The 134,638-nt window shown below is 54.3% G+C and overlaps 6 protein-coding genes and 2 long non-coding RNA genes across 23 annotated transcripts; 4 read left to right on the plus strand and 4 right to left on the minus strand.

Annotated features, from left to right (window-relative positions):
- Nucleotides 1-1,026: 1,026 nt before the first annotated feature.
- LOC308180267 lies at nt 1,027-1,787 on the minus strand. Its single transcript, XR_013940854.1, has 2 exons — nt 1,324-1,787; nt 1,027-1,159 (listed from the first exon to the last, which is right to left on the minus strand). It is a non-coding gene; the product is annotated as an uncharacterized lncRNA (long non-coding RNA).
- Nucleotides 1,788-17,164: 15,377 nt separating this feature from the next.
- Nucleotides 17,165-19,695, plus strand: IER5L (immediate early response 5 like). The gene has a single exon (XM_080561556.1). It carries the CDS (start codon nt 17,579-17,581, stop codon nt 18,554-18,556), a length of 978 nt encoding a protein of 325 aa, XP_080417682.1. The 5' UTR covers nt 17,165-17,578; the 3' UTR covers nt 18,557-19,695.
- Nucleotides 19,696-20,701: 1,006 nt separating this feature from the next.
- On the plus strand, nt 20,702-28,757 carry LOC308180537. Of its 4 annotated transcripts, none has more exons than XR_013940994.1 (4): nt 20,702-25,361; nt 25,814-26,024; nt 26,098-26,512; nt 27,355-28,757. It is a non-coding gene; the product is annotated as an uncharacterized lncRNA (long non-coding RNA). The 4 variants fall into 4 exon arrangements; XR_013940995.1 differs by having other exon boundaries at nt 26,098-26,187; nt 26,263-28,757; XR_013940993.1 differs by having other exon boundaries at nt 26,098-28,757.
- A 4-nt stretch (nt 28,758-28,761) lies between these two features.
- Nucleotides 28,762-54,578, minus strand: PTPA (protein phosphatase 2 phosphatase activator). Of its 3 annotated transcripts, XM_080562394.1 has the most exons (10): nt 54,424-54,577; nt 52,523-52,623; nt 51,157-51,243; nt 46,019-46,144; nt 45,189-45,306; nt 43,606-43,705; nt 41,685-41,809; nt 41,087-41,187; nt 36,320-36,427; nt 28,762-31,431 (listed from the first exon to the last, which is right to left on the minus strand). In XM_080562394.1, the coding sequence occupies exons 1-10, from the start codon at nt 54,446-54,448 to the stop codon at nt 31,357-31,359; spliced, it is 966 nt and encodes a 321-aa protein (XP_080418520.1). In that variant the 5' UTR covers nt 54,449-54,577; the 3' UTR covers nt 28,762-31,356. The 3 variants fall into 3 exon arrangements, with proteins under 3 accessions (XP_080418520.1, XP_080418521.1, XP_080418522.1); XM_080562395.1 differs by lacking the exon at nt 36,320-36,427 and having other exon boundaries at nt 29,548-31,431; nt 54,424-54,578; XM_080562396.1 differs by lacking the exons at nt 51,157-51,243; nt 52,523-52,623; nt 54,424-54,577 and adding an exon at nt 49,644-49,803 and having other exon boundaries at nt 29,548-31,431.
- A 120-nt stretch (nt 54,579-54,698) lies between these two features.
- Nucleotides 54,699-71,631, plus strand: CRAT (carnitine O-acetyltransferase). Of its 2 annotated transcripts, XM_080562374.1 has the most exons (15): nt 54,721-54,995; nt 56,839-56,930; nt 58,104-58,367; nt 58,832-58,950; nt 61,260-61,313; nt 62,309-62,474; nt 63,046-63,220; nt 63,722-63,900; nt 64,982-65,082; nt 65,527-65,646; nt 66,140-66,262; nt 66,479-66,614; nt 67,090-67,152; nt 67,672-67,809; nt 68,365-71,631. In XM_080562374.1, exons 2-15 carry the CDS (start codon nt 56,901-56,903, stop codon nt 68,578-68,580), a joined length of 1,884 nt encoding a protein of 627 aa, XP_080418500.1. In that variant the 5' UTR covers nt 54,721-54,995; nt 56,839-56,900; the 3' UTR covers nt 68,581-71,631. The 2 variants fall into 2 exon arrangements, with proteins under 2 accessions (XP_080418499.1, XP_080418500.1); XM_080562373.1 differs by lacking the exon at nt 56,839-56,930 and having other exon boundaries at nt 54,699-54,995.
- A 381-nt stretch (nt 71,632-72,012) lies between these two features.
- DOLPP1 (dolichyldiphosphatase 1) lies at nt 72,013-87,348 on the minus strand. Of its 2 annotated transcripts, XM_080562400.1 has the most exons (8): nt 87,176-87,338; nt 80,321-80,421; nt 78,616-78,700; nt 78,265-78,364; nt 77,319-77,417; nt 75,876-76,004; nt 75,120-75,209; nt 72,013-74,644 (listed from the first exon to the last, which is right to left on the minus strand). In XM_080562400.1, the coding sequence occupies exons 1-8, from the start codon at nt 87,249-87,251 to the stop codon at nt 74,608-74,610; spliced, it is 717 nt and encodes a 238-aa protein (XP_080418526.1). In that variant the 5' UTR covers nt 87,252-87,338; the 3' UTR covers nt 72,013-74,607. The 2 variants fall into 2 exon arrangements, with proteins under 2 accessions (XP_080418526.1, XP_080418527.1); XM_080562401.1 differs by lacking the exon at nt 77,319-77,417 and having other exon boundaries at nt 87,176-87,348.
- Nucleotides 87,349-89,779: 2,431 nt separating this feature from the next.
- On the minus strand, nt 89,780-107,458 carry MIGA2 (mitoguardin 2). 4 transcript variants are annotated; one of them, XM_080562376.1, is made up of 16 exons: nt 107,315-107,458; nt 105,530-105,769; nt 104,700-104,910; nt 103,463-103,575; nt 101,191-101,305; nt 100,540-100,679; nt 99,200-99,317; nt 98,933-99,051; nt 98,227-98,342; nt 97,723-97,795; nt 97,283-97,369; nt 96,544-96,642; nt 95,896-96,030; nt 95,133-95,186; nt 94,286-94,402; nt 89,780-93,652 (listed from the first exon to the last, which is right to left on the minus strand). In XM_080562376.1, the coding sequence occupies exons 2-16, from the start codon at nt 105,623-105,625 to the stop codon at nt 93,452-93,454; spliced, it is 1,794 nt and encodes a 597-aa protein (XP_080418502.1). In that variant the 5' UTR covers nt 105,626-105,769; nt 107,315-107,458; the 3' UTR covers nt 89,780-93,451. The 4 variants fall into 4 exon arrangements, with proteins under 4 accessions (XP_080418502.1, XP_080418501.1, XP_080418503.1 ...); XM_080562375.1 differs by having other exon boundaries at nt 104,700-104,895; nt 107,315-107,457; XM_080562377.1 differs by having other exon boundaries at nt 98,933-99,033; nt 104,700-104,895; nt 107,315-107,455.
- Nucleotides 107,459-107,668: 210 nt separating this feature from the next.
- On the plus strand, nt 107,669-133,529 carry SH3GLB2 (SH3 domain containing GRB2 like, endophilin B2). 6 transcript variants are annotated; one of them, XM_080562385.1, is made up of 12 exons: nt 107,670-107,977; nt 116,088-116,229; nt 116,590-116,718; nt 117,935-118,068; nt 118,544-118,636; nt 122,767-122,829; nt 126,992-127,015; nt 129,730-129,819; nt 130,024-130,124; nt 130,570-130,584; nt 131,164-131,428; nt 132,077-133,529. In XM_080562385.1, the coding sequence occupies exons 1-12, from the start codon at nt 107,915-107,917 to the stop codon at nt 132,182-132,184; spliced, it is 1,227 nt and encodes a 408-aa protein (XP_080418511.1). In that variant the 5' UTR covers nt 107,670-107,914; the 3' UTR covers nt 132,185-133,529. The 6 variants fall into 6 exon arrangements, with proteins under 6 accessions (XP_080418513.1, XP_080418511.1, XP_080418515.1 ...); XM_080562387.1 differs by lacking the exon at nt 122,767-122,829 and having other exon boundaries at nt 107,669-107,977; XM_080562386.1 differs by lacking the exon at nt 130,570-130,584 and having other exon boundaries at nt 107,671-107,977.
- The last annotated feature ends 1,109 nt before the right edge of the window (nt 133,530-134,638 follow it).

The raw sequence follows: 134,638 nt of genomic DNA on the forward strand, positions 1-134,638 counted from the left end.
GGATCTCGGCCACGCAGTGGGATTAGAGGCTCCAGGAGGTAACGCCCCCGTGGGGGGGAGAAGGGGCTGAGGCCAGGCGCAGCGGTGCAGAGCCCGGACCCAGCGTGCCCAAACACCGACGTTTCCATTCAAACCCAGCCCCGTCCTCCCCAGGCTGTGTAAGAAACAAACGTAGCACAAGCAGTTTCCCCGCCGACTTCCAGCACGGCAAAAAGAAACACGAGGAGGCCGAATTCCTCCCAGTGCCACACAGAGCCCAGCCTGGATGCCTCTGGGCTTCACAGAGCCCCGCTGAAATCCCGTGGGCTTTCCGAGCAGCTCCGGCAGCGCAGAGGAGGCAGGAGAAGACCTCAGCTGAGCCGGGCAGGATGGGGGAATTAAAGCCTGGGCACCCAGAAGGTGCTGGAGGTGCGGAGCAAGGAGACCCCAAAATGCTGTGGATGCATGGTAGCGCCTGCTTTCCTGCCAGAGAAAGGGCCAAGAGCAGGGATGCATGCAGGAGGGGACAGGCAGCCACGTAGAAACAGGAGGCAATGGGAAGAGGGGCTCGAGGGGTCTGCGTGAGAGGTGGGGGAGCAGGGGACATCCCTGAGTCCAGCAGGCTGATCCCTGCCCCAGCCATTGCTGCCCACTCCTTACCAAGGCTTTTTGCTGGGTTTTCCACCTCTCACCTCCTTCCCTTCCCACGCTCGGGGGCTCTGCACGGAAACTCCCCCAGTCCTTTCGCAGAAGCAGCAGCCTCCAGCTCCACACAGCTCCAGGATGTCCCTCCCTGCTCCTGGCATGGGATTTTGGGGTGACCAGAGACTGTCCACAGCCCCCCCTCAGCTCCTGCTGCCTGGCTGCACCATACCGGGACAGGGTTTGGGATTTTGCTGGTGCTGGGCTGGGAGGAGGCGCCTGACCGAGCCCTTGTGGGGCATCAGCATGGGCAGAAAGCTCACCTCGATGCCTGGAAGAGCTGGGAGGACTCCAGCCACCCCAGGGCCAAACACGCTCATTTGCCTCCAAGGAGCCTGAAGGTGCCTCTGTGGCACAGGGGAGCAGCATCCAGGCTGCTTCATTTTCCTGCTCTTCTCCTCCCCTGCCCCTTGGCTGGGGCACAGGAGCCTTCCCCCTCCTCGCTCCATGCTGCCGAGCAGCCTCCAGCTCCCCAGCTCTAAAAAAAAAAAAATAAAAAATATGTTTCTTCCCACTCCCTTTGCACCGGATCCGCTGAGCAGCTCGGGAGCAGGCGGCATGAAAGGTACTGACAAAATAAAGTTGGATTGTACTGCATTATTGAAAAAGTGACCTCCAGTGGTCAATAAAGCCTTTGCCCACCGTTTCCAGGCAGCGGTGCCTGTTGTCAGCCTCTGTCTCGGTTCAGCGGGACGGCGCTCCGTCTCTCCCAGTCCCGGCTCCCACGGGTGGCTCGTTAAAACTCGGAGCCCGCACTTTGGTAACGAGGAGCTCGGAGCCCTTTAATGCACGGCTGCAAGCACGAACGCAAACGGGCTGCGGGCAGGAGAGCGGCGTGACGGCAGACGTGTCCCCCAGCCCCGCAGCTGGCTCCGGGCAGAAGCGTGGGGTCTGATCAGGGAAGCTGGCAGGAGGAGCGGTTCGAGGACGAGGCTTTTTGGGGTTTTACTGCAAACCTTCAGCCACACGGCACGGGGAGAGAGAGAGAGGGGGGAAATTGAAGGGATGCCGAGCTCAGCAGCTGGAGCAGGAGGAGACAACGGAGCCAGCGCAGGTGGCATACAGGTTCCCCTCCTCTGCGCCACCACGTTCCTGCTCCTTTCACGTTTGATTCCTAGGAACAATCGCACAAGCAGCTTCCTCCTTCCCTCCCCTCGGCCCAGCCTCGTGAGGAGGTTAACCCCGGCTGGAGCAGGAACAGCCCACCGGCAGCACCCCTCTCCCAGCACGGGACCTCCCCTGGCACCAGCAGAGGCTGCTCCCCTCCGTGTCGCACGTGGAGAGGTGCGGGCACACAGCTGGGGGCTCCAGGTGAGGTTTTTCTCATGGGGATTAACTCCAGGTAGGGCCCAGCTGCAAGAAGTTGAGCTGCTCGGGATGTTAGGAGGGAACAGCGAAGGATTTTGCATCCCCCAGAGAAACAGAGGGAAGGCCCTAAAGCAGGCTGGCTTTTAAGGCTCCCCCTCACTTGCCAGTGCCCCCATGGCGAGGGATGTCCCCGTCCCTCCCATTTTGTGGAGGAACAAAAGAGCAGCCTTCTGCTCCAAGTCCTGCACCACCTCAGGACCAACACTGCTCGGGAACGACACTGTCCCACCTCGTCCATGATCTGGGCAAGAGCAAGGAACGGCCCCAATGCCTTCACAAGCCAGGCTAGGTTGGGAATTGCTCCCAAACCTTGGCAGGGCCCGCCAGGCTCAGCCACACAGCATCCCTTTCTCCCCAGAGAGATGAGGACGTGCCGTACCCTAGGAGTACGAGTCAAGGCAGGATTTGGGATGCCAAAGGCAGCCAGGTTCACCCCTCTACAGCTTTGACATCAAACCTACAGTCTAAAGCCAGGACCCACGGCTGGGTGAGGTGAGGGACAGGGTGGGCGGTGACACCGTCACCAGTGCCCCTTGGAGCTGCACCAGCCCCCAGCACACACCCAGGCCCCACATCCAACCTCGTGTCCACATCCCCATCCCCAGCAGGTCGGGTCTATCCTGCAATCCTGGGCCAAAGTTACAGCTTTTTCAGCTTCAAGCTTTAGAAGTTTTAAACAAGTCCAAGCCTCGCATCCCGGCTCGAGCCGCCTTTTGGCTCACCCAAGCCCCAGCCGGCGCTGAACCAGACAGGCAGGACCAGAAAACCTTCCCGTCCTACCTCCGCAGCGAGGCTGCACGCCCGGCCTGCCCCTGGGGTACCCGGCGGGCGGGCGCAGCGAGGCTTTGTTCTTCGAGGCAGCCTCATCCCACAGCCCTCCGTCAGCGGGGCCGGATCCTGGCTCCCAATTCCACCCAAGGTCGGGCCCTTCCCGAGGGGGACGCAGCTGGGGAGGGAGGGGACACCCGCAAGAGGGGACAATTCGGGGCCACCACGCACCAAGCGGCCAGAAGCAAGCTGCAGGGGCTGCTCCCGTTTCTGTGCTTCCCTCCTGCCCCTGCAAACCCCTCTGGGTTTCACCTCGTGAGCGAGGCTCAGCCCGAAACCAGGCGGCAGCGGGGTTGTACCTGCACGTGGGGCTGAGTCAGAGCCGGCCGGACACACACAGGGTGCTCCCCCAGCCCCTTCCAGCCTCTGCCTCCCTGACGTGCCCTCACCAGTAGCTTAAAAAAGGATTTTTTTCCTCTTTTTATTTCCCCTTTCTTTTATTTTCTTTTTCTGCCCTTTTTTTTTTGCCTGCCTTCAGTCCTCCTAGTGGGTGGGGAAAATCCCGGGTGTCAGACTTCAAAAGGGAAGGCTGCCTTTGCACCGGGCGCTCACGGCTGGGGCTCAGCCCAACCGCAGGCTCCCGCCAGCACCCACGGCAGGGCACCCCGCGCTGGGTCACCCCGCCGGGGGGGTGCTCCCGGAGGACGCAGCAATGCCCGCCGCCTCCCCAGCCCAAGCCCCTTCCAGCAGGGGACATCGGTTTGTCCATCCGTCCACCCACAGCTTGGTCTCGGTGCTCTGGGAGAGCCCAAAGTGAGAGGAGGGTCAGGACGTGAAGCCCCGCTCCCGGATTTGTAGGGTCAGCATTCAGCCCCCTGCCAGCAAACCCACCCCAACAGGCAGAGCTGCAGGAAAGGAGCTTGGCAGGAGGGGGAGGAAAGCCCTTGCCTTCTCCCTGCTCAGCAGCACATCCCCATAGCAGCACCGTGGCACGAAGCGGCGCTGCCACCCGCCCCACGAGACATCTCAGTGGGGCAGCAGGCTCCGAGGATGCTTCACTCCGGATTTTGCTTTGGGCATTTCGATTTCACTCCCAGTCCAGGTGATTTTTGTGAGAGGGTGCCCAGCCACACAGTGCAGGGGAAGAGACAGGGCGAAGACCAGCACAGAGGCACGAGATACGCTCTATTCTGCAACCAAACACCCAGCCGGGCTGGGACACCGGAGGCAGCTCATCCTCTCCAAGGGCTTCAATGGATAGGAACAACTAGACCGAGCCATCCGCCCCAAACCCACGGTGCCACACAGAGCCCGGTGCTCTCCGCACACCTCAGAGCCAAACAGGGCACCGGAGCCCCCAGCCCCCAGGCAGCAGCCCCACCAACTCCTCCTGCACCTCTCCTGGCTGCCAGGCAGCAGAGCGGGGCAGCTCGGACGCGGTGCTGTCACAACAAACCTGTTTTCTTTCCCCCAATTCACCTGCAACAAAGACAACCGGGCGCACAGACAGTCGGAGGAGACGTGGCATCTGTTTGATTTCCTATTGTCCTCCTGAATAGGATGCTCAAGCCTATTCACAGCTGATTTGGGTCTGGTTTTGGTGGCGTTTGAGACCCTCACGGGGAGACGAGCTCCTGCTGCAGAGGAGCTGCCAGGAGCCAAAGCAGCAGGGTTGGGAGCCAGGATGGTGCTGGGAGGCGAGTCCAGAAACCCATACAGCAAGGGGAATGGGGGGGCTCGGAGCTGGGGAGACAAAAAAAACCCCTGTGCTCACACCACGAGCCCACGTTTAGAGATAGGAAAGAGATTCACTCCCTGCCAGGAGCGGAGAGAAGCACCAGGGTTACCCGGGCGGCATTCTGCTGAAAGGCAACGAGCAGGAGCGTGGGAGGCTGCGTCGCTGCTCCCTCCCCGGAGGAAAGGGCACAGTTTTCAGCGAGGAAAAGCTGTCCCTGCTTGGTAGCCATGCTAGGGAGGGTTGGGAGTGCCGGGCGGGGAATGCCACAGCCTCCCCTGCCACCCAGGGATGTCCCAGGGCAGCGCTGACACCCAAAGTGACCCTCAGCACCTCCGGCAGCGTGCCTCTGCCAGCCGTCACCTTGCAAACACACAAATCTTGGTCCTGCCCTCTACATCAGGTACCCAGCTGAGCTTCAGCAGAAACGCACCCTGTGTATAACCTGGAAAAAAAGCCCTTTTTGATTGCATTTGCCTTCCGCTGTCCCTCCAGGTAGGCAGGGCCCCGTTAGCACCCCAACACGCCGATGGGGTGAAGGACGCTTTGAGCAGCTCCCGCTGCAATGGAATAAGGCTCTGCTCCAGGACTGCTGGGACAAACCCAGCTCAGGAAGCCCCCAGCAGCCCCCCAGCACCCCTCCGCAGGGTTTTCCACTGCGGGACCCGGGCAGGAGGCCAGGAGCTGAGGGAAGGGGGCTGCCACCCCCCCGGCCTGCAAGCCGAGGGGGATGCACGTGACGAGGCGCTGGCTTGGATTTCCAAGCCCTGCCACGGCACCAGTTGCTCCTGCCCGTCCCTTCACCCCCAGAGAGGCCCGCAGATTGGGTTTCCCGAGCAGATACATCCAGGTGAGCCCCCGCAGACCTGGCCAACGTCCCCCCGTCCCCAGCCGTCCCAGGGAGATGCTGGCCCAGCCCTGCGCGGGCGAGCACGGAGCAGCCCCGCGGGGACGAAGGCAGCCGGGGCTCTGCGCCCCCGCCAGCACCGGGGATGCGAGCGCGGCGCTGGGCAGGGACTCGCCCCGGCAGAAACTAGATCTGGGCTGCTCCAGGACCAAAAATAACCCGCCAGCTGCCCGGGAAGAGACGCCCAGATCACACACATGTCAGGAGGGGAGTCATCTGCACCCACCTTGGGGGGTAACGGGGGGAGCGCGGCTCTCGGCACCATTCGGTGGGTAGCAGCAGCGCGAAACAGCCTGCAGGTAATTTTGGGGAGCAAAGCAGCAGACGGCTAACACCCCCAGGGCCCTGCCCTCCATCTGGGGACGAGCTGCAATGCCTCGGAGCTGCGGAGACCCCGGTGCAGCTGTGCCAAGGAGCAGAGATCCCTGCTCCTTCCTTCCCTCCCTCCTCTCGTCCCAAAAGAGGCGGCAGCGGGGAGCCCGGAGAACCAGCGCATTTGTGCTGGGTAAGAGCATGTTCCTCCACACCCCGCTGCAGCCGTGGGGATGCGCAGAAGCAGCATTTACCAAGGAAAGCCTCCCAACATGAGCAGAGGTTCCTGGTGCTCGGAGCAGGCTGGAGAAGATGGAGGAGAAAAAACGGACGTGCAAAACAAAGTAAAGGCAACGTGCTCCCTTCGCTTCCCATCCCAGCGCCCTGCCAGAGGACACAAACCACAAGCTGCTGCTCCTCAGAAACCACAAAGCAAGAGCCTTGATCCGCACGGCTTTCAGGACAGAGCTCTTTGTCCTTTGGGTTAGCTGCGATGTCCTCCCAGGGGACGGGAGCGAGGGGGGCACAGCATCCAGAGCTGCCCTGGGGGTGAACGCAGGCAGTTGGACCCCATAAAAAAACCACCTGCTGGGCAGACAGGAGTTACCACATCCCCCACACATCCCACCAACAAAAGGGGCAGAGAACGAAACACTCAGTCACCAAAAACCTCTGCTACCAGCACTGGAGAGGTACAGTTCCTTCTCCAGGATTCCCTGGTACTCCGTCACTCAAGGACACTTTCCCTGAGGGATGTTCCCAAGCAAGGGCACGGGTTTTCCATCATCAGAAAAATGTGACTGTCCAACTGTCATAATTACACGAGGATCACCACCCGTACCGGCGTGCAGGGTTAGGCTGAACTAGAGAAACAGCCGATAACATTTCTGCACCAACCCATGCTTCCAGCAGCCATTTTCCCCTGATCTTCCCCCAATATCTCCACTTTTCCTGCTTTCTCCTGCCAGCAAAGCACCTGCAATATGAGAGATTTCAAGACCTGTCACCTCAAAGCAGGTCAGCACCTGCCTCAAAACGCAGGCAAGGACCAGACAGACCTGGCACGGGTTGCTCAGAGCCCTGTTTTCACCGGCATACCGAACGCACCAGCAGTGCTCGTCACCAAATACCGGTACCGCAGCCCGAGGGAGGGCATTCACGGGGCACACCTCGTTGAACAGCTCCATAAAACGGGGCCGAGCCCCTGGCAGGTACGAGCCGACCTCAAGGGGAAGGCAGGAGGCTTTCCAGGCAGCCCTGGGAGGGGAGCTGGCAAGAGCAGCGCGAGGGCGCAGCGCTGCGGGATGCCAGCGCCTGCATCCACCCGCAGGCTCCCGGGGCTGTGCACGGGATCAGGGCTGCTCCCGCTTCCCCGGGCAGGAGGAGACAAGCAGGGAGCTCGGCACTCCTGGAGTTTCCGTTCTCTTCCCTGCTCTGGTGAGGGAAGAAAGCAGCGAGCACTGAACAAGTCTGGGGCTGTCAGCCGCTCGGCACCCTCGGCGGTGCTGCCCACGCCAGCGCCGCGCTCCTCCGCTTCCTTCCTCCTTCAGCATCGCTGCGGAGAGAGCAGGAGCGGCTCTGCTTCCCCAGCCCGGGGGTAACGGGAGCTGGGGAAGGATGGAGCAGGTTCCTTGCAGCTTCCCAGCCCTGCCGTGCTGCACCGGCCAGAGGGGAAGTCTCCCTCCTGCTGCCCCAGCTCCTGGCAGCAACGGCCAGGGAGGAAACCCCTGCACAGGGCTGCCCTGGGAAAGACTGGATGGAAGAGGAGGCTCCTGCTTTGAGGTGAAACCAGGATGTTCTGGTGCTTCCCAGCTCCGCCACCAGTTCCCTGCAATGGTTTGGGCAGAGCTGCTCCATGCAGGTCCTGCTGCTGGCAGTGACAAAGCCGCGAGCCCACCTCGCACGCCTGGACCCTGCTCTCTGCACCTCACCAGGCTCCGCGCAGCTCCGAGCCAGCCTCTGGTCATCATCAATGAAATCTTCCGGGTGGGAAGCTTTAGAGCCTGGCACCGCTCGCTCTGCACAACTCAGCATCGGGGAGAAAACCCTTAACTCTGCTCTCCGGTGCGGGTCCTCAGAACATCCACCTGGGATTGACCCTCGGCATCCCAAAGCACCGAGCAGTAGCTCAGGCAGACAAGGAACGCAGGAGCTCCACATTGGTGCTCAGCACCATCTAAAAGCCTTTTATTTCATTCATCTTGCTCTCTCATCTCAAGCTAGCCACCGATACCTTGGGAAACCCAAGCTAGAGAGACTCAGGATTTATTTTTGAGAGCTTAACATCCATTACGCTCTTAAAAAATTTATGCCCTTAAGCATCTCCACGGTGGCTGCTGAACACCCATTAAAAAAATTTCATCCATTGCTTAAGCCTGACGAGTCTCACCTTCGAGAGATACCCGTGGAGTCCTGGCAACACGCTCAGCTTGAGCCCTGGGCTCCTCAGACCTGACACAAACAGCCCTGGGAAAGATGTTGTCCCCCCAGGAGGGTGAGACCCCCGAGGAGAGGTTACGTCCAGGAGCAACCGCTTGGCTGCGGGTGGCTGCGGCAGGACAGCTCGGTGTGTCGGTTGGAAATGCAATTAACTTCAACGTGCAGGGGGATAAGGGAAAAACTGAGCTTCCTACGGATGGCTCTTAACTCCCCCAGCAATGCTAGCCCAGCGACGTTATCCACGTTCCTTTTCTGCCCTTTCTAGAGGCTTTCCAGAAGCTTTCCAGGCTTGCGAACAGCGGTGTGCCGGGACAGACACGCACGGGGAGCTGTTTGCAAACAGCTTCACCTCCAGGACCCCAACCCCCAGCTCCTGCTGCCTCCCCCGGGGGCTGCTTTTCACCCTTCGGGCCTTTCGCTCCAACATCAGAGCAAGACAGGGCCGGGCTCTGTTTGGGAGCAGGATGCAGGCGCCGAGGAGCAGGGCTGTGTCAGAAGCAATCAGCTCGGGGAGCGCGGCGGGGCACGCACCTCGGCAGGCACCGGCACAGGCTCCTCCGAGGCACCCGCTGCCACGCAGCCATCGCAACGCATTAGGCGGCCGGTCCGAGGCTCCCAAGGAGTAGGCAAGGGGTGAAAAGCAAAAAGGAACGAGCAGCAGAGCTAGGCAGGTGCCTGCAGGGGAGCTTTCTGTGCTCTTCCCCCACCGGAGAGCTCCACCAGGTCCCCATGCGGCCCGTGACGCCCTCCCACAAGCTGCGTCGGGGCTCAGAGCCTCACCGGTGGGTCCCCCAGGCATCTTTTCCCACTCCACTGCTCCCTCCTGCACAGCAGGGGCCTGGTGCAGATTCTGCAGCAGCCCAGATCTTTTTCCACCGCCCTCAACGTGCCCAAGAGATCTCAGCTGCGCGGGTGGCGATCCAGCAGGCAGGTCCTGGCACCGCAGGTCCCGGCACCGCAGGTCCCTCCGCAGCTCTGGAGAGCTTCAGCCCGTCTGCTCCTGACGTGCCAGCCACGCAGCAGGAGCTTTCTGCACCCCGGGGGAAGATTTCATCTGCTCTGGGTGAGGATTTCAACCCAGGCAACCCCAATTCCCGGCTACAGCAGGGCCAGCACGGGCTGGAAGCAGCACGGACACGAGCCTGAACTCCCGGCAAATCCAGCTGGAGCCTGGGCCCAGGCAGGACCCGACGTGCCCAGTGCTGCCTCCAGCACCTGCACCTGGGAAGGAAAAAGGCAGGCAAGCACCCCCCCAGCACCCCAGGAGAGAAAGCCTGGGCTGCGAGCAGCGGGCTCAGCGCTGCTCCAACCCTCCCCTTGCCTTCAGGCCAGCAGGAGCCCGCGATGAGCTGCAGTGTGTGGCCACGGGCAGGCCAGGACCACCTGCCCCAGAGCATGGCTCAGCACCAGCCCGGCTCCCCGCAGCACCCCAGCCCTCCTGCCAGTTGTGTTTCGGTGGCAATTTCAGCTTTTCCAACCACTAAGGCTCCCATGGCACACTCCGGCAGCCCCTCTCCGGCACATTTTTTTTCATTTCCATGATTCCAGCCCCTCTGCTGCAGCTCGGAGGCGAGGGGCAGAGCAGCTGGAGGCAACCGGGGGCCAGCGGGTGGCCGGACGGCTCTACCAGGACCGGCATTTCACAGACAACCCCATCCCGTTATGGGGTCCGCACCCAGGCGCTGGTCCCACCGTGTGCCCCGCTGCCAACCCCAGCCCTCACCCCTCACCCCTCGCCCTCCAGGGGTGGGTGCCTCGCTCTCGGCTCCCCCCAGGTCCTCGCGAGCTGCCTGGAGGTGGCCACTGGCCGGGAGCCAGGCGAGCCGCGGCGGCTTTCATGTGGGTGTCTGGCTGGGCACACGCCAGGGCCGGGCTGGCTGGAGGCACCGTGTGCCAGACTGCCTTACGCCGGGGCCGGGGGTGGGGGAAAAAATCCCCGGGTCACGGCCGTGCCACGAGAAACGCGCACGGCTGCCCACGGTGCCGCTCCCTGCCCCTCTGCGGAGCTTTTTATCCGCAGGGCTGCCGAGCGGGGATGTTCCCTGCGAGGAAACGGCCTCGGCACCGATTTTTCTCAGCCCTGGGAGCACCAGAGGATGCTCGGCGGAGGATGCTCCGAGGGGATGCGGGAGCAGCCCAATGGCGAGGCCACCGGTGGTGCCCAGGCGCCGAAGGAGTTACGGAGCCCATTAATCCCAAAGGCCACGCGAGTGATTTTTATCTTTAAAAAGCCCACGGCCCGGGTTGCGCGGCTCCGCTAGGGAGCTCGCTCGGGCGCAGCCACTGCTCCTTTAAGGTATTTAACAACAAAGTGGGTGAAGGCGCTGGCTCCTCCCCGAGCTCGTACATCCCCTCCGGGTCCCCCGCCCCAGCCACCGGTGACAGCGGGGACCCCACAGCGGGCCCGGGGACTACCAGTCCCGGCATCCCCCCGGCACTTCGCTCCCTGCCGGGGATTGTAGTCCTCCCGCCATCCATCCATCCGTCCGTCCGTCCATCCGTGGGCACGGCAAGGCCACGCTGCTCCCCAGCTGCAAGAGCTGTGCGGGGGAAAGTTGCCGTTTCCATTCTGCTTCACCACCCTGGAGCCCCGTATCAGCTGGCTGCACACACTTTGGGGCACTCCCCAAAAGACGGGACCCCCACCATGCCCGGGTCCCAGAGCCCAGGCAGGTCCCACATGCTGTCACAGCCTCCAGACCCCATCCGAGCCCTGGCTCCAATTTTATGGGATTTTTGCTCAACCCGCCCACCCCAACTGTGCTCCTTGGGGGCTTGGCAGGAGGGGAGAGCGGGGAAGGACCCGCTGCGGGGGCTGCTCCCAGTGCCAAGCATCGCCTGCCGGCACCCCGAGCCCCTGGGGATGGGCAATTCCCATCGGGGCCAGACGCTGCCAGCACAGCGGGACGGGCCCTGCCCTGCCCAGGTTAGCACCTCCAAACCACCAGACAGGACGGGTGGGAGGGGACGCGGAGGCAGAGAGACACGATCAGCCCTAGATCACAGGCGCTGGAGAACGCCCAGCTCCCCGAGCTCCTCCAAGGGCTCGCTGGTCCCGTCGGCGGCGGGGAGCCCGGCTGCAAAGTCCCCGGCGGGTCGCATCCTGCTGCGGCTGGGAGGGAGCTGCGGGTAGCAGCCCTCCTTGGTGCTGGAGGCTTTGCAGTTAGGGTAGGGGCTGTGCTCAGCAGTTAAATGAGGTTGCTACCAGGTACCACAGCCCTGGCTGCCTGGGGCATCCCGCCCTCCTGGCAGCGATGATCCAGGGGCAGCAGCGAGTTCCCCAGGCAGCTCCGGGATGCCAAGAGCACCCCCCAGCCCTGCACTGAGCCCCCGATCAGATTTGCTTTCTCCAAGGACCCTGTGCTCCTGTCCACAGCCCCCAGTGAAACCTACACCAGGGATTCGGCCCCAAATGCAGCAAAAAAATTCTGAGGGCTTTTCTTTTGTATTTCCCCTGTGACGATGCAGACACCAGCATGGAGAGGGAACCTGGCTGCTCTGCCCACAGCCAGATTGTGAGGACAGAGGCACATTTCCCAGGCAGGAATGGAGCTCAGGGCTGTCCTTTAGCCTGGCGTTCACCTCTCCACTGGCTCCAGACGATATTTGTTCCCTTCCCTACCCCAAGAGACTCCACAGGTCACAGCATCCCCACAGGAGTCACCCCACAGGCCGTGGTCACAAGGCCCCCAGGTGAGGGACCTGCCCTGAGCAATCCTAAGCCCCTGTCTCCAGACAACAACCAGTGCTGAGCACAGATGGACTGCATGGACAGCAGCATCCCAAATTTTCACCCCTTGGTCCAGGGAAGAACCCAGTCCGAGGTGCTCGCTGGAGGGGCTGGACACCAAACTTCATCCCCCCTCCCCAAAAAGGCAGCTCCTAAACCTGCAGCACCCTTGTGGTTTTACCACCCTGCAGTGGTTCTGCAGGGAACCCACGATCTCCAAACACCAAAAACGAGGAGACGAGGCACCAGCAGAGACCAGCACAGCACGACAGGCTCACCGGAGAGCTGGGGAAGCGCCTGCAGCAGAAGCACCGCAATGCCACCCCTGCAGAGCATCGCCCCAGTGGCTCTGGGTGCCAGGCGAGCCAAGCAAACCACGCGGGGACCAGCTGGGGTGCTGCAGCCTCCCCAGGAACACCCGCAGCTCTGCTCACACCAACAGCTCGTTTCCCCCAGCTCTAGCAAGGAAGGGATCTGCTAACACAGCCTGAGCTGGGGGAACAGCGAGCCAGCAGGAAAACGATGCATGGGATGAAAAAACAGCGGCACAGGCAGGGACCCCCTCTTCTGCTGGGGCATCGCCAGCCAAAATTTGCCCACTTGTGGCAGGATAGTGTCGCAGAGAGGATCAGCGATAAGGCCCGGGTAGCGATCACCTCCATAATGCCACCCTGCCAGGATTAGTCCAAGCAGGAGCCATGTAGCTCCTGCCAAGCACTGGAAGGGGCGCAGGAGGCACCAGCACCGTCTGTAAGCACCACCCTGGGCACTGGGATGGGTCAGAGCCCGCTTGGCCGTGCAGCGGGGAGATGCCATAAAACGACGCCGTGGGAGCTCGCAGGTTCCTCCCATACCCTGCACGGCAGGGCCCAGGCCAGCGCACGATGCAGAGCACCAGGGTGCCGCACAAACGGAGGAAAATGAGTCAGTGAAGTTGGGGAGGGACGGATCGGATCAAAGTCCTGACCGCTTCTTCCATGCCCCGTGCTGCAGTGGTGTTTGGGAGGCGTTACAGAGCTCCCGGCTAAAAGCGAGGGGGGGAATAATCCAATCAAAGCTTCTGCAATGCGACTTCCACCCCATTTTCAGCAAGATTTTAAACAAGATACGTGACCCTGGATAAGACTGTCTTGCTGACGGGACCGCAGCTGCGAGGAAGAGCTAACAGATACCACGGTGAGATGACAGCACACCCAATAAATACGGATGGACACACTGCCACCGGGGGCTGGTGGCTTCTGGAGCCGACGCGCCCTGTCCCCCGCGTGCTGCAGCCCCCACGAGCCCCACGCTGCGGTGCCACCAGGCTGCGTTGCTCCTACTTGGCCCAGGGGATGGAGCGGGCAGCCCAGCACCCGGAGCTCAGCCTGCGCCCTTGTTCTGGCTTGTTTCCCCACCAGCTTTGGGTGCCTGACTCGTAATAAGCGAGCCTGAAAAGCAGGCTCCTTTTCAGACATGCCAGGCACCCACAGCTCGAGCTCGCAGACGCGTCTCCGGGGAGGCAGGTTCCAGGTGCGCCCAAAAAACCCGTGTTTCAGCCAACGCTTCCTCGTCTGCGAGCAGCTCGGCAGTGCCCGGGCCTGAGACCGAGGCTTAGGGGGAAATTGCTTTGTAGCAGCTAGTCTAATTGTGCTGAAATTACAAGATCAAGCAGTAAATTCACGTCTGCCTTCGTTGCTCGGGGTGGCAAAGACACGCCAGGCTGCCTGCTCTCCCCGATCGCTGCAACAACTTTCGGGTTTCAGAGGGAAGGGAAGGAGGGGGTTAACAGAGGAGAGCGTTGCCAGTTGGAAGTGCTACCTAAAAAGGGTTTCTCCTGGTAGCTGAAGCAAAATGGTTTCTCTTGCCAGCTTGTTTACTCTGCAGCTGAGAGCCGCGGACCGCCAGGTTTGCTGCCGGAGCCCGCAGCAGCACGGACGGGCGCTGGCACCGGGACACCCGCGGGGCAGCTGCGCCCTGCTCAGCCCCACAGCTCCCCCAGGACCAGCATTGTGCAGGGGAAACGCACAGCTACAGCCCTCCAGGCAGCCCTGGTCTCGTCCTCCTTCCCTTTGGGGCAGTGATGGCACTCGCCATTTAATGGCCAGGTGAAAGCTGCAATTACGTTTAACCGAGGTGGTTCCGGACCAAACGGCCCCTCCAGCAGTAGGGTCCCTGGGGGCTTTTCCCATGGGAAGGATGCACAAACCCCAGCAGAGACCAGGGGCTGGGGATGTCGGACAGGACAGAGTGATTTCCCTGGGAGAGGCAAGCACTGAACAACCCCATCCTGCCCCGGCTTGCTGCTGCGGGACCAGGAAACGGACAGGACTCGCTACCCTCTTCCAGAAGAGCAGAGCTCACAGTCATGTGCCGAGACAGGTAGCAGCCAGTCTCCATCTCTGGCAGCTTTTGGAGATCCCAGGCCAAACAGGAGCAGCACAGCTCTTGCAGCACGCGGCCCGTCCCGGCTCCAGGATTAAAGCCACCGTGTCTGCGAACAAACCGCTCGCGCTGCCAGCAGAGCCAGCCGGGAGGAGAGGCAGCAGGCAGCCGCCGCCGGCCTCGCCAGCAGCGAGAGTGCCCAGCAGCCAGCCAGAGGATCGGGCCTGTGTTTTATAGCCTGATATTAATTACCCAGAGTGGAATCTTATTTACATCGTCGTCTCCTAGAGGCTCCTACTGTGCTCTTGGGTTTTCTTGGTGCCACAAGGCTTTGCAGGCAGCTACAGCAAAGGGCACTTCTCTTGCAGGCAGAGCCAGCAGCATCCCCCCGCACCAGGGTGTCCCACAGCACCCAAACAGCCCCGAGGACACAGCACCCTAGGACGCAGCACCTTTTGCGCCCCGATAAATGCAGCACCACTGCACACAGAGCCCTGCAAAGTCCACCTAACCCTTTGGTTAAAGTCACAACCTTCAGCCAGCAGGGCCATGGGATGATTAAAATGAGCAGGGCCAGTGCCGGGCAGTGTCCCGAGGCCACGCTGCTTTCCGAGCCAAGGCAGGATGGTGAGCAGGAGCTCGAGGCAGAGGACGCTTGCCAGGACAATGTTTTGTGGCTGGCACCGTGCACGCTGCCCGAGCCACCCCGCAGCAGCCGGCTGACGAGCAATCCAGGCTCTCAGCCTGGACCACCAGGGCTGGAGTTTCACAGCTGGAGATGGTCCAGAGAGCAGCAAACGTGAGCTGGGTAAGGCAGCACGCGCTGCCTGCACGGGTCAGCAGCAGCACTCGCTGCCCTGGCTCCCCACTGCCCGGGGGCCCCAGGAACGCAGCAGAGCCGCAGCCGGGGCTCAGCCTGCGGGCACCAACACCGGCAGGGACAGAGCCTTTGGTCCCTCTGAGCGAGAGCAAACCAGGGTCTAGACACGGAAGCAGCCAAAACTCGGCACGATTTGCCCCAGGAGCCAGTCCTGTTCCACCAGATCGCCTCCTGCAGCTGCAGCACAGCCTTGGGAAGGGCAACCTGCAGCAAGGAGGGTCTGCAAGGGAAGGAGACTAACAGAGGAGAGAAAGTGCAATCCCACACCTCAAACGCTGCCCGCACCCACTGCCTTTATTTACAGCCCCCCCTCTGGACAGGGCTGTGATTAGTTTCCATTTTGCAGACGAGGAAACCACAACAAGAGGATCCTGCAAGAGCTCGGTAATGCTCAGTGCCACTCACCCCAGTTTGCACAGCTGAGGGCAGACGATGAAGGCAGGTGCGCCACGAGCAAGGATTTACGCCAGCTGCCTCTCAGGGAACAACAAGCTGCCCCAGCCCAGCTGGGGTCCCACGGACCCTTCCACAGGGAGAAATCCCCCATGGCACTGGGCTTGCTCCCCTGCCCCTGGGCGAAGCCCACCAGCCACACAGGAGGATGCAGGAGAGCCGAGCCAGCAGAGCCCAGCCTAGATCCTACAGATCCAACCAGCACAGGGTGCCCCCAAAACCAAGGGGACCAGGGAGGGCAGCCCGGTGCCCACCAGTGCCCCTACATTCAGGGGGCTGGGCTGCTCTAGGGGGCTTGGGGGGGTTTTCTGCCCAACACACTGCTAACTGCCTGCAGGCACGGGGTGATCACTGCTCAGGTACATACTCCAGCACCAGCTTTTCCATAACCCCATGCAAAAACCATCGCCCACCCTACCCCAGGCAGCAAAGGGGGGACCCCCAGCGCTCCCCACAGCCCTTCTCCCACCCTGGCATAGCAGCCCCTTCCCCAAGCATCGCCTGCCACACACCCACACCAGCTCTTACCTGCTGGCCAAGGGCAGCTCCTCTGCGCCAGGACTGCCTTCCTCACATACTGCTGCCTCTGGGGGGGTCCCTGGGTGGCTGGACCCTTCAGCACCAAGTATAGGGGCACCCCTTTAACACCCCAAATACCCCTACCCCAAATACTCCTACCCCAAATATCCCTCCTTGGACACCCCCTCAATACAGGGGCCATGCAAAACAGAGACTGCTACATACACCAGGGCAGGATGGGAGCCCTTAATTAGCAGACCCTGATTAACAACAACCCACACATGGTCCCCATTCCCGATTTGAGGTAAAAAGCAGTGGGAGTGGAGCTCTTCCCAAGCAGTAACCAATGCATGGCCCTGCTCCCAGGAGGGGAAGGGGCGTGCAAAGGGGGCTTGAGCCTGAGCCTGGGGACCGGGGGAGGTCTCGGGGTGAGGGGCCGGTGCCCAGCCGGGGGTCGGGGTGCAGGGGCCGGTAGCCGGCGGGGGTCGGGGTGCTGGGGGGGGGGGGGGTCGCGGTGCCCCCGGGGTTTGTGTGTGTGGAGGTGCCACTGTGAGAGGAACGTCGGGGCTCGGTTGGGAACCGGTGGTGCCGGGGCTGTGCCCCACAGGGGCAGGGGGACTCAAACAGCCGCCCTGGGCGGGGGGGGGGGGGGGGGGGGGGGGGGGGCGCAGAGCCCGCACCGGGGCGCCCGCACCGGGCCCCCCTCAGCCCCGGCCCCGCTCGGGCTTCGCCGCCCCTGTCAGCGTTTGAACGGCGCCAAGCGCCCGCCTCCCTCCCATTGGCCCCTTCTCCCGCCCGTCAAGCCTCCCGCCGCCCCCCCGTTGGCCGTTCGCCCCGGGAGGGGGCGGGGCGGGGCCGGCGCCGCGCTATAAAAGGCGGGGGCTGGGCGGGCGGGCGCTCAGTGCCGCTGCGCGACAGGTACGGGCCGGGGGGAGGAGAGGAAAGGGGCGGGGAGGGGGGAGGAGACGAGAGGGGCGGGGCGGCGGGCGGGGCAAAGGGGAGGGGCGGGCGCGCGCGCGGGGGCGGCGCGCGGGGAGGGCGGGGGCGCGCGCGGCGCTGGTGGCGCTGCCTGCACGCGCCGTGCCTGCTCGGAGCGCGGCGGCGGCGGCGGCAGCAGCAGCAGCAGCGGGAGCCACCGGCGCGCACGGCGATGCCCGCTCCGCTCCCGCCGCTGGCCGCCCCCTGAAGACAGCCCTCTCTATTCCCCCCCCCTCCCCTCCGCTCTCCAGCGACCTCGAGCTCTGCTGTCCCCTTCCCCTTTTTTCCCCCCCCCCCCCTTCCCCTTCTATTTCCCTCCCCCCCCCCTCCTCTCCCTCCCCTCCAATCCGCCTTTTTATCCTCCTTTTTGCAACCCTCCGCACCCTCCCGGCTTGCCGTGTGGATGCGGCCCGGGGTGCCTGGCTGCGCGGGTGGCGAGAGCAGATGCTGAGGGGCCGGAGGAGGATGGAGTGCACCCTCGATGCGCAGAGTTTGATCAGTATTTCCCTGCGGAAGATCCACAGCTCCCGCACGCAGCGAGGCGGCATCAAGCTCCACAAGAACCTGCTCGTCTCCTATGTGCTCCGCAACGCCCGGCAGCTCTACCTGAGCGAGCGCTACGCCGAGCTCTACCGCCGCCAGCAGCACTACCCCGACGGCGCCCCGCTCCTCGCCATGCCCGCCTGCCCGCCGCCCCCCGCCGCCTCCGCCGCCGCCCCACCGGAGCTGGCGGCGCTCCCGCTGCCCCCCGACACGCAGGACCGCGAGGCGCGGAGCTGCTCGGCCGTGCGGGGCGGCGCGGAGCTGCTGGAGGTGCCCGTGTGCGCGGCGCCCCCCGAGCTGCAGCGAGCGCCTTGCAGAGACTCGTCCCCGGCTTTCTACCGGGCTTCCTCCGCCGGCCCCGGTCCCGGCTCGCCCCCGGGGCTGCTGTACGCCGCCGGCTGTGACTTCGGGGCGCCGCACTGTAGCAGCCGCACCACGGTGCTGGATTTGGACACTCACGTCGTGACCACGGTGGAGAACGGGTACTTGCACCAGGACTGCTGCTCGCAGTGCCCCTGCTGCTGCCAGCCGGCACCGGGGCTCGCCTCCCCACCGCCCGCACCGGGCACCAAGCGCAAGTATTACCCGGGGCAGGAGGAAGAGGAGGGGGTGGAGGAAGGGGAGCCGGGGGGAGGCGGGGTGGCGGGCGGCCCCCCCTTCGCCCCGTGCACCAAGCGCGCCCGCTTCGAGGAGTACAGCGCCGAGCACCCGCAGGACTCTTCCAACATCTCCAACTTGATCTCCATCTTCGGCTCCGGTTTCACGGGGCTGGTGAGCCGGCAGCAGGCGGACTCGGAGCAGCCCCTCAACGGGCAGCTGTGCAGCAAGCAGGCGCTGGCGAGCCTGGGAGCCTGGACTCGGGCCATCGTCGCGTTTTAGAGAGGAGCGGGGAGCCCGGCGAGGGGAGGGGGGGTGGGGGGGGACACACCGCTGGGGTGGGGGGGGCGCGGAACGGGGGTGCGGAGCCGAGGGGGACCCAGAAACAAAGGCGGGGAGGGGGGGGAAGAAGGTTGGGGGCGAGGGGAGGGGGTGCGGGGGGTGCCGAGGGGTGCGCGGGGGTGGGGGGGTGCGGGAGGGCAGAGCCACGCTAGTGTTTTATAAATTGTACAATAAAGAAAAAAAAATCTAAGGTCCCGGGACTTTATTTTTGCAGAGATGAGAGAGAAAAAAAAAAGAAAAAAAAAAAAACACAAAGCAAACAAACGCAAACAAACCAACAACAACAAAACCCCACCGCCGAAAGCACCCGTTTAAATAATCCTCTTTGTGTCCGCTCCGCTCGGGGGGCTCGGGGCCGGGGGTCGCCGGGGGCCGGTGCTGGCGGCAGCGCCACGTGAGAGCGGGGTCGTGTCCCCCCCCCCCCGGGGTGTCCCCCCCCGGCTCGCTTTTGTGCGTTTCTTTGGGGGGGGGGACGGACAAAAAAAAAATAAAAAGAGAAAATTGAACTTTTCCTCCCAGCAGAAACGCGTGCGAGGGGTCGCGGTGGGACCGCCGCTCCGCGCCGCGGGGGGACGCGAGGTGCGGGGGGGGGGGGGCCCGGCTCTGCCCCAGGTGCCCGAGCCCCGCTGCCCCCTCCCGAAGTTCGGCCGCTCTCGGTTTCAGCCCTCCAACCCCTCACCCAGCATTGTTCGGGCTTGTGAAGGGGTCTGTCTCCCGTAAAGCCTCTTGATTTTGTGTTTTTTTTGGGGATTTTTTTTTTTAAGAAAAACCTTTTGTTGTAAAAAGGTGGGTTTTCTGGTCTCCCCCTCCCCTTGTTTTTTTTTATTTTTTTTTGTTGTTGTTTTCTTGCAGCCTGCCCCCTCCCAACTCCCCGGTACCAGCACTGTGTGTAACTGAGGATGCTTTGCCAAACGGTCTGTTGGGGTTCGTTCTTTTTTTTGTTGTTGTTTTTTTTTTTCTTTCCCTCCTTTTTCTTTGTTTGTAAGCCTGTATTTTTGTGCATATGGAATTGTATATCACCGGGTAAAACTGTTCAGATTTGTTTAAATTTATAATCTTAATAAAAAGTCGATTATAAACTTGCTGTGCCCTCGCTTTCCTGCTCACCGCAGCCCCGCTCCGGAGCCCCCCGCGCCCCCCCCCCCGCCCCCCAGCACCGGGCAGCCCTCACGGAGCTCCGGCCCCCCAAAACCCCACAGCGGCCCCCCCAAACCCCACAGCCCCCTTTGTCCCCCCCCCTCCCCAGGACCCGCGGCTTCCCCCTCACCTCCCCCCCCGGCAGGAGGCACAAACCCTCCCCCGGGGTTTCGGGGGGCTGCTCGAAGCCCCCGGGGGGGGAACACCGAGGCTGCCCCCCCCGGTTCCCCCCGTTCCCCCCCCGGGGCAGCTCCTGCGCGCTCCCCGCGTCCCCCGGTGCGCTCGGGAAGTTTTTTTGAGTTGGAGTTTGTTATCACCGCGCCGTGCCACTTGGTGGTGCGTGTGGGTTTTTTTTTTTTTTTTTTCCCTTTTTTCTCTCTTTTTGTGTGCCCTTTTTTTTTTTTCCCCTCCTCCTTCCCTCCCCTCCTCTAAACCAAATGAATGAACGCAACGGGCGCTCCTGACCCACCTCCGGGCTCACCTCGGGACGCGTGAATTCATTTTAGAATTATTATTATATTTCTTTTTTATAAAAAAAAAAAGCCCGTGAAAAACGCTCGGCGGCACAAACCCGACAGCTGGTGCCGCCCCCCTCCAGCCCCCCCCGGCACCCCCCCAACACCCCCCAGCCCCCCCCCCCCGGAGATAGAGGGGCTGGGGGGGGGGGGCCAAAAATCGGATCCGAGGGGGGGGGCAACGGGGGGGGGGCTCCGCCAAGGCCTTGGAGGGAGGCAGCGGGGCCGCGGCCGCTGCGCCCCCCCCGGCGCAGACCCGAGCCGGAGCGCGCCCCAAAACCCCCCCGCACCCCGCGCCCCCCCCCCCCGGCCGCCGCTCCGCGCCCACGGCGCCCCCTGGTGCCCGCTGCGGGCCCCGCAGTGCCGGGGGGGGGCGGCCCCGACCCCAGCTCGGGGCAGGGGCCTCCCTCCCCCAACAGTGCCCCCCCCCGAATTAAAATTCATCAAATTAAAATTCATCACTAACCCCCCTCGTCCAGCCGAGCGCTCCTGCGGCACCCAGGGGTCGGATGCTCCAGTTGGGGGGGGGGGTCTCCCCCATCCCGGGGGGGGGCAGAAGCCCTCTCCCTGCACCTGAGAGCCCGGGGCCTCGCTCGCCCCCATCCCGCTGCCCGGCGCCCCAGCAGCTGCTGCCGTCCGCCCTCCCCAGTGGGAAACCCAGAGCTGCAGGCGGTGTCTGGGGGAAGGTTTAAAAGCCGGGTGCTCCTGCAGACACCCACAGGTCAGAGGTGCCAAAGCCCGAAGCCCCCCCCAGAGCCCCCCCCAGCTGGCTCTGCCTGCCCCAAACCCTCCTGCACCCCGCAGCCCCACAAACCCCGGGGCACGCCACCAGCAGCTTGGTCCCAGCCCGCACCCAGTCTTCCAGGTGCGGAGATCGCCAGCAGAAGGAAAGCATCACCTGGAGACCCCCCCCCCCCCTTCCCAATGGGATTCATCCCCCCCCCAGGCGCACCCCTCTCTCCAAACATCCCCTCCTCGGGGGCAGCCAGCCCTCGGCACCACTCCCGGGGGAAGTTTCTGGGGCTCCCGTCAAGGTTTCAAAGCCCAGAAGGGACAAACACATCTCTGCGCCCCGGGTAACCACGCAGGGTGGGGGAGACGGGGTGCACACGGCAGGGGGACATGGATAAAGCCCCTGGCAGTGGGGAAGGAGCAGATCCCGCAGCTCCACCGAGCCGCTGAGTCGGGTGCTCTCGGCGGCACGGTTATTTATTTATTTCCAGCCCCGGTACATGACATTTCTCTTCTGAAGAAGGCAGCAGCGGCAGCGAGCCCATCACACAGCCTCTCCTGAAAGCAGAGCCTGGAAACCAGCGCCTCATCTGCATATTCATAAGTACCTGATAAATTAATCATGATGGCAGAAGCATTCAGGCTAGAAGGGAGGTGACAGGGGAAGGTTGCACCCCCAGCACAAGCCCGTCCTGGCGCTCGCACACACGCTCCTCACCTCCCAGGCACAAAGTGTTTTCACCCCTCCCGAGCTCCAGGAGTGCCCGCAGGGAAGCGCAGTGCCCCGGGGGCGAGGTGCCGAGCAGATGGGCTGGAGCACCCCAAATCTGGGGGACCTCACGCACGGGGAACCCCCAACCCCACTCCGTGTCCCAAACCTGCCCTCCACTGGGCTGCCCCACCTCCGCGCTGCGATACAGGTGGCGTTGCTGAGTTCTACCCCCAAGATCCTTCCGTGTCCTTTATCCTTGCACCCATTCATGTGCCTTGATGGAGAGTCATCGCAATTTTGTGCCTGGCAGCCCTGGAGGGGCCCTGAGGATGAAGCGTGGCAGGGGCAGAGCCGCAGGAGGTGCGAGGGGAGCGGGGGAACCCCACGGCACAGCACAGCCCCGCTCTGCCCAGAGCCTGGGCTCAGCCACAATACAGCCAAATGCTCTCCTCCATGGGCAGATCCCATCCTCAGGGTCCCCTCCGTGTCACCGTGCTGAACCCCCTTGGTTCGGGGGACGAGCCACCCCGCACCAGGGGAGGTGCTGCTCCCGTAACTGGGCCGGCGCTGCCTCCCCAGCACGCAGCTGAGCTGTGTGGGCTCAGCACCCGCCTGCTTTCCTCCCCCGCCTGCCCACTTTGGTCAGGGCTGCCTTGAGCCCAGCAAGAGTCAGCAACACACTGTGATGTTTGCAGGGCTCGCTACGATTTTATGCATTGCTCCGCGTGCAAGGGCTGACAGCCCAACCACGTCCTCGTGCTGCTGGACTACAAAGAGCCCGTGCCCAGGGGGACATCGCCGCGCACCCAAGGGCTCCCTTGGCACCAGGAAGAGCGGCTTCTGTGCTCTGCAGATCCCAGAGCGGGATCCATCAGCTCTGACGAGCCCCTGCCATCTCCCCAGCTCAAAGACGAACGAGCAGGAGCGTGTTTGGGGACCCGCACGTGTTAGCAGATGTTTGAACTACTCCCATGCAGAGATAACAGCATGAGAGCTACGGGGGACACAGCAACGCGGACCGGAGGCTGCTCCTGTTAGCGGCGCGTTTAGTATGTTCGGGTTGGTCTCAGCCCAGGTAATTAGCATCCGAGCAGTAATTATTCACATTTGGCCTTTCTATATCCTGCTTATAGATTTGATGATTAATGCTGCTCCCCACGCTAAGCCTACCCTGGATTCACCGGTGCGCGCCGTGAAAGTTAACAGGGGGCTGTCGTGTGAGAACAGACATCGGCCGCTGCACCCACCAGCAAACAACACGCCGGGAAAACCGGAGGAAAGGCACTTTGTGGACAGCCAGCAGGCACCGAGCACCGAGCAGCCATCATCGACACACACATCTCAGCTGCAAAGCAGGAGAAGCAAAACCCCGAGCACCTGGCAGCCACCACCGGGTACTTTGGGGTTTCAGCGGCACCAGGCAGACGCACAGAGCGCATCCCGCAGCAAACAGAGGCGCAGACTCCCCCCAAGCAAAACCCAACAAGGGGTCTCCAAAAAAAGGAGCTGCTGCCCCCACAGGCGAGGAAACAACAAAACCCGGCTGCTACCCTCCCAAATCAGGGCTACGACAGCTTGGCCAAGCAAAACCCAGCAGCCTTCGGCTTACCTGCCCTCCTCGGCGCCCGTTCTGTTTGCCAGCAGAGGCTCGGGGCGGCCAGCAGCGAGGGAAGGAGCCAGCCCAGGGGGAGAGGGCAGCAGAGGAGCCCCACAGCCCCAGGTGCAGCTCCTGCAGGGGCAGGAGAGAGGAAAACCAGCCCCAACCCTGCTCTTATTTATCCCCACCTCTGGCCCCACGATTGGGCCAGCTGAGCAGCGGGCACCTGCCCCACACCGGCGGGGGGACGAGGAGCAGCATTAACTCTGTGGCTGCTGCTGCCCAGGGGACGGGCGAGGGCTTTCCCCGGTGCTGCCCCCACAAAATGCTCCTTGTCACCCCCTCCACCTGCTCTTACGGGACTGGAGCTGCTCCTTCTCTCCTGCCCGGCCCCATTTCTGATGCTGAAAACGCACCCGGTGGCCGCAGGGCAGAGCAGAGCGAGGCGCTGCTGAACCCCGCTTTTAATTCCCCCCAAGCAGGGCGAAGCAGAAAGTCACCCCTGTAAGGATGGGGCTGAGCTCCAGGGGTCGTGTTGTGGCCCCGCAGGGCAGGAGCAGCCCCGTGCTGTAGGACCAGGCACGCCTGCCTTTGGTCCGTGAATATTTCCGCAGTCTCATTTGGGGGGCTTTTTTTTTAAACTACCAACAAAGCCCTGTTTTCCCCCTTTCCCTCTCCACAGTGAGGCTTTTGCATTGAAACGCGTGAAGAGATGTTTATTTTTTCCCCATTTCCCCAGGTTTTACACCATGAAAGTGAACGCTGATGCGAAGGGAGTTTCGAAGTGGGGAAGCCCTGCTCTGAGGTGCCCATTTGCTCACAAAACCGCCCGTTCCCAAGCTGCCCGAGGACGTTTTGCACAACCTCCTCCTCCTCCTCGCCCAGCCGCCCGGTGCCCCGTGCTGCTCCAGCCTTTGTTCCCCCCTTGCTCGGGGTATGGGGCACTCGGGGGAACTCACCCCTAAGAGGGAGGCTCGTCGGCTGCACGGCTCGGGGAGCAGATTTTCAGAAACCCGCTGTTTGGTTTGGTGCTGGAGAGCAAACACCAGCCCAAATACGCGTGTTGGGCTGGGGGCTTTGCCCTCCTGCTGGTGGAAGGCAAGGGGAAGCTTTGCAGGCAGCGTCCCGCAGGACCCGGGGTGCGGGGTGACCCCGTGCAGGGACGAGGCAGTGCCTGGGGGGTCCCCCCATTAAGGTTGCAGGGCTCGGAGCCAGGGCACAGCCACCCCAAGCTCCACCACCGCCCTCCTCCCCTGGCAAGGGCCACACTTGGGGTCCCCACGGCACCGCAGTCAGCCCGTCTCTTCCACCTCTGCAAACCAGAAGGGAAGGAGGTGGCTAAAAAGCCCCCCCCCAGCCAGGACATGGCCACCGTAGCCCACCCACGGCTTGCTCCTGCGGCTCGGTGACAAGAAGGGACACCAGGAAGGATGCAGCCCCCGTTTGTCCCAGCGTTGGTTAAGGAGCGTTCACAGGAGAGCTTCTCCGGCACGGCCCAACGCTGCCTGCTGGTTCAGGCATTGCCACGGGCTTAAACCTTGGCTCGGGATCTGTTGACTCTGGAAAATCCCCAGGTTTTGGAGCACGCGTAGTCCAACAAGCAGCACCGGGGTCATCCCGGCTCTTCCCCTTCCACCCACGGAGCACGAAGGCCACGTGCCCCGGTCCAGCGTGAGAAATGCTGGAGGTGAGCACCGGCCAAAGGGATCGGCGGCTTCCAGGGGGGCAGGATCTCAGCAGCCCCGCTGGGCTCTGCGCTGTCCCCGTGTCCCCCAGGAGCACCCCAGGGACGTGCCCGCGGGACAGGCAGGACGAGGGGCACAGCCAGAGGCTGGCAGCAAGAGCAGTGCATGGAAATGCTGGGGGAGGGAGGGAACCTCATCCCTCTGCCCCCCAGTTTCAAATTTGTCTCTTTTTGGGGACCTGTAGGTCGCGGTGAGCACGGCCACGCCGCCTGGCTGGGCTGAGCCGAAACGCGAGGAGGTGCCGGGAGTTGGGAGATGCTCCGGCCGGGCAGAGCAACGCGCGGGGAAGCCAACCAGTATTGCACCGGTATTTCATGTAATGATGTCTTTATGTCACCTCCTGCCTGGATTTACTGGGTTCAGGCAGCGGGACCTGCTTTGATTCCTGGTCCACAGGTGGGAAACTGAGGCAGCGTGCGTAGGGCACGGTGGGGCTGTGGCAGAGCTGGCAGCCCAACCCGTGGCGTCTGCATCCACCAGGACCCCGCGCGGCTCTCCCATGGATATGCAGTTTGTCTTTTACTTCCCCCCCAGGGAGTCCTCTCCCTTCTTCCCCCTTTAATTATAAAAATTAGTGGGTTTGAGGTATCTTCGAGGGGGTCTCTTTTCCTGCGTTGACAAAGTGCACCACTTGATGACTCTAACCCCAAATTCTCCGTGACACAGATACCCTGGCAATTATAAAATACTTCCAAGCTCGCTCCATAAACCCCTTTGCTGTTGCTATTAGTATGCATTAACATTTTATTGGTGTTACAGGATGAAACATCCAGTCTTGCAGCTCCAGTGGGCTTGGGGATTTCCAGCATCCTGCAATATGTATCCGTGCAGAGGAAATTAAAATGTGGATGGATCAGCAAGATACAGTCAAATCCTCTACAGTAATTTGGAGAAGACTAAACTCTGGTGCTAGTGGAGCATATTCCAAGCTATCTAATAGAGAGCTGATGATCTCTGTAACAGCCTTTTTGTAAGTTTTATTCTTGCCTACAAGGGAATTTGTTCAAAGGGGAGATGTAATACCTAAACTAATATTTTTAAAGGTGCATGCTCTGCGCACGGAGAAAGGAAGGCACTTTGCAGAACAGCCGCTTTCGGTGATCAGCTAGCACCCCATAAAAGAACCTAATCCGGTAACTTAACATCTAGCTGGAATTTCTCTATCACCACCCCACCAGACGATTTTACGTAGTTTGTCACCGTTGCAGGATGTGTCGACGCTTACCAATATTGGAAGAATTTGGTCCTTTAGCAATGGCACATTGATTTCCTCCAGCAGCGTTACCACTTCTGGATGAAACCCCAAGCGCTGCATCTACACGGAGGCTGCAGAAGAGCAGTGCTGTGCTTTGCAGAAAACCGGGAGGAATTCAGGTTGAAATAGATAATTCGGGTATCTTGACTCATGCAACGCAGTCTACTTGGATTTCTCCCTCCCAGGTGTCTCAGAAAGACCCGGTAAGAAACTGTTCCTCTACTTTCTCTCCTTCCTCCCCTTGTAGGATCAGCAAGGTCCTTAACCCGCTTTGTAGGAAGGCAGCACGTGCTCGGGAGGACCCACATACAGGTCGGGGACCCCAGCACCACTCCCGCGGGACCCAGCCCTGGTCCCAGGGGTCCGCACACGTCGAGCATCAGGGATCCCACATTCTAACAAGGGATTTGGGTGTTGTTTATTAGCAGCATTGCAGCTGCAACTGGGAACGTGGGGAGGGACTCGTTCCAATTTTAGCTGACTGCATTCACGCCCTGCGTGGAGCCGGCCGGTGTGGACATTCCCGAGCCCAAGCTTTTTATAGCTACCAGAAGCGCCCACTCCACCCCCTCAAAAGCCTTTTCCAGCCCTCGAAGCCTCCGAGCTGAGGATGCCCATCGTGGCTCAGCCCTCGCTAAACCCTGTTGAGCTGCAGGCAGCCCCGTCTCAGTTCGGCTCACCCCAGCTGGAAGCTCAGCGCCGCTTTCCCAAGAGCAATCTGGAGAAAGCTGCATTTCCCCCAGGACACTCGAGGAGTCAATGGGAAGAGCGCTCACCCCTGAAGGGGAAGCTGTATGACACGTTAGAGAACAAAGATCTCTTCTCTGGCTATTAGAGCACCAAGCGACCTCCAAAAGTCCCGTTGAATTCTATATCTGGGCCAGGAAAATCCTTCCTGAAGCAGCAACGAGACCCCCGCAAGCCTCTCCATCACAGAAGGTTCCCACCAGCACGGCAGCAGAAGTGGGGTTTGGTTTTATTAGCACTTATCACAACCACCAATTCTGCCTTTTCCCCCCCATTTCTGCCTCCCTGCCTCTTGCAGGACGGGAGGAGGTCAGCGTGGCTGCAGGGACACGGTGGCACCTCCATCACCGCTCCCTCCTCGCTCCTGCTCCCCTCCCCATCCCCTCCCTCTCAGCAATCTCCATGGTTTCGGGGTGCACCAAGACCCCATTTTCACCCAGGTGGAACCGGTCGGCTTCAGCCAGCCCCAGCGCTGTCCTGAGATCCACCACCGGCTCCTTGGGGTGTGAAGTTCGTCCTCGAGGCGGCCAGCTCGGGTTTTGCTGCTCAACGAACGCCGGTCCTGCAGCGGGGACGCCTTCGTTTATTTAATAGCAGGAGCCCAGCGCTATGCCACGGAAGCAAGCCGCAGACCAGGGACAAGTTAACACAGCAACAATGGCATGAAACAGTTCTATTTTTTATTCTTTTCCTACTATCACCGCACGAGGCTGCTTCTCTTAACTCTTACTTCATTTATTACGGGCTGTCACGAGCGGTCATTTATAAAAGAGGGCTGCAAAGAGACGGGGGGAGGCTGGCGGCGATGGGCGAAACGCGCCCCACGTAGGGGCGACAGCTGCTGACCAGAAACCTCTCACGGACCGGCCCACGTTCTGCAACCCCAAAGGATCCAGTTCTGAAATCCGGATTAAAAAACCTGGCTCGGTCAGCGGGCTGAGCGGGACGATGGGGAGGAAGCCACGGCGTGTCCGTCGCACTCACCGAGGGACGCGTTCAAGACGAACCCGAGCGCCTTCAAAGAAAACATCTGGGATCCCAGATGACATTTTCTGCTCGCCATCCGTCCCTCCATGCTGCCGCCACTTTTAGCAGCGCACTCACACTGTTGGCCTGTGCTGACGGAGAGGATAAAATGGTAACAAGGAAACCAGCATTTGCTCAGCACATCCACGCCAGCTCCAGCTGCTCCTGCAAAGACCCAGGTAAAATTTTCTGCATAAATCCAACAACGCCGCCGAGCTAACCCGACGCTGGAAGTCCTGAGTCAGCACCTACAGCAGGACGGGAGAAACATCTGAAGAAAAAGGGTTCCAGTTCCCAGCCAGCCTCAGGAACAAGGCTCAGACGTCCTTTGGTCACGAGAGGCTCTGATCTTCAAGAAGAATTTGCTGGCTTGGGAGCAGGCGGCGCACATCACCCACCTGCCAAACCCAAGCTGGGAAAGGAGGGGGGGGGGAAGCAGGCGTAGCACAGAAGTTAAATAAATAATAAAACATTGTACGACAGAAAGAAAGAGGCTAGCAAGGGCACAAAGACGGGCTGAACGTGCTTGCTTCGTGCAGTTAAATAACGAGTCAGTTTTGGTGTAAGACACCGACAAATACGACAAATGCCTCCGCACAGTACCTGCCGAAGGCTGCGGCCAGCAGCGAACACCCCAAAGTGGGAGCAGACCCCAGCCCAAGAGAGACGAACACAGGCACCGGTGCAAAACACAGAGACTTTAATTAAAACCACAACGTCGGCGGAGGTGGGGAGCTGCGCTGGGCACGGAGCAGCCCCGGGTGCTGCTGCTGCATGCGCGGACCCAGCGGGAGAGGAGCGGAGCCCCCAGGGCCAGCGGCACCAGGGGAGGTGGAGGAAGGCGAGCGGCCGAGCGCCATGCTACAGGGACACGTCCCGAGTGGTGGGTAAGACTCAAAAGTTAGCTGCTTGAAGTCTGAAAAGCCCTAGCAGGACAAAAGTGCAGAGGCGGGCAAGCAAAAGCTCTCTGTGAGCCCCGTCCCACCTCCTTGGAGGGTCCCAAGCCCAGGGACGCCATCTCTGGGGGTGCAGGGGAAGGGAGCACCTCCCCACCCGTTTTTGGTGCTGTATTTCACATTCTCAGGGTCCCTCCCAGCATCTAGAGCACGGATGGGTGCCAACATTTCCACCCGTCCTTCTACGTGCAGCCCCATTTCCCTAAGATCACCAGGAGAAACGCGTTCCCATTCCTTGGGCAGCTTTGGGAACCCCAGGCTTTAGCTCAGCCCTCACCAGCCGGACGCTGTACAGCCTCCAAAGCAGGGTGACACTTGCCAAAAGCCACGCAGCGAGGCGAAGGGACACAGACGGAGGAGCCTGGGGTCTCTGCTCCAGCACCGGCGCCCCCCAGCCCCAGCAGACACAGATCTCCTGCCCCGTTCCTGGAGCGGATCCGTTTGGAGAGCAGAGGTGATACGGACATCTTAGTAACAACTTCACAGCAAAACAAGTCTTGAGTCTTTCGTTTTCATTTCAAATGCGCCTTTATAAAGTTGTTTGGGGCAGCTCAGAAGGTCCCGGCCCTGTCCCCCCCCAGCTGCTAGCCCAGGACCAAGCCACGCCGCAGCCAGGGCGGAAAGCTCAGCTTCAGCTCTGCGGGCACCTGTGCTTCCCTGCCTCTCATCTGGCCTCTTCTCTTGCTCTCCCTCCATGAGCTCCTAGGAGAGCCTTCACAAGAGGGAGGGAGTAGGTCTGGCAAGAAGGAAATTGTGAAAAACCCTCCCAGGCAGGCATTTTCTTTTCCCCCTTGACAGGCAGAGTAAAGCAGTGCGGCAGCACAAGGCAAGCAGCCCGGCTGGGGCAGCCCCACCGCCCTCCCCGCAGGCTGCAAGAGCACGGAGAAGTGACCCTGCTGCCCCCAGCCCCAGCAAACACCCAGCCAGAGCTCACCCCCCTGCCAAACCCAGCTGAAGACCCCCCCCTCCACGCCAGCTGCAGGCTTGCAGACCCCCTCGGCCAAGCCACGTGGACACGACAGCGCTGCGCAAACATGGCACCAGCCACTTCTGCCCCCCAGGTGATGCTGGCGCCCATCCGGACCGTGGCCCCATTCATTCCTCTGCTGCTGGTGGCACTGGGAGCGTGGGCCTGCTGCCCGAGGTCCAGCACAGCAGCACCAGCAAGTAATGAGAGGGGAAAGAGCTTTTTTCCAGGTACAACCCGCTGTCCTGGGCTACTTACGCCTTTTGTTTCCAGCACAGGTAGCACAAGGCATGTAAAGCCGCATGCTTGCCCCTGTGCTGCCTTCGCTCCGGGGATGCCTCCCTAAAGGGGCTGGGACCACGCTGCTTGGTGGGGAAAGCCCCTCGCTGGGGGGCTGCTCTGCAGTTCCTGACCATGCAGCAGCAACCGCGGCCACCTCGCCCCACTGAGGCCAGCAAAGCAAGGAGGAGGAGATGGGGAGTGCAGAGGGCAGGCTGGACCCAAGCGATCCCTAAACAGCGACGAACGTGTGCGAACGTGTGACGGTTTGTGCCCGTTGACTACGGAGGGGAGGGAGCCTGAGCAGGCGCTGCTCGAGCAGCGTCTTTGCATAGCCATTCCCACAGAGCCGGGGCCCTCAGCTCCAACTCAGACCCCACAGCCCTGCAGGCTCCTCGCTTCACCCGAGAGAAGAGGCGGTGGTGTGAAAGGAAGACCCAGGGAAGCTTGCAGAAGTGACGGAGGGAGGTGGCTTTCCTTATCTAGAATAAGGGAGAGATGGTACCCTGGGCTTCCAGCAACCCGCAGCCCTTCCCTACAGCCCCCTTTACCCATTTAACAATCCCCCGTGCAAGCAAAGGTGGCCGCGTACAGACACGTGCAGGCTCACACCTCACCCCTCGCAGTGGTTTCCAAACCAAACAGCAACAGGAAACTTCAATGAAATTCAAAAGGGAAACTGCAGTTACCCCTGCCCAGCGCGTACACACGCGCCTTCCTCCCCTCCACACCCCCCTTCCTCCCGGGAAGGAAAGCAGGGGGAATTTGCTGCAAGGCAGCCCCTCATCAAACCCCCTTTGTGCCCAGATCTGTGGGCGCAGCAGAGCGGAGCAGCGCAGCCCCGGCTCGGTCGCTTGAGGGACAGCCCCGCGGCGGGGGCTTGCAGGAGGAGCTGCTCTGGTCCCGTCTCTCCCGTGCGAGGCCGCCGAGCGCTTCGGATCCGTGGTTGCCTGATGAGGATGCGCAGGAATGAATGGGCTGTGCGACGGGCGAGGTGATGAGGAGGGGGTGAGGGGAGGAGGAAGAGCGCCGCCGCTGCGCCTCCGCGGCCTCGGCTCCTCCCGCGGCCTCCTTAGGACGTCACGGGCTGGATGGGGAGCAGGCTGCCGAACTTAAAGTGCTGGATCACGGGGAACTTCTCCAGGCACTGCGGGAGGGGAGATAAAGAGGGGTGAGTTCGGGAGACAGTTCCGCCTGGCACAGGCAGCCAGAGCTACGGCCTGCCCCCGGGCGCGGGAGGCAGCGAGCTCGGGGCCGCTGGCTCAGAACAGGCAGAGCAGCAGCTTGTGGGGGGGACCAGTCCGACGCCCCCACCCCATATTCCAGCAGGCTCTTCACCCCAGGAACACTTCATATTGGTGACATCCCCTTTCACTGAGCCAGAGCCTTTTCCTTGCTGCAGTTCAGGCCAGGAGCATGAGCCGAAGAGGCACGTTTGTGTCAGCAGCTTTCTCCCTCACCACCTCTCACTGCTCTAGCCGATTCCTTTGAAGAGTTTCACCCTACAAACCCTTGGAGAAGCGCAGAAAGCCCCCAGGGAGGAGGCTCTCCCTCCCCAGGACGGTGTCGTCCACGCTCCAGCTTTGAGGCACCATCTTGCAGCCACGAGGCGCTGCCCAAATCACACTGCAGATTGTCAGGCCTTTGGTAGACAAGTCCCAGTGATTTCGCTGCCACAGTTTAAGATGCGATCCTATTCCCAGTGACCCCTCACTCCTGAAATTCCCACCCCTATTGCAGAGTAAGGATAGAGGGAGAGAGGATCACAAATGTCCACTGCAAGCAGCTCCGAGCTACGCTGCCCTTCTCCAGCTGAGGCCGGGCTCTGTGCAGGAACAGCCAGGCTGGAAGGGCTCGTCCCTTCTGCTCACCCTCCTGCCAGGGCACAAAGACCAGTGACTGTGGTCAATGACCACGTCAACGTTTTCCAAAACTTGCCTGAGAGAGCCACTCAGAGCTCTATTTTTGAGTCATTACGGATTCAGACCGCCCAGAACTCACACAGGACAGACTCATCTTCAGACACACAAACCTCGGCACTACGTGCGCTGTGTCTGCACTAACATCAGGCACGTTACCTGCCGGTGGTCAGGCTAAACAGGAGGGCTGCAGACCCTCACTGTACTGCAGTGGGGACTCTCATCAAGAATGACATGGGCACGGCTAATGGCATGAGGTGAGAAGGTGGCCACGAGGTAGAAGGCTGAGTTGTTCTCTCCCTAGACTGCACAATATAAAGACGAGGTCTCCGTGTCTTGGAAAGCCTTTCTGCTGTTCCCAGCTGAGACACAGTTCTGCAGCTAGGAGTCTTATTCCGCAGGAGATGTGAAGTACATCCCACCAAAGCACAGCAGCTACGAGCTAACAGGAGTCCAGCTAGTCCCAGCAAGTCCTTGGCACAAGCAGCCCAGAGCCAGGGCGGTGGGGACGCCGCACGAGGCAGGCACCCCGGCTGCAGAGGAGCAGCAGGAGGGCGTCCGACCCCACCAGCAGCCCCTCAGACAGACCTTGCGACAAAATACAGAGCCCGTTCCTCCAGGCACTTCTGTCAAAGCACAGTTCTTTCTTACCAAAGGGAGGTGAGATCCACGTGGCAGACACAACTCTCCTTTCCATAGGAAAGAGCCTCGTGCCCTGCACAGGCGGAGGCAGGAAGCCTGCCCACATGCTGTCATCACAGGCAAGCAGCGGGATTTGTGCTCAGAAGCCCAGGCCTGTGGCAATCCGGTTGGAAGCAGAGGTCAGACAACTTCCAACAAAACCAAACTGCTTGCAAGCAGGCTGGAGCCAAAACAAGTTTGGAGGGGGTGAAAATACACCATGGCTGTATCCACTCTTGGGGAAGAAGTCATGAAAAAACCCACAAGGCAAGGCACCATCAAGAAGTCAGTCCTACAACCGTCGGGGCACATCACCTTCGAAGCCTCCCCAACACTTCCAAGCACGCAGAGTGGCCGCCATCCCTCTGCACAACCACTCAGACAAACCCTCAGAGGAAGCAGCGCAGGACAGTAGTGACGTGAAGGAAGGACGGGGAGAAATGAATACTGGAGATGTTGACAGCTGGAAATGTCATCCCAACTGGCTCCAAGGAGTCCCACGGAAGACCGAACTGGTTTGGGCTCCTGATGAAGAGACTTTCCCAGCAGTTGGAAGAACGGGAATAAATCCATTCCAGTTACCAAATCGACAGCCCGAGAAGAAAGGAGCAGAGACACTTCTCCTCCTCTCTCCAGCAGGACTGGCACAAATCGTGTGGATTATTAGAGGTGCCAAGAGGATCCTCCTTGCACGGAACTGCTGTAGGCAGCACCAGCTCGATGGAGGGGACAGGCTTTTTCTATTCTTCCCATCAGCCCAATCATGCTGAAGTCCTGGCTTGAGACTCAACTGGGGAGTAGCTTCACGCATCGAGTCCAACCTTTAAAGATGGAACTGGGACTGGATTAGTTACAATGGAAAGTATTTCCCGTCTGACTGCAGTAGAGAAGGAAAGGTCAGGAGACTCAAAAGCAGGCTCAGGGGAAAAACATCAAGGCTGCTGCTTTAACCACACTATTCTGTCGACTTCTTCACTCGCCTTTGAAGGAGAGAATAAGAAAAGCCCTTGCACTTCCAAGCTAACTCTTCTTCACCCATTATATTTATATTATAAATAGACACATTTGAGATCTCGTAAACACACAGAGCAGAAGACACGCTGCCTTGAATCGACTGCCTGTCCTCAGACCCTGTAGCAAGCACGCTGGAGTGCCTGGATCCAGGCAAGAGCACATGGCCGTGCCTGAGGCTTGTGCTGGCTGTTTAAAGTCATCCCATAGCAGGGACAGAGAAGAGACAAAGCGCCCATGCTGCACGTTAAACAAACCAGGCCTGGGAAATGCCCCACTTCTGCCAAGTGAGAGCGGGTTGAGAGCGAGCCTCCGATTTCTGTTGGTCTGCTCCTGGTGACCGCCCCCTCCGTCCTGCTGCTGCCTCCACTCAAAACCAGTCGGTGCCGAGCCCTTCTCAGTCACCCCCAGACGTGTTACGGAGCTGGACCGTCGGAGCCTCCATCCCCGATTTCACCTGAGCTAATTGCAACGTGTGACCAGAGGGTGAAGACACAGGTAGGAAGAAGAAGGTGGGAAGGAAATCTTGCTCTCACGCGAGCCAGCCAGCCAAAAAGCAGCATTACAAACCCAAACCTTCTCTCTCTCCACTGCCACAAACTCGGATTCCTCAGCAAGCCGCCCTCTCCTCTGCCCATCCAGGTGAACGCAGGTCCCGTGCAGTGCCCAGAGAGGACTCTGCTGCGTGAGGACCATACGCTTAGGATTAGTCCTTGAAGACCTACAAGTGTTCTTGGAGGAAAAAGCTAAATTTGAAGTCACAAAGCAGTTTGGTTGACTCAACATTTCCTGTACCTTAGCCTAAATTTGTGTTCTTACTCTTCCCAGCAGCTCCCTGACACAGCCACCTCTCTGGGTATTTCTAGAAACCCACCAGATTCAGGTCCCACATTTCTCCACAGAAAGTCATCTGCTATTTAAAATAGATGGCGGCCTCCAAAAAAGATCATGTCTTGGGTGTACCTAGGAACGAGCAGAGCCTCTCCCACACCCTGGAAGGTCCCAAAGCTGCTCTGTCCCCAGCAAGCCAGGTAAATCTGCCAGCACACCACAGCCCCAAGGCACCAGCACACTGCACCCGACCAGAGCAGGGTGCGTGGGGAGCCTGGGGAATATCAGAACCCATCCAAAGGAGCGGGAAGACCAAGGCAGTGCAGCAGCCCTTGCTCCAGGATTTAGGGAACCCATGTTTGATTTAACCGTGCTCCCAGGGCTGGGGACACTCTGCCAGGACCCCCAGCTCTCCCACCAGAGCCTGCAGCTCAGGGTTTCCCGGCAGGCAGCGGCTCCAGCTGCCTTGAGGGGAGCTCTGAGCCAGGGCAGCCCCGGAGGGGCAGCACAGAGGCACCCCTCGGGGGTCGACCCCCGGCCCCGCTCTCCTCGGAGGCTGGGAGGAAAGCTGAGCTGGGGGCGGAAGGAGCCAGCGGGCCTGGGAGTGACACCTCGCAGATTAGAGAGGTATGTGGCCTGGAACCTAAACACAGGATGTGAAGTGCAGAGGAAGGGCTGGGGGAGGGAGAGCGCCGAGTTCGGCACAGTTAACCCCTTTGTGCGCTGCAGCTGCCCGCCCAGCCTCTGCCCCACGTCCCAGCAACGGGAGCACGGCTGGCCCGAGCAGAGACCGCAGGGTGTAGAAATAACTCCTTCGAGCCCTACCTGAGGGGATTGTCGCACCTCTAGCAGCAGGTAGCTGTGCCACCCCTGCTCCTCCACCGTGTTTAGCACAGCCGCTGCCTCCCCAGCACGAGATGCCGCCTCTCGGCCGGGTCCTGCTGGAGGCCCACATGTGGCAGTTCCTGTCCCGCTTCCTCAAGTTCAGGGTTAGCTTCAGCAGGAAGGAGAGATAAGGGACAGCCAGAACTGCCCGGTTCCCCGGGTCAGGGTTCGCCAGGAAAGCCTGCGGAGGCTGGCGGGTGGAGGACTGCCAAGCCCCGGAGGCCGCGGCCTCGCCAGCATGGTGCGCTGCGCAGACACGACTCGCAGCCAGGGGAGGCGGGCAGGAGGCATTCAGCCTGCTCTGGGGCTCTTAAAACACGGGATGGGGTTAAAACCAAGCCTCCTCCAGCTGGGAACAGAGTGGTGTGGGAACCAGAAAGGTGAGTGTGTCAAGATAATGGACCTCGTTTGGAGACCTGCGTCTCGCACTGTGGGAAGACGAGAAATGGCAGAAGCCGTGCCTGCAAGGAAGGGCAGTTTGGGACTGGATTTTGGGGCAAACACTGGGCAGGCAGGAGCCTCCTTCTACACCGCCAAAGGTCCCCAAGCCACATTAAGCAAGGAGCAGCCGCTGGGTGTGATGGGGCCCCCACACCGAGGGGCACGAGGCAGCAGAGAAGAGCTGGCCCGCGGCGAAACGGCCGCAGGGACGTGCACGGCCAAGGGCAGGCGAGGCTGAGCCAGGCCCCCGCTGCCCACGGCGCTCACCTCTGCCTTGTACATGCGGATGAGGCCCTGGTTGACCTTGGACCAGGAGGGGACGGCGCTGATGTTCCAGAGCTGGTTGGAGTGCTCAGCGAAGGGGCCCGTCTTCATCTGAAAGAGACCCGAGAGCGGGGCTGAGGCGCGGGGCCAGGCGCGACGCTCGCAGCCCGGCGCTGACTCAGGCTCACGCTCTCCAAGCGAACGTCCCCGCCGGGCCCTGCAACCCACGTGCCGGCCGATCCTCCCTCCCTCCCTCCTTCCCTCCTGCTTCAGCCACATCACACGAAGCCGTGGCAACCCAGCTCCCCCCATCCCTGGCGAAATCAAGCCTTTCCCCGCCGCTTTGCTAACCAAACCTCCCTACGCACACCTCCCTTTTTAACGACCGCATCAAAAAAAACCCACCTAAGTCCTGCTCTCCCCCCAGCAGAGCTCGGCTTAACGCCGTTCCTACCCCTACCCAGAGCCCTCCCAGCGCAGCACTGCTGGGCTTTCCAAGAAAATGACTCATTCCCCATTCAAATCAACAACAAGCGGCAGCGACAGCCGCGCTGCCTTCCCCACACGCAGAGGGCAGCGCAGGCTGGCGGCGGCTCCGCACCCACGCCTGCCCGGAGCACGAGGCCCTGGGGCAGGCAGGAGCACGGGGACACGCTCAAACCCCGCTCTCCAGCCGGGCTCCAAAGCTGCAGCTCGCTGGCTTGCAGCAGGCACTTTTTGCTGGTATTTGTTTTAGACGCTCCCGCGTTTCTCCTCCCAGGGCGAGGGGTTTGGAGGAGGGAGGGCAGGGGGGAGGCTGCAATCGGGGACGGTTGCACGCAGATTCCCCGGGTAGCGCTCTCCCTTCTTCTCCGTGAACAAAAACAGACCCTCGGGGAGAAAAAGAAATATAACGCAGCCTCTCTGACTGAGCAAAGTTCCCATGACATCAGAAACCACAAGGCCGAAGCTCACGCTAGAAAGGAACGTGGGGAGAGAGGAATCTCTTGGACTCTTGTTCCCGACTCGGGGTTGAACAACTAACCCCTTCCCTCCAAGCAGGCACAGGCCTGGGGTGAGGGTGGGAAAGCAGCTTCAAAACGCAGCGCTCTGCCCGCTCTAAAAGAAAGCCAGGCTGCTCGATCTGCCCTAGGAAACCATGCTGCCCTCCTGCAAGGTCTGCGTGGCATCAGACTGAGCAGAGAAAGAGAGAAAGAAAGGAAGGGGGGGGCACAGTACCCGGAGGACAACGTGTTTCGAGCAGGCTGACCTGGGGGCTGGAGCCCGGTGGGAAGCAGCTCTGCTGGTTTGCACAGGCCCGTCCCTGCTCTCTCACGAGCTGGGCAACGACTGCTGAGCCGCTGAGCTGCTCCTGCTCCCCTCCGCCGTGTCTCTCCCTCGCAGATACAAGATGAAACGTGCAGATACACAAAGCACAACAGCACCCGACAGAGCCGGCGTGCCATTAAGTGTGGGCTTTAGCACCGGTGGGCAGCATGTGGCGGGGGAGCAGGGGGCACACGTGTGGCCGAGCCTCGCGTGCTGGCCGGCACCGAGCATCCCCCGGCACGGCAGGGCTGGTTGTGTGTGTTTCAACGCCAAACCTTCCTCCAGCATCGCCATCCTTCATGCGGGCACAGCTTGCAGCAGCCCCCACAAGCGCGTTTTGCTTTCTTCCCTCCTTCCTGAGCCGCAGCGGATGAGCGGGGAGCGCGCGGAGGCGGCGAGCTCGGGCAGCCGGCCCCACAGTCGAGCCCGTTGGCTCCGTGAGCCCCCTGGCACGGCCACGACCGCGGCCCCCCGGACGCAGGAGCCCGGCGAGGGAAGGCTCGGCTATTGTTTCAAACTGGGGCGGGAGGAGAATGGGGAACAAGGGGGAAAATGAGCTCATTTCAGCCACAAAGGGAGAAGAGGGAGAAAGCGAGCGGGCTGGGGGGGAGCGAGAGCGGCAGCGAGCGCGCTGCAGTCCCGCAGTGACCCCAGGGGAACGGAGTGAGTCAGAGCAGCCATATTGAGCAGGAAATTACTCACAGACGCTGCGTTCCTGCCTCTCCGTTCCCAAGAGAATCAGCCTTTTGTAAATGGTTCCTCTGTCAGTAACTGGGGGAGGGGGACGGCTGAGGCTGTGCTTTCCTGTCAGCTCCTTCCCTTCCAGCCGAAACCCGAGCCCTCCCTTCCCAAACCTCCAAATTTAGAAGCCAGATTGGAGATGAAATTCTTGCTGCCTGCCCTGGGCTCTTAAAGCAACACAACCCTGGCCGATCCACGCTGCCCAGCCGCCCACGGAGGGGGCCCGCTGTGCCCCAGGTGGCCCCAGGGGAGCTGGCGCTTCCAGCGGGCTTCGGTTTCAGCTGGCTCAAGAGCAGGCTCTGTGTTTTGCCCCCCGTGAGGACGGTGCTGTTCAAAGACAGCGTCTGAGTGGCTTCGCAGGGTGACACACGGCACCCTTCCCTGCACAGCTCAGGAACAGGCCGGACCCTGCAGAGCTGGCGGCTCCATCGCTGCTCCTGCTGCGCAGCAGAACGGCCCCAAACCAACCTCCCAGCCCCGAGCACCAGCCTGCTTTCTGCCCACAGCACCCTGGAGAACAAGGCGACAGCAGGGGACAGCTCAAGCCCCGGCCAGCCCCGTAACCCTCCACCAGCCCACAAATCGAGCATTCAGGTCTAAAAACCACCCCCCAGATTTCCCAACACCACGCCGGCTTGCGTAAGGCTTGCTGCCGTGTCCATGTGCAGCGCGGGGTGGTGCTACGGGGAGGAGGTTTCAGCGGGTTCAAACTGGACATCATCTCGCCGTGTTACTTTAAGAGCCCGAGGTTTAAACATAACACGTGGCAAGCACCGCCGCGGTGTACATTCACATCCCTGAAACGTCACCCAGAGGCTGAGAAAAATATCTGCTCCCGAGAATATTCGCTGGGTTGAAAGAAAACAACCTACCCTGGTCGCAGCTTGCCGAAACAAAACCTGCTCTCACGTCAGTAAAACCTACCAGACCCGGTATGGGAGCTGCTGCGGTGTTTACTATTTGTTTAACACCTTTAAAGGAGGGCTGTTTTCAGCTGAAAAGCTCAGAAGAAAATAATAGCGTTAATGTATTAAAGCCGTTAATCCTTTCTATCGTTTTGCCCGGTATTTTGTTTTGTTGTTGATTTTGGAGAGAAAGCAAGCGTTCAGGGCTGTCCCAGCACCCCCTAGTGGCAGTAACAACCTTCCCAAGCATTTTAAGGGAGGAAAATCACATTTTAAAGGCAAAAGTTTTACAAAAAAGGGAACAGCGCTCGCAGGAAAATGGATTGAAAATATCATGCGTTTGGTAATTCAGGTTGTGGCAATCCCTCAGCAGCTCACACCAGGGGTGACCGACAGGAGGTTTCCCTGCCACCAGGTGGCACTGAGGAGCCCAGCAGAGAAACCATGATTCCCAATAAACGTGCGGAAAAAAAGAAGTGTAATTGCTCATTAAAAAAGCCTCCTAAAAAGCTACGTTTCTGCAGGCAAAAGCGGAGTGACCAGAAGCAGCCTAGTGCTGGGTATTTTAACTTTGCGTGTCATCTGCGTACTGCAGAATTTTCTGTGCACATCAAGAAATGCGTGTTTTTATGGTTTTTAACAGGCTAGTACACTGTCTTCATGTTACTGATGCCCAAAATAAAATAAATCTGAGAGCATCTTGGCTCCTGCTTGCAGCGAGGACGAAGCAGGAACAGATTTCCTGTCCTCAGCTCAGCCCCTTCAGGCAGTGCCTCTTCACTGTCCATGGCAGGATTTAAATCTGCACCGAAGGTTAAATCCTGTGAGGTGCTCAGCACCAACGAGCCCTACTAGATTCAGCAGGGCTTGATGCAGCATCTCCTGGGGTTTGGGCCCAAGGCTCCTAGGAAAATTTCCTACGTGGAAGCGTAAGTTCATGTTCTGTAACCTCCCTTCTCATCTAATCACTAAATGAGGGAAGAGAGAGGGGGGAAAAGCGAAGAGAACAAAGGGGAAGAACCGCACTCTGTCCTTCAAAATTAATCCCATCACCTCTCTCTTGCCAGAGACAGGAAATCCCTCACCACAACAGAGCATGTGGTTCTCCTCTCCCTACCCAGACCGTGCAGCAGGGGGGGACGATAAAAACACAGGCAGGTCGTTTGCTGCTGCTGAGAGAAGGAAGCTGTGAACTCCCGCATTCAGAAACATTGCCCTGCGTATTCCCAACCGTGGGCATCGCCAGTCCCTTGCCCGAGGACCCCAGAATACACGAGCAGAAACATGGTCCTGATACTGGTCCTGATAACAGCTGGGTTAACCTCAGCACCCTCCCCCCTTTGGATCGTTTGTGAAAAAAAGGCACATTTTATGGGCAACTCTTGGCAGAATCTGCTCAGATCTGGAGGAGACCGAGCTGCACAAGAGGTATGGGAGCCTGCCCTAAGCAAGGGGAGGCCCAGGACCTGCCAGGCAGCACCCAACGACTGGAGGCAAGGGAGGTTATCTTGGCAAGCCCAGCTGTTTTGCAGCTTCCACTTCATCTTCCTAGCACACTTACAAGCACCAGTCTTCTCCATCCAAGTTCCCACTGACTGATCCAAGTGATGATCCAAGGTTATTTGTTTGCGATCCACAACCCATCCAGCTTAATTACACTTTCCCTTCAATATCTCTGTTTCAGCTCATTCAGGGAGAGCACCTCAGACGCAACGATTCTTCCGCACACCTCCATGAGAGCAAACCAAGGAGGAAGAGAAAACCACAGCCAGAACTAGCTAATATCAGGAGCACTTCCCTGTGGGACAAACCTCACCTCTGTAATGAAGAGGATGCACTCCAGGAACATGAAGTCTTTATGGTTTTCATTTACCACCTTCTCATCAACAAAGTGTCGAGGCTCCAGATTTGGATGGTCTGAAAAGAGTAAAAGACAATAGGAAGTAACCTGTATGGCACCCCTTTCTGAAAGCAAATTCAGTTAGGTCTCGTCCTGTCTCTCCTTCACAAGAAAGATGATTCTCCCACCAGAGCTTTTCAGAAGTCAGCACAGAGCTGCTCCCTTCCATCTCATCTCCAACTCTAATGCCTTAGCAATGAGAACAACTGGTAAACTCTCGAGGGCAGAAAATGTGTTTTCTAGCACCAAAAACAAGGCTCGCCTTTCAAAAAGCTTGTAGTACTGCAATAAAGACAGCTGTACTGTACAATGAAGCCTTCCATCTCCCAACCTAGGCAACTAGCTTTATTTGGAAAGCTGAGAAAAAAATCCAAGCCCCAAGCAAACTCTGGCGCTGTATTACACAAATTCGACACATTTGAATTTAAAAGTCAGTCCCAAGCCCCATCATCTTTGCAACCCAGACAGACAGGGCAGAGGGCAGGCTGGGACACGAGCAGATTTTTATTAGTACCTATCAGCTGGGAACTGCCCCATATGAAAGGTAGAAACTGGAAGTCATCCAAGCCCCAGACGCCCTGGCTGCCAGCAGGTTCCATCCTGTAGGTCTTCTGAAGTTTTCGCATCACTTCTAGGTACCTGATACAAAAGAGAAGAGGTAAGGCTGCCTTCTGGACTCCAAACACAAAATCCAGATTTCTCCCTTTACCAAACACATGGGAAACGCAAACAGACAGACCATCTACTCTTGGAGGGTCCCAAACCCACTTTTGGACCCAACAGAAAACCACGATTCAAGTTTAGCAGCTGAGGAAGCGCCAAGAGGCAGTCTTGAGACAGAGCAAGGGACTCAGGTTAACAGAAGGAAAACGATGAGCTCCCAGCACAGTGCCCATTGGGATTAAATTACAATCAATGGGCATTCAGCATCACCTCTCTCAAACGAGATTTCCAAGCCTTTGTAGCTAGAGGGCTCGTGTAACCAACCCTGTTCTGTTCAGGCTACCTGAACAAACAACAGCTACCCCCAAAGCTACCCACGTCTGAGGAAGGGGACCCTCAGCCTGTTTCAGTTACTCAGCTACAAATACCAGAACGCTCTGAGGGGACGGGGAACAGCATTTTGCCCAGGGGAGAGGCTGGAAGGGGGTGATGCTGGCAGTGTAATAGAAAAGCAACAAATCAGCTGGGCCTCAATCTCCACCGGAGAGAGTCGATGCCGATAACGTTCTGCATCACCTAGCCTTTCACACCCAACACAGAATTTTCTCTCCTCATTGACTTACATGAGGATAGGAACAATCAGCTTGGCAAAGGACACGAAGTGTATCACTTGCGAGTAGGGCCCCCCATACATTACAGTACATAGGATGTATATTCAGCTCCTCTGCCACAGAAAGCAGCCTGGCAGCAGGTATAGCAGCAAATGCCAGCACTTCTTTAAAACTGTGGCCTTGTTTTTATTTTATTTTTTATTTTTTTACACCAAATTCACTAAGAAAGCAAGTGACAGGCGTTTACTTTATCTGCAGTGTCTTACGTTGGTGCAGATCCGACCCCACCCCCACTGTTATTTGAAAACGTTGATACTTCTCACTCTCCTCCGTAACTTCCAGAAGAGCTCAGAAAGCTTTCTGCCTTACAGCAACCACTACTTCCACTTTTCAGGTGGAAAATTAAAGCTGGAAGTACTCCTGAAGGAAATTGTTTCCATGCCACCAAACAGCGATGCAGCTGGGATTAGATCTCTGGGCTCCACATGCCCAGTCCGCCGGTTTCATCAATACCAACTCCAGCTCCTGGGCTGGAAACACATCTAGAGGAGCAGTGGAGGCCTGCCAGTTTCATATACTATTTTTTTTTTAGTGCCCGAAGAGATGTTAGATCAGCTGATCAGATATTGTAGTCGATCACAAAGCACAGGACTTCACCCACATACCTCTGCAGAGCTCAATACCTTGCATCCGACTATAGCGACCTCCCAGAAAGGCAGCCAGCCCCTAAAAGAGGAGGTGCTGTCACCCCTTTAGGAGGGGGTTGTAACGGGTCACTACACACTCCATTAGAAGTACATCTGCCTCCTTATTTTGTTTAAATTTGTCCTGTTTTCTCATTCTGCCCTTCCTCCCCAGGCCAGCAAGCCCTTCAGCACTCTTGCTCTCTAATTATACATGTGGCTTCATAGGAGGCCCTTGATTTTCACAGCTCACACCCCAGAAATAGGATCTTGTTATCAAGATCTTATCTTCTTACTTCCAAATGGGCGTGGATGAATGGAAGAAAGGGGGCACGACCATCCCAAACTACAGGAAGAGTCTGGTGTACAGGACAGGCGGTAGCAGCTCACACACCTCGGACAGCTGCAAGGGGACAGCGTCTGAGGTCTGCCCCCAGACAGCCCGATGTTTCCAGCCCTTCTCCTTCTGTTACCTCACCTGTTAAATACTTTAAAGACAATGGCCATCTGGTCATCCACTCTGAGAACACCGATTTTGCAGAGGCAGCAGAGAAAGGCTGCAAACGCAGCTTCGTGCCCTGGAGTGAAAAGAGATGAGAGGTGACGCCGGTGCTCCTGGTCCACAGGACAACCTCTCTGTGGGCACCACAGCAGCTCCTCAGAAACCCCAGCAGCCCCATTCCCCTAGAAAAACCCCAGCCAGCTGTCCCTAAGGCGCTACCTTATCCTATTAATGACAAGGGATGACAATATTTCATCCCCACGTAGCACCCACCCGAAGTATATCTGCTAGATAATTGTAAGGCTGTTATTAACTTTGAGAAAAAAGTTCCTGTGGAAAAACAGCTCCAGCGCTGGGTGTGCTGGGAGCAAGGCAGGAGCTCAGCACAGCAGGGGAAGCGGAGCACTGCAGAGTCGTCTGCTCAGAGGATGTGAGCGAACCTCACATCTGCAAGTAAACAGATTTCCTCCCACTTCAAAAATATCTCTGTGTCGGAAGGATGCGGATCCCATGACGCTGCCAGGAACAGTCCGTCCCAGAAGGTACTGGGATCTCTGGCTGACCCTCAGCAGCTTGGTCCTCCAGCTAACAGCAGGGAAAGAAAAAACCAGCAAAATCAGAGCGATATTTTGTTGTGGAAAGGGACCACAGAACAAGGAAGAGCACAAGATCAGCAGCTCCACGCTGTAAAATGCAGCTCCCAGTGTACGAACAAAGTGTACCCGTGGTCCAGGCACTCTGAGTTAGGACATGGGACACGGGCTTGGGACATGCAGGAGGGGAGGAAAGGCTGAATTTCCTTCCCCAGGCTGACAAAATCCCAGCCTGTGGGTCCCTTTCCAAAGACAACATCTCCCCCTGGTGCTGGCGAGTCGTAGCTCTCCTAGCAAGCACTGCTCAGCCTCCAGCTCTTCAGCCTTTCACCCACGTCCTCCTCCTCTTCCTCCCCCTGCCCCAGTCCGAAGTCAGGTTTCCTCACACCCACAATGTCCTGCCCCCCTGCCACTTGGTGAGGACACCCCTGTCTGCACACCTGTCCTCCAGACAGAGGAGCAGGGTGTGGAGTAACCACATGGTTTCATACCAACGAGGCTGGATTTAGGTCTAACTGCAGCCTGCGCAATTACTCCAGCCCACAATTCAGTCCCTTTTTCGGTGCAAAATGCTTTAATGTTCAGATTTTAAAGTCCCCCTGTAAGCAGCGACGTCGCTTCAAGGGAGCACCAGACCTTGAGCGCTTCCCACTGACCACAAACTTGCTTCCCAGTCTAGTCACAACTCAAGCAATTGTGTTTTATTCTGAACTGCCTGCTGTGGATCAGCTGTGTGATACAGCTGTATGTGCTACGGCTGCTCCTACAGCCCTGCTCCCAGCCCCAGCTCTCTCCCAGGCCCTTTGGTCCTAGCCCACGATGAACGCAGGGGTGAGGAGGAAGGTGTTTGTAGCAAGCTGGCACTAAAAACAGTTGCTAAAACGCATTTAAATACACGCAGTGCCAGGCTCCAAAGGGTCGCTACCCAAAGGAGTCCAGCCCTGACCCCTGTGCGTGCCCAGGTACCTGTGCCGTAGTCGATGCGGGTGGAGTTCCCCACAGCCTCCTTCAGGTACACAGCCACTTCTGGGGCAGCACTGGCCAAATGCTTGGGGATCACCGCTGCCACCAAATTTTCTGCTTCCTGGAACACAGAAAAGGCTCCCTCGAGTGAGTACAGACCAGTCACGGTCCCCAAGGACAAGTCACCCCCTGCTCACACTGCTGCAGAAGGGGAGCTGCAGTGGTGCACTCCTCCAACAGCGAGGGTCAGCGTGAGCGAGGAGCAAATTCTGCTGTTGTAGAAGTCACCTCCAGAGATGGAGTAATTCTGGGAGAGCTCATAGTAACGCTTATGCAGGCCACACGCACCCTGGAGAAAAAAAAACCCTCCACCACCCAGGTACATCAGCCCAGCTACCCACTGGGCCATCTCCAGGACAGCAGCGTTAGCGGAGCAGCAGACCACGCGCAGGGACATTGCTGCCTGGGCTCTGCCAGTGCCACCTCCGGAGCTCGGTGCAGGACAAGCGCTCTGAGCTGAAGGAAGTCAGGCAGTTTCGCAACCTTCCTCTCATCTTCTCTGTCATCTGTTTGGGAAGTTACAAAGCAAAGGACTTCCTCGGGTTTGGGGGGGGCCTCAAGGCTCATTCGGGACTCGGAGACTCAGCCGAGAGCATTTATACAGACCGTACGGTCTCACAAGAGGTGAGGGCAGCACCAGTAAGCGATGCATGGCAAGAAGGAGGTGGATCCTTCATAGCTCACCTGCGTAACACACGGGGATGGAGCCATTCCGTTACCCTGCTGCCCTTCTGCAGGAGCTGCATTTAACATTACACACGAAATACGCTCACCTGGTCTAGTTTGGCGTACCAGGTCCTGAAGGCTTTGTTCCCAAAGCGAGAAGGTTGATCCACCGGCGGAGTTTCATCGATCCATCTGTCGAGGGTGTTCAGAAGAGCCACCAGCTTTTCAATGGGCTGCAGAGACAAGGAGATGAAGGGGTCAGAGACATGAAACAGAACAACCCCTCAGGCTCCAACACCCCTGCCCTGTACTACGCCCACGCCATCCTTCCCAAGGGTGGTAAGCAGGAATGGGATGTGCCAACCCTCCCCAAAAAGCAGAGGCCAGGCAATCCTCGTTCCCCTCAGATCAGCCCAGTACAAAGCCCAGCCCGAGGCAGGCTCTCCAGTCGCCCACACTGCCTTTCATGAGCTGCAACAGCACTGCGCTCTAAAACCTCAGGGAGAAGAGCTGAAGCAATCTCCCAGCTGTAGGACGTACAGGACTGACGGGCAGGGAATTGCCACACAGTTCGGGGATCTCCAGCACAAAACCCAGGCGCTGCATCTTTAGGGTCCTGCGTGTCCCACAGGACACAGCACAGCACTTGGAGCATATCCTCACCGGCGGCTGGTTGTGTGGTCTTGCTCATAAACTTCCCTTCTCAAGGCCTCTCACCCTTGTCCTGGGGTGTCTCGGGAGCCAGGACCAGCAGAGAGGGCGTTTGCACTTGTACAGCACCCAGCTGGGCCCAACTCAGCCTTCTTCGTGTGTCCTTGTTGCTTCAACTTTGTACTGGCCAGGCTGACGGGGCAGCTCCAGCCCCACGATACCCAGTGCTCACAGCACCTTGCAAATATGCACAGCCCAAACACAACCCGCCCCTGGGAAGAGACAGCCTCTCTGCCCACCGGTGGTCTCATCAGAGCGAGGACGAGAAGCCCTGGGCTCTCAGAAAACGTCTAAATACAAGCGTGAAGCTGACGGGAAGACAAACACACCAGCAAGGCAGCAGAGCCATCCTTCCTGCACCCGCTGCTTGAAGGGCAACAAGAGGAACCTGTGCAGGACATAGGAGAGCGGCTGGAGGAGGCACCGCTGTGACCATGAAGGAAGAGAATCGAGGTGCAGAGAGCCACAGGCAACACAGCACGGCGTCAGCACCGGGGCTGCACACAGCCTCCTGCGTGCCTTGCCAGCGAGCTGGGGAACCGCTACGCTGCCACACGCCGCGAGGCAGCACCGCAAGCGGCTCCGAGCGGCTCCAGGAAGCCTTGCTGACAACCACCGGAGCCTGCCAGGGGGTCTGGGATTCTCCTCGGCCGCCTCCAAGCAGCCAGAGAGCCGTCAGCAGCCACAGCAGCTGGCCAGGCCCTGGGCGATGCGCAGGCTCCTGTCTCGAGAGGGGGTTTCCTCCTTCACGGGGACAAAGAGGACGGCAGAAGCGGCGGCTGGTTTGACTTTGCTGGAGGCATCGACTGCGCGAAGCCGGCTGGTCTCCTGGGCTGTGGTTCAATCCTGCCTGCCGGGAGGACGAGCAAACAGCCGAGCCCAGCAAGTTCGCAGCCCTTGAAGTGCCACTCGAAGGGGGCAGGGAGCAGAGACAGGCGCATGGCGAGCCGACCGTCCCCACCACCTCTGCCCCCGGGGGGAACGGCCTCGGAGCAGCTCGGCCTCCAGCGGTGCTCCCTGGGAGCCGAGGACACGGGGGGTGACACGGGGCGGGAGGACGAGACCCGAGCGCGCCGGGAGCGCAAATGTCCCCAGTGCAGGTGCGCCAAGGGACGCAGCAGGACAGGGGCTGGTGCTGAGGGTCCGCACGGACCGAGGCAGCGCTGCCCCATCCGCTTCGGCTCTCCAAAACGCATCCCAGAAACCCAGCACCTCCCCGCTGCCTGGGTCGGGTTCGGGCTCAGCCCTGCCCCTTCCTGGCTGCCGCCTTCCCCTCCAATTAAGCAAGAGCGTCCCCGGCACTGGGCTGTATTAAGGAATTAAATCGTGCTGGTGATTTATCCTCCGGCACCAGCAGTTCGTTACGAGCAGCTCCCGGATTTCCAACCGCTCTTGGCGCCGCCCGGGTGGTGGGGACGGGCTCCTTCCCCCTCCCCAGACCCTCCCGCAGGCCTGGGGGGAGCTCAGAGCCGAACCTCCCCTTCCCCTTGCCCACTCGCTGGCTTTAAAGGGATTAAGAAGCCCGGCCCCGCAGAACGCGAGGGGCGAGCAGGACCCAGCTGCCGGCTCAGCCGCGCCAATAAATAATTAAAGAGATGCGGCTCGTTTTGGGCGCGCAGCCCTTTGGAAGAAAAACAAAAACAAAAACGGGGGGGGGGGGGTTATTAAAAGCAGCAGCTTCCCATTGTCCAGCAGAGGAAACTCGGGCACGCAGGGCTGACCCCAGCTGGGGGAAGGAGGGAGGGGGAGGGCAGAGCTTACGGGAACACGACCATCAGCGCCGCTGCAGCCCTGTTTTGCCTGGCTGGGTTTTTTAAGCTCTATTTTTGCCTTTACCTTTCCAGTGATCAAAGCAAGGGCAGCCGCACAGCCCCCCCCCACCCCCCAGCTCTCTGCTCTTCCTGTTGTGCTGATTTTGCATCCCCTTGACCCTGAGCCCGCCGCGGGTCCCAAAGGCAAGCCGCCGAGCCTCCCGCGGAGCGGAGACCTGTCAGCGTCTCTCAGGAGCCGGGGCCAGGCAGGCGGAGGTGCTGAGGAGGCAGCGCAGCAGCCAGAGCTGCCCGCAGGGACCGAGCCTGCCCCAGCGGGCTCCTCGGGCCCTGCCGGAGCAGGGAGCTGCTAAATCAGGGCTTTTGCTGCTTCCCTCCCAGAGCCAGAGCAAGCCGCCAGGCTGGCCAGCTTCTCCCAGGGCCAGGGAGGCAGGCGGGCTGTTTAAAGGCAAGCGTGCACCTCTTGCGGCCAAAATTCACCTTCCCCTCGCTGCGCTGCTCCTCTGAGCTAAGTCACAGCTCTGAAGAGCTGCCCCAGGCCGCAGTCGCTGCACAGATGCCCGGGAGCAGCGCTCCCTCCAGGAGAAGGCAGGTCGCAGCCTGTCAGCCCCGCAGCCTCCTGCCCAAGCCCCAGCCGCCCGCCCGGCTACCGCTGCTCCTCGGGTGCCTGCAGCAAAGCTCCAGGCAGCTCCACGCAGTTTCTCAGCTGGAGCAGAGCAAGCTCAGCACGTCTCAGAAGGGGCTCAGCCCCCCAAGGATCCGGCTCTCGCTGCAGCAGACAGCTCGGTATCGACACGCACCACTCTGGAAAGCATTAGGCTGCCTCTTTGCAAGCAGAGCAGACCACGCTATTTTTTTTTGTTTGTTTCTCCCCGCGGCAAAGCAATGCCAGTAAGTCGCAGCGGCTACGCGTTCAGCAGAAAGAATTCCGGGAGGTCATTTGCCAAAGGAAGGCGTCCCCGGCATTTGATCAGGGAGGAAGACGGGACGGCACAAAGGCACATCGGCAGCAGGTACAGCACCAGAGAAGAAAGCAGAGCGGAGATGCAAGCAGAGGCCACAAGGGGCCGAGCCTTTAAAAGCCAAGATCAGCAGTTTGATCTACAAACGGAGCCGCGTGAGCGGGCAGCCTCATCAACGAGGCAGCCCAGGGGATGCTCCACCTGTGCCTCGAGTCACAGGTTTGTGCTCTCCCCCGTGCGAGGATAACGGGACGCATTCCCTGCCACTTCCCAGGCGGACGGGACCATACCTCTCGTTTATCGCCCGTGCTGGAGCCGCACGTGGAGCACATTCATTGCAGGAGGGACCTGCTGCACGGACACAGCCCTGACACAGCTACTGGGAGCCGGCTGCCGGCTCAAAGGGGTTGGAGGAAGAGGGATTTTTTTTTTCCTCCCCCTTTGTTTTGTTCATTTTTAATGCTTTGTTTCCCTAGAACTGCTCTGTGAGCGAGCAGGATCGTGACAAAGACAAAACTCAGAGGTGAAATACAAACAGCAGAAAGCAGGAGTGGCATTTGACGGCACATTCTGCCGAATTAAAGGAACAAAAGATGCCCACAAAGCCTGTTAGAGAGGCATTCATTATCCCCCGATCCCCCCCACGAACTACAAGCAAGTTTTTCATTCACACACGGGTTCCTTGTAGGGGAGGCCGGACCTAACATGCCCGTTTCAAACAGAAAGGACTCGGTTAAAGATCGTCGCAGGCTGCCTTCCCACACGAGAAGGGATCTACAAACACACAGCCCCAGCCTGCTTCCCGTTCCGCCTAGATCTTCCCTGAGCAGGCCGCTCCCAGCTGTCTTGCACGGCTGTGATAAGCTCCAACGGTAAAAAGATACCCAAGAAGCTCCTCGCTGCAACACAGAACAAGGGAGAACTCAGCACGCGACGTGGAAGCGAAGCAGGCGGCCAGCACGTGCTCTGCAGGTCGCTGCGGCATCCAGCGACCTCGCGACAGCTTTACCCAAGGCAGTGACACCAGGGAGGGTGCCTGCCCTCCTTTCCGACACCCACGCCGGCCCCAAATGATCCTGCCGTGCCCCAGAAAGGTGAACGGGCAGTAAGAGTGGCCCAGCACCAGGCAGAGCCAGGCAATGGTCACCTGCAATGGGCAATCCTGGCCCACGGGCTGAATTTTCCCCCGAGCCCAGCTCTGTATCACGCTCCTTGGCCCCTGCAGCCCTGAGCACGACACCGGGGGATGCAGGTCCAGCTGGGCACGCCCTGAGCTCACACACACACACCAGGCCTCGCACGGCTCAGCCATGGTGCTGAGATGGGTGCTGTTAACACAGCCTGAGCAACGAGGAAGCCCAGGGACAGGGAAAGAAGTGACTTGGACGAGGTCACACAGCTCCCTCTCTGGCAGCAGGGGAAGCGGGAACAGAAGAGCCATCGCAGCCTTTTGGCTGCAGCCAGCAGAGAGTACCACGTCTACAAAACGCCCCCGGCTGAAGCTGGACTGTAAAAGCAGGGACGAAACACGTCCTTTCTGCATCTTCTTTTCTACCAGCAGTTTCCATCCACCTGTAACTCGCTCGATTTCCTACCCTACAGGCACACGCAGAGCCTCTGCATCCTGGGGGGAGCATCGCAGGCTGACATTTGCATCCCCAAACACAGCTCAACCACATTTAGACTCCCTGGCTCCCAGATACGCTGCCAATTCAATCCTTGTTTAGGAAAGATATTGTTGGGGCCCAAAAAAACAAAAGCAGAAAAGAGAGAGAAACGAGTGGATCCAAACTCCTCTCCTACCTCTGACACTTTGTAGTCGCAGGTCAGCTTCTTGCCTCTGACGCCTTCGTTCAGGGTGAGGATGAAGCCCATGTAGTCCGCGTACGCCTGCGAGCACACCCGAGAGGGAAGGGCGTTAGGGAGCACCCACGGTCTGTCTGACCAAGCGCCGTGGCACGGGAGCACTCCTGCACACCGAGAGAGCCCTTCCCAGAACACAGCGCTGCCTTCCTGGAGACAGCCAGGGCGCGGGGCTTGCTGTGAGGTTATTGCTATTTTTGGCAGACCTCAGAGGCAGATGGTAACTGCACTGAGAGCTCTGCATCGCCGCAAAAATTACAGGGGGAAGAATTCAAAGAAAGCTCACACCATCCCTGAAACCCTTCCCTCAGCTCCCTGCCTCTTATCAGGTCAAATTCAAACCCCGTGGCTCTGCAGAGTCTCAGCTGTGCCCAGACACCCTGCTCTGCACTGCTTCTCCCAGACCTGTGCCATTATCTCCCCTTCTTCCTTCTACTCTTCCCCGCGTGCATGCGTGACGGAGAAATGGGAAACTGCTATTTTCTTTAAACATGCTGCTTCTGAAGCATCAAATCCAGAGCAGTTCAGTAGCTTGAAGTCTCTGAAATGGATAGAGCAGCATGCTGCCATCTCTTCCTCCTTGGGACCCTCCTGAACAGAAATCCTGGTCAGGAGCAAGCCCTTGAGCCCAGGAGCCTCAGTAAAGGGAGCTGCATCCACAAGTTTGCTCAAGACCTGCCTATAATTTAAGCTTCTCGGATCAGTCATCAAGCAAGAACTTGTTCCTAAGCAGCAGGACCAACAGGAGGGACAAGTCTGGGCCGTAACCCCAATCCCTCAAAGGCAGAGGGCAGAGAAGCTGCCTGCCCCGCCAGCCCCACGCATATTATAAACAAAACTTACCCAGGAAATTGAAGGCCTTGGCCCCTTCCATAGAGCAAGGTGGGCAGGCGCCAGGAATCCGCCCAGCCCGATGCTATTAGAGGGCAGGCAGCAGGACCACGTCCAAGCTGAGTTCAAACAGTGCGGGGTAAACCCAGTTTTGATATAACTTACGGGCTAGGTAGGGCGAAATAGCGACCAGCTTCTAGTCTTGCACACTGGCAGGGAGCAGCAGCAATGCTTACGCACCCCCAGTCCCCCCCAGCCTTTGGGCTCTCCCTGGCTCACACCCTTCTCAGAACATTTGGCTGCCAGGCTCCACACCACCCCCCTGCCAAGTCATTTTCCTACAAACAGGCAGTGACTCTCCCTCTTTAACACAGGTCAATTAATTTCTCATTACTTGCCCGCACCCGATTTCCCCAGTGGCTGTTCCCAGGCCGGACCTGGCACTCACCAGTTCTCCCTGAACCCGGAGCCATACCTGAGAGCGCTTCCACTTGCCCATGTCAGAAACGATGTTTATCTCCTTCTTGGGGATCATGAAGTTCTGCTGGATGGGAGGAGCCATCTCCTCCGAGGTGCCTGCGAGATGCAAGAAAGAAGTAAACCAGAGGCAGCGGAGAATAACCTTCCTCTCTTAGAAATCAGCAGTAATTTCCCAGGAGACAGAAAGCAAACAAACCCATCCCAGCCTGCGCCATTATCTCACCGTGTCCCGCTCAAACAGTATCCTTCTCAATCCCCGGAAACATTCCCCTAAGGACCCTTCGGGGCTTCAGGAGGCCGCATTACGTTTGTTTTCACTACTAAAGACGCGTTTCCAATCCAGGCAGAGAAGTTTGCAGGAGCCAGCACAGCCAACATGCAGCTAGTTTCATTATTTCTGCCCTCGGGTCATGCTGCAGCACTGAACTTCCCTGACAAACTAACCCTGTCTGGCTTTTAGGGTGCTAGGCACGAACCACGTTCCCCTAAAAGGGACAATTCCTGCAAAGACGAAGCAGGAACGATTCAAAGGACGGCAGTCCAGAGCCACAGCCCCCAGCCCAGGGGCTCGATGGGACCCAGCACCTTCCAGGTGGAAGCTACAAAGAGCATTTAAATCGTAAAGCGCTACCAGAGCCCAGTTAATATAACATTTGATGCGCGTGCTGATCACTAACGCAGCTCTTCCCCTGGGCATCCCAACCCAAACACGTTCCTGTAAGCGCAACTTTAATTAGCATGAGGCGGTGCAGCAGACCCCTGTTAGGGGAACCGGGTGCTAATGTGAATTCGTGAATTCTCTTAACAGTCGCCCGGTTCATCATTTTAATCCCAAAAAACCTGCAGGCGTTTGTTCAGCGCTGGCAGCACTTCAGTGGCTGCTCTCCACGCCCCAGCAAGCTCAGGCACCGGCTCCGCAGCGTACTGCTCCAAACTGGACCTCCCCAAAACATCGCAGGCTGCACTTACATCGAGATACTCCCCAGAAGCAGCAGAGCAGCGCTGTCAAACAGGCAGATCAGGGGAAAGGGAACCCAAAATCCCAGGAACCACAGAGAATCTGCTACAGATCTGTCACGTAACCTTAGAAACGATTCTCCGTCTAAGAACTGACGGAGTCTCATCACCTGCCTCGGGTGTTAGGTTTGTCCCCGATCATAGGTTCCAGTAAAACCCCGGATACAGGGATGAGAGGAACAGGACGTGAGGAATTCAGAAGAAAGACGTCTCCCTGCCTTCTGAAAATTCACCCAGCGATTAGCACCACGATGCCGGCGCTCTTTATAACACAGCTTATGGCACGAGCGCAGCGAAAACCTCCAGAGCTGCGGTGGGAAAGGCAAACGCTGACTTGTTCGGTGCCACAAACGACGCGCAAAGACCCGAGAGGAGGCCAGGGCCTGCCCCGGGGTGCAGGGCCCCAGGACCCGGACGCTCCCAGCCCGGTCCCGGTCCCGGTCCCGCCGTGAGAGGGGCTCGGTGCTGCCCGTCCCTCACCACGGGGAAACTGAGGCACGACCAGCGGGCGGCACAGCCCAGCCCCGGCCTGCTGCGGTGGCCCCAAACCCCTCAGCACAGGGACCGCCCCCGGCCCGGTACCAGCCGCTTTGGACCCCAAAAGGGGAGTTTTAACCCAAAAAGGGGAGCTTTTCCCCCAAAAAGGGGGAGGTCCCCCCCATAAAAAAGGGAACTCCCCCCCCAAAAAGAGCAGCTCCTCCTCCCCCAAAAGGGAATTTCTCCCCCCAAAAGGGCAGCCCCCCCAAAAAAGCGGGCTTCTCCCCCCAAAAACGGGGCAGCCCCCCGCCACCCCCCAAAGAGCCACCCCCCCCCCAGCCCCCCGAATCCCCAGGACCCCGTCAGGGCCCCGCCGGCCCCCGGCCGCGCTCCCCCCGTCACCTGCCCGCTGCTCGCTCTCTGCCATCTTCCCGGAGCCCGGCCGCCGCCGCCGCCGCCACCTCTCCCCCCTCACCCCCAGGACGCGCTGAAGCCGCCCGCGGCCATCTTTGAGAAGGGCACGCCGCCCGGCACTGAGGGGCAGCGGCAGGCAGCCGCCGGCTTGGCCGCTCCCGGCCACCGTCGCGCCCCCGCCACCATCTTGGTGTAGGGCACGGCTTTTGCCCACAGGGCCATGTTTGTGAAGGGCGAAGCGGGGAGCGGCTGAGCGGCGTTAGGAGGGAGGAGAGGCGCTCCTCAGCGGGCAGGGCGCCCCCTCGCTGAGCCCCGAGCAAAGCAGCCTGCGGAGGAGCCGCCTCGCCCTTCGGAAACCGCCTCCTTCCCTCAGCGGCGGGGCTGCGCCCTTATCCAAGATGGCAGCGCCGGCTTCGCCCCGCTCCAAGATGGCGGCGGGGCGGCCCCGCCCCTTGGCGGCCGAGCGGGGCGGCGGCGGCGGCGGTGGCGGCGGTGCCCGGTGTCGCCGGTGTCCTTGCGGCGGGCGCGGAGCCATGCTGGCCTTCGTGGCCAGGGCGGCGGTGAGTGGGGGCCCAGCGGGCCTGGGCAGGGCCGGGGGGGGGCGAGGGGGCGGCGGCGGGCCCGGGACGGGACGGGACGGGACGGGACGGGGCGGGGGGTGCTGGAGCGGGGCTGGGCACGGGGCGCGCAGGGGGGGCTCGGGGGGGGGCTCAGCCCTGCGGGGTTGGCGTTCAGGGAACCCTAAAACCGCGAGGGAACGTCATTCTGGGTGCGTAGGGTTGGAGAAGCCCTTCAGGATCAGCTGCTCCAGCCGTCCCCTGCCGCCCGTGTCACCGCCGCGCCTGGCCCCAAGCACCGCGTCCGGCCCGGCCGTGAGCCCCCCCCCCTCCCCTCCCCCCGGGGACGGTGACCCCCGCACCCCCCCCGGGCCCCCCAACGCCCCTGCCGAGGGGCAGGCAGGGGAAGGCAGCCCCCCGGCAGATCCCCCCAGGGAGGAGGAGGCGGCGGCGGCGGACAGCGGGGGCTACGTGACGGCCTCGCTCCCCGAGCCGCTTTCTCGGGGTGCGAGAGGGCTCCGGTTTCCGACTGAAAAGAAAAGACAAACCCCGCCGCCACCTGACACCTCCGGCCGTGCTGGGAATCGGACCCGGCTCTGAAATGCCTCCTGCCCTCCAGCCCCAGCCCGCAGGTGGGTTTCCCAGCGGCTTGGCAGGCTCTGGGAAAGGGCAGCTGCCGAGCTGCAACGGGGCTGGGGAGCGGCGCCAGCCCGAGCTGGCCGCGGCCGCGCACCCCGCGGGTGTTCGTTTTCCCCGTCGCTCGTGGGGAAAAGGTGGGCTCTGCGCTGTCTTTTGCTGCCGGCTGCCTCTCCTCTGTTCGGCCGCGATCGCTGCTCCTCCTCCTCCTCCCACCAAGTGCTGCGCTTTGACCTCGCACCGAGCAAGCAGAGGACGTGAAAGAGGAACGATGCAAAACCGCTCCGTGCTTTTAAACGGGGGCGTTCTCACTGTGGTTTGGGATTTTCCTGGTTAACCCTAGGGAAATATGAAACTCTTTGCTTGGGATCTTCATACTTGATCTTAGCTACGTTAAAGCCTGCTCATCTGCCCCGCAGTAGATCAGACAGACATAAAGATGGGGTAATAGTCCTTGCGACAGCACAGTTCTGTTGCTGCCCTGCTTTGGAGATACTTTTTTTACTCTTTTTAAGGGTTGATGGCCCAGAGCTCCCCACAGCCGTGCAATAACGATCATATGTGCATGGGGGCGAGGGCAGTAGGACACCACCTTTAGCCCCAAAGTGAACCTGCTCCTGTCTCCCACTAATTCCCCTACTGACGCAGTCACTGACCCGTTCCTGCTGGAGAGCTGTCCTCATCCAACGCCCTCTGGCCACCTTTACCTGAGTAAAGGGACTAAATTCCCCGTCACCCACAGAAGTGCTTCCCGTGCTTGTCCCATGCAGTGACACCCCCTGGTGCCGCCTGCTTCCAGGACAGAACTTGGGGTCCCTCCTGCCCGCAGGTATTTTGGTTTCTCTCCCCCTGGCCGCTGCAGCTTCACTGCAGGCAGCCTCTAAGGGAGAAGCCCCCCCCTCCGCTCCTGCGTGCTGAGGGAAAAACATGCCCAGCACCCTCACTTCTGCCATGGCTGGGGGCCCAGAACTATCGATCGAAGAGAGAGCAGCAGGCACCGAACGGGCAACGCGGGGCTGACGGGCAGCGGCCGAGGGAGGGCTTCCTGGAGAGGTGCCTCTGCGGCGCTTGATGCAATCGGACGGTCCGATTACCCGCGGATTACCCCCGGCTCTCCCGGGCCTGTGTCTGGCCTTTAGCCCTCTGATCAGAGCAGTCATGTGGCACTTTGCTAATGAGGTGACGCCCTGCACGGGCAGCACATTGTCAGGGGGAAGAGGAAACCAAGACAGGCCGAGGGAGAGCTTTACGATCATTTCTGTCCTCCCAGCCATGGATAGGAAGCAGAAGCAAGCAGAGAAGGTACAGTATGCCCACGCTGCCATGATTAACCCCCTTCATTTCTTCCCAGCCCCTCTCCTTTCATGCTTCAGTAATTCCCCCTTCTCTTGTTTTTAACATTCCTTCCCCAGATCTTGACCCCATAGTTCTTAGCAGGTCCTCCGAGGAGCGTAGAGCATTTTCGCTGGGGGCTCAGCACTGCACAGAAGGCTTTTGTCGCCTTGCAGACTTAGCTTTTTTCTTCTCCGTGCTTAACTCTTGGGAGGTGGGGGCTGGCGGACACCTATTTTCTTATTGCTTTAGAAAGCAAAGGGCATTTTCTCACTGGCTTTGCATCCTCAGGCAAAGTCCAGAGTCCTGTAGAAGAACATCTGGTGCGGTGCTTTCTAAGGGGTTTCGCTCCCTGTCCGGTCTGTGCAGCCTGTTGACTTCAGCCACGATTTCCCGAACAGTTCGCTCTGACCCCTCTCCAAAGATCCCTATAATTTGGCCAGATCCGTAACGGCACCACTGGATAGAGGTTGTCCTAATACAGCTGGGTCCTCCACGAACTGGGGGGGGTTCACCAGCACAAAGGAGCGTTGCCCCAGGGCCAGCACATCACAGCCAGTCCTCCCCAGCCGTCGCTGGTGATAAACCATCCCTGGCCAAAGCTGGGGCGGGGGGAGTTAATTGTGCCTCAGATTTGACTTGCCTTAACTACATTCTGCCTCCTCAAAGCATAAAGGGTTGTTTGATTTGGCACGAGGGTATCGTACGATGCTGTTGTACATCATAAGAAGCGATGAAACAGTTTCTGGCTAAGAGGAAATTTCTTTCACAATTTACTTTGTTCCCACTTAACATGGGATGGAAGGGTTTGACATTGTCAAACACAGCTGAAACATGCCCAGACACTGGGAGATGTTTCATTATCCTGGCGGTGTTTCCTCTGATGAGATGGGAATCAGGATCTCGGGAGATCAAGCAGAGATCCTTGGGAGATCCTACAACCATCTAGAGACGAGACTAGAGATTGCTAGAGCATGCAGCCAGCAGACCTGAACCTTGCACTGGCGCTTCGTGTGCTCTGCTCCCATGCTGAGACCTCCGTGCACCTTCAATCTGGGATGGAGACTCCCAGATCTAGGTTATTTGCTACCTCACGGACATCAGGGGGAACTTGTGTCTCGACATGTGCTCTGTGCTTTACAGGCCAGGCCCTATGGCCTGCTGAAGCCGACGGCTTTAGGCAAGATCCCGGGCAGATTCCTGCTTCATCAAGAAGCGCTGCCCCATCTCCCCGTGCCGCCGCTGCAGCAGACGCTGGACCGCTACCTGCAGATGCTGCAGCCCATCATCAGCGAGGAGGAGCTGAACCACACGCAGGAGCTGGTGGCCGAGTTCCGCAAGCCGGGAGGCGTCGGGGAGAGGCTGCAGAAAGGCCTGGAGAGGAGAGCCAAGAAAACAGAGAACTGGGTAGGTCGGGACTTTGGCCCCAGGCGCTGATTAGGGAGGGAGGCGGTCTGCTGCACACCTCTCCGACGTGCTGGCTGCATCCACTGGGATCTGTGTTTTTATTGCATCATCTTCGTCAGCAGCCTGCTGCTGGCCTCCCTGAGCTGTGCAAGTTCACCAGGATCTGGGTGAGCGGAGCTTACGAAACGGAGTCCCTGACCTTGTTTGTGGTCACTAAATCCCTTAACCTGTTAGCGTCGCACAGCTGCCCTAAGAAGTTGAAGGAAATTCCCTGCTCAAGCCCTGCACCAAGAGCCCCTGCTGCCTCAATCCCCCTCTACCATACCATAAGCGAAGCACAAACCCCATACGCTGTTTGCAAAGTGTGGGGCAGAGCTGGGGGCAGCGTGCTGAGAGCATTCGCCTGGGCTTGGGTCAAACAGCAGCAGACGCCGTGCCTGCATGTCTGCCTTTCTCCATCCCAGCTCTCCGACTGGTGGCTGAAGACAGCTTACCTGGAGTATCGCCTGCCAGTCGTGGTGCACTCCAGCCCTGGTGTGGTCTTACCTAAGCAGGATTTTCTGGATCGACAAGGTCAGCTCAGGTAAAGTCCATTTCTGCCTTCCCCTGGGCTTCAGGTGGGATGAGCTACCTCCACCGGGCAGGGAGGAGGGTGTTCAGGGTGACTGGGAAAGGGAGTAACGAGCAGGCGATCACCTAATTTGATAGCCTGTCTGTGCTCTGCAAGCGGGCTGTACAGATAAGGTAAGGGTGGTAGGCTCTAAGGAAAATCCTGGTTGCACCAGATTGAGTATCTCACTGAGGCAGAAAACTGAAGAGTCTGGTGGTTCAGGCCCTGAGCTGAGACTCAAAACCTAAGTTTTGGTCTTTGCTTCAGCACAAATCTTCACTGCACAATGGCCAACGCCTCCTCACTGGAGACATTGTGAGGATGTACCTGACACACTAAAGACGAGAAGGCACTCAGATTGCGCGTGCAGTTGAAGGAGGCATGAAAACTAGGCCAGGTGTGTAAGGGAGACCAAACAAACGTCTCTGGAATTTGCTAGTTCTTAGGGATAGGGGAGGCTGCTGCAGGGACCGTTCCCTGTTTTGTCATTTCACCTGCAAATTTATGGTTTGGAAAACTAACAGTCCCCAGCCTCCCTCCATCCCCAGCTCCCTTACAATCAAACCCTGTGCTTTTTGTCTGGCTCCTTTCCGCCAGCGAGCATCAGCGTCCTCTGGCCAGCCCCAGCCCACTGCTGCCCACGCACACAGCCGATTCCCTCACTCATTCCTGCACCAGCCTCTGAGTCATATCCTCTCTCTCTTGTGGGATCCCTTTAATTTTTAACCACCTCCACGTGTGTGTTTCAAACTCCATCTGCGATTGACCTCCGCACTGACCTTTACCCAGGAATACCTTTCCCACCGTTACACGTCACCAGGGCTCCCCGCACATCCCCACACCAGCCAGGGGAGCAGCGAGGGTGAGAACAAATCCTCCCTTCCACACACCTCACCGGGGTGCAGAGGGGGAGCCTTACAAGCACAGCGCGAGATTACACAAACATCTTTGAAAACTCTTGCTCGTGTTCCCTCACATTACCTAAACAGTAGATAGTATCCTATCGGTGCTTCAACCAGTAGAATGGAGCAGCTTCATGGTAATATGGGCTGCTGTATAAAATACAGTTTAAAAGTGTTTGTACATCTTGTGACAGCATAAAGAAGCTCGACAGCATGCCTTGAGGCTAAAGCTTCAGATATCAGAAGGCAAATTTAGAAAGTATTCTTCAGTCCTCAATCAGGCAACGCTGCTGACTGAAAATAAGTCAACTACCAAACCTCTCCACCGTCCCCACTGAAGCCCTAACTGCTCCCAGGCTCTTTGCTCTCTGGAGCAGAACACAGGCTGTCCCGCTTCTGTTCCCCAGCTGTTTTATTCTTCAGGTTTTTCAGTATCTGCCTAAAGTAACTCAAAGTAATTTTCATTGAAAACTACTTTTGCGGAGATGCGCTTTATCTGTTTAACAGCCCTGAGGTTCTTGGAGTTCCTGCCTTTGATCTTTACGAGGGCTGGAGAGGCTGAGCAAACCTAGGTGACACTGCCTGCAAACGCCAAATGCTCCTACCCCGTGGAAGCCTTTGAAGCTCAGCTGACTGCAACCTCTTGTCACAGTGACCTCCGGCCTCCTTCCTCCCGTGCTTGGGTGGGAGCTCCCAGGCCGGAGCAGGCCCATCTGTCACTCCCAAGCGAAGCAGTTTGATGTGGCTCGTCACGGCCTCCCTCCCTGCTGGGAGCTGACATTTGCAGTGTTTATGTTGATCCTAGTAAACACAGCACCGAAGTGGCGGCGTGCAGCATACCTGCATTTGTTTCAGACCCTTCGGTGCCAGAGGAATGCTCTTAGGGTTGCATCAGCAGCAAAACACTCAGCGGGTAGGAACTAAATCAGCAGCGATGAGTCTTGGATACAGAGATAGCACTGTGGCTGAACTTGAAACTCACAGCTGGCTCCTGGCCAGGGAGAGGCACAAGTCCCCTTTTCTCAGTACTGCCACGACTCTGAACTAGGATATGACAAAAATCTAAACACATCGTAGAAAACGCATCTGTTAGAGGGTCAGTTATGCCTCCAGACTATGCCCTTTCTTTAAAGTTGCCCAGAATTCCCTGGCAATATACTCACGTTAAAAAACAAGTGCCACATGGTTGGACTATGCAGCAATCTCAATCTAAAACCCCATAGTGACTGCATCAGCTAAGCAGAGCTGGACACAACAAGGGCTTGGCAGAAAAGCTGAATTTGCTATGGAGCAGAGAAGCTCTGCTACTCTTCGTGATCAGCTAACCCCTCAACCCCAGATACTCCGTGTTTGAATTTGTTGCATTTGGTATTTTTCCAGGTTTGCTGCCAAGCTGATCGAGGGCATCCTGGACTTCAAGACCATGATTGACAAGTGAGTTAGCAACCTTCCTGACTTCTTACATGTTCCTTACTGTCACAGAGAGGCCGAGTCCAGTCAATTAATCTCCTTTTTACAGAGAAAGCCAAAAGAAAACAGCATATATTTGAAAAGAGATACTGTAATCAACATTGCTGCTTACTGCCAAGGTCACCACTGCTAGAGAAAAGCAAATTTACTTTCCTTTCTTCGTGATCTTTGTTTACCTTAACACTCTCATTGGCATGCAAACACGCTTGGAGGGATCAAGCCTGACAGTCTTGTGGAGTTGCATACTTGAGTTTGCCCACAGAACAAGTTATAGCTCAGGCAGCAAGAATCTGTCTCCTTTTGGATTTCTGGTGTTTCTCATCTTCCAGCTAGCTTTGGAGAAACTCGTTCCTCCCTACCCTCTCTCTCTTCTGAGCACCAACAAATCTCTGCCAAACATACATTATTTATGTTCCCAAAATAGCATCTGCTCACACACTGCCAACGTCACACCTTTACAGCCAAATTCAGACAGGGCTCGGGGCCAACCATGAGAAGGGTAGCTGGAGTATGACTGAGGCCCAAGCGGGTTCACGAGTCATAGCAGATCGGGCACCCACCACCCTAGATTATAGCTGAAAACCTATTTTTGCCATTTTACTGGAATCCAGACATCTCCCAGCATAATGTGCCCTGGATTCTTCTCTGCAGGCAGCATGGTGTATGCTAAGCTACGTGGGAGGCCCACAGATCTATTTCTCTGGTGTTGTAGAGGGGACAGTGTTTTTCCCCTTTACAAATAAAAGGCAGCAAACAGGCACTTTCTGTGGCTCCTGTTAAGAAATTTAGTAGGAATGGGGAAGGATGGCCCTTTTACGCCACCAGCACCCATCTTTAGGTCTTACTGGAGGGAGATATAGCAGCTGCGTGGCTGATCCTGTGCCAGTTTTGTGGGGGAGTGCAGGCCTTCTCACTGCTGTTTGCTCTCCCCGTCATTCCTTACCTTGCTGTGCCTCCAGTGAGACCCTTCCAGTGGAGTACATGGGTGGGAAGCCCCTCTGCATGAACCAGTACTACCAGATCCTCTCATCCTGCCGCATTCCTGGGCCCAAGCGGGACTCCATTGTCAACTACGCCAAAGGCAAGAAGCAGTCCAGACACATCACAGTGGTTCACAACTTCCAGGTATGGCAGCTCTTGGGCTCTCAAGGTTTGTTTGAATGCACGTGTCCCTCTCAGCAAGCTGTGCCGCTAGAGAAAAGCAAACAGAAAGTCTCTGCCCACAGGGTTTGCCTCACCAGGGATGCATTCCAACTTCCTTTATCTTCTTTGGCCTTAGCTGGACAACAGCTGGGATTGCCCCATGTGAGCAAGGGATGAGGCAGGAAAAAGCTCTTTTTTTTTCTTGTCCCTGCAATTTCCATCTCTCAGTCCAGACTTAGGAGATTGGGTCTCAAATTGGAAACTGCAAGTGGAAATTAGTAACAAATTTTACCGTGGTGGGTGAGTCTAGGAACTGGGAATTCCTCAGGTGTCTTGGCCCTCATTACCATGGTTTCTGAGCTTCTTAAAACCTGGGCTGTATTTACATCCTGCAAGGGAATTTGGACTTGAGTCTCTCAATTCTGAACATCCTTCAAATGTCTGCTTACAAGCTGCGTTCTTAGGTCAGCTCTTACCTCCTCTGAGCGGCTGCTCCCTGTTTCTGCAGGTAGACTTCTTTCATTCACTATGTCTTTGCTCTTTTCACCTTCAGTTCTTTGAGCTGGATGTTTACAACAGCGACGGAAGTCCCCTTACCACCGACCAGCTCTTTATTCAGCTGGAGAAGATATGGAACACCTCCCTCCAGACAAACAAAGAACCTATCGGGATCCTCACCACCAACCACCGAAACAGCTGGGCAAAAGCTTACAACAACCTTCTGAAAGGTCTGTGCAGCCCCCAATGTGCAAGTGCTAACACACACCACAGATGTTTGAATACCAGCTTCACCGCTGTGCTCTGCTCAGTTCTTTCCTTCGGAAAGCTTTTGAAGCTTGGTCTGGGCAGATACGTGAATTTTCCACCCCCAGAGAAGAAACGTAATTTCATTGCAAAGTGTTGCTTTATCTATTTTAGAAGGTACACACGTGAAGTCTGAAGTTTGGCGCGTTAAACCTGAAATCCTTGAGTCTGTTGCCTTGCAAATGGGTGGAATGTAAGAACCATGAAAATAGGAGGCTGAATGCAGCACGCTGGCACTTGTAACAGCCCAATTGCCTATAACTTTAATAAGTGATTAACCCCACGACGACAAATACTGCCTTGTGGTACAACGGGGATCCAACACTGCATCCTTCAAACTTCCTCTTTCAAATTCCAATCTCTCTCCAATTAAGATGAAGTATTTCATCTCCCCTTTCTTATTTGCTGTTCCTTTTCTCTCCCAGATAAGACCAACAAGGAATCTGTGCGTACGATCGAGAAAAGCATATGCACTGTCTGCCTCGACGCCCCAATGCCACGGGTGTCTGAGGACATCTACAAGAGCCGCGTGGCCGCTCAGATGCTGCACGGTGGAGGCAGCCGCTGGAACAGCGGGAACCGATGGTTCGACAAAACCCTTCAAGTAAGTGCTGATGCTCTAAAGATTTTGAAGACGTGGGTCTCACGGAGATGATCTTTCCTGAGATTATAAGGGCCCAAGAAGATCCAGAAACCTTTGCAGGAAAGTTTCTCTAATACCAAAGTGTAAAAATAGGAGAGACAAGGTAGGGAAGCTGACAGCATGCAACCCTTTGGTTTCCCTTGCTGTCACCACAAACACTCATTCCTGCTTCAGGGACTTTTCATTCCTTTTGCTGCCTCTGCCCACGCTTACTCGGTGTAGCTATTCTTTGTGTTCCTTGTAAATCAATTTTCTGCCTGCGGTGAACAATGCCTCATCTGCTTGGAGGCAGCCCAAACATAGGGAGGTCTGTTTCTTGTATTTTCCCTAGGCTTGTCACTTTTCCTGTTTCTGCCAGAAGCTGCCCAGGGTTGTGGAGTTTAGTTTTTTATTTTTTATTATTTTTTTGGTTGTGGTGGTGTTTTGTTTCATTGTTTTTTTTCTTCCAAGCATCAGCTGCCATCCCACAGCATCCCTCTGTTCTCTTCTCCATTCAGTCTTGTCAAGAGCCTTCAAGAGCAGCTGTTATTCAAGCTTCTCCTGTCTTGGCTCACAGATTGTCACAGTGGTGCTTTAAAAGATTCCCATCTCTGCTGAACTCTTCGTGTTTTCAGTTATTTTATTCCTATTTGGAACTCTTCATCGATGGGATAGAGCTTAGATGTTTCAGCTAATTGAAAAGTAAGGCAAAGTCAGCACATGGTGATATTATTCCTGTATTACATGTGCATCTAAATAAATCAAATCCATTGAACCACTCTGTAGTGCCAGGGCACTGAGCAGCACACCAGTATAGCTATCAGGCACACTCTTTTATCCAGTTACTTTTGCAAAACTGTAACAGTGCTATCAGAGCCTTCTAGACCTGCTCAAAGACTTCTATTGCTAAATGAGACCTTTGTGTTACCTTTTGAGCACGCAGGAAAAGGATCGCTGTCCATTCTGGCATGGAGCAGTGAGATACTAAGAGCTCTCTCCGGGTAGCTCCTGCTTCACGTACTGGATGTCCATCCTCAGCGCTCTCCTTCATTCTCTCTCACAGTTCATCATTGCTGAAGACGGCTCCTGTGGTCTCGTATACGAGCACGCTCCCTCAGAAGGCCCACCCATCGTTGCTCTTCTGGATCACATTGTGGAGTACACGTGAGTCCTGCCTTCTCTGCTTTTCCTTGGCTTTGGAAATAGGTTTTAAACCACCTGCTTCCCCAAGAACATGCCTCTTCCTAGCTCACCAAGAATTTGTTCTAGAAGAAGGGTAATGGTATGCTATTCAGTTATAGTAGTTCTTGCATTTACGATGAGAATTGAGTGTCCAAGCTCACACTGCTTCCATTGTTAGGGAATGCCATTGTTCAGAGTTAGCAGCACTTTTCCCTGGGAGAGGTGTTCCTTTTGGGCAGGAGGCACAGAAGAGACTTTGCTCTTGGCCCTCAAAAAGCATTGTAACGGCACTGTGAATATTTCAGCATGTGACAAGCGTCACAAAGTGCCAGGGCTGATCTCCTGTGCATTTCTGCACAGGTTCTACTGTGCTTAGCTGAACTTCGCATCAAAGGACTGGTTAAAGGTAATCATTTTTCTGAGCAGGAAGAAACCTGAACTGGTGAGATCACCGATGATTCCTCTGCCAATGCCCAAGAAGCTGCGGTTTAACATCACTCCAGAAATCAAGAACGACATAGAGAAGGCAAAGCAGAACCTCAACATGTACGTATATACACTCAGAAGTCTGCACTCCGGTGACTCAGAGTAACTCATGCCCCCATTTGAAACGTCAGCCTTCCCCTGCTGCAACCAGGGGTGTTTCCAAGTTAACTTCTTGGGTCAACAGCATCGAACCTAGCTGAAAAGCACGCTAAAGCCACCTGCCAAGAGGAAACAAAGGTGCCGAAAAGGGGCAATTGCTTATCCATCCCACTTTACTGAGAAAGAGCAAGGCTTTAGTGGATCCAGCTAGGGTTACTAGATATACACAAAGGCATAAGCCCATCTAACGCAGTGCAGGTTTTCAGCAGTGGCCAAAAAAGCTCACCTCCATGATGCTGCCTAAATGGCTCTGTGTACGATGGAGCTGTGGGTCCCTGCATAGATCAGGTCCACGTACCCTGTTCTCTCTCAGCCTCACGAAAGCCAAGTCATACCTTTACGTTACAAAAACAGGCAGTAGGCGAAGGAACACTTCCTCTTTCTTTCCTTGCAGAATGGTTGAAGACCTGGATGTCAAAGTCATGGTCTTTCATCAGTTTGGGAAAACCTTCCCCAAGTCAGAAAAGATAAGTCCTGATGCTTTTATCCAGCTGGCCCTGCAGCTAGCATATTACAGGTAAGACCACTAACAGGTAGTTTTTCAACCTCTTCACCTTCAGACTCAAATATGTGAGCTCGAGAAAGGTGTCACAAACAAGCCTCTAGCAGGCTGACCTGGTCTAGTGGAAGGTGTCCCTGCCCACAACAGGGAGGTTGGAATTAAGATGATCTTTAAAATCCCTTCCAACCCAAACTGTTCTATAATTCTCTGACTTTTTTCTCCCTCTCCCAGGATGTATGGCCACGCTTGTGCCACATATGAGAGTGCATCGCTAAGGATGTTCCGTCTGGGCCGCACAGACACCATCCGCTCCACTTCTGTCGACTCTCTTAAGTTTGTGCAATCCATGGACAACCCCGACAAATCGGTGAGGATCTCAAAAGAAGTGGAGTGAGAGGACTCCACTACAGAAAATAAGGAAAGCTACTTATTTGGCTAACCCTATGTCAGCTGGTTTCAGCTAAGCAGACCTGTACCTGATAGAAAGGTTAAGCTGAAACACAGCTTGGAGTATATAATTGCACACCTTGGGTTTCATTTGGCTGTCCTCTCACATGTTGTTTCCCTAGCTTTCGATACATGTGAAGTTATCTAATCTTACCAAAAAGAAGTCTCTCCCTTCTAGAAGTCTGCTTAGCCACTCGCATTAAGTTCTACTGCTGATGGATGGAGAACTCTGAATGGTTACATTCAGAGTGATGTAACGCAGCCAAACAACAATTTAAAGATTAACACTAGTTTAACATAGATACACAAGGCAGAAATGCCCCCATCCAACAGGAACAGCCAAAATGAGGTTACCCATTCTGGACAAAAACTTACAATCTGTGTATTCTCCGCAGGACCAGGAGAAAGCAGACTTGCTGAGGAGAGCTACCCAGGCCCACAGGGAATACACGGATATGGTAAGTGATCTCTGCAACTATGCTTGGGGTTTTACACAGTAAATGGGGGTTCTGGCTAAAGATGAGACCTAAAGAGCATTATCTCTATGGCATAACAATGTGGCCATTAGTGCTGTTGCACAGAGCTAACTCTGATCTGACAGTGCTCTAGGGCACTGCCTGAACTCCTTCTCTCTAGCTAGCAGTGTAAGAGCCCCTTGTGACAGGGAAAAAAAACAACACAAAAACAAGTATCAAAATAGCTTTGGTCTTCACTGTCATTGTAGCTAATAAATGTGACAGCTGCATGAGGCCCCCTTAAACCACAAGCACACAGGCGGGAACTGTAAGGTTGGTTCCACTGGGGTGTTTAATTGTCAGGCGTTTGAAACAAGACCGACTATCGCTCCTAAAGGCAATACCCAGTTGTAGACTTGACAGATATTTAGAAATGCTTTTGTTTTGTTTTTTTCCCCGGAGTTGATAGTGTTGCTCACTTTCATGCTAGACAAGCTCTCACCTACTCTTCCTTCTATACAGGCAATAAGGGGGAACGCAATAGACCGCCACCTCTTAGGTTTGAAGCTTCAAGCTATTGAGGACCTAGTGAGCATGCCTGAGCTGTTCATGGACACAGCATATGCTGTTGCAATGCACTTCAATCTCTCAACCAGCCAGGTAGGCCTCATTTGAGCAACGATGGAAGCACTCTGTTCATTGCCCTTCTTCCCCACATTTGTCTCTCATCCCTTTCCATTAGAAACTAATCTCCATTTGAGGACAGAAAAGTTTAAGCCTGCTACCTATCCCATTAAGCTGCAGCTCTGATCTTACTGCTGCCTCTCACCCCTGTAAAAACACCAGCATAACCAACGCCTAGATCACCTGCAGTGCTTGGTGTCTACATGCAAGTGGTATCAATTAGAGTTAGATGCCAAAATAGCCTTGTTTATCTGCCATACTGTGGTTCTTACTGAGTAAGTTCTACTCATGACTTACTACAAGCTCGTGTTGGGGAGAATTCTCCTTTGCAGAAGCACAAGAAATCAAATTACTACAAAATGGCAGAATCCAGCAAATACGTGCGCGCTGGTAGGTGTGTCTGACCAAAAAGGCCCTCTGTAGAGCATTTTCATGAGATGGCAGTTTCTTCTACTGTTGACACAGTTGTTAGCACTTGATAGCTGTGTTTCTGTCTGGCTAGTTAGAAGCTTAATTACATTGTCTCCACAGGTCCCAGCAAAGACAGACTGTGTGATGTGTTTTGGTCCCGTGGTTCCAGATGGCTACGGAGTCTGTTACAACCCGATGGATGAACATATCAACTTCGCAATTTCAGCATTCAACAGCTGTGCTGACACAAATGCAGCTCGTATGGCACATTATCTCGAGAAAGCACTGCTAGACATGAGGATCTTGCTCCAGTCCACTCCCAAATCCAAACTGTAAGAGGCAAATATGATGCACAGTCCCCAGCTAAAGGCGCTGTCCCTCATGCACTGAAGTTCCCAGTTCCTCAGAAAATGATTGAGAGGACAGCTTGCCCTGACTGGAACCCAGGAGGGCATCTACCATTTGTTTTCAGCAAGACATTACAGAATTGCCATCTGCAGATATTAGACTGTGCAGTGAGAGAAGCATCGTCTTAAACCAAAGTGGAACTGACCTGTCCTCTCCCATCAATGCAAAGTGCACCTTCCTGTCCTCAAAGAGGACTGAAATAGGATCTTTTTATGGAACTTACTATAAAAGAATATAGAAAGCACAGTCCTTACCGGTATCTAAATCCATTTGGTGAGGGAGTTCTTCTCCAGGAAAAGCAGGGAATGTTTGTTTTATGATGGAACTACTATAAGACCAAGCCTTTTTCCGGTTTAGTCTTCTGGAGAGTGCAGCATCTTTGAAACTTGCCTGAAGAGTTTTCGTATACTCCAGCAAAACATCACCACTGAACTTTGGCAAGGGGAGAAAGAAGTTCTTAAGTCAGAGCAGACCCAGTCTTGTTAAGAGTGCACTTTACTAACCCCAGACACCTGGTCATTATGTGCTTTATAGGCCTGGGAACATTCCCTTCCCCTCATTTTAAGATGCTGAGATCTCCTTTCTGTTGCACTGACCCAACTAACAAGAGTACATCACCCACTACAAGCTAAGGTAGTTTTTTTTGTTGTTGTTGTTTGCTTTGTTCTGGGCTTTTTGTTGAAGCTTGCTGTTGCAGGCCTAGTCATACAAAACTTCTCTCTCACACAGGTTTTGCTAAGTTTGGCTTTAGGTACTTGAACTTTTGTGGAGATGAAGAGGAATTGCCTATGCATTTTAGCAGAACAGTTGCTTCTTTGTACCTTTCTTTGGAGCTGAGGAAAAGAAACAGATGCTGACGTTCTGTTTACTAGTCAGAGAGCCACATGCCTATTCTCCTTCAGGGCACACATTACATCTAAGGTGGTTTTATACCTTGCTTTCAGAAACCGCATTTATGCGTAAAAGGTTATGCCTAAGTTGTGGATAAACAGAAATATTTCTGATCAGCAACTCGAGAATACACTTCTGATTTTGGCCCACAGAAATCAAATCTGTTAGAGCCAAAGAAAAATCAGCTGCAGAATATCCCTTCTACACATCATTCTGTGTTAGAGAGGCAGAAACACTTGAAAAGAGGAAGAAAGCTGAGAACGTGCAGGCACTTTACATGTTTGTCCATTTTAGCAGCCACTGTTCCTGCAGTAACAATACAGCACCTTTTCTGGAATTCCTTCTTACTGCAGCGTTACTCAGATTTGTGCCAGCTCTATTCTGTGAAAGACATGGAGCTTGTAATAGCGTTTTCATGTTCAGCTGATGTACTTAAGACAGTAAAAGATTATATAAAAAACATTAACATACAATTTTAGCATAGGAACTTTTGTAAGCATTACGTCTAATCAATCTGCCAGAATCCAGGCTCCTTTTATTTTTATTTAGTAAAACTGTATGGTAATGAAGAATTCTAGTGCTATTTCTGCAACAGGAATTAATTTAATATTTAAACTGCACACCCTTCAAGATGTGACTGTTAGAACATCACCATAAACGAGAAGCATTACAAGCCTGATGGCCTGTTTTGTTAGAGGGAAATATTTTATCATAATTGCTACTTTTACGATGATAGACTAGCAAGGGACGTGATCAAAGTGCCTTGGTAAACATATATGAAGTTTGCACTAAGCCAGTTTAGAGAAAAATATTATTCTGATCTGCTTCTTGAAAGACACATGTGTATTGTATTTTTTTCTAAAAGGATTTTACTTTAAAACTTCATATACCTAAATAAACCTTAAAAAGGAAAATTTAACTGAAACTCACCTGCACAGCCAGTGATTGTATGAACTGCCACTTTCACATCATTTACATGGATTTAGTTGATCTTTTAGAAGAATCCTGAATGGAGTAAGATAGTGGGGAAAACAAAACAAAAAAAACACGCACAGTGGGAGCGCTACAAACCTGTGAACACACATCCCTGCTCTGTTACTCCTCTGCTGTGAAGTAGACTGAAAACTGCAAGAGGATACTTGGTATTATCAAAGTGTAAGCTATTGTAAATACTACATAAAAGACCACACCTTGCTGAAATAACAGTATCTACTTTTATGGAGCCTTTTAATTTGAAAAATATTTGTTTTGCCAAAGTAATCCTTCCCCGGTACTGAATCAGCCTCTGTGCTAGGGGATGAGTTACTTTTGTGTCTGCAATGCCTTCAACCACCGATACTACAGTATTGCCACTTAAGTATTTGTAACTGGCCCTTTTCTACTGTCTTATGAAAGGCAAAGGGTCTCAAAGGAAAGTGCCTATTAAAGATTAAGCAGAAGCACACTCTGCTATGAATATATCTCAGAAGATGGGATTGATCTGTCTTGGATCTAAATCTGGATATCCCACTAGCTTCAGCAGAGTGCCTGCAAGAAGAGCAGTATCACATTGAAAGACAAGATTCTTAAATCATTTTATGCATTCTTAAGGATACATGGAGGTGAAATTCAGATGAAAAACTTTTATGAAGTGCTTGAAAGGACACTAAAATCATTACAAGGTTTCTCCTTTTTTTAAAAAAAGTCTTTTATTGTGCAAGTTCTAAAATGTGATAGTATTCTGATTCATACTTCCAATTTTTTCCAGCGTCGGCTTACTGAGTACTATTCTCCTCCCTGGTTTTGATTGTCTGATTGCTTTAGTGAGAGATGTCCATAGTCTTAAAGCCACGTTAAGTACACAAAACTTAACTTCTGGAAAAACTACTGATTTGGAGCAAATAAAGAAATGCATAGACTGAGAACATTCAACTAACTCCTGGGGTATAAGTGCAATTTCTGATAGAGCCTGGTAGTGTTGCATGCTTTGCTGGTTAGCTGTATTAAGTTCTGTTTTGATAGTGTAATCCATGTCGTGCAAAGTTTTGAAATGTTCTTCGAATAAGCTTCGAATAAACACAATAAACAAGTGTTACAAAAAGGCTTAAATCTTAGTCACTGCAGAAGTTGCATTACTGCCCTTACAGGAGAACGTTTGTGTGTGGGGACAGCAAGAACAGCGAACCATGACATTCTGTCACCTTCCTTTTATTGTCTTAACATCTCCATCCAGCCCTTGAGTACAGGGGAGGAACTTGAAAGCATCTGTTTGCAAAGCCATCTATTCCAGAGGAAATGTTTTAGAAACTAGTGGCAGGAGACTTCGTACAAGTATAGGATAATAAGGCAGAGCCGGAATCTTTTTCCTGCACAGCACCATTTAGTTAAGAAAAATCCATGGGATCACTAACAAATTTCTACCACCAAGTATTGCAAGTATTTCTGGAAAGGTACAGGAAGAGCAGGCAGAAGATGCAGATAACAAACAGATCACAGAACACAGGAGAGTTTATTACAGAGTCTTACAAGAGCTCTTCTCCCTCCCTTACTCCTAAGCATTACTGTAGGGAGCTTGGGTTTGAAGGCAACGTGAAGAGGAACAGCTTTGTACGTTATACTGCTCTCCATGAGGAGATGCAATCTCTTCCCTGTGCTCTAGTTCAATTGGTGCTTCCACACAATTTTTCCAGCTGTCTTTCAAAACAGCTTACAAGAAGCTGGGAAAGTGCTAGTCACTCTTTAAACAGTCTTCTTTCAACCTTGTCCTTGGGAAAGAGAGCTGTGATCCTCTTTCTTGCTTTGTAAGTTAACTTGTAAGAGATACAAGGAGAAAATAATTGGGTTTGCAAGTAGTAAGTGATTAGTACCAGCTTTCAGATTCAAACATATGGTACCGCCATGTCACATGGCCTACCTGATGTCCTGTCCCAATTTTAATAGAGCTATTTTAAGTCAGACTGAATGTCCTTGTGAAAGCTGTAAGGTGCCTCTTTATTCTGATACACCTTCAAAGCAGATCCAGTGCTCAGGTCCTTCAGATGTTAACAGAAACAGGACTGCTTATGTTACGGGGGAAAAAAAAAACTAAACAGTTCTTAAATCTGGTTTGATGCAAGTGAAAAACAGTTTACTATGCAAAGCTACCTGAACACACAAGCTTAAACAGCTTAATTCCTGATCTCCTAGATCAGGATCACTACTTTCTACAGTTAATACTCTGGTTGTCCAACAGTTTCTACAGCAGCCAACTCCCACTCCGTATGAACACACAAATTCCTATGGCAACAGGCACAGATGAAAACTTAAAAAAAATAAATATATATCAAAACCAAGGTGAACAGAAATACATCTCACTTCAAGCAGCTTTATAATGCAGGAGTCTGTTTAAAGTGAAGATAGTAAAACAGGCAGCAAGACTGAGATGTGACAGTCATTTTACCTCTGCTCACATGACTGCATCGAAGGCACACCGATGACCTTTGAGCCAGTTCAGAAGCTGTCCTTTATCTGTGAAAGTTCAAGTCAATTGTGCTTTGAATAAATATTTCTCCATAGTTACACTTGAACTGCTGCATTATATACTAGAAATACAGAAAGTGTCCATGCACAGCCCTGAAGCACGTTGAGTATAGCCCTTGCCAGGTTAACTCATGGATCACTGAAGTTGGAGCACACACAGATGGCAGGCACACTCCCACAGAGACACAGCATCCAGAGAGCTGACTGGCCAAACAAGGAATCAAAATGGAAGAAGGATGGAAAGCAAAACTTGCTTGCAGGAGTTTGGCACTCGAGATTATGCCTGCAGAACCCCAAACAACCCCCTGTAAGAACTGGTAGGAGTAGCTGCTAAAATAAGCTCACTACTGAGTTCACAACTGGACTCTAACAAGACTTCAGAAAATTCAAACAGCAACTGAGCTAGTTATTAGTTGTTCACCTTATTATTTCTTTATGGTTGTCACTTTGTTCATTCTTAAAAAAAATCCCTCCCTTAAGCTTTAACAAAAACATAAAATAAAATAAAAATCCAGTGCTTAAGACAGAGACTAGCAACTGAATTTTGTAAGGCTTTGGGCTGACTTATTGGAGCATAGCATTGCTTATAACCAATGGGCTTTCGAGCGCCATCGGTAGCACACCAAGTACAACAACAGAAGCTGTACAGATCCCAGCAACCCTGAGGTAATAAAAGAATAAAGGAAGAGATGAAATAAACATGAGATATGTATGGTAATCTTGCCACCTAGAAGAGATTCTGAGAAAGACAGCCTTGCTAATTACACACCAGGAGCAGCAGTGGAAAAAAAATATATATATCAGTGTATTTCGGTTTTCCTTTGTTTTTACACACACACTCCCCTTAATGGAATCCGTGCAGGCTTCCCCACAGAACCATCACTAGTGTTAAAAATCAAATCTTTAGTGCTTTCTTTCTATCTATACAAAGTGCAGTTGGAATTGAATTTGATCTCCCAAACCGGTGGCAGAAAGGAAAAGAAAACCTTCCTCTCCCTTCTACCTATGTTACACCATCTTAGTTCCCCTCCCCTCTTGAGAAATTTTTCAAAACTAAAAGCCCTAATTAAGCATGACCAACTGGAGATTAGTTTTGTCATCTTCTTCCAAAAAGAAAAACCCGAACAAAAAGCAAAACAAAACACACAATGCCTCACCCACCCCAAAAACAATAGCTCCGTTTAAAAAAATAAATAGTGTGTATATTTCATGCTGAAGAAAAAAAAATAAAAAGAAAAAAAGTCACAGAAACGATTCATTTTTGGTTTTCCCTCCCCCAAACATGACACCAGACATTGTCTCCCCCCTCCCCTGACGTAGACACGATGGTACATTCCAACCGGCAATGTGCATCTGTGTTGAAAATGAGTTTCTACTCCTGCACGGTCCCACATGCATCAGGGAGCATCCAGCTAGCTGCTAAAGCAGAGCAAAGGCTTTCAGGTTTTGGGTATGGTCCCTGCCTGTTCCTTTGGTCCATCTGTTAAAAGGCTCCTTGCTGCTCCCAGGTCTCTGCTCTTGTCTGTCTCCATCAAAATGCGCGCGCTGGTCCCCACACCTCCCGAGTCACTGGAGCTTCGTCCCCAGCTTGCGCTGTCTGTTTCTGCAACGTCAAAAGAGAGGGCAGGGTGAGGGAGCCAGCCCCAACCCCGCATCAGTGAACTGTGACAAACCAGCGGGCAAAAGACACAATGAAAGTAAGGCTCTGCTTAGTTGCACACAAAAATAAAGCTGCCCCGCTGTACTCTGCGGGCAGATCAGTCCTTCCTGCCCTTTACAGTCCCAGAACAGCCAACACGTCTTAAGTGCCCACAAACTGACGTGTGGATGTGAGACTATAAACACCTGCTGGCAAACAACATGGGCTGGGGAGCTGAAATAATGATTTTTTTAAATGAAACGCTAATCTCAAATGCTCCCGAACAGACTCGCCTTCCAGATCTGGTAGTTAACTCACAACCTGGTGTTTCTTTACTCCCCACTGTTCTATCCGCAGCAGCTCTCTGCGTATTAGCAAATAGTAACTACACCTAACGAGTAACCCCAGCTACAGATCTTCCTCCCCTCAGATCACTTACCTCGCCTCTGCTCTTGTGACTGTATATTCAAACCACAGGATGTTAGGAATGAGGCTGGTGTCTCGGATTAAAAAGAACTCTGAAATTGGCCTGAAAACAGACAAGGGGGTGGAAAGGGGTGAAATAATTAGGCTTTTTCTCTACCTTAATTTTGATCAGCATACAAAAAACAAAACAACACAGCCACACCGCATAAATTCTCATTCAAATTTAACATTACTTTCCTATTATCCTTCCATTTGTGAAGAAGGCTCCTTATTAAATTTCATCAAAGAAAAAATACTGTTTTTTCATTCCTTATATAACATTTCTGGACTCCATTACGTTTAAATGGCTTTACAGTCTCACTTGGTTATTAAACTGATTAAGGTCTGTTATGGTTCAAAAGTTATCCTTAACCAATACTCTGCCACATCCCATAACTTTTAGTAGGGCCTTCAAACATGGTACTTAAATGTCCTCTCTCTCCCATATCTGGCAAGGGTGTGTGCTTTTTGGACAGGCATACACAAGAAAACATAGAGGAACAAGTTACATAGCTACACAACAGTTAGTACACAAAGCTGGAACAGAACCCAGGAATTCCCATTTCTGTGTGTAACACAGTTCACAGAAGTCTTATTTTTTTTTTTGTCAGGGATTTGTGCTTCATCTGTGCTATTGGATTATTTCAAGAAGCTCACGTAACGAGCAAAACAGTGATCCAAGAAATGCAGACTTGAAAGAATAAAACCTTCACAAAATAGAGAGACTTACCACGCAGCTATCCTTGGGAAGAGAGGAGTTAATATCTCCTGTGTGAAGGCAAACCAGGCTATGGCCATAATGCTTCCTGCCACACCTCCATATAAGACTTGGCTCCAGGTGTGGTAAAGCAAATAAACCCTGCAGTGGAAGAGAAAAGTCACCAGACAGACTTTAAAGCCAAAGGAGGCATGATTCAAGGGCTGATGTTTCACTGGACCCTCCAAAGCTCTGAAGAAGTTATCCTCCAGATGTTAGAAGTGGATGTTTTACTTAAGTTTTCATTGTAAAAAAAAAAAGGGGGGGGGGGGGGGGGATTGGGAAAAAGTCTTCCCTGCTACAGCAGTTTCAGCTTAGGGCACTTCTAATTTGAGTTTAACTCAATAATCCTCCACATTCTTCTCCACATATCTTTGGATTACTGAAGAACTGCTGCCGTTGGTTCCCACAAGAGACTTCTCCAAAGCCAGCAGCAGAAAAAGTCCCCCCCAAACCACCAGAGCTGGAGCTTAAAAACTTTCAAGAACAGACAGCATTTTTGCCTTGATGTTGCAGCTCTGAAGCGTGACAACACAAAGGCTGCACTACTACAGAGCAGCTACTGTGACTGCAGCCAGCCAGAAAGCTGCATTAATGATTTAAGTTATCCCTGCACAAGAGCTACATGAGTCACATTCAAAATTCTTTTCACCCATTTATCATGGCCATTAAGATCATCTTAGCTGGCCTTCTACCTTGCACAGACCAACGAATTTCCTCAAATTACTTTTTATTTGAATCAGACCAACCATCTTTTATGAAATTGTCCTGACAATTTTAAAAATAACCAGTAATAAGGAATCAGCTCTAGTATACAGTCAGCTGTGCCAACAGGTAATTATTTTTCTGGGGAAAACATGGCCTGATTTCTAGTTTGAATCTGTCTGGTTGCCAACCACTGGAGCTCATTATATTGTCTACTAAAGGAAAAAAAATCATCAAAACTTCATTTTCTTTGTTCATCATGTTAATGTAACTAAATCTTGCAAGTCAGACAGCTATACGCGTCTGTATTATCTAATGCTCAAGCAAAACAAAATCAGTTTGACCAACTGTAGCAGTCCACATGCTGCAGATGCTGGTGTGCCAAAGCATGGTGCGATGCTTTCATGATTAGTGCTGGAAAGAGGGCTAGGCAGCGAGGCTAGAGCACGGCAACGGAGCCGACGGAGACTTGGTACAGGCTCAGCTGATCCTGGGTTCCATAAAGGCACCTGTGAAGCACCACACATGTAGCACCTTTGTTTGGGTATTTAAAGGGGCTCATGGCAACGCAGCAACCTCCGCAAAGCTCTCGCTTGAACAACGCAGTCGTTGAGAATTAGATCGGAAAGGCGGGATACAGAACGGCAGGTCTGCTGGCTGTTAGAGGCCACAGGACTGTATGAGAGCATAAGACAAACAATTGCTCCATACCTACTATATGAGACTAGCAAAGCCACTGTGACGAGGCAGATGGACAGCACATGTCGCCATAGTAAATCCAGAAACCTCGCATTGTTTGTTTGGTGCATTCTGAAAGAGATGGAGAGCCATTAGCACAGTGGCAGGAAGCTGAGCAGTCCTCGTATCTATTCTCGCTATCTCCAAAACCCTAGGAAAGCTCTACTCCGAGGGATCAAGGGCAGCTCGGTATCATCCCAGCATCAATCTGTCCTGCTGGCAGCAGTTAAAGAGAAGCCAGAAAGCCATACTTCTTTCTCCAACTATTATCAGCACTCAGTGTGATGGAAGGCAGAATGCTCGCAATTACCGCAGCTGATGTGAAAGACACGTGCTGAGCATATGCGACAGGGAGCAGAAACGGAGTCCTCCATCACCCACAACGCCAGGAGGAACCGGGAGCTTTGTCTTCCTCCACGCTTGGAGCCACAAGACAGAGCCATGCCCCAGCGAGAATTTCAGGAAAGCACAGCACAGCAGAAGAAGACAGTACTCGGTACAGGAGATGGACTGCGAGGTCATGCAAGTGGGCGAGAGGTATTACCTAAAAGACTGCAGACAACCCCGCTGACGAAACCGAGTAGACACATGAGAAAGCAGCTCTTCTTTCCTCCTCCCTCCACGCCCTCCCCGCCCCTTCCTTCACGCTGGTGGGTCATCGTGGCTTATAAAAGCAAATCTGGAGACCTGTACCCAGACAGGCAGCAGGAGGCCCACCCCTATCCTTCCCTTTTCGGCAGTGGTAAGCAGAGTCCTACGTTCAGATTCGGATAGACATGCTCCACCCGCCCTAGTTACAGCACTGTGCAGGGCCTCAGATTTAATTCTGCCGCGTGCTGGAGCGGCGCGCAGCAAGGGAGCCATCTATTTGACGTGTTTCAACGTACTAACAGCCAAAAACCTGACAGTGAATTTTTACCTTAAATAAAGGAACAGAAATGAATAGACTGAGAAAAACCACATGAACTGGGAGTGGCTGGACGGCATCCCATATTTTGTGGTCACTGTTGAATGGGCTTCTGGGAAGAGAAGAAGAAAGAGTATGGTCAAGGTCTACTCCGTACATAGCAGCTGGAACACTCCAAAGGTGAAGCCAAACCACTCCACCGGGCTGTGCACACGAGTTCACAGGACACATCTCTGCCAGCCTTCTTACACCCAAACATCCAAAGCCAACACGAGGCAAAGGGGAAAGTGCCCTCCAACACCCCACAATTATCATTCCACTCGAAAGGAACCAACACCGTGACACCGACGGGCCATACCATACCTTCACAAGGCCGTGGCTCCCGGATAACGTTTTTTATTAACCAGTTCACTCCCTCGTTGAATGCCAGCCCTCCCAAGAAAGAGATCTGTGAAGGCAAGACAACTGTGTCATCCTATTTAAAATATCCATCTACTTACCAGGCTCCCTCTGTTAAGAAAACCCCAAACCGTGCATTTCTATTTTTCATCTACTAGACTTGTAACCGACAGCTTCGCCATTCTCTAGCAGAGGAAGAAAAGCATTTGTTTTTCAGCCTGCTTTGTGTATCTGGCGCCACGTTGTGTACACACAGCTTTTCAGCAGATGATTCACAAAGACAGACAAAAATGACACCGTACAGCAACAACATTTGTATGCTCCCATCGGCAAGCGCAGAAAGCAGAGTGTCCCGACAGGGCAGGTTTCTAGGGGTTGTCTTTCACTGCGACCAACAGGGGGAGCACACACCCTGTTATTCGGGTAACCAGCCAAAAGAAAAAACTTTTTAGGTTTTCTCTTTTCCCTCTGTGAATGTTTTTTTTCATCCTGAAGCTCCTGTAAATGAAGTCACGTTCTGAGCTGAGACAGCCTGCTAGCATTTGTTTTCGCTGTCATTGCACAGTCCATCCACCTCCCCTAAATTAGTCCCGCTGCTGTGACCGAATTCCCAGCTGGTGGTGATCCTCTGACTCCTTCACACTCAGTCCCATTTCAGATGAAGCAATTTTCCACCCTGTGTCCTGAGCTACGGGTTAGGCTGCTGCAAGCCAGCTGGCACCTCACCCCGGCTCAGCGAGGACTTCTCCGTGAACTGGGAACCAACCTCAAGGCTTGCCACATCACCACCATCCATAACAAGCCGGGTACTCAAAAACCCACGAGTTTGTGATGAGTTACTCCAGCTTATTCTCTTGGGCTGACAAAAACCCTTTGGATTGCCTAGAATGAACAGCTGCCTCTCTAGCTAGCAGCCGTTTAGAACCTACAAGTCCCATTCCCAGGTCCCTTGGGCCACTGGTTCCCATGACACCACGGCCTCGTATTGGAAATGTGCTGCCAAAAGCCTTTTGCTGGCCCCGTTTTATCTGTTTACTGAGGGCAAATGTCAGAAGTTTATACCTCCTGAAGGGAATTTAGCCATGACACTGATTCCCAACTACCTGGCAGAGCAGACAAAGCATTATGCATTAAAGGAGTCCCTCGTTGCTCCCTGGGACAGAAGCAAGAATCAATTCTGTCCCTGCTGTTCAACGCGCAGCTGGGAAGCAGCCCTTACAGGTAGATCCACTCCCTTGGGAATTTGTAGGTTTTATTTTGGACCCCATTTCGTGCCTCAGTACGGTTCAAAGAAAGCACATCCTACTGAATTACAGACACTTTCCTGCATGCCCTGCCCAGCTCACAAAACCCACTGATGCTGGAATCCTGCTGGATCTAGGGACAAGGTAGAAATGCTATTTCCCACCCTGCAACAGCATTCTTCAGTTTCTCAGACATCTCCCGTTGATGTTTGTAGACAGCTAATGCCCAAAATACACCACAGAGTAACAGAATGTCAGCAAAGACTTAACCTGTTACAAGTGACAGGGTCTCCTGCTGCTGACAGGAGATCACCTTACCTAAGCTGGCTCTTTAAAACAAAAAGAAGTGTAAATACAGGAGCAGCGAGCCATAAATGAAAAGATTTCTGTCGTAAGGAGAAGCTGGGAGGGAGAGGAGGACTCACCGTGTGAAGCTCTCTCTTGAATATGATGAGCGTTACAAAGCCAACAATAATGAATATCGGACCAAGGCTCAAATAAGCTAAAAGCTGACCCGAGAAATCACCTAGGGAAACAAACGAGAGAAACAAGTCAGCTTGAACTTGTACCTGCCACCAGGCCAGCTGGTGCCCGGGTCACTGAGAGCGCTGCAGCCGGGCTCCGTTCCGCACTGAGCACTGCTTGAGCCCAACGGGAGCCGAGGCGAGAACGGCAGCAGTGCTCACGTGTGGCTTTCAAAAGCAGGGGGGAGAGGACCTCGAGCTTACCGCCAGCCAGTTCAGAGCAGTGACCACGGGTGTGGGCCCGGGGTCGCTGTAATCCAGCACGAGCACATGCTGCTGCGGCAGGGGCGGCTCCTTCCCTCCCCTCCCTTCACATCGCCTCTCCCTGCCCCGGCAATTACCAGCAAACACTCCCCAAACGAATCCTTCCCTGCTACCTTCCTAAAGCGGGTTCCTTTTCAGCTGGATCAGCTCCCTAATCTGTCTCACCACGTGTCTGCACCAACACTGCCATTAGCAGCACGGGGAGGAAATAAAGAGCTAAACATTGCAGGAGATGAAAGAGGAGAGGGAAAAAAAAAGGAGACTGCTTTTTTACCAGCAGCCCACTTGTACCATACAGGAGTGCCTTCAGGCCCCCACCCCGACTAGCAAGCGTCCAGCCATCCCCAGGGAGAACTGGGGAGCAGTGCCGGGACCTCCCAAGAGGACATGAGGCACCGCAAACACACCTCTTCCTCCGCCACTGTCACAGAGGGAGGAGGAGGCAAACGTAAGTAAAGAGTAATACATTGCAGGCCAAGTCTCCTGTCTCTGTTCCCTGAAAAAGGACACTCAGAAGTATTTGGAGGGAAGATACCAGCACAAACTCTGAGGAAGCAAATGACCAAATCACTTTGCTCCGAGCTCAGCAACTCACGACCAGGAGAGAGACCGCAGAGAGCAGAGAACCTTTAACCACACCGCCGCTGCAACAAACACCGAGCGAACCCGGTGGGCAGTTTAGGAGACGGGGGCTTCCTATGCTGCTTTTCACAACCCCGTTTTCTTCATCCCACGGCTGCACACAAAAGGACGAGCCCCCCCCCGTAAAATTATCCTTCCTCCCTCCTCGCAGAAAGGAAGCAGGATGGGACGGTGCTGCAAGGCTGAGCTGCGGACACACTCCTTGATCAATTCCACCCCGGCCTGCGCGCCCGTTTTCAAATGGCTCTTGGCACAGCAGACTTTAACCTCACCCTCTGAGCACGGCAAGCGGGAAAAAAATGGCACTGCACTGCTACAAAGTTCACGCCACTGCTGTTATTGCCACATAGCTGTGGTTGCATCAGGTACGGCACGCAGATTCCTCTTCCGTTCCAGGCTGCACTAGATTTGGGTACCGGCAGAATCAAGGGGATCTCGGGGTAGTTTTAGTTCGTGACCCTGGGGAAATCAGGAGGAATTGGAGGACGAAACCCCAAGAACAGCAGGTTTTCGCTGGAGCGTGGTTATATTTTGTTTTTAAGGTGAAAAGTGTTGGAAGACCCTGGACTGGAAACTTTTCTTCCACCCTACGGCCAGTTTGCCCTGCGTCAGGCAGGCTCCGCGCACCGCCACGGCACAACAGCAACACGTTGCTCCTACATCCACTGCGTGCTCGCGGTACTGCCCCAGCTGCCCAGCCACGGCGAATCAAGCCCCTTACGGCTCTGCATGAATCCCAAACACTCTGCGAAACAAAACCTGTCTCAAACGAAGAGGAAATTCATGATCAGACAACCAAAAGCACCCCGAAAGCTTCAGGAGTATTTCCCGTAGCCTGAGTTCCCGTGGCATCAGTGAGAGATTTCCCCGCCGAGGCATCAGCGTGGTTCAGGTCATGCACGCTGCTAATCCACGGTAGGCAAAGATTTTGGTCTTTAAGACCAAGACGTGATTTTGTCAGGCAATAACCAACCCCGATCAGTTATCCTCTGGGAGGGCTCTACGACTGGCACAGATGGTGGAAGAACATATAAGGAGGCAGTCTTTAATTTAAATAGCATCGGCAACATCCAGCTCCAGATCCTCCATCATGTTACCATCTAGCACACCCAGTAAATCCCGCCCCAGACTTCAGCGGCACACATCCCTCACTCGAACCGAGCCCAGGAGCAGAAACCATCGCCCCAGACACCGCCTCCAGGCAGAGCACCGCGTCCTTTACTCGGGCAGCCACAGCTCTGCACACCGTAACTCCCCAAACATTTCAACTGTCCGCTTGAAACGGAACAGAGGTGGCACTAATAATATTTCAGATTACTGTAGCCAGCAGCAACCAAACACAGTCGCATTCTGAAGCTGCTTTTTCTGGGTGAGGAGGCAAATAAGCAGCCATGCATTAACTGGAGGCTCAGCTCTGCCCTGGAAACTCCACCAGAAACTCACTAACACCATAAACGTGCTCTGACCACTGCACGGCGCTCCCACAGCCCCGGAGGTGATGCCTTGGGTCACTGCTGTCCACTCTCCCACTCCACATGCTCGCAGACCTCTTCCCAGGGAACCGGGAATTGCAGGAGAGCTGGCAGCTCTAAGTCCACTCAGACCTAGCAAGCAGGTTCCCCTTTACCCTTCTATAAAGGTATTTTTTTTTCTTCATTTTGCTTCAGCTTGAGAATAGAAAGAAATTCCTACAAGAGCAGAGCCCGCCGAAAGCACCAGAACCTTTGGAAATTGCAAGAGAAAAATCTGTTTACGGTCTGGGTTGATTTTTTTTGTTTTACTTTTGCTTATTTGAAGCCCTACCTTCCCTGGGCATTATTTGGGGATGAGGATGCAAAGCAGAGAACCTAACCGCCTCATTTTAGGGATTCGAGAGAGAAACGGATGAAACAGCATCCGCAGATCAGCAGCACGCTGTTTCTTCAGCCTCCATTCTACACCTACTTCTGCTCTAATTCAACATTTTACCCAGCGTTCTTTCAAGGGAAACATGCAAGGTTTACCACACCAGCTTAACCTGTACACAACAGAAATATGAATCGACAGCGCTAACCACATCCTACCACAAGATCTGGCTTTACCACCGCCGCTTCCTACTGAAACATCTATTTGCGGCGCTGTCGCTGGTCATATGTTCTGTCGAGATGCACGCGTGCGAGGTGCGCAGACAAGGACAGCTTTATTTCGTTTCACGCATGTTTACACCGGCAGATACTCCCGATGGATCGTCATTTCCTCTCCTTGCACGTATCCTGATATCACGAGCCGGGGAACAATACAAATATCTTCAGGAAGCTTTAAATTCCAGCACACGGCGCGCAGACGTGAAGCTTCTGCTGGAAGATTAAACACACGGCACAGCGCTGAAGACGCCAAACAAGTGAGCTTCTTTCAACAGATAGTGCTGAGGTGTGAAACGAGCCCCAGCTGGGCAGCCAGCACCCCGAGCAGAAGTCACAGCAAGGGCTGGCAGACCAGCCGTTAGCAGAGGACCGCAGGCTGATGCTGAACAGCCAAGAACTGAGCACGAAACACACGCACGGAGCGAGCGCCTTTGCTCTGACACGTCATTTCTCTCATCGGCTGATGGTGCACGCTTGCCTCTCCAGCTCTGCCTCATCTTAGAAATCCTTCAACACGTGAGGAAGATTCTGTCGCCCTGCAGAGAAGGGGTTTGCCTCTCCAGGGTTCTCTCCTTGCAGTTTGTCCGACGTGAGAAGGCTCAGAAGGTCGCAGAGCTTTAAGAATCCCAGCTGCGCTGAAGAGAGGAGTTGTGTTTTTTTTTCTCCAAATAATAATAAAAAACAAACAGAGCAGGAACTCGGTGTCTCTCCAGTGAAACTCACCCTACAGACAGGAAGTCCCTGAAGATGAGTTTTAAGTCTGCAACACAAAGTCATCCCATGCAAAGTAATGCATACGGGAAAAAACAACCCTAACTACACAGACACGGTGATGGGACTTAGGTTAGCTGTTTAAAAATAAATAAAAAGTCATCTCTGGCTTTGTGTAAGCACAATACCTCCAGAGCAGCATCCAATGCTCTGCAGCAATAAGCCAAGAAGAACATTTTTAAGAGCAGAACGAAAGTCACTGTTACAGCACTACAACAAATTTATTACACGATTCTTGTCGCACCATCTGAAAAAAGGAGCAATAAACACAGGAAAGGCAAATAGAAAGTAGACAAAGATAGCAGGAATGGAACAGCAGCTGCTCAGAAAACATCGAGTAACTCAGATTTTCAGCTGAAAAGGGAAAATGAGAATACAGCAGTTCTGTAAAATCATGAATGATCTGGGGAAACGGACAGCAAACATTTGTCACCTCTCACTGAACACAAAACAGAGAGCGTTCAGTGAAATTACTGAGCGGCGGACTTAAAAGCAGAAAAGAAACACCATTAAATTACAGAGCTCAGTGCCAACGGTAGAGATCCAAAGCGGAAATAGGTTCAAAGAGCAATTAGCCACATTCGGAGTATGGCTTTTACATACCCATAAAGGGCATAACAATCCTGATGCCATCACCAGCTCATTACTGGAAAACAGACAGAAGCAGCATTATCCCTGCCTACCTAGTGCCAGAGGCCCGACACCATGCCAAATCTCACAAAAAAGCACAGTTGCTGCTAAGAAAAGCACCAGGACCGACCGCTCCCAAAAGCGAGAGCATTTTTAAAGACCACCCTCCTCAGCAGCACGGTTTAATGCACTGTCAGGTAATGCTGCATTGATAGTTTCTTCTCTCTAAGTTTGATTTTTGACATGCTCTATCAATAATTTTCCAGTTCCGTCTCAAAAACACTGCTCAGAGCACTTGCAGGCAACTCCACCACAGCGTTTATCTGCTGTTTCTCAGTTGATCTCGCTCAAAGCTGACATTGCAGAAAGCCCCGAAGACCGAGCAGCCAAGCAAGCGCTAAGGATGGGTGCTTGGAGTGCCTGAAATACCACGACCGACAAGGGAACGGCAGACGGAGACAGGAAGGACGAGCACCCTCCTGGAGGCACCTGTCCCTTCCACGATCACAAGCAGAAGCCCGAGAGCAGGGCTTCATCTGTCAGAAATCAGCACCGACTGATTTTCAGCTGGTCGCAGCAAAAGCGCCCGTCGCTCGAGGCAGATGAAAGCAGGAACAAAACCCGTTCTGCACTGCAAGCCTTCAGGAAGGAGAGATTTTAAGAGCCAGTCGCCACGGCGGCTCAGCAGCCTCAGGGACCGGCCGAGAGGCAGCGAGTTCGCCACACAGCCACGTGTGTCATGCCGAGACGGTTTAATAATTGATGTCGGTAAAAGCAGGATCTATTTCTCATTCCATCCCTCTCTATTAGCACGGGGTTACATTAATTCCACTGTACCGAGCATACTGCCAGCATCGTTATTTTATAAATGTATTATCTAGCAGCTTTATGGACCTGGACAAAAGCCCTACACAGACAGGACACAAACAGCTTTCTAAATAAAGTTAGAGCGCTCTCCCCAGATCCAGGGGAAAGTATCAGACCTACCATCTTGCTGCAACTCATTTTTCTAGACGAAGGTAAATTAAGACTTTTGTACCTCCAGCTGTTTTAATTTTTAGCCTTTTTTCTCCATTTTACGGGCTTCCAGCATCACGTATTCTATCCAAGCCAAACACTACGCTCCGTAACACGTAACCCCAACCTTGGTGGTGATTTACCTGTCCTACACAGTTACCTTCTGTGTTGGCCTGTATAAAAGCAGTGAACGCAGAGAGAAAATAATCAACTTGCCACGTTCTTTAAGACCTGACAGCCAGCCCTCGTGCAGCGAAGCCTGCAGACTTCCAGCACCCTCGCTTCCCAAACCAACCCAACAAATAGCGCGTAAGACACACTGTGTATAACACCAGGTTTAAATAAGGACATAAGAGGAATCTACCAGCATTACAGGGAAGATTATTCCCCCTCCCCTCCTGAACTTTCACATGAATAACTCTGAGAAGGGACAGCAGAAGATCGTACAGGGTGAGGGAAAACACAAGGCAGACGAGGAAATGTCAGCGTTTCACAGAAGCGTCAGGGAAAACCCTACAAACCAGCCGTGCCGGTGGCACCGGGACTGTATTTCCCGCTCCAAATCCTTTCAGTGCCATCGTGTCCCAGGCCTCGTGGCTAAAGCAGTACTTTTGGTCCCGGAGACCCCTGAGGGCTCTGTAAGTTTGAGGCGTTGTGCTTCTGAGGGCAGCTTCCACAGGAGCTGAAGCCCGGCTACTGAGGCAAAGGGCACGCGGCAGCGCTTTATGGCAGGTGAGGGAGCAGCCAGGAGCATTAACCCCACGTTCGGGCTCCGACCAGCCAGGACCCGCACCTCACAGGCTGATTTTTCTCTACTTTTCGGCAAAAAGCCACCAAAAGCACCCGGTCCGCAGCCTGCCCCCACAGCAGCACCGCACGAGGCGCCTCAACAGGAGCTCCCCAAGACCACCAGCACCACTGAGACTGCCGTGGCGGCCGCCCCAGGGCGGGTAGGGCCTCGCCCTCTCACGCCATGTCGCCGTGTCACCATGTCGCCGTGTCGCCATGTCGCCGACAGGCAGCGCCATGAGGACGCCCCCCCCCCAGCCCCTCAGCCCCCGGGGCACGGCGCCCCTCGCAGTGCGCATGCGCAGCGCCCCGTTCTCCTCCCCCCCTCCCCAAACTGTGGCTCACTATCTGGCAGCGCCCCCCATCGCGCAAGCGCGCCCCGCCGCCTCCGGCTATCAGCTCAATGGCTCACTATTTCGCAGCGACCGGCCCGGCTCTCTCTGAGGGTGGGGGGGGGAGGTCGCGGGGCGCCGCTGAGGGGAGCGGCGCGGCGGGGGGAGGGGGCGACGCGGGGCTTTACCTGCCGGGTACTCGACGTGGGTGAGGGAGAGCGGCCGCCACGGAGCGGGGAGCGAGCACTCGCCGACTGCGGCCATCTTACCCGGATACCGGGCCGGGGCCACCGCAACCAATCGCCGCGGACTTAAGGGGCGGCGCGACCAATGGGCGGGGGAGGCCAGAGCGGCGGCCCAATGGAGTTAAGCGGCAGGTGAGGCGCCGGCCAACCCGCGGGCAGCCAATTAAAAATCCAAGCCGGGGAGCGGCGAGGCCAATAGGGTGCTAGTAGCGGTGGCCAATGGGATGGGGGCGCAGGTAGCAGTGAAGCCAATCGGGAGAAAGGCGGGCCTCATCTTCCTTTCTCATTGGACGAGGGAGCGATGCAGATTAGCCAGTCAGCAGCTGCCGTTGCCGCCTGCTCTTAGCCAATGGGCTGCTGCGCTGGGGGGATAGCGGGGGGCTGAGGAAGGGGCTCGGGGGGCGACCAAAATGGCCGCCGCCGCGTGAGGGGCCGGGGCAGGGCGGGCTGGGGCTGGCAGTGGCACGGTGAGGAGCCGCTGCCTCACCTGGGTCGCCTGCCACCGGGAACCAGCCAACAAATAAGAGACAAATCGCCCTCCTCTCTACGGTGGGGAAAAGATAAGTTTTTAAAAGGTAACGGTTCGTTTTTACAGGGCTGTTGCGGTAGCTGAGCGTAACGGTTCTGTCCTCACAGGAGGGCGAGGGATAAAGCAAAGCGCTGCTGGAAAGGTGGGGGCTGGAAAGAAAGGGGGTGGTCAGAGCCACGGCTCCTGTAGAGCTCTGTAAACGAGCAGCAGCTCCTGTGTGAACACGCGCGCACAAAACTAAACCATGAAATAAAATCCTCACAGATTCACTCCCTAAAACAACTGCTGCAGGTACTGCGCCTGTCCTGTAAGTCCAGCAGAAGCCCGGTAACAGCTGGTTCAGGTAATACTTCTCTTTCCAGTCCTCCCCCCTTTGACTACTGAAAATACCCACTCTGAAGCCCAAATCTAAATACACGTTTCCCTATTTGACCGCAGAAAGTAATACTTACCTAGGGAGCCTGAGCAAAAAGCAGAACACGAGAAGTGCAGCACTCCAAAAGCTGTGTACACAAGCAAAATTACACAGAAAAGCCCCTAGAAGGCAAATATCTCCAGAGCAAACCACCAAAGTTAAATCAAGTTTAAAAAAAAAAAGTATGCAGAAGCTGTGCAGGAAGTAATAAAGTAAGGGACAGGGGTTTGCTTTTTGTATCTCAGGATAGCATACACACTAGGATTTCTATCCCTTAACATATTTACCTTAAAGTAAGATTTCAGAATTGATAACAGAATTGATAAAGCATACCTTTTCCTGCGGTCATAATACACCAGTTTTCAGGTAGTAATTACAATTATGTCCAGTTAACTTAAAAGCCTTTTCAAAATTGACACACTTCTTGGCATTTCAAGGAGAACAGCATTAAAGTCTTTCTATTGGGAAAGAGAAAATATTTACTGCAGAAGTTCAGTTCATTTCAGAAGAGCGATATAAGGTAGCATGAGTGATTTACTGCTTTCATTATTCAAGTTAAATAAGTCTCCTCCTTTCTGAGCTGTTGAATATAGAGTTATGCTGGCAGAGTGGATTACATTTGATCTATGTACCATGACAAGTACTGAAAATTGTGTGCTTCATTGCTATATTCACCCACTCCTTCCTGAACATAAGAAGAAAGTGTCAATACACGGAGCAGCCTTTGCTCTGTTCCTTCAGCATAAGAAAGCTGAAAGCTGCTCTGAAGATGTAATGAGTATACAGTCTGACACCATGGAAACCAAGATAAACTCCTTTTTAACTCTTTCAACTAATGTTCTGGGTGGGGCACGAGACAAAAATTTTCCTATTCAGGAACATTTTATTTGCATATATCACAGTTCATGACAGGTTTGCATTAACACTAACTGAAGCTTAATTTTTTTTTTTTTTAAGCGTATGGATGAAATTTTAATCACTGTGGAAGCAAACAACTTAATCTGATTTAATCTGGTTTCTGTATCATTTGAAAAGGAAAGTATTTACATATTGTAATTGTTTCAGAAGAGTAAGATGCGTTTCCTGCATTGCTCAGCAGATAAGCATCTCTGATATCAGCCCAGTCTTTACTCTATGTTTATTTCACATAGTCTGGGAGGCTGGTAACTATACTATAAGAACTTGGACAATGTTTAATAGATTCTGTTCCTTACTGGGATTTCTGTTATCACTTTATTGCAGCCTGCTAGCCTAACCACACCACACCCAAACACAGTCAAACCACCAAGGGGAAAAAAATATGAAAGAGTGAAACCCCAGAGTTTTCAACCACTGCTTAAAGTACAATGAGTTGTCTTGTTTTGTTTATAGCTTGCTTAATCTCAGGACATGTCTGCTGTAGAACCAGGAAGACCCCTCATACAAAAAAAAAAACCTTAAAATTTACTTGCTGTAAGTTTAGAATTTTGAGTCTAGGACAAAGGAACCTTCTTTATACCATCACTCTAGCATGAGAGGCGTCACCACAACTGTAACCTATATTAGAAACCAAATACCAAGTTGCTAACACGTTTCACCAGAAAGTTTAAAAACAAAACCCATGGTCGTGAAGGAAAGTTTTATTTTGCTTGTAATGCCCACATCCTAAGATTAGAGGTATTAAAAGAAATAGCTGCAAAGATGAAGAAAGAAGCAAAACACAAATAGATTTGTACACCCTTAGGAAATCAAGAAAAAAAATAGGCACAAGTTTACATTCATTAGTTTGATATGGCAGAGGAATGTTCAACCGAAGAGGGGTAAATAAAATCCTACTTTCCCACATCCTTGTATAACACAGCACAAGTCATGCTTTTCACAGCCATGCTGGTCTTGTAGATACAAGAAGGCAGACTTTTCCTCATATTTTTTTTATTAATATATTTTGGCTTTATAGAGACCCTCCTGGAGCCATGTGGTATAGTCTCTGCATACATACTGAAGTACTGAGTATGTACTTTAACCACTAGTGAAGCTTGTTACAGCAACCTCCACATCAAAATGAAAGTCATGCATATTTGAAGTTCTGTTTAAGCATCAGAAACTAGTGAAGGGTTTTATTTCATAGCTGGTAAGCCATTTCAAATCCCCATCAATGTTAAAATCTCTCAAGTGTCAGCCCAGCATGATTTAACCCCTTGAGAATAAGGGTTCATTATGAAAGTGGCAAATATCTCTTGAGATCTATCCAAATACATCTCATCTGCTGCTAATACTGAAGTAGTTCCTTTGTTAAGCACAATATGTGAGGAAAAAAAGATTTTCTAGTGTCCCCTGACACTAAGCTGGAGGGGAAACACTTGCTCAGCCCTAACCTTTTACTCTGCCCTGCAAAGCAGATGAGTTGGTTGCCATTTCAGCCAAGCACGGCTCTGGAAGGGATTAGTGGGAGCAGCCCAAACCCCTGCTCGAGTTCACATCCAAAAGGAGCTGAAGGCAGCGGGAGACAGACCAATACCTCTAAGGTCAGAGAACTTCTTTCACAGGAATCTCTCCTCTGAACCCGCTGATCTCAACAGTACCCTCTAGAGGCTAAAGCATCTTTCTTTTGCTTTTCATCTCAAGCTAGAGTGGGACTGGGGAGGGAGAAAGCACAGTAATCAAACAGGAATGGGCAGCATAGAGAAGTTTAACATTGTCCCCAAGAAATAGCAAGTCAGTTTGTCTCAGCAGACATCCATGGCTTGTGCAGGAACAAGTTGGTAACGGTGCGTGGAAGGGGCTACAAAAAGCTGCAGATGTTCTTGGGGAACATGCATCTTTACCTTCACTGGAAGGGAAGTACACCCCATGTGGAATAAGGGCTGAGGGAAAGAATAAAACTGTAATACAACTGTCTTCCATTTCATTGATTAGGAATTTACAGTTTTAATTTAAAAAGCTACAATGCACGTTAGCATTTGCTTCACGAGGACCCTGTTTTAGCGTCCTCTCCTGTGATGATGCAAAAAGACCGGAGGCAGCCATCACCATCCTCGGCCGTACACGAAGTGGGCAGGCTGCCCCAAGCACCAAGGCCTAAAGACACCCAAAGTACTGAATAAATACACATAAAACAACACTAAAAATCTGAAGTGAACAGCCCTGATTGTTTAGAATTACAACCCATCTTATTACATCAATCTTCACATTTTAGCATCTTTTTAACCACTATACAAAGCTGCTGAAGTTTCTCTTCCTAATAAACCTGCCATACAAGAGCACAAAGCACTATGAAATACTTTTGGCAAAGTAACTTGCTTCCAGAATTGAGCATACTTTCAAATCACAGTTTACATATAACAGGTGTGCCACGCTCACACAACATCCTCTGTTTCCTCTCTCACTACGTGCTGCCAGAAGCCAGACACCTCAGAGACCTTTCCTAGTTCCAGTTGCTCTCTTAAATCCTTCCCATAACAATTTATTTCATGCAGCCTCACTCAGCTCAGCTGCTCCTCACTTCTGCCTCAACATTGTCTTTGTTTATTGCATTAAACATAGTCGTCAGCATAAGACACAGTGGTCTGATGTGCTTACAGAACAGATGTTATGTGCTGTGCACTTGCCCTCTTGCAAGCATCCCAGGAGCATTATTTACTCCTTTTACATCCTCTTGTTTACTCTTTCCCTGCTCACTTCCTTCCCACTTTTGCCAGCGGAATCCACATTAGGCATCTGAAGAGGAAGGAAGAAGAAAATTGTATTCTTCAAATCCATGCACTGATTTTCCGCTCCTGTGGAAACTCCATTTTTTTTTCCCCGGACAAAAATATGGCTAGATAAGATTTGTGCTTTTTATCTGGGACAGCACAAGGGATAACCGATCAATCTGGAGAAAACCAGCAAAGCCCATGTTGTTGTCAAAGTCCCCATTTTCTTCCTCCTGAATACCTCCTCATTCTGAGCCTGGGATTTGGAGCCTCGCGTGGACTAAAACAGGAGAAAGGACAGGAAGGCCCAGGGTGCAGCCTCTGTGGCATTACAATCACAGAGGACTCAGAAAATCTCTGCAAGCGTTGCACAAAAGCCAGGACTTCCAAGTCCAGCACACTCGAATGCTGCTGGTATCCAGTTCAGCACACGATCCAAAGCAGGCAGACTTCAGGAGCCAGCTGTGCTGTCAGCATCACATCGTGTGAGAAGAGCCCATCTCAGCACTACGAGGACATAGATACACATGCATTTGCTATATAACCAAAACTATATTATGTTTCTCAGGATAAACAAAATAAATAAGAGTTGTTTCCTCTCTAGCAGCTTGATCCCAGTTCCCCAGCTACCTGCACACGATCTCTTGTACATCACATCCAGCTGAATGTGTATTCTTGCCTTGTGCGTAAGAGCAATGAGCACCACAGAACGCCAGTTCTACACCAGTTCCCTCTGCTTGTGTACTTCACACCCTGCACCTCCTACCCAGTGAAAACTGCTGCTGACTAATTCTGAAATACAGCAAGGCACTTGGATGGATGTTAAAGACTTTGTGCATGCACAGGCAGGATGCAAATCCTCCCCCTCCTCCTGCTAGCTTGCCTTAAGGGCAAACGTAGACCTCAGCAGTCTCCTAAGGAAAGATGACCGCAGCACAGAGCAAGTCACCTGGCCTGTGAAGAACAGCAACACAGAGGGAACAGACCAACTTCCTTAGAGCTTCAGACCGCTTACAGAAGTCTGCGTTTTACTTCAGTGCTTTACAGAACTATTTCTTCCTCCCTGGGAAAAAAAATCCTTGCTAGTCACATTACATGTGCTAAAATATGTAAAGTAAAATCAGCAGTAATGTCAGTGGAAATACAGCAGAGAAATGGTTATAATAAAAATCCCAAAGCAGAATAAACCTTGAGAAGCTACAGGTCAAGTGGAGAATTTACCAGTGATATTCCTGCACCCCACACAATCATAAACATCAGGGATCGTCTATCTGCCAGGTAACACACAGGCAGCACAGGTACATATGTTGCCCTATTCATGATATTTGGGCAAAAATCTCAGCCCAGACAGTTCGTGGGTTATGACACATTAAAAATAATAATAAAAAGGAGGGTGGAACAAAGAAGAAATTCAAACCAGAAGCTGGCAAGTGGTCCTGGATCCATCCCAGCAAACAGTACTGGCTACAAAAAGCCGAAGGTCCCACCAGATTGCTGCGTGTTGAGATAGTCTCGTGGCCACCACTGAACATTGCAGGTAGTTTTATCCAACTCTGGGAGGAAAAGAGTCCTTGTACAAAACCGTTTTCCTCCTCTGACTGACATCAGATGAGCTCCTTCAGTGGCTCGTTTTCACCAGGAAGGGTGCCGTTCATCTCGGGGGAGCTCTCGGTGCCCAGATATCCCAAGAGGATCTCACTGCGCCGCCGCGACAGCTGCAGGATGTCTTCTGCCAGCAGCTGCACCGTTGTGTACCTCACGTTGTCGAAATCAAACATGTCCTTCAGATATTGCACTATCTGGTGCTGCAAAGAGAAGAGGAAGGCGTACAGTAAGGAGAGCTTCTCTCACACCTGCCAGTACCACCTGCCTGGATGGCAGCAAGCAGAGAGCCCCAGGAGGAATTTTGTGTGTCTGCATCCAAGCAGACCTCAGGCTGGGTATTACCTTTGTGGCTAACTCCCCTCCTGCCTCTGAAACAGGACAGCAGAGCTCCTGAAATTCTGAATGCTGATGTCCATGGCAATATCCATGCAAACATTTAATGAATGCAGCATCCACCTCTGATGATTTTATCCATGGGCTTTAAGACCAAGTATGTAACCCTTATGATACCATGTACTTGGACAATGTATTCTCTCAACATATGCATATGCACCCTTAATCTCTTCCAATACTAATTTATCAATTTATATAAAATTGATCTCATCACACATTTTCTTGCTATCAGTCATGGTAAACCACATTGGGAATTCTATCAATCTGAATTCGGTGATCTGCATCTCAAAAACCAGTCATTTTTTAGAAGGCTTTTATACCGAGCCAAGTTTCTTAATACCACGTCAGTCAAAGCCAGCCATCAAAAGCACACAGCTGTAGCTCGAAGCCAAGAGCCTGCAGGACTCCCACACAGACCAGGTACAGAAAAGCCACCTTACCTTGAAGAAACCACAGACTTCAGAGAGCTGCTGCTTGGGCCCCAGAAAACCAAAGGCTAGAACAGGACTGACATGCTCCGATACGGAGTAGAAATGAGAGATAAAGCCATCTGGTACCTGTCACAATGAGGGGAGGAATCAGTTCTCAGGCAGAATCAGCAGCTTATTCCATATTAACCACCAGTTTCTGTGCCAAAAAGCGCTATGCTTCAGCAACTAAAGAGCTGCCTAAAACATCTCTTCCTGCAGAACTACATTTATGTTTCAGGTTCCTCGAAGGAGGACTGGAGCTTTCCATTTTCATGTTTCTAAACTACTCTTTCAGGAGAAAAATAAATAGAAGGTGGCCACCAGGCAGTTTTTATAAACACTTTATGATCTCCAAACTAAGCCAGGCAAGGGCATGCAAATACCTAAGATGGAGGTTCTGCATGACAACACCAATGCAGCTTCCAGAGCGCTCACTGAAGCTAGTCCCTGGTCAGCGCTGGGAAGCAGTGAGCCACTCACTGCACCACCAGCAGGGAAACTGCAGCTCAAGAGCGGTCCCTTGTTGCTTGGTGTCTGTGACCATTCCTACGGTACTGAGTGGGGAGAGGGAACACCAGGCAGGGAACACTGTCTTTTGAATCCTCACATTAAGGAAGACTGAGAATAAACTCAGAACGGTGAAACACTGGAGCAAAGAAACGACAGCGGGACCCCAGCACTCCAAAGCATCGGAGAGGACGCAGTTCAGTTCATTCTTATACCACTAAGATTTATTTTGTATTTCATCAAGATCTAGGCGACAGCTTTTCAGCTTCATATGCATTGCATTATTTCCCTTTCAATTCATTTTGCTTACCATCAGAAGCCTCCTTTTTGCTTTCAGAACTGACCAACAGGCAGTTGCTAGGGCCTACAATTAACAGAGAGAGACCATCACTCGCTGGGATTACTTTTCAGAAGAAACCAGTTTACCAACACATTCCCATCAAAATATCAAAGCAGGCCCTCTTGTGCCAACAACTCTACAGTGAGTTAAATAATCTGTGTGAACTGGAGGCCGATTTGTCCACTCCAGACAGGCAGAAGTGTTTCTGAAGATCGCTAATACGATCTGGCACAGCTGCCAAATGCCCCAGAACACAGACAGTAAGCAGACAGCTGTTGAAAGGTGCCTCCCAGCCATCTTCTGTCTACAAAATTGATGTCCTATACGTGCAGTTGGTGGCCAGGACTAGAGGAAAGCGCTGCTATTTGAGCCTCAGTGTCTGCTGAGGTACCCCCAGAAGGACTGGCCAGCTGCAAGACAAACATCACCCATGTTTCTCCCTACATTTTGATCCTCTCGTTCTCATTCATGAAGATACACGCTGTCATCTTTTAACATCTCCATATCATCACTGATAACAGCCACTGCAGAGAGTTTATCGGAAGCAGCCAGATGCCTTCAAAAGAAGGAAAGCTTTCCTGTAAACAATTTACTTGTACCAGAAGGCTGTTGCTTAGAGCTTCAGGAAAGCGTGGTATTTCTAAAGAGGAGATGCAGCTCAGCTAAGCCAGCCCTTTTCTAGCTTTGGCAGCGTGGTCTCAAAGTGGGCGCGAGGAGTGCCTGGGTAACGCACCGTCTCCTTAAAGCTGTCGGAGAGCCAGCGGTTGCGCAGCACGGCCAGCACGGAGGAGGGTGGATTCTCCAGGTCCTCAAAAGCATCCATGAGGATAAAGTCCAGCACAATATCAAAGAAGCTCATGCACACCACCTGTCAGAGAGCAGAACAGTGTGTAAAGGAAACAGGCTTTAAAAAATAAAAAAGCAACTTTGAAGCAATAAAACAGAATGAACTGAATTTTGCCACCAACACAGAAGGACTGAACTGGGTTCGTTCAGTTCACTGGCCTGATCCCAGAGAGGGGCTGAACAATAGGCTTGCTATTCCTGAGCCCAGAAAAAGTCCAGTCAAAAGGGCAAGCAAACCTTACAGAGCTACAGACACTAGCTTGTGCCCTCTAGAAAGAGATGTTTGGGTTTTGATTGTTTTGTTTTTCTTTTTTTTTTTTTTTGTTTGTTTGTTTTTAAACACAGTGGTGCTGACATTGCTGAAAGCTTGCCATGAAGTTTAACACCCCCAGCAGCCAGTTTTCCCCTTGCCCTCCTTCACAATGTACAATTCCAAAATAATCACGTTTTCAGCAGTCCTTTCAGTCCCGGGCTGTTCCTACACAGCCGTTACTCTCCAGCTCATCTATAACTTAGGGAGAAAGCCTTTACCAACCCCTCTTCCCTCCAGCTCCTGCTGGGTGGTTGGCCAGGTCTCTGGCTTCAGCGCGTAGTGCAGCATCTCCTCGTAGCTTTCCAGAAAAGCTTTGGGATTCTGGAAGAGCAGAGAAACAAAACACTTCAGAAGGTAAAGCAGCTGCAGGCATGTTACCCCAAAGGCTGACCACTACTTTGAGCTAACAAACATCAACACGTGCAACACCCATACGCTTTGTGCAGAAAGAGGAGGTTTATTTCTGGGAGGCAGAGAGGACCCCAGGCTGTGACTTAAAACACTTAGGTTGCTCCTCTCTCTTCAAAGAACAGGTTAGAGACACCTATACACAAACCAAGTCCAGTAAGAGACTAACGCTGGGCAAGTGACTCCCTTTTTAGGGGATAACCAGTGGCTAAGTTGGTGATCTGAGAATGAGTATGCAGCTGATGCAAAGGTTTCATGATCATTTCCCTTTCCTGTATTTCTTGATGGTGCATTCTGATTCTTCTGATGTATTCTGTAACCTCTGCTCTCTCTATAATGTGTGTCAAACTGTGTTCAGGAGCTGCAGAGAGCCTCTTTCAAGAGAATTTGGTTAAACAACGCTTAAAAACAGACATTTTGTTTCTCACAATGGCCACCAGCATACAGATGAAGCTTTCTCCTTTCAACACACTCGGAAAATTGTGGGTTGGGGTGAAGCAACAAGCATCCCCATGTTCACAAGACACAGCTGAGCCACTGTCAAGCTTCCTACCTTTTCAGCCTTTGTCATCAGTCCTATCACCATTTGCTTCCCAACCTCCCCAAAAAACAGCTGATTGCTTTCATCCTCCAGCAGCTCCTGCAAAGGGAACAGAAGGCTCCATAAGTGGGAGCGGCAGCTTCTGGGCAGCTCTGAAATTGCCAAACTTTCACTTCCCAGAACTAAAACAGCAAAGCGGCCAGGTAAACACCACCAAAGCTGGGCACAGGGGCCAGGGGATGCTCTTCCCCTCCAAATGAAATCAATCAAGACAGGATTACAAAAGTTAAGCAAGGGGAGCTTGGGCTGTTTCTGCTTTTACTTGCTCTAGAGGGGCAAAGACTTCATTCCTGCTTGAATGCAGGAGAACACGCTGCCAGAAAAGATGTACTATGGGAATGCAGGAGCCACGAGGAAGGCCAGCCTCAAGCCGCTCGCTGAGACATTCTCACCTGGAAGGCCTGCCTGACGCAGTGCAGCTTCGCAAGGAAATCCTGGTCACTGTAGCAGCCAAGGAGCTCAGTCCTAAAAGGAAAGGGGAAGGACTGCATAAATTTCAGTTCTCCTGGCATCCATGATCCTAACAACAATGCTCCTCTATAAAAATGTCCCAGTCTCTGCCTAGGAGAAAGTAACAACTTCATTCCCTTTGTGCATCTCCTTGGAGGACCACAGCACCCATGCTAAGGCTGTTAGAGCACAGGACTGTGCAAGCCAGCCACGAAGAACAATTACACTCCTCATCACTGATTTCCTGAGATAATTACCCTTTCTTACCATATGTGTCCAAAAAAAAATAAGGATTGTTCCCTGGGAAGTCCAAACAAGCAGGAAAGATACTAAAAGCTTCCTGCCCCAAAGAGTTATTCTGGTTATAGGGCTGCTCAAAAGCAAGTAATACGTTCACACTCAAAGGGGCCGTGACACCAGGAGGCACGACTCCAGATGGCACTCACCTCAGCGTCCGGCACGCAACCTTCCCTTCTTTCACTAACTGCAGAGCTTCTTCATACGCCGCCACTGGCTTCGAGAGATGGAATGGTATTTCCTCAAAGTGAAGGGAGTCAAAGAGCTGTAAAGGTGGCAAGAGACATGGGAAAAAAAACAAGTGATCTCTAATACCTGCAAATACCCAGACGCTGCACACAGGCACGATTTACCTTCTTCAACTGGGAAACTTTTGTTAGTCCCAATTATTTCATGCAGATAGTTCTTTTCCCACCAGTTTCAAAGCTGCCTCAGCTCTGACAGCTCAATATCCCCTAAAATTACACAACCAAGCCACATTATGTTAGATTTACAGTATTTTCCTAGCTGTTGTGGCATGTTTTCTAAGGTAGATTGGAAAATGACATGTAAATGTTGGTTGGAGAGGACCCCCAGAGATCTCTAGGCCAACTTCACACTTGGAGTAGGACTGTTGCCCACACTAGATCAGGTCAGATGTGGTTTGTTCTGGGAAGCCCTGAAAGCCTCCAAGGAATGAGATCCCCTGACCTTCCCGGGGAGGGCTGCACCATGCCCCTCATGAAAAATCTTTCCTAATATCCACCCAGCTCCACGTTTTATCATCTTCCTCTACTAAGATATGTTTAACCCTGCCGTCTTTGTGGCTCCCCTCCAAGTAGCTGGCCTGCTACCCACAGCTGAAACTGAAGTCACCTCTGCTGCAGAGAAGAAGGAGTCCTCAGAAATGGAGCTGTCCTCATCATCCGTCCGAAGCCGTAACGACCCATCCGTCAGTGGCAGCATTAAGGTCTTCTCTGGATGTGGGAAAGAAGCTGCATGTGTTGGAGGTTACAGACCGCTAGTCCTCTTAGCCACTGTGCTTTCTCTTCCGCCTGCCCACCCCTCAAAAAGCGCTGTCACCATTTCATCGCCTGGCTTATGAAGAAAGACAAAAGCATAGGAAGGAAACTGCCAGCTCACCCAGATCCAGCAGCATGCTGTCCGATGGAAGCGAAGACCCAAACTCTTCCTGGAGGTGGTAGGCTCGGTGCAAGAGGGACTCCAACTTCTCTGCAAACTCCCTTTTCTGGGACTCCTCCTTGAACATACATAAATGGCACACTTAATTAGTCAGCTGGGCAGGAACAGACTGACAGCACAAACACGGGAGGAAATTTTCAGTCAAATAGGATTTACAGTTCGCAGATTAAATGATGAAAGAGAACTTAATCCTAAGATACAGCTAATAATGCAAGGGAAGGAAAGCTTCTATACAGCCTATTCAAACCCTCCGGCATTTTTAGCTTCACAATTTCATTTTCCTGATAAAAACAAGTGGAGGAAAGAACTTTAACCTGCCATCCAGAAAAACAGGTGTTTTTATAGATCACTTAATTCTCCTGACTTGTGACTTTAGCCTAATTTCAAGAGGGAATCACATCAGAAAACCTGTGTTGAATACAGCAGAGTATCCAGAACTGGATAACAGAGTAAGAGTCCTTGGGTTAAGGTGCTGGGCATAAGCAAAGTTTGCTGTAAGCATGAGTGGATAGACAAAAAGGGGGAGAAAAATAAGACTTACACAGCATCTTGCCTTCATGCCCCTGTGTCTGCATGAGTATCTCACCCAGTAGATAGAAGCATTAACAAGAAGCACAAAATCTATTTTGATAATGAATCAACTGTTTAAGTCAGTTGTAGAAACACTACAGGACAGTTCAAGAAGAGACAGCAAGGAGAGAATCCAGATTTGATTTGGATAATTTATCCACCACAAAAGGCCATACATGTACTACACCAAGGCCTAGGAACATTCTTAGCTCCTACCAAGTTACCACTTGGCTTTAGTCATTAACACAGGCAGCTGGTCCTGCTTCTACTCAGCTCCCTAGGAAATCCTAATGACTACCAAGATTTCCACTTTCAGCACATTAAAGAATTAGACACAACGGTGCCAGGCAAAAAGCTATTTCTTCCTTCCTCTCAGGTGCTGTGTTTGTTGCAGCCTTTTCCTCCTGCAATCTCTACTGCTCAAGAACTTGCATGACAGTGACTGACATGATCTGGAAGGTGGGCAGAAAGCTGAAGAATGAGGGGGAGAGACTTATTAGAAAGAAAAAAAAAAGAAAAATTAAGAATTCGCCCACCCACGCTACATAAGGAAGCCAAAAATATAGACAGCTCTTAAACATCGTCTAACCCAGCTCTGCCCTCGATTTGCTCTTCTTCCACCGTCCTGCAATGACTCCTCCTAGCAGCCTGGCTGGCCTTTCAGCGTGTTCCCCAGCTGCCAAACACAAAAGGGAAACGTGGGGACCTACCTCTGGGATGCTCTCGGACAGGGTGTCTTGGTGCTTCCTGCTGTCCCAGGGCACAGGGGTGCTAGTGCTAGCACTGTCCCGCTGCCGGATGGTCAGCGCCTGCTCCCACTTCTGCAGGGCCTCCTCGAACAGCTCCATGCCTGGCAATGCAACCAAACAAGCTCTGAGATCCTCGGGCCATGTAGGAACAAAGCCATACATTGAGTCTGCTCGCTCAGATAACCCAGTAAAGCGTGAATCTTCTCCCCAGCTGATGAGAAAGGATACATGCATCCTATTTCTTTCCCTTTAAAATACGGTTTTATTTGGAATAGAGGTTCAAAAGAACATCCCCAAACCGATTAAAATATTGTGTTATTTTCATGTTATTTTCAAAATGCTGTTCTCCACACGAGATGAACCTGATGCTCAATGAGTAGTATTTTGGCAGTAAATTGTTCGCTGAGAAAAAAAGAAAAGTCTCTTTATGTGAAGGTGGGATTTTGTAACTACCAAGTGACTGAGTTCAAGTAGAGGACGGAAGAGAGCTGCCTATTAGAGCACAAAGGTGCAGCCACATGATGCTGCTGATGCTCTGTGTAACTTCACGCTGTGTATTTGTTCTTGCAGGGACAACCCCGACCTGGTGATGTTCCCCTTGTGCTCGTTTACCTTGCACGTAGAGGCTCTCTGCGCTGGAATCACCCCCAGCTCCATCCCCCATTGCCTGGGCCTCCCACGTCCCTGCTGCTGCTGGTGTTGGACTCGAAGAGTTCACTGCTACCATCTGCAGGAAGAGAGCAGAAAGCAACAAATGCCTGTTGAAATGCTGATTGCCTTGGAGAGGTTAAGCCCCTTGCCTCAGAAGGGGAAGTTATCAGCAGTTACCACCCACCTCCTGCTTAGGTTCACACCACACTGCCCAGAGCTGCAAGGTGCTGAGAGGAGAGGTGAGAAGTCCTGCCCTTCCCCACCCAGCACCATGACAAAAAGTCGTGGGAAACACCTTCCCCACCAATTTACAGCAAAGCTTCCTTAGGAAACGGTGAGGCGTGCAACTGGGAGCACAAGTAGGACAGCACTGATGGAGGTGACAGCCTGAGAAAGCTCCAAAGCACCACTACAACAGCAAGGGTTTTGGTGCAACTGGCATGTCAGCCCCAGCTTTCTGCACAAAAGCACATTGGAAGCTGGGGTAGCAACCACGAAAAAAAAAAAAAAAAGAAAAAGGAGCAGTTTATCAGCAAAAATACAGCGGAGGACTTTGGCCAAGGGAAATTCCAGCTTTCCTTGTAACCAAACCTTCTTGTGCGAGGGCTGAACACCAAGATCCACAATGCAAACGGCCAGCTTTCTCAAATTTTGCCCTAGTGCATGAATGTCTTCTCAGGTCTGACACAATAAAGTGCCGGGCTCGGGTACTCCCAGTGACCGGTGTTTTCATAGTGTTTTTCACACAGCTTTGAGAAAGATGCCCAAATGGGAGCCTGATGCTGGAGAAAAAGCTACAGTAAGTGGCTGGTGGATGAGCTCTTGCCCTGCCTCCATCAATTCATCTCTGTGGCATGGCAATAAATCACGCTGAGATCCAGGCCTGCAAATCAGTAACTCGCTGCTGCTGACTTATTTACTAGATGACAACGCTCGGGAAGCCAGACAGGGCAGCAGGGAGAACCTGCAGCTGCGTGAAGGATGTGCCGTTTTCCCATCAAGTAAAATAAAAGCAATGAGGACAATGTGTCAGAAGCTCCTTGCCACGCAATAAAGGGGGTACAGGAAACGGATTTCTCTGCATGGATATGATCACCCATGCACCAGCAGCGGAAAAAGGAATGTAGGTAGTTTATCTCAAGTGCACCAGCCTTCAGCAGCACAAACCCTGCGGCCTCTCCTTTCCCACAGTGGTCTGGGAAAGTGAATGGATGCGAGTCCCTGAAGGGGAGGAGGCCAGGAATGGACACAGCGCGGTCTGCACCCAGACAACACGTCCCATCGCAGCCAGTTACCCCAGGGGAATACTGGGGCAGGCTGCACACCCAGCGCCGTGTCGGCACTGCCGCCTGCTGGAGACACACTTCGGCCAGCACCGGTTTTTGGCAACTTTTCTGCTGCTTGAATCGTCACAGCACGCTAAAATAAAGCGATGCCTGCATAGCGCACGGGTTGGCTGACCGACAGCTGCCTTCAAAGGGGGAATTTTTCCCCCTCCTGCCCCAGCATCGCTAACTAGACACCAAGAGGGGTTTTGTGGGACGCTGTGGTGTAGGAAGCTGCTGTTCCAGCAGGAGTGTGCGAGGCTTTGAGCAATGGGGATGTAAAACAGGCCTTGAAGGCACGAACACTCCCCGGCGCTTCCGCCTCTGGTCTCTGAAGAAAAGTGGATATGAGCAGCGACGGCTTCTGCTTGGTAAAGCCTGAATTACCTGTATTTAGAGGCTGTTCTTGGGAGGCAGTAGAACTGCTAAGCTGTGTTCTCACCCTGCACTGTTTCATTAGCAGAGCTACCTGGTTTTGGTAGTCCACTTGGTTTTAAGAACCAACCAACCTGTGAGCAGCCTGTACGGAGGCAGGGGGGCTGCACTGGCACAAGAGCTGCTCGACCACCCAAATCTCCACCACAGAGGGGCAGAGAGCCCCAAGGAATCACAGCCACGTCCCACACAAGTCCCTCCTGCGACCCCTCAGTGGCCGAAGACACGGGATAGACCCTAGGGTGCTCCTGGCCACAGGAAGATGCTGCTCTGATTTCAGGTGCACGCCTGCCCCAGACAACTCCAGACCGTCGCTGTTCAGTTCTATCAGAGCCTGTCCTCCAATTACACTGAACCTCGTCTGCTCCAAAGGTTTTGGCATCGTCCCTCAGCCAGCACAAGCCCAAGAACCTGATGGTCTCGTTACACGGAGGTGCGCCCACATCTCCCAGCCCATCTGAGAAGACCCTTACCGAGGCGAGGCTGTGGGAGGAACTGGAATGTTTGCTGGGCTCGATGGACGATATCCCGCTGAGCGTGTCATTGCTCTTGCTGCCGGGACTCTGGACTCTCTTGCTGGAGTACCCTGCAGTTGGGAAGGTCACACAAAAACAGGGTTTTAGATGTGCTGGCCTGTGACTGCAGAAGATGGAGACACGCTCCCCTGTCCCAGCAAGCACTGTTGGTTGTGAGGTCCCTGCAAACTTCAGCAGTCATGGGAAAACCTGGTACAAAGCAGAAGAGTTTCACTGCAGCTGTGAATTAGGGAGGGGAACAGCACCCTGTGAAGCGTGACTGCAGCTAGGCAAAGCAGCATCCGATACCTAGGCACGAGTAATAGATCTCCTATGTGCTCTATTTTGCTCTGAGACATTAAAAATCTGCTATCAGTGGGGGCCTGAGGCTGAGGATTGAATATTTATTCACCGCCTTGGGTGGCAGGAGGGGAGCACAAACGGAAAGCAGCAAGGAGAAACTCCTCCAGCTTCCCCCAGGCTGGGCAGAGCACGGACACAGCAGCTGCCAGCAGACAGCAGTGCTCCCGTGGTCATTACGAAGCACACATACCGATTTTCATGTTTTACAACGCAAACGCTTCATTCCCACAGTGCTCTGCCGAGGAGCTGGGTCAGTCATACCCCAAAATCAATACAAGCAGGTGAAGCTGCCCAAGGTCCAGGAGCCCCGGCAGCATGGGAAGGACACTCCCAACTCCCCAGCCTGGCCAAGGCCACCTCCCCTCCGCCCTCCGCCCTGGCAGAGGCGGCTGCACGCAGCACCCACGGGCCAGGCATCACGCTGGCACCTCCACAACCAATACACAGCCAGGTCACGGCGTGCCCCAGGCTGTTATCATCAGGGAAGCGTGGCGAAACAGCTCCGCAGTCCTTCTGGGGCAGGGGGATGGGAGCTACAAACCTTGGGGAAAACCTCAGGGTCGCTTCCCCACACACACGGGCTTTGAGCTCAGGGTCTCTCCCGTTCCTCCTGTAACCCCGTGCCCACAGCACGGTGCTGCAGGTCTGTAATCCCACTCCACATCAACGCACTGCACAAATTGTTTTGCTTTCCCCCCCACCCACTTGCCAGGAATGTCCCCTGGTCCCATCGCCAACTTTACACCCTCTTTCTTTGGATGCTATTTTAGCAATGTTCTCTTTGCTGCCTCACTACAGGGTTTGGGGGACTCTCCCTTTTTACAAGACCAACCTTTCTTCACGGAAGAGACCCTTCTCGTTGGCAGGATGGGCACTGTGATGCCTCCAGGCTTAAAGCCACACTTGTCTGGAGCAATCTGCTTCTTTCGACGCCGACGCCGCTTCAGCTGATGAGCTGCAAGAGCCAAGGCAACCGTCCCGAGAGCTGTAGCAAACAGCACCTTACGTAGGCCTGGGGAGAGCCGCAGCTGAGAGAAGACAGACTTTAAACACAAAAGATATGAAAGAGCAACAATGAAAAACCAATTCCGCCACCCTTTTTTCCTTTTAAGCAGTTGTTAAAAATAAGGTGCCCAAAACGTATCTTGGCATTCCCCCTCCCAGCCCCAGAACCCCTCTCATTATCTGCTACACAACCTAACAGCAGGGAAGCTGCACAGCATGGATCAAACCTGGAGAACTTGGTTCTCATCACCAAAGCACGCTGCAAGATTTGCATGCAACCCACAGCAGATGAGATGTGAGATAACCCAAGTTGAGCCCCAAAACCCTCATGTGTAGCTGAGCTTTATTGCTCTAGGCGTTGCATTAATACAAGCAGAAAATATATTAATAATCTTTAAAGATAACTAGATTTTTTTTAGTGCCTTTGAGAAAGGGCAAGGTCACAGAGGGATGTTGGAAGCCCTTCTCTCCCTACTCCACATCCATCCCCACTACCCTGGCCTCTGTGCAACTCTTACAAGCTGCCACATTCCCCCAGCATCACCCCACCGTGCCTCTGCAAAGACTCAAGTAACGCAGGTTCTTCTTTCTCTGCAGACAACCCTCAAAGAGAAAACCCAAGGAACCACCCAGGAAAGCCTCTTCTGCTCGCTGTACCTGCCCAAACGTCGTGTAAACAAACACAGGGATCTCTGCCACGGTCATTGCCAAGGCCTGGATGATGGACATTCCCTCGGTCCTTCTAAATGCCATGGCTGAGCGAGGACCTCAGCACCTCCGGGAGCCACAGGTGGGAAGGGTACTTCTGGATGCTGCGTGAGCCGCTCACAGGGATATGCAGCTTTCCTCCGACATCGGGCTCAGAGTCCTGAGGTCAGCCTTCGTGCAGCAATCCTCCTGAAGAAAGAGGAAAAAAAAATGAGGTGAGCGAAGGCACACGCAACCTGCCCCTCCTTGTACTGAACTTCACAAACAACGCCAGCTCACTCAAAGCAGCAACGCTGCTACAGCCAGGAGATTTAAAGCACCTCCTCACCAACAGCAGCAACTTTTGCTTCTCCTAAGCACAGGGGCAGATTCCCAAACTACTCTAAAGCAGCAGCGCCATCCTTGCACTCAATAGCTGCAACCGTGCCAGAGATTTCCACGTGCCCCAGAATTGGCTGCACATGGTTGGAGGGACTTTTTGTCAGTCCCCATACAAAAATATATAAATAGATAAAACTCTGCTGTCCCTCAATTCCTGTGGCTGCGTCAAAGCTCTGCTCAAGAACTCCCAACCAAAGGCTGCTTCCCCAAGCGGCTTCAAAGCTGCCAGAGTTTACACAGCGCTCTGCTGGGCGCTGGGAAGCAGGGACATGCTTCTTGTCAAGGACAGAGCTACAAAAGAACGCGCTGCAACGCGGGAGGTGTCTTTTAAACGCCACAAAGTTATAAACACTTCGGGCCTGCTCACCCAGCCTTTACAGCGAGCTGCCTCTGCTGCAACACGGAGACGCTGCCCTTAGCCACGTAGGGCCGTGCTCCAGCCCGCGGGGCTCTGGTGTCTTCACACACCGACACGACAAACCCATCCTGCGGTCCAAAGCCACGTGAGAGCTCCCTGCGTCTACCTGAGCGCATCGCTCACAGCAACCTCGCACCCCACAGCCCCCGGGGTCGCACAGCCCCGCTCGGGAGCCCCGTTTGGCAGCGGTCTCAAAGCAGCAGGCACCCGCAGGGAGCAGCCACGTGCGCCGAGCTCGCAGAACAAGGTTAAACGCAGCGTTTTGGCTAGAGGTGAGCAAAGCGCGAGAAATTTTGGGGACAGCATCAGCCCTGGGGCTTCCTATCCTTGAGCGGCTGGGAGAGCACGCAGCCAGATGCCAAGGGAATCACCCCCAAGGACAGCACAGCCTCTCGGGCCAAGGCGGCACTGGCACCCCATGGGGACATGGAACCATTGAGCAGTGCCCTACACCCCATGAGGCTAGGGGATCCCCATGGGATGCCCCATAGCAGCACCGCATCGATCTGGGGCTCTGCAAGCAGGGCTCCCCGAGCTGCCTGAACCCCTGCAGCAGCCCCCTAAAACCCTCCACCCCTGCAGCAGCCCCCTTACCCCCTGCACCAACACCTTTAAACCCCCTTAAACCCCCTGCACCCCTGCAGCATCCCCCTTAAACCCCCTTAAACCCCCTGTACCCCTGCAGCAGCCCCGTAAAACCCTGCACCAACCCCTTTAAACCCCCTTAAACCCCTTTAAAGCCCCTGCACCCCTGCAGCAGCCCCCTAAAACCCTGCACCGACCCCTTTAAACCCCCCGCACCAACCCCTTACCCCACACACCAGCCCCCTTACCCCATGCACACCCCCATACCCCTTTCCCCTCTTCCCCCCCCCGCAGCGCAGTGGTACCGCCCGCGCTGCCCAACCCCCGCCCGCCCGGCCCGCACCACTCACCGCAGGGGGGGGGGGGGGAGGGGGGGGGTGGCCGCGCGCGCTGCCCCCCTGCGCGCCCTGTTCCCCCCGCCGCCGCGCGCCATGGCCGCGGAAGGGCAGCGTCTCCTTCCCCCGCGCCGCAGCCTACCCTGCCCTCAGGGCGAAACCCCGCCCCCTCACCCCCCACCTCAGCCAATCGGAGCGCCGCCCGGCCCACGGGCGCACCAATCGGAACGCTTCCCTTAAACCCGGCCGGAGGCTGCGGCGGCGAGCGGAGGGCGGGGCGAGGGGCGGGGCGGGCGCCCATTCGCCGGCGCCTGACAGCTCCCCCCGCGGCCCCCGCGCGCCTTAAAGGGGCCGCGCCCCCCCCGAGCCGCACCCGCCGCCTGCGGCGCCGCCCGGTTCCCGGGGCCCGCCGCTCACCCCGCGGCCTCCCGCCGCCGCTCCCCGCCGCCCCCTCCCGCCCCCTCCCGGCCGCTTGTCCTCTCCTGGGCCCCTCCGCCCAGCCCCGGCCCTTTTAAGAGGCCGCGGCGCGGCGCTATAAAGCCCGGCCGGCGGCGGCCGCGGGGACAGCGGGGGCGCGGCACCGACACCGGCACCATCACCGGTACCACCGCCGCCATGGACTTCAACGTGAAGAAGCTGGCGTCCGACGCGGGCGTCTTCTTCTCCCGAGCCATGCAGGTGGGGGCCGGGCCGGGCCGCAGCGCGTCGCCAGGGCAACGGGGGGGCCTGAGGTGGCTGGGGGGGGGGGGGAGGTCCCTCAGAGCCTGAGGGGGGTCTCTGGGGTCTGAGGGGGGGTCCCAAGATCTGAGAGAGGGTCCCCAGAGTCTGAGGGGAGCCTGGAGGGACTCCCAGGGCCTGAGGGGGACCTGACAGGAGGGTCCCCAGGGCCTCAGAGGTCCCCAGAGTCTGAGGGGTGCCCCCAGGGCCTGAGAGGGGTCTGAGGGGGGGTCTCAGGGTCTGAGGACGGCCTGAGGGGCGGCCACAGGGTCTGAGAGGGGTCCCAAGGGCCTAAATGGGGGTCCCAAGGCCCCAGCCCTGCCCCTGTGGGGTTCCCCGTCAGCCCTGCATCATCCTCCCCCCTTCCTCCCCTCCTGCCTCCCAGGCACAGAGCATCCCTCACCAGGCCCCGGGATCCTGGGGGGAGGCTCCCCACAAACAAATATTGTGGGTTTAGTGCAGTTCTGTTGCCAACTTGTTTTGGTTTCCAGCTGGAGGAAAGGTGGAAAAGGCGTTTTGGGGGTGGCACTGAGCTGTTGGTTCTGGCTGTGCAGGCTGGCCTGAGCCGCAGCCCCTGAGCAGAGACCTCTGGGTGCTGAGGGCTCAGAGCGGGGCTGGGGAACCCTCAGCAGGAACCCACCTAAATCCCACTGCTGCCGCTTCCCTGGGGTGTCAGGGGAGGCTGCCCAGAGCTTCCTAAAGTTGGTGGTGCAAATGGCCCCAGAGACGCTTCTAACCCCTGCATCGAGAAGTATACAGAGGGTAGTGCTTGCATTGTGAAGGTTGTTATCTTAAAATAAAATCTTGCAAATAGCTGTTGAGCTGTCTAGGCAAGTGGCCAGCCCCATTGAGGAACTGTTCCTTTTCGGTAGGCAGATGTGGTAGAAGCCTTTCACGGGTCGCGTTTCGGTCGCGCAGGAGGTCAGGTTGCAGGAGCTCCCAGGACCCTACAAAACGCAGCGCTGTTAGAGGTGGGAAGGAGCCGCTGAGGCTGAGCAGGTAGCACCTTGCTGGATTACAGCAGCATCAAACCGTCCTTCCCAAACCTGCTAGCAGCAGCTTGCTGGGGCTGCAGTGCTGTCCTCAAACTGTAGACTGAAGAAACTTGGCTACCCGTGAGGAACGAAGCGTGCAGCAGGTGGTGAGATGTGGCTGCCGGCTCCGTCCGCTCCCCAGGCGTAACAGCTGGAAAGGAAAACTGCTCCTGGTCAGGCAGGGGAGGAGAGGAGAGGCAAATCGGAGGTGGTTGGGATCCTGCCTGAGAGCTCCAGTCCAGCTGGTGGCTTCAGGACCGGGCTCCTTTTCTACCCAAGGCGTGGGGGTTGACAAACAAACGGAGCAGCGCTGCCTTGGTCCAACCCGTCTGTGCCACGGAGTCATCCTGGCTCTTTTAGGAATCGCTCTCCTGTAAACAGATACCATCTCCTGTAATCGTGCCAGTGAGTCATGTGTTATGAAAAGAGAAATATTAACTACAGGTGCAAAATAAGGAGCAGATGGAAGGCTTAAAGATGCTGTTCTCATGCAAATGACCTTGGTGGCAGAAGAAAGGCAGAAATGCTGCAAAGAAATCGCATGTTTAGAAGCCTCATTGTACGTCTCTGATAAGTGTTTTTTAGCTTCGAGGCGTAGGAAGGAGACAGGCATGGGAACAGTGTCTGCACGCCGGTTCTAGAGCAAGGAGGCGTTTATAAATAGTGGCTTCTGCCTGCTACACCTACTCCAAATCATCTTGGATGCGACCATTCGTGTGCCTAATTAAGGTAGTAATTACTTGAAACAAAATGGTCACTAGCATTCGCGGACAGCACGTGTGTGTTTGTGCAAGCCGGGGAGCTGGGAAGGAGACGCATCGCCGGGGCAGAGCCCCACCTCCTGAAACGCAATCCCGAGGAGAAGTAGGTCCATTTGGGGCCATCCCACAGAGCCCTCATCCAGCACGGGCGAGCATCGCCCTGTCACCACCAGGAGCCAGAGATGACAGCCGAGGTCTGCTGCCGGCAGCAGGGAGTGGGTTTGTAGCAGTCTCTTTGCACAGCAGATCTTCCAGGGGAGGAGTACGACCTGGCTGGAATAAGCTCCGTTTTCTGTAGCACCAGGGATGCTTTCTTCAGCTCCAGGCATTTAACAAAGCGATGCTTTACTGGAACTGCAGCGACTGGAAGATAAATGGACTGGCCATTATGTGCTGTGCCGCTCAGACAGCATTAGCTATTACTGTCTGGGCGGAGACGTCTGGCCAACACGCGAGAGCTAACTGGTGCTGAAAGAAGGGCTGTAGCACTGCTCAGCCTGTTTGAAACCTGTCAAGTACAGCCTGAGGTGGGCACTGTCTGAAGAGCAGGAAGGATTTTAGGCCTAGGCTTAACCTGGCTCCTGACAAAACTCAAACCATCACCACCTTTACGTGGCTTTTTGTAGCTCAGGCACCAGTTTGCTGCTCTCCGACCTGAGGAGCAAGCTGCCTACCCGAGCTACGAGCTTGCAGGGCTTGTGTGCTCCTGGGTGGGCAAGCCTGTACCCGCTGCCAGCAGGAGAGGCACAGCCATGACGGAGAAGCAGTGCAGTAATTCTCCGAGGCTGTGTATGCAGTAAGTACCTTAACGTGGCTCCCTGACGAGGCACTGTCCCGTGGGCTTTATGGCACCTCTTATGCTCCCAGAAAACACTCTTCAAAAAAGCAAAGCAGAAGGTAAAGCAGAGGGAGGTGGTGGTCAGATCTGCTGCCCTGGGAGTGGGAAACGAGCTGGAAATATCCTACAGATAACGGCTGCGTGGCTGAAGAGCTTGTGTAGGATTCAGCAGCCCAGCCGAGGGTGTGCCGCACTGACACTGGCTCCGTGAATCACAGCCATCTAGCTGGCGTCCTCAGGAGGATGCAGTTAGGTCCCTAACAGCTCTGGTTCCTGCAGACAGACTCCAAACAGGTCATTCTCTTTGTTTTCACTGAAGGAGAATACGACCTTTGTTCACCTGCACCTTCCAGTTACCAGCAAGTGAGCTCGATCCCAAACCTCCGCAGAGAAAGCGATGATAGCAGCTCCAGCCTCCCTACAGGAACCGGCGTCTCCCCCTCCAAAGTAACGCTCTGGGTGCCTCTGTTCCAGCCAGGCTGCGAGCCAGGCTCTCTCAGGGATGTCTGGAAATAATTGTGGGTATCTGTCTCCTGTCAGTTCTGATGGAAACTTGCTCTGGGCAAAATTGCCCAAGCGCGAGTAGAGCTTTTGGGTGCGTATCCCACTGCTAATGTAGTTACCAGTGGCAGCTATAGGTTGACTTGTTCTGTCCTGAAGCTCCTGAGGCAAGGCAGACTTCCCCATCTCTCCAAATCTGGTGATAAAATAGACCTGTCCCCTCTGCTTGCTGCCCGTGCTGGGGTTAATGCCTTGCCTACTGGACACCTTCACATTCAAGACAACAGGAGGTGACTTAAAGAAAGGGTTTGAAGGCAAGAGGTACAGGCCAGATCCTGTTTCTGTTTGAAACACGTCTACGAATCCACAAGGGCAAGATTTTTTTACTTTCCTGAATGCTTTGCTCCTGAGTTAACAAAGCCGTCCTGCTAATGGCTTCCTTCTGTCCTCTAACACAGTTTTACTTGGCTCGCAGCCTGGCTTCCCTGACTCCCGGTGACCAAACACTTGAAGCATACGCTGTATCTGGTCCAAAGCCGTTGAGATCCAGGTAGTTTTTAGATGCTGACTAAGTGGCAGTGGCTTCTTCCCTAATGCAGCCCTGTACAGGGGCTGAATCTGACTCTGCCGTGCCTCTGAGCACCGAAAGAGCAATGTTCCAACAGCCTGGGCGTTAGGAAGCTGTTAGGAGGCTTCAGAAAGTCCAGCGCCCCAAACCTACTGGCAGATGCAGCAGACAACGTCTGGTTTAAGGTCCTTGGCCTTGGTTTGATCCTTGTGACAGCAGGGTGATTGTATTCCACTGTAGATGCCTCAGAAATAACGTCCAGTTGGAAAAGCTGAGGAACCTGCAAGTGGTACAAGGGCCTGATCTCTGCCACTAGATCCTCTGAGAGGGGGCTGCAGCCCCCCGTTAGGGCTTCCAGCCTGGGCCTGCTGGAGGGGAGAGGCGTGGAGAGATCACACGAGCCTGGAAGAGATGCAAGGTAGTCAGGCTGCTCTGTGTGAAACAGATGTGGAAGCAGTGGGACTTATTCCCCTTGGCTTAGAGGGGAGGAAGGCGGTCATGCTTTCAGCAAAGAAAACAATGTGTGTGATATTTTAAACCCTAACCTTGGTGGCCTCAGGTTGCTGGGCTGCAGGCACAGCCTGTCTGATACCGTAGCTGTAGTGCAGAGGGACATGTCCAGCTCCGCTCTGCTCTCACCCTCCTGGCTTCCCAGCAGTGCCTTTAACAACTCGTGTGGGGAAAGAGCAGCTCTCCCCCAAGCCGTAAACGCTGGCAGCTGCCCTGACTGCAGCCCAGCACGGCTGTGGGTTTTGCAATCTGTGCCTGTTGCCCGAGTGTTGCTCTCCTGCTCCGTCAGCCTGCCTGTCCGCTTGGTCCCTGAGAATGCATCCAGCATTCCTGCTGGCCAGCCAAGCCTCCCAGAGGAAACCCAACCTTTGGCTGAATTATTGATGCTCTGGAACGCAGCGTGACTCTCCTCTTCCTGGAGAGTGCGAGTGGCACTCGGCAAAAGGCTGCCCTGCATTATTAATCGCTTCATCAGCTTCCCTGCACAAAACCGGGGCTGGCGCTCAACTGGGTCAGCTTCAGGGACCGGCAGGAGCCTCTCCGCACCGTGACCCAGCACGTGGCTCCAGGATGTGCCTCCTGAGCTGGTTCGGGGCAGGGCTGGTTCTCCAACCAGCAGCTTCTAGGAGACACCTGGGAGTAGTTCTGTGGCAGCAGGACCGAGGAGCTCGAGGCTCTCCCCTGGCACTGTGCTGGCACAGGCTCTGCCTGCCCCGACTCTCCTGGGTGGATGTGCACCAAACCACACGTCAGCTCGGTACAAGCAAACAAGGTTCCCACCTGTAGGGTCTGGAGTATTTGGAGCTGCAAGAACCGCCGATGCTGCTGGTCTGGGAGCAGCAAGACACAAAATATTTTTAATCTGGCTTTCTACAGTCAGGAGGAGTGACTGCACGGCGAGCCTGTTTGTTCCCCTGCATCTCTCAGCCTCACAGTGGAGTCTTATTTCTGTCCAGTGGGAAGGAAAAATGCAATCAAATTTCTGAAAGTGTTATGAAAACAAATTCCTAGCAACAGAAATCCTTTAAGTGTGGAGAGACAGAACGGGGGGAGTTCTGCTCAAGCAGCTAGACTTCACAAGCTGCTGTTCTTCCACCCAGCTTCCCCCTGGGGACACAGACTTAGGCAACCAGCTACGAGAATCAGCTGAGACCTGTTGCCACCCGAAAGCTCAGACCTCCACTGGCACCAGCCACGAGAGAGAGCCAGCTCACAGGATAAGGCAGTGTAACTTACCTCTAATCCCCTTTGCTGGCTGTGTGGTCATGAGAAGCTTCATCTAATCCTGCTGGGAGACATGGTCAGCTCGCCCCTGCACCTGATGGCAGGTTCCCAGAGACACGGCGCAGACGAGCGAGGTCTCTGATCCCCCTGAAAGTCACATTAAGAGAGAGGTGAGCTGGGTCAGCGTCTCCCCACGCGAGTCCAGGGTTGCCAGCCTGCACAGATAAGGAGGTAGAAGCGTGCTGCAGGAGGAGGACGGAGGAGCCCCTGCAGCAACGTGCTACCGACACCCCGAGGCTGTGCCCTGCTCTGAACCCTGCAGCGTGGCCAACATCGAGGTGGGTGAGGGAGGCACTGAGGGAATTAAGTGGGAATGGAGCAACAGCCTCCCTGCACGGGAGCTGCAGCCTCCCGTGCCCTTGCACCCACTCCATGACATTCAGGCTCTGCTTTGCTGCTCCAAAATAAAGCCTGAATAGGAGATTGTTTTGTGACCTGCCCCGCTGGAGCTGCGGGCTGTGACTCACATTCCTGCCCATCCTCCCCTCCTGGCACAGCCCAGGCTTGCAGTGACCATGACGTGTCCTCAACCCTCTTGCAGGACAACCAGCTTTGGTGACCGAGTCCTGGCCCAGCGCTCTGCGAGTGACCATGTTCCCAGGGCACCGGGAGGAGGGCTGCCCTACAGAAAACAGCAGCAAAGTACAGTGCTTGTGAATATCACAAAGCTCCCCAGAGCTAAGTGATTCAAGAGCCTGCCTACAGCCCTGTGGAGGGCTTCAGCAGCGATCTGTCTCTGCAGCAATGCTGTGAGAAGCTGACTAAAATCAGCTGCTAAGAAATTGGGTTTAAGCTTGACAGCTCCAGGGCAGATGCTGGTGCAGGATGTCAAAACTGCAGGAAGAAGAGCTGGACTTGAAAGTGAGCTGAGTTCTCAAAAAGCTGCCTGGGAAAAGGGGGGCGAGGGAGACTGCTACGCTTGCATCAGAGAGTCTTGGCTTATTTAGGAAAGCTCTTAAACAGATGACTCGAGCGTCGGTGCCAAATACCTGGGAAGCCCCAGTTTGCTGCATGGCAGTGACTCAGCCCAGCCTGGTAGAGTCTGAAAACAGCCCAGGGCTTCCCACAGTGACAGAGGAAAAGATGCTTCAGCTGCTTGCTTGTGTCCAATAGCTGTGCGTGCCCCCCAGGGACGATGGGGGGCAGAAATCAGGTACAAGGCAAACCAAACCCCTCACTTCGATCACCCCTTAACCGCTGGCTCCAGCCTGAATCTTACCCAACAGGTCACGGTGTAACCATACCTGCAGGGCTCGCGTATCTCGGACATCTAGCAGCCTCTGCACGTGGCCGATAACGCGACTCCCGAGCGCTTGTGTGCCTGCCCCACGCGCTGCTCCTGGCCTGCTCTGTCTCCCTTTGTCCCTGGCACTGTGCTGGGTGCGCACACGGCTAGGGGTAGGCTTTAATCTCCTGGCACCCGGCTGTGCTAGGTGTTGCGCAGTGCCACATCCTGATAGCTGAACAGGGGCACCAGAAGCCAACAACAAGGACTAAAAGGACAAATGCAACCTCTGTAGGGCCCCAAGGGGCATGGCTGTCTAAAGGGTTCTTTTGGTATGATCCAACGAGGTGCTGGCTCCATCAACAGCAGGAAACTGAGCTTAAAACATACTGAAGCTGGCCAGCTTCCTGAGAAGAATGAATGAAGAATGGGGAGTAGGAAGAGGGGGAATAGGCTCTTCTCCCAGAAATCTCCCAAGGAACCAACGGGGTGTCCAGGCCACCTGATGCTGCCCCTCCAGGCTGTCAGATATCACTGCCCCATATGCAAACGCCGAGGAGTTGCACAGCCTGCTTTTCTCTGCTGCTAATTTCAAACTTACAAGAAGCAGGGCGGGAGGGAGAGTCCATTGCCAGCACAAACCTGAGTGCGCAGAGAGGTCCGACACCATCGTATTTCTCTCAAGACCCTGTGTCAGAGGCTGTCCAGCCACCACGTGTCCTAGAGGAAAACTTGAACTGCCACTTGCTGGAGGCGTTTCCATCTAAAAGATGAGTTTGAGCCTCCTTAAACCGCAGGGGCTCGGTCAGCAGCTTGCTACCAGCAAAGCAGGAGGTGAGCTCGGATGCTGTGCAGGGCACACACAAGCCCTGTGGTAAGACAGGTAGTGTGTGTGCTTGTCTAAAGAGATGGGAAGTCAGACTTGTGCGGTGACGGTGGCATTTCTGATCCCAGTGGGTTTGCAGGACGTAGAATTGCTTAGGAGGGGGTAAAAGGAGACAGCCCGTTGCCTCATCTGGAGGATATCTGTTGCCACATGCATATTTAAATAGATTCCTCACAACTACAGAATTTTTTACCATACTATTTGCCTTAATAAAAGTTTCTTATTCTGGAACACCTCTCAAACCTGGCCTCTATTTTTAGCTCAATGTTTGTTCTACTCTTCGGTAAAAAATTGCCTTCTTCCCCTGAAAGATGCCTGGTAACAAAGAAAGACACTCTGAAGGCTTTTATCTTAAGATAATTGCAAGAGACAGAAGCAGCCTCTCCAGCTCTTAATAGCTCTGTAGCACATCATGATTTTGCTTCAGTAGAACTGAACTTCTAATGACTACCTCCTTTCTGCAGTTTACAGAAGAAAAGTTGGGCCAGGCTGAGAAGACCGAATTAGATGCCCACTTTGAAAACCTCCTGGCCAGGGCAGACTCAACTAAGAACTGGACAGAGAAGATCTTGCGCCAGACTGAGGTTCTGCTACAGCCAAACCCCAGTAAGTCCAAATCGTAACGCTTGAAGGACAAACATCGCTCGTATCTCAGCGTTAAGACGTGCCCTCTGGCAGAAAGCCCTGTTTGTCGGGGCTGGATGAAGTGCGTCTTTGCGGGGCCCGTCCTTCATTCCCTTGTGGCTGAAGGGTGACCGGCGGCTGCCCTGCACAGCCTGGCCGTGCTCCTGAGGACGGGGAAGGATGGGAAGGTGGCCAGAGGGAGGGGACGTCTTCTCCCAGTGCTGCTGTTTGCTAACCAGTGCCTGACTGAGGACTGCAGGCGGTGGGCCACTGTGAATGCCAGTTCCACGGGCCCCTCCTTCACCTTCCTTCCTGTAACCGCTGGTGGCATCCTTGTTCCAGGTGCCAGAGTAGAAGAATTCCTCTACGAGAAACTCGACCGCAAGGTGCCCTCCCGGGTCACCAACGGGGAGCTGCTGGCGCAGTACATGACAGAGGCAGCCAATGACTTTGGACCGGGGACACCTTACGGTAAGCCAGCCTGGCTGAGCCCTGGGCATCGTCCCCCCCAAGAGGGTACCCCCACTGCCCTTCTGGTTAAGACGCCCACAGCACGCCTCTTGCAGCAGGGTGCCTTGCTCCACCCATGGCAATCCAAGCTGATGCCAGAGAAGGGTCTGCTCTAGCACAGGAGCAAATAGGCCACCTGGAGGAGGAAGGCAGTCTTGCTCTGCAGCAAAGCATCCTCCACGTTGTGGGGGAGGAGGGACAGGGGTCTCCCCAGCCCTTACGCAGTCCTCAAGTCTGGCAGAGCAAGAGAGGAAGCAAAGACATACCGATCCAGGGTAGCCAGTGGAACTGGTTACGGGATGCAGAAACTATTGTGTTATTTCCATGGCTTTCTAAGTTACCCTGAACAATGGGTTGCACTGAACAGCTTTAGCTTTGTCAAGTTTGAGAATTTTTTTTTGTCTGAAGTGGTATCTGGTTGTAGTTTCTCTAGGCTGTTAACAGGAGAACTGTCCTTTAAATGTGGCTTGCAATTAGAAGGGGAAAAAAATCATTTCTCCAGCAAGAGAACAAGAAAACAGCTTTGGGAAAGCTGGTGCTTGGTTACAAGCTTCAATAGGCCCCTTCCTTATCACGCAGTGCATCTTTCTGCTCATAAATCCTAGCGGTTCCCCCTTCCTAGGGGAATTTAGGGCTCCTTTAAGCAGCAGACCCACACAGAAGCACTGCTTGAACTTCCAACTGCCCTTGCTTCTGCCATAAGCTTTGTTACTGCTCACCAAATCGATAGTTGTTCAATAGCGAGTCCTGTTGCAGGCAGAACAGCTGTAACTGCACCTATAGGCAGCACTGCCTCAACTGGAGCCTAATCAACTCATTTTTTTCTGCTCTGGTGCTTTTCAATTTGCTGCTCTGTTCCTGTGCCTCTGTTTTATGAGACAAAGATCATACTGCCCAAGCAGGTGCAGCAGTAAAAGAACATCAGTGGAATAAGTGCCTCAGCAGCCAGATAAAATCAAAGCTGCATTGGGAGTGGTTGAGAAGAGGCCGGAAGCTAAAGGCAGACTGATGTTAGGACTGAAGCTGGTGCGGTACGGGCACGGTCACCTTGTCCAGGCATGGTACAACCGTGCCTCCTGCTCCCCAAAACTGGAGCCTGGTAGCACTGGGGGAGTTGGCTTAAGCCAACACAAGGTTTATTGGTTTCTCCTGGAGTTGAAGGCTCCCATCATTGCAGGGAAGACCTTGATAAAAGTTGGAGAGACTCAAAGGCGCTTAGGTGCAGCAGAACGGGACTTCATCCACTCTGCCTCCATCAACTTCCTGACCCCACTGCGCAACTTCCTGGAGGGGGACTGGCGAACCATATCTGTAAGTATGGTGGCAGGGAAGGGACGCTCATCACCTCACCGGGGAGGAGGAGGGTGGGGGGAAGTGGAGACAGTGCTGGAAGAATGCATCCTCCTTCCCTATGAGAAAGGATGAGCCCACATCTCTCCCCTTGGAGAACACAAGGAAAGGGAAATGCCAGCCCTAGATCTGCTCGGGGCTCCCTGTGCTGCAGGGAAGGATTGCTATTTGATGTGGGCGAGGGCGGTACCTCCTTCCCTGACCCCTGCAGCTTAGTGGGCACTGCAAGCCCACAGTCCCCTGTCTTCAGCAGGTCACCCTATATCCCTAGCAGCCATGCCCCGAACTCCTGGCAGCAGGATGGACACGGCAACTGCTTTTCTCACAGGCACTTTTTGCTTAGGAAATAGATTTGATTCCCAGATGACCCCTTGGCCCTTTCCCTCCCCAACAGCTCCTAAACAGCCTGCTCTTACCCCTTTTCTGTCTCTTCCAGAAAGAACGGAGGATCCTGCAGAACTGCCGCCTGGATCTGGACGCCTGCAAAGCCAGGCTGAAGAAAGCCAAAGCTGCCGAGGCAAAAGCAGCGGTAACTTTCTCCTTCATTCTCCTCTGTCCTTCTGACCCCAGGGTTTGGCTCACATGAGCAATGCCACAAGCTCTCTGGATAAAAATCAGGCTGCCCTACTACCTCCTGGCTCTGGCAGGCATGGGTGGGAGGATTCCTTATCTGGTGTGCAAGGGAACTGGGAGCAGGAGCCATGTGCCTGTTCCTTAGATGCCCTCCCATGGGAGAGTCGTTGAAACAAACAGTTTTGAGCCGCCAGAGTCTGGAAACTCACACTTACCACGCTCCTGCCTCCTGACTGACAGTGGTTCCTGGCTGTTCAGTTACTAGCTGGGTGATTTGTGCTGGTAACTACGAGGCTGTGTCTTCTGAGGACTTGCTAAATCTCCCTGGGGATCTGGAAGCAAGTCAAGAGAGAGCTGAGCTGGAAGGTGTACAAGAGGAAAGCACGCTGGGGCACTGCAGGACTCCCAGGATTTCAGGCTAGTTGTCATTTGGCCAACTCTGTCTTTCCCAGGTAGAAATGCTGGGGGAGCTTGTAAGGGGTGGCGAGGGTCAGGCTGGCCACCAAGAGGTCCCTCCTGCAGCCTCCCTGTTCACTTAGTTCGCAGTGCTGTCTGGTTACCTGCTGCCTTGCCCTCTGGCTTTGGAGGATTCACGGCTGGTAAACTAGCAGAGCTCCCGGGTCAGCACAGAAGGGGCAGGCAAGTCAACCGGTGTCCCTGTCCCCAGGCCTGAGCAACGGGAATGTGGGACAAACTCCGCAAAGTGCTCTCTGAGGCTGAGACCTGCCAGCTCAGGAACGTTTCCCGGGCCTCAGGTACCTCTTAGAGCTGCCCCGGGCAGAGGCAGGGTAGCAGGAGGCAGAGGGGACGTAGCTGGGCACCGGTGGGCTCCCTGAAGGCCTTGTTGAAGCAGGTTGCCATCCTGTACTGCTCTGGCTGTGGCAGGAGGAGTCAACAAGTTCTGCTTCTAGCCTGGGGCCAGGATCTCAACTACCAAAACCACACTATCAGAACGAGCAGGAATCCTTGTCACGCTCTGGGATACCGGCCTGGGAGACCTGCCACGAGCCTGACTTGCAGCCATCTGTTTGGCTGGGCCTTAGGCCTGGCAGCTCCCTGGGTGGCCAGCTCCCGGGTGTTTTCCCTTCTCTCCGAACCTAACTATGTTCGTGCCATATGGAGAAGCTGTGCTAAGCTCAGAGGCCTCCACCAGCAGGTCTGACAGCACTCAGGCCTCTGTGGGAAATTCGAAACAAAGCTTTGGGTGAACAAAGGCAATAGCTACCCTTTTAAAAAAAAGCCTCCTCTCATCAGTCAGGTCACCCAGACCCACTGAGGGTAACTTTAGGAATCCCCAGTTACCCTCCTGAAGGGGATGGTGCCCCTGCTCCCAGTGGAAGCAGCAACCATTGCTTTATCTTAGGCTTAAGTCAGAGCAGGAATTCAGCTTGTGTGCTTCCTCCCTTCCTACCCTCTTCCTCCTCAACTTGCTTCCAACATGAAGTGATCCCAAGGGCTCTCAGCTGCAAACAGACCCTTGGGTGAGGGACTTCCCTGTAGCTGGAAAAGCAAAACCTGGTCTCCCACTGGAACTGCAGTGCTGGAGTGCTCCAGGTAGGATGCAGAGCCAGCCTAAAGGCTTCCAAGCCATGCCTGAGTAGCTCTGCTTCTTTGAAACAGATCACCACAACAGAAAAGCAACCTCAGCTGCTTTTTTGAGCACCCAGCTTAGCTTAAAGGTGAGGTCCCTGGCCTCAGGCCTCAAGGTGCCTCGCTGACTACCAGGGGACAAGGCACAAGTGGAAGCTCCCAGCACGGAGGGGTGGGCTGCTGCCTCGGCACCAGACGTGTTAACTCATGATTAGCCCACGGTGTTCCCTGCAGTGTGCCTGGAGTCCTGTGTTTGTACCTCTCCATCCGAGCTGGCCTCAAATAGCGCACCTCTCCCAGCTCACCTCTCTCTTGCTGCTCCTCTCCTTTGAGTGCAAACCTGTGTTCCCACAGCTTCTGTCTTGTGACTGATCCTCCAAGTATGCTGCTGCCCAGACCCGTGAGCTGCTGTTCGATCGTCTGGGCTTGTGCATTTCCCTCTGATTTTGTGCTTTGTCCTTCCTGTTGATGCTGTTTTGCTTACTAACCTTTTTGTTTTGTTTCTTTGTAATTTGCTCAGTGTGAGGGAGATGTGAGTATTGACTGTGCTAACGGTGCTGTGATTTTTCTTTAACACCTCTCATTGTCTCTTTCCCATTTTAAATGAAAGTTCATATCTCCCTCGTCCATCAGGACTGGCCCTGCAGCACGTACTGGTCAGGGCCGTGGCTGCCAGGGGAAGCTGCCCCAGAAAGCTGGGAGCATTTGTCAGCTGCCTGCAGCCCCTCTGGAGCATGCACCCAGTTCCGTCAACACTGCTTGCAAGCAGCGCTCAAGGGGCTCACGTAAAGACCCCCTCAGGCTCCTCTGGCCCCAGGCAGGAGGAGGTTGGGCTGGGTGGTGAGTCCCTCCCTGGAAGGGAGGCAGTCCGGAGACAATGACAGGCAGGTTGACCTGGTTGTGGTGCTGTGCTGCCCTTCAGGCTCAGGGCTCTGCCCATTTTCACCATTGCAAGAGTGGAAGAGGGAGGGAGGGAGGAAGGGAGGGGGTCTTTTCGACCACTGCTTGCAAATACAACTTGCCCATGCACAGGAGCGCAAGAGCAGCTTGCCTCCTTCATCCCATGAGCTTTGTCTAGTTTTGGGACTCACCGGAGACCAAGGAATGGGAGGAGAGGTTTCTTAAGTTGCTTTTGATTTAAAACTAAAAAGTATTGTCAAATATCTCCTCTCCCCATGGGGAGGAGCCCAGCCTAGCCACTGTACTAGCCTCAAATTTCACTGGTGCATTCCTCTCCCTGTACTCAGGTTTGACTTGTAGTAGGAATCACTCCTCCTTATTCTGTCCTCCTGCTGTTCCCAAAACTCCTAGACAGTTTAAAAATCTCTTCTTGCTGGGACCACCCGACTGCACTTCCACCCACCGGTCACTCATTCCAGCAGGCTGCTCAGGGCTGCTGTGGCTCCCAGCAAATGGGGTCAGCTGGTATAAGTAGATCTGGGTGAGCCGCAGAGAGATTAACCTGGGAGAGGAAACGCGGGGCCCGAGAGGATTAGGGACCTGTCGGGGTTACAGCTGGGTTGTGCGCCAGCCTTGCACCCCAACCCACTGCAAAATAAAGGCTGAGCGGGACCAAGTGCGATGTGTCCTGATGTGAGCTAGCAGGTTGGCTTCTCTCTCTGGGGGATGCTACAGCCAGGGGCCGGTCTAGGAAGAGCTGAGAGGAGTGTTACACCATGGTTAGCGAGCCCCCACTGTGTGTGGGGATGGAGCCCTTGCATTCCCAACAAAGAAAACCTCTGGAGTACTTAAGTCTTCCTGTCCCAGGGCAGGGGTTTAGCTGTCAAGAAGCTGGCTTGGAGGTTTTCTGACCTCTAGGCTGAAAACTTGCACACTGCCTTTGGTGGCAGCAAGGCCTCGGGCTAGATCTGCTTTGATCTTGCCGTGCCCATCGCTGAAAAGAGCAGATCTGAGCCTGCGAGGTAGAAACCTGCTGAGAGGCTTGTTGAGGGTGAGAACAAGTAGATGGCTCTCGTTAAAAGGCACTGTGCAGAGTATGCTCTGAAAGTAATCACACCCACCACAAGGGCAAGGCCCTGTACAGGGACATTTTAGGACTGTAGGTGGGCAGCAAGGGAAAAGAAAGTCCTGCCCTCTGGACTGGGCCAACATGAGAAGAGCAACCTGCTGGCTGCAAGGCAATGGGAAACACATTCGGGATGGTGCTGTCTCATCACCGCTCCGACTGGCTGCCGTAGGAGCAGACACCTGTAAGTACAGGCAGAGTTTCTACCTGCAGAAACACCTGCTGTTAAGTACCAGGTGTGACCGCATGAGCCAGTCCCCCTCCTCTCACTCTGTTTTCCACCTGGGGAGAGTTTCCAAGCACCACTGCCCTGACTGCTGGGAGACTTCCCCCCTGCAACCCTGGGAATTTGAGCTAAGTTCCCAGAACCAAGAGGAAAAAAACAACAGCCTCTTCTTCCTCCTGTTGCCCAAGTGACTCCTGTCGACTCCTCTGCGTGACTTGTACATGAAACTCTATTCCCCTACTAGGCTGTGCCTGACTTTCAGGAGACTAGACCTCGTAATTACATTCTCTCCGCCAGCGCATCAGCGGTAAGATTGCTTCCTCCTAGATGTTGCCTCTCCAACCTCTTCCTGCCCCACTCTTCACCTGACAAACTTAGACCTAGTGCTGTGCTGTTTTCAACATTTTAATGTGACATGGGATGCCTGGAGTTTCTCTGACTCGATGTAAGGATGCAGGTCACCTTTTGAGGGGGCACTGGCAGGGTCTGGCAGTTTGGCTGCTTGGTTTCCTTCACAGTTTCTCTCCCGGTCTGTTCCCACTTTTTTAGTGGGAATCTTCTGACAGCATTTCTATTGCTAGTGGAGCAATTGAAAGGAAAAAAACCTCACAGGTTAGCCTTTCTGGATGGTCCCAACCATATACTGGCAACATCACATGTTGTTACCTGCTCAGTACTGTGGCTTCAATGCTCAGAGGCTTTCTAGCCAGTCAAGAAAAGCAAAGGTGGAGGAGTCTGCCACCCGTGGTGTCAGTAACCCTGACATACAGGCTTGTCTGTTCTGCAAATAGAGGTCCTTTCTTTTTGGCTTCCACTTGGGGCCCGCCCTCCTGCTGGCAGCTGTTGGTGGCTGTTACCCAGGCACGTGCTGGGGGTGGATGAATGGCCCGTCGCATCTCTGCTGTGTGGTTGTGGTCAAACAATTGACTTTCTGTGCTGTGTTCACGGCTCCCCATTGCACAATGTCGCATTTCTCGTTAAAATGTTGAAAACTGACCATCTCGCTTCCTAAACAGCATTCAGAACAACACTGATGCCTGTTAGCAGAGTAATCTGGTACTGGAAGGGCTGGGGAGGGGGGCTGTAGATATGAAAACGTAGTAGGCTGGGCCTACGAGCAAACCAAAATGTCTCAGCAGCAAGTTGGATGTGGTTAATGGGCAACCCGTCCCGTTTGGAGAAAGGTTTGGGCTGCCAGCATCAGTGTTAGTTCCCAGGGGTATCTGTCCTGACCTTCTTGAGAGCGATGCTGGGATCAGAAATAGCTCTGCACGAAAGCTAGAGAACTGCCTCAACAGGCAGCTGGCTGGGCGAGGAGACTCCTCAGGAGGAAGCTGATGCTGACAGTGCTGCAGCAAGTGCTGCTTCCATCTCTCCTAGCACACGAGGAGCAGCCAGGGGCTTCTCTGCGGGGAAGGTCTGTTCCAAGGACAGCGCAGGAATTGTTGTAATGGACTAAAACTGAGCTCTGGGGGAATCAGAGGAGAGAAACTGTGCTCTCCTTGCCTTCAAACAACTCTGACTAGACTGGGATATCCTGACTGTCCCCTGAAGGTCTCTAAAGCAGACCTGAAGGCACTTTCATATCATGTACTGGCATCTGGAAGAGTGCCCAGGTGCTCAGCTCAACACATCTAGTCATCATCTAACTGCAAGCTGACCAAGTGCAGTAACATGACCAGGGAAACAGATTCGAGTTTTTGCTAGCTAGCCTGCAGGTACCGACCCTGGCACATCCATGCCTAGTCATCGATCCCTCTTCAGAGATCTGCTAGGGAGGCTCTGACCGCAAGGACGATGGCACAGGCCAGTGAAGCCAGGCTCCAGGAGACAGACTTGCTCCAGGTAAGCAGCCAGCACTGACCTTTTCCCATTCGATGGCTGCACAGGAGCACCTGTGGCAAGCACTGCCCCTGCCAGCAGTGCTCCTTATGGCTTCCAAAACACCTCTGAGAGGCTGCAGCTGGGGGCTGAGTGCTGCCTGACCTCAGCCTGCAGGGGCAGGATGACTTCAGCAGCAGTTGGCATCTCTAACTCGCAGAACAAGGGCTAAGCCCGGGCTGCTCCCCAGCTCAGTGCGGGCAGCACTGCCCTGCACCCAGCCCTCTAATCCCAGCATTCTTCCCAAGGGGTCAGGCGCTGCAGCGAGCTAAGAGCATCTCATGCTGTTGCTCTGCTTTTCCTCCAGGCCAGAGGCCTTTGTGCCACTTCCCTGTCAGTACACAGGCTGCAGAGCAGCTGCTGCTGCTAACCTTGCTTTTAAGCTGTTCTCTTCTGGGGGAGGGCTTGCTTATGCCCAGGTAACAGCTTGCTCTTGCAGGTGAGCAAACAGGTCAGCTCTTTCCTGGACCGCATATCCTTAGCAGGGCCTGCTGAACTCTGATTTTGGTTCTAAACTCACATTGTTGTTGTTTTGGACAGGTGGGTAACATGGTGCTTCTGTTTGTCCCCTTCTGTAACAGGGGGCTTAGCCGGAATTACAAACAGCCGGAGACAAGCCCCTTGACTCAGCCCAGTTTTGTTTAAGTTGGAAGCTGAGGAGCTATTTCTCCTCTCTCCCACACTGACCTTTTGTTGTTGTGTAAGGTATACGTGGGCTGTGTAAGCCTAAATATCCCTTTCCCTCAAAGCCTGCCACTTGCCATGCTCTGTCTTCCCAGGAATGATTCCAAGAAAAACATATTGAGTACCTTAAAGAGGGTTCCTCTGGCTTGAGCTGTGGTGGAGGAAGACAAGTGCAGCTCATGGCCCTCTATTCTGCCCCCTGCAAGGTCTGGAGTGTTTCTGACTAAAGCTGCGTGGTGCCTTCACCCAAGGCCAGATCTGGGCAAAGCTGGACTGCCCCAGAGCACCCCAGGGTCACAGCTGGAGGTTGTGCCAGAAAGGCTGACAGAAGAGAAACAAATCTGGCTCTAAGTTCAGTGGATAGTACAGAGATCAGCTGGGCCCAAAACGATTTAAGTACTGTCTACACAATCTGTGTAGGAAGTCCTGGGCCAGACCAAAAGCTTCCCCTCTTGCCCCTGTAGCAAGTCTTGCTCCAAAAAGGCCAGGCTGGTCTGACAGAGGCTGTGAGCCATGGCAGCACTCCAGGCCAGTTCCTGCAAGGATTTTCCCTTCTCCTGGGGTGGGAGCTCTCAGAATGAGCAAGGGCAGGGGCCTGTGTCCTCAGACACTGATGGCATCACCCAGGCCTTTTCTGGGCCAGCCCGTGACTCACGATAATAAGACATCTGTCTGAGGGTCAGAGAAAACACCCGGCCCCGCTGCACTGCGTGCTGCAACAGGGACAGCCTGCGGTCAGGGAAGCGGCTGCCCTAACCCTGCCCGAACAGGGGAGAGGAGCCGGCTGGGTACTCACCAGGCGGGAGCTGAACCGCAGGCCAGGCAGCAGAAACCAAAACAGGGTCAGCTGCTCCAGCAGCCGGTGCTCCTTATATCAGCTGCCGAGGCTGTCCTGCACCTGGCACCGCACACCTGGGGGCAGTTGGTGACCGATCCCCAGCACAGCTGAGTGGGGAGGTGCTGGGCCCTAGCAGCCCCAAAACACCGGGACACCCAGCACATCGTCCAGAAACGGTGGCTCCCGGGTGCTGTCAGTGCAGGTTCAGCAGTGCTGGCTGTCTGCCGAGGAAAGGCCGGGCCGAGGACCTCTGGGAAGGACCAATGTGTTTTTCTGCCTCTTCCCTCCCTTCCCCATCGCTGCGCATGACTCCCGTCGCTTGTTTCGTGTCCTGGAGCCAGATCCCAGCAAGCAGCTGGCGGCGCTGTGCCCTGGGGGGATGCTGAAAGGAGAGGGGAGGCCTGGGGGGAGCGTGGCCGAGGAGCTGCCCACTCCCCTCTGCGGGGCCAGGGGAAAGCGGCCAGGGAGGAGGGTGGGAAGGAGCAGCTTCACGTTGTGCCTGGCTCAAAGGCAGCACCCAGCCATTGCTCGCCTGCTAGGAGCTGCAGGCTGCCTGGATTACGAGCCCATCAACCTGAGCTCTCTTGACCAGTGGGTGAGGAACGCTGGCCTCCGGCTTAGGCTCTCAGCACTTCCCAGGACCTTATTTGTGGGCTCAAGCAGCACAGCAGCCTCCCAGCACTCCTAAAAGAAGGGCTGTCCTTCAACACCCTGCTCTGCAAGCTTCAGCCAGGTAATCCACGCGCTCAGAGGACCCTGCGGCTTCATCTTTTCCTTCCTGGAGCCCACTGAACGTGGTCACCACAAAAGCCCTGGCAGGGATTGGAGCTGGGCTGCTGGCTGTGGTGGCACAGCCTTGCTCACCCGCTGTGAAACCGAGCTCGAGGGTGCGGGCTGGAGGGGAAGGGGCACCAGCCTGACAGCTGCTGCTGGGTGAAGGGCTAGCTCGTCCCCGGAGCCGGCCTGCTGCGTCCGCGGAGCGTCCTTGCCCGTTGGTGTTAATGCCGAGTGCTTCTTGACGTCTCCAACACTGATCTCCTTTCCTGTTGCTCTGTGGCCCCCACAGCTTTGGAGCGACGAGGTGGAAAAAGTAAGTACCCGGCTGCAATCGTGCTCCAACCTCTGCGGGCGTGTTGGCGGCGGGGAGCTGCCGGCTCCGTCCCTCCCGTGTGTGCGCACACGAGGGAAAGGGGCGCGACTGCTGTCAGCCCCGGCCCCGATGCTGTAGCTGCGTGGCTCGATGTGATGCCGACAGCGGTTTGGGAAGGGGAGACCCAGCCCCAGGGGCCAGTCGGCCACACCGAGCATGAACGGCTTCCCGGGCAAACCGGGCGTGTGGGATGGGATAGAGGCAGCGCTGAGAGCCCGGCACTGGTGTCACGGGAGCAGAGGTGACGTGCTGCGACGTGGTTCAGCTCTGCTCCTGGGGGAAAGGCCCTGCCTGCTCCACCTCTGCATGTGCCTTGCGTTGGCTTCTGGCAGCCCCTTACCGCTTGTTCTGGGGTCCGAGCAGGAGCGCTGAGCAGAGCTGGCGCAAGGACCAAGGGTCCTCACGAACAGCCCCTGCTGATGGAGGGCATGGCTCTGTCCGGAGGGCCGGGTGGGAGGTCTGGAGCCTGTCGTGGAGCCGCTCCGGGTGAGCTGCACTTACCCTCCTGAGTGGATCCAAGGAGGCCAAGCCCCAGATCCTGCTCCTTTTCTGGGCTCCCCAAGGGGAGCTGACTCCTCCAGGCGGGTGGGTGGAGGGCTGCCAGCAGGCTAGGGAGCAGGGTGAGCTCTGTGTGGGGCTTCCAGAGGCACCTTCTGGGATCCCGTTGCCTTTCATCCCGCAAATACCCCCAGCGGATGTTAGCCTGAGCTGCAAGGTGGTAGAATGGCACTCTCCTGCATGCTGTGCATGATGGCATCCTACTGCTGCCTCACTCAAGGCATCAGCAGAGCAGACCGGCTGGTTTTACTTATTCTGTCCCTCGAACGAATGAACTGACTGCAGTCAGCTGTAGGCACGTAAGGCTCTGTTCCTCCAGTCTTGGTTGGATAGACCCCGGTGTCGCTGGTGTTGGCCACAAGTTCCAGATAGCTCTGCTGCGACTGAGGGCTCTGCTCTGCTCACTGGAGCAAAAATCTTGGTGCTTAGTAGGGCATTGCACTGATATTTCCTGGTGTATATCCCCCTCTCCTCCTTTAAATAATCCCTTTTATTCAGGGGATGCAAAGAAATAGATCAGTTGTAGCTTAAAATAGACGAATCTGATTAAAGGCCAGTGGAAGCATCTCTTTGTCGCAGCCTGTCTGTACCCCGGTGCTGGTAACGCTAGGCCAGGCGTGCTGGCGCACAGCAGCTCCCCCAGCTCGCCCTGCCGAGCAGGCTGGCTGTCCTCCGGGGACGCTGCTCAGAAACACCAGCAGCACGGCCTCTGTTGGAGACGATCAGCCTGTCTGAGCAGCCCTCTGGGGGCAATTCCAGGCATGCCACTCCTGCGCCAGACTGATGGGGCATCGCCAAAGCAGCCGAAGGACCTCTGTCCCCAAACCAGTGCCGTCCAGGGACCACCGCACCGAGGCAGGCAGCCCTTGGGCTGCAACATCGCCCTGGGGAAGGGGAAAGGGGCACAAAACCCTTACTCCTCTCCTTTTAAGGTGTAGCTAAATGGATGCCAGTCTTCTGTGCTGCTGATCGCAGCACAGCCCAAGAGGGAACTGGCACAGTCTGCTTGGTGCTAAGGAGCGATGCGCGCTACGGGACAGACCTGCCTGTTTGTCGCTCCTTTCCCCGTGGCGGTGGGGAGGGGAGAGCAGGCACCGGCACATCAGACAGCTCCGGTGCTGCTGGAGCTTGGTGAGCTTCAGGTTTTCCCACCCGACTGATTCTGTGATGCATCTGGGCTTTCTGGTACTGCAAAAGTGCCAGAGTGGAAATCTGCTGTTTGCTGCTGGGGAAAGAGATGTTCTGTCTGCCTGGTAAAAAGGTTTTTGGGTGTCAGTCTGTCTTCAAATTCCCAGTGTCGGGTGCACAGCTGCCTTCTAACGCCCATTGTCAAATTCCTCCCAGCTCAAAATAAGCAACAAGCCTCAAAGGAGAGCTCAGGCAGAAGCCGTACTGGGATGTCCACCTCAAGGGCAGCGCAGTTAGGAACAGCAGTGAGGTGAATGCTCCCTGGCCTCAGCCTTGGTTCTGTGGGGATAAAAAGGAGACTGGCAACAGTCGCTCGTCTTGAGAAAAACTGAAGGAGGCTGCCACGTTCTCCGAGCTTGCATGCATAGGAGGTGTTAACAGAGCTCCACCGCTGCATTTCGGAGCAGACTCAGACAGTGCTGGCAGTGGGAACTGTCCTGCTGCCAGTGACACCTTTGCAGGGGACAGACACTGACATGCAGCTTTGGCTGCCCAGTTCTTGGAGTCCTCCAACTGGCAACAGAAGCGGGGGGTAGCACAGGCCTGGCTTCCTGCCTATCTCAGGACTAACAAAACCTCTCCAACTTCACGTTTGAGTCTTGCGGGAACAGGAGCATGCTGGCTTGATGTATCAGTCTTGGGCTGCCATTCCGTGAGCTGCAGTGATCAAACGTAGGATCAAGCAGGAATACAGGTCAAATACAGCCAGAGCCCTCTGGGATCCCAGCCCAGGGTGTCCTGTGCCTGCTGCTCAGTGTCAGAGGTGCACGTGGATCCCACCGAGCACCCTTGTCTCCGTGCCAAGAGGGAGGGGGATGGAGGATGAGGAGGGTGTTGCCTCTTCCTGGAAAAGGCAGAATAGGGGGTCCGTGCCTTGGCTGCCTTGAACACCCTGTCCCGTTTTGCAGGCAGAACACGAGCTGCGGCTCACTCAGACCGAGTTCGATCGACAGGCAGAGGTGACACGGCTCCTGCTGGAGGGGATCAGCAGCACCCACGTGAGTCTGCCTGGGTACCTGGGGAGGGGGCTGAGAGGCACCCTTGGGCCTCTGCAGCAATCCCAAACGTGGCGAATGAGCGTACTCTACTCAGCCATGTCTTAAATACCGGGCTGCACGCGGCTGCTCCCCTTGGGGCAGGAGCTGCAGGAAGAGGGCTCTGTGCTCCGGCACCCGAACTCACTCATGGTCCTTCCCACGCAGGTGAATCACCTTCGCTGCCTCCATGAGTTCGTGGAGTCCCAGACCAACTACTACGCCCAGTGTTACCAGTACATGCTGGACCTGCAGAAGCAGCTGGGCAGGTGAGACCAGAGGCTGCTTTCACCTCCCCAGGGGTTGCTGGCTCATCCCGTTACTAGTTCAGGCCTCCTTCCTCTGGGAGAGAAGCTTACACCCCCACTCAAGCTGCGACAGCTTCTGAACGGTGACCAGTCCTGGTGGCAGCATTTAGAGTGGGCTTTGCCATTAGATTCATCTGGGCTTCATGCATTCATCTCAAAGCATGGGCCAGAGCCTGAACATCCTTCCTCAAGATCAGTTAAGTCACGCTGGAGACAAATTCCTGTTGCCAAGCGACAGGCTGAGGGTCTCAGCCGCAGCAGTAACCGAACCTGAGCTGCTGGCTGCACATCCTGGGTGCGGGTAGGGCTCTTCTGGTACCTGCTACAACGGCACGGTGGGCTGACCCTGGAGGGGCCTCTGCATGGTAACTCACCACTCCTCTTTCGTTCTTTTCCATGCTTGCAGCTCCAAAGGAGAAATGTAAGTATCATGTGCAGGACTTGCTCTAAGCGCTCTACACCACAGCCAAACTGCATGCAGGCTTGCTCCAAAGGCCAGAGCTACGCTCCCCTAGCACAGGGGCAGATAACCACAGATAAACAAGACCTAGCTTCATTACTTTCTCTATCTGGAGAGCCCAGAGAGCCGGGGAGCCTCCAGTTGTGGTATCTAGTTTAACAGCAACAATGAGTGTCCCAGCCCTGAAGAACGAGCAGGCTAAACAACACGTGAGAGCAGGGCGAGGATACAGCAGTGCAGAGACCAAAGTAACACCTGCCCAGCCCCCTGTGGTGCCACCCGACAGTCCCATCCCCTGCACGTTAGGTAGCAGTCCTGTAACAGGACGCTGGAAGAAAAGCAAGCAGACAAACACCTGTTGGATAGGCTCAGCACCTGAGTACTAAGTGCATTTCCCCACTTGAAGGGCAGCATGGATACGTTACAGTGTTAGCTGGAACTCTGCAGCATCATCCCTGCAGTGCAGCCACTGAAGGAAAGAACTTTCTTGGCTCCTCACACGAGAGACTAACTGAACTCTGCTTTTTTCTCCTGCGTAAGATTTTCAGGCACCTTTGTAGGGAACGCAGAATCCACATCTCCTCCCCCAGCTGCTACCTCTCCGCCAGCTGTCGGTGCTGCCACTCTCCCTGCTGTGCCTACCATCCCGGTTGTACCCACAATTGTCGGGGTGCCCAATACCGTGGCAGAGAGCGTACTGAACCCCAATGAAGTCAAGCCTCCTGCCAGCGGGACACGGAAGGCCAGAGTCCTGTATGATTACGAAGCAGCTGACAGCAGTGAGCTGGCACTTCTTGCAGATGAGGTTGGTGGCTCTTCTTTGCATCGAATGTTGCTGTTAAGTGTCCAGCAGCAGCCTGCGGGCAAGTCAGCAGCCTCTTGGTTACTTTGCCTGCCCCTAAAAACCCCATTTTGTGGAACTGATAATAGAATCTTTTCCTTAACCGTAGTATCTTTTGCAGTGAGTTTGCACTCAGGGCCATTTGCTGTTTAAGACTTGTACAGCCTGTTGTACCCAGCTAACAAAACACCCCAACATTTGGTGTCTTCACTGAGACCCTCAAACCTAGCTAGCTTATGGGATAAGCTACTGCCTGGAGACCTGGTCTAATCCTGCTGAGAACAAAGGAAATTCAGCAAGCTGCAAACGGTTTTGGTGACTAGACAATTTTTGTATCCAGAAAGGATGATGACAGAGCAATATCAAGCCACCCGGTATGCAAAAATACTTTAAGTCAATTTGGAGAATGAAAAGGCAGCAGGGACATCAGTGGGCAATAGACCTTCTGTTAGAGCTGCAAATAGTTCCAGGAAGGCTCCAGGGGAAAAGTGCAGATGCCTGCTAAATAAACTTTAGGAATTAACTTACTGTTCTTTTCGGTACACATCTGACTGAACTTCATGGCTCTGCGTGCAGAAGCAGGTCCTGTTTAACGCTGTCTTCTCTCCCCAGATGATCACTGTGTACAGCCTGCCAGGCATGGACCCAGACTGGCTCATAGGGGAAAGAGGGAACCAGAAGGGGAAAGTTCCTGTCACTTACTTGGAACTGTTAAGTTAAATGTCTCCAGGAAGAAGAATGTACAAGTGGAATGCACCCCTCATCTCCTGGCACTTCTAATGCGGATTTCTTCATCAGAGCCCATTGCTCTCGTCAGGGCTGACACACATTGCTAATATGGGAATTGTGGGAAAGAAGCGGTAAAACTATGAGAGGTTTTGGGAAAGGGCTAATGGCACCTGAGACTGAATTCATTAACTACCAGTGCAGCCTGCTTTGAGGTTAGTCTTGTCGGCGCAAGATTCCTTGATTACTTTTTCTACCCTGCCCTAGTCTTGTTTATCACAGTGGCTTTCCCAGGGCCAGCAAACTCTCCTTCAGCAGCTGCTCATGGAGTTTAAGTTAATTTCCCTTGTGTTTGGTGTGGGTTAGTGCCTGTCTGCCCCTCCCACCCTCTCTGTTCTTCAGCAGTAGAATTGCCTGAGTCAAACCATCAAGCGCTCCGCTGGGGAAGCGTCCCACACGATCCCTCTGAGATAGTCTAGCTCTTAAGGCAAGAAAGCTGAATTTAAGAATTAAGAGCTGGTTAAACCCAGCTGGGATAACAGTAATGCAAGGCTTTCTAAGAGCCATGCTTACTGCAGCGGTGCCTGATGGCTTCCATCTAGAACTGTCCTGTGAAGCTGGAAGGAAATCCCATGGTCGAGACCAACCTAATAACATAGAGCCTGTATGTCAAAAAATCAAACCTCAGTACAAGGGACCATGCATCTTGCTTGCGTTTCCTCCGAGAAACTGCTCTTGGACTGCAAAGAGTTTACAAGCCTTTTTACAAGCTTTGCTCCCTGTGTTAATTGTCCAGGCTTTTCTTACAGTGCATCTGTTCCAGGCATGTTTTAGCCTGACCTTATTTTCACTGATCACTGATTTAACTAATACTTTCCCCTCCCGTCTCAGCAGTGAACAGACTTGGTGCATCCTAGTACAGGAACGAGCAGTCCCACTTGCTGTTATCTCCAACAAGCCATTCTTGGCCATATACACATCTAAACAATTCAGGCTGCCCTTGGTGTGTGTGGTTTAGCTCAAAGGGAGCGGTCAGGTATGTGTGCGTTTTAATCCTATAATGCTCTTTTTAGCTAGAGCTCCACTGAAGGACTGCTGTTGCTGTGTAACTAGTTTCCCACTCAAGCTGGATTGAAGAGAAATTCACCGGCACCAAGCTCTCTGTTCACTCCCTTCCCTTTGGTATGTCAGAACTACCCTTGCTTGTTTATTGATCTTTTGCACTTTCCCCCACTGGTATTGTGACCACTCTAATGTAACAGGGCACTGAGCGCCTGTGTATGTAGGGCTCATGGTTTTCTGCACTTATTTGCCAATAAACAAACTGCCTGACCTCCTGCCTCGGTGTCTGGTGTGGGGTCAGGGCTGTTCCAGCCGTGTGACTGCAGCTCGTAGGCACAAGCAGCGCTGTCCCAGGGGCAGAGGGGAGCTGTGCCACGCTGTTATCCTAGTCCTGGAAGCTGGGTGTAAAAGCAAAGCAAAGCTCCTAATCCTTCCTGAAACCCTCAACGTGCCTTAAGCTTGTTAATGTCTTTCCCTCCCTTTCCAGATGACACATCCGAGTTGTACTACAGATTCATGAGTTTTAAGAAACAACAGCTCCTCCTTAACCTGAAGCAAAAACAGAGCAGCAGTGTGACTTCAGCTGCTGAGAGACTGCAAACGCTATTCTAACTCTAACAGCCCTTTTTGTTGTTATGGAAACTAGATCGGCTGCTAGTTTAAAATCCTAAAGCCTTGTCCCTAGCCCCCAGCTTGGAAAGGAGGGATGGAAGGAACTCCTGGGAAAAGAAGCTGTTAAAATGCTCTGTAATGTAGCAATAGCTCCAGTTTTTACAACTAACAATCTCAAATGGAGTTAATAGAGCATCAACTTCTGCTGCCGTTTCAGTGAGCTTTACCATAGCAATGATTAGCTTCTGCAGATCTGTACCTGCCCCTTCCCCTCCGACTGTGTGTACCTCTCCCCCAGTACGGTGGCATCCCTGTTACCCCTCTCCTTGATACGTTACAGAAAGAGAAATAACAGCTTTAGCAAAACCAGCAGCGGCGCTTAATGATGCAGAAAATGTTGTCTCTTCCCTCAGAACAGCCAGGAAGTCTGCCCAGCACCAGCACTCCTTTCCCCCAGCGGTAGAGAAAGCAAAAGAAATCTAGTGCTGCTTCTGAGGGGTTTGGCAGTAACAGGCTTAACAGCCCTGAATATTACTGAGCTTGTTTAGGGATACTGAATTCTGGCTCTGCTTCCTGTCCCCACATTTCTATCTTCTCTGTAAAGTTCACCTTCCCATCTCCGTGTCTGCACTCACAGCTCCCCTGTGGCACACAGTGTTACCCGTTACACGTAACCCCAGTCACACGCAGCACCTGCTGAGCACGGCCATCCAAACACGATCAGACTACTGCCACAGCACGCCCCTCCCTGTCAAAGCAGCTCACCTGAGTTTT

Source organism: Anser brachyrhynchus (genome assembly GCF_964034855.1).
Source record: "Anser brachyrhynchus genome assembly, chromosome: 19".
Lineage (NCBI taxonomy): Eukaryota > Metazoa > Chordata > Aves > Anseriformes > Anatidae > Anser > Anser brachyrhynchus.

Coding starts and splice junctions, on each gene's coding strand:
- MIGA2 (XM_080562376.1), bottom strand. CDS start 105,625: ATGGCATTTAGAAGGACCGAGGGAATGTCCATCATCCAGGCCTTGGCA. Junction 101,306..103,462: donor CCTCCCACAGCCTCGCCTCG/GTAAGGGTCTTC, acceptor CTCTTCCTGCAG/ATGGTAGCAGTGAACTCTTC. Junction 96,031..96,543: donor AGGAGCTGGAGGGAAGAGGG/GTTGGTAAAGGC, acceptor GCTCTCTGACAG/GTGGTGTGCATGAGCTTCTT.
- PTPA (XM_080562394.1), bottom strand. CDS start 54,448: ATGGCAGAGAGCGAGCAGCGGGCAG. Junction 41,188..41,684: donor GGGCAGTTCCCAGCTGATAG/GTACTAATAAAA, acceptor TACTCTTTTCAG/ACCATCCAAATCTGGAGCCT. Junction 31,432..36,319: donor TCCGCATGTACAAGGCAGAG/GTGAGCGCCGTG, acceptor CCCCTCCCGCAG/TGCCTGGAGAAGTTCCCCGT.
- CRAT (XM_080562373.1), top strand. CDS start 54,834: ATGGCAGCGCCGGCTTCGCCCCGCTCCAAGATGGCGGCGGGGCGGCCC. Junction 62,475..63,045: donor CAGTGGTTCACAACTTCCAG/GTATGGCAGCTC, acceptor TTTCACCTTCAG/TTCTTTGAGCTGGATGTTTA. Junction 63,901..64,981: donor GGTTCGACAAAACCCTTCAA/GTAAGTGCTGAT, acceptor TCTCTCTCACAG/TTCATCATTGCTGAAGACGG.
- SH3GLB2 (XM_080562385.1), top strand. CDS start 107,915: ATGGACTTCAACGTGAAGAAGCTGGCGTCCGACGCGGGCGTCTTCTTC. Junction 116,719..117,934: donor TGGACCGGGGACACCTTACG/GTAAGCCAGCCT, acceptor CCATCATTGCAG/GGAAGACCTTGATAAAAGTT. Junction 127,016..129,729: donor GGAGCGACGAGGTGGAAAAA/GTAAGTACCCGG, acceptor CCCGTTTTGCAG/GCAGAACACGAGCTGCGGCT.
- DOLPP1 (XM_080562400.1), bottom strand. CDS start 87,251: ATGGCCGCAGTCGGCGAGTGCTCGCTCCCCGCTCCGTGGCGGCCGCTC. Junction 78,701..80,320: donor TCAAGAGAGAGCTTCACACG/GTGAGTCCTCCT, acceptor TTGCCTTCACAG/ATCTCTTTCTTGGGAGGGCT. Junction 76,005..77,318: donor TTGCTAGTCTCATATAGTAG/GTATGGAGCAAT, acceptor CTTCCACTGCAG/GGTTTATTTGCTTTACCACA.
- IER5L (XM_080561556.1), top strand. CDS start 17,579: ATGCTGAGGGGCCGGAGGAGGATGGAGTGCACCCTCGATGCGCAGAGT.